Here is a 144179-nt window from a genome sequence, read left to right on the forward strand (position 1 = left end):
GGACAAGGAGTCTATTTTTTTTTAAAGAGAAGCCATTAACTTACAGCAAATAAATGTCCAATTGCAACAGAAAATCCAATTGCTAAAGCTACTGAACCAGTGACATCACTTCGTTTTGAATCACAGCTGGCAAAAATAGTGAAAACCAGCTGGAATGTAATTATCAGCTCCACCAGGAGTCCATGGCCAGCGGAAAGATCCCCATGTACCTGGAAGAAGGGAAAGAAACACCGGAGATGAAGCAAAGGTGATTTTGTAAATCAGAAAGCCACCACATATATTAATTGTATTTCAATGAAAGATACTTCTAAATGGTACACAAAGAAAGAAAACAATGAACTTTCAGGATACAGATTCTGCCCCCTACAAACACTTTTCTCCCCTTCTCGTTTTATTCAATTTTTATTTTTATTTTATTTTGAAGGCCATGGAAGATTACTGTTGGACTTAGAACAGAAGGCTTAATAGTAACACCCAACAAGAACTTCAAAGTTAGACCCCAGAAGTATAGTTTATTTTTACATAGGGATTTGCAAATGCTGCACTTCCCCTTCACCATTTTTTTTTTCTTGGGAACACTGTAATTTACTATTCAATTATAAATTCATTAATTAGCCCTGACTTAATTCATTTAAATTTCAATTAAAAATTAAGCAGTGTGCGGCTCAAGTGCATTTTTAATAAGTCCTGCAACAGGGCTAACTGATGGCATTCCTTATTAGTTTAGAACAAAGCTGAAATCTAAGGCACAATCTATTTCAAAAGTATGTCATTTTAAATTGATGTTTTTTCAATCCTCATCATAATGGCATAGAATTAATTTCCCCTTTCCCAGCCCACATGAAAATGGCATTTCTCGCATATATTATTTAAATCCTGTATGCAAATGAACATTACCTGCTGTCATCAGATTTGGGAAAGTTCTAGGAAAGAGAACTCCTATAAAAAGAACTGCTATAGATATTATGCTTCATAAACCTGTCCCAAGGTGAGCTTTAAGCCCCGTCTAGATTTTGCAAATAAATCAGCAAGCTCCTAAAATCTCTACTTGAGCTCTCTGTATCCTCTGTGACACTGATTGTATTTTCTTAGGCTCTAAGCTAGTCTCATTGAAGAGCTGAAGAAGAGGAGATTACCGCAGTGACTCCCAGGCCTCCCACCACGCTTGGCGGCGTGACGAGGTAGAGGATGCCTGCGCCCACGATGGCTCCCAGGCACTGGGCTAGAATGTAGAAGACGGACTTGGCGAGGCTGATCTTCCTGGTGCAGACCATTGCCACGGTCACAGCAGGGTTAATGTGGCCTCCGCTGATGTGTCCAAAGCACTGCACCATGGTTGCAATGCTGAGTCCAAAGCAGAGGGAGATAAGGACCATGTCTACAGGCAGGGGCTTCTCTGCTCCACCCCAATTGATTGTGGAGCCGAGGCTGAGGAGGACAAAAATGAGCATGGCCAAGAATTCTGCTGAAACAGCTTTCCAGAAGGGCTGCGTCCAGACTCCTTTGAACGCCACCATGATGCTCTCGCACTTACACAGACGTCCACACTTACTGAAAAGGAAAATAAAGCTCCATCAGAAGTCGCCAAATAAGCCTTATGTTCTCCTGTTAGGGGGTTGCTACCCAGTAGACTTTGGAGAGAAGGTGGCAATGCTGAGTATCCTTGGCCTGGGACAACCACGGACACATGCACTGTCAGAGCAGGCTGCTCTCAAAACATGACCAGTGCTTGAGTGCCTGCAGGAGACAAGGTGATTAATCACCTCCTGTGCTAAGTCTGTCTGTATGGCCTCAGTTCACAAAAAGCAGCCTCTTTATCTTTTGACACAAGTGACTATGGAAATGAGTGTATTTCTCTGCACTAGCTGACTCCTGCCTGACTTAGAGTCTGTACAGCCCTACCACTTCCAGTGGCCTGTTGACAATCATGCTCATTAAACCAGTGGGTATCCTCTTTTTCTAAGCAAATCTGTACTTTTTACAAAGCAGGTACCATAATTCAATAAAAAGCAGTAGCTTAGTCAAACTCTAATGGTTTTGATAACGGTGTAGTGTTGAGAGGTTGCCCTGGGTGCTATAACAGAAAGTCTGTTTGAACACTCACACAGACCAGTATTTCAATTTATATTTATGCAAAGAGCAGTTTCTTCACTGTGGATGTAGGGTAAAAATTGAATTCAGCCAGGAGAATAGATGCAATCCTAAATTCTGACCTTTAAATCAATCATGCAATCAATAAAGTGCTTTCTTTTGGGCTAAGGGTGCCGAGTAAGCTGTGGAATAGAGCAGTATTTTCTGTATGTGTGGTGTGTAGAACTCTGTGTGACAAAGAAAGAAGTGTCTTGATTTTCCTCTCTGTCTGGAGATGCTATTTATTAGTCTACACTGCCTTCCTGATGAGTTACAATATTGCTAGATGTTCAGATACCTATGAAAGTGGGTCACCAAAGAAAAGTTATTTGTGGTATTAATAAATTAGGAGAACAAGCCAAAAGGGAAGCATTTTAATGAGTTTCTAAGGAATGCTAACAAGATTCTTCTCTAAAAACAAAAGCAAAAAACCTCCAACCCCTCCAAAAAGTAGAAAACAAAAGAAAGAATATTCAGCTGCTACATTTGGGAACAGAATTTCAAGTGGAAGATGGATGAATTTATGCTCAGTTATCTAAGGTAACTGAGCTACAATGCATATTTAATACTACTTACATCAGAAAGAAGCATAAAAGGCATGTCTGCCCTTTTCAAGTTATTGCAAGTGGAATGGCCCATGAATTTCTTAACAGTTGCAGTGAATTAGGGAAAGGCAATTTAATCCTGTGACTGGAGCAAATAATTTGTTCCCCTGTCTCATTTCTTATGCTAATTTACTGTGTATTTTGGATAGGTCATCTGAACTCTCAGTTCTCTGGACTCTCAGATGAGAATAAGAATTACTTTATCTCCCGCAAATGGCTGTTGTAAAGTTCTTGTGAAGTGATCTGAGAGACTTGAGCTGGACTTGTTCTTCTAGAGAACTGAAGCCAGAACCTCAAAAGAGAATTAAGTCATCCCCAAAATCTCCTGATTTTGGGTCAAACTCCAGAGAAACGTAAAGATGTTTTTGTAAGATCTCATATTAACTGCCAGTTAATGACCAACTATCTAGACTAGACTTTTTGTCAAAAATGACTCCAAAATCATTGCCTCCGCCAATGCTTAAGCTCACAGGTATTTGATTGTCCTTACACTTGAACACTATGCCCAGATTCTCACCAAAACCTAAAGGCTTACCTCTGACACCCTTGCTACTTCCTCACTAATAGTTTATTTTAGTGCCCTGAGTAGGACACAGGTGCTTTAGCTGTACTAAGAAAAGCTCATTTTCCCAGGGCATGTCCCAGATGAACATTTAATATAGGGATGAAGCATATCCTGAAGGCCATGAAAAAGAAACCTGAATGCATAGACACAGGCAGCTAAGCAAAATGCAAGCCCTGGTGTTATATTCCAGACTTCTGCAAAATTTACAACCACCGAGGGCGTTATGAGGGGAATCTAGGTTTTTGAAGCATGGGAAAGAGGGGTACGAAGACTCCTGACTTATTTTTTCAAGTGTGCATGACTATCTCTTTCTGTATCCAGAGAATAATGCGATCTACAAATCAACTACATGCCTTCATTCCATAGAAGTGGACAGAAAAAGGGTGTTTGTATTGGATATCAAAACTGTGCAGTTAGCCACCTTCTAGTTGTGGAATATCTTGGAAGAATATACTAAGAGTGACTGTGTGTGTGTGCACATATGCAAAAGAGACACAGGGAGGATGTGAAAGATCACACCTACTGAACTGCTGATGGGCCTGTCTAGAAAGAGGCTACCACTTCTGAAGGGCAGATCTCATACTGCTTCTCCAGCTGAGACCACGTGCCATCAATTCTGTCAAATTTATAGCCCTGAAAACCTTGAATTGCTGCATGCAAGCCTGAAGCATCATAAATCAAACACACAGGCTTGCTCATCAACATAAAGAAAGTTTCTGTTCTTCTAAACCAGCATGCTACATGGAAAAAAAAAGAAATCAAAATGGTAGAACTACACTGTCAGCCACACTTTGATAATTAGTGATCTAGACATCTATTTTTAATACACACGTGTTTTTCTGAAGCAGTCTGTTTCTATAATTTCAACACCCAGCAAAATGCCCAACTGTCATGGCCAAATTTTTCTTTCAAACTGCATACATTTCTTCCTCACAGCAAAAAAAAAAAAACCCTCTACAAATGTTAATAAAAGCCTAATACTGTGTTTGAGCCCCGAGTCCAGGTTTTTGCTTTTTCCTTTACAAACACTATCAGAAACTTTGAAATCAACACCATCGTCAATGTTCACTATTTTTTCAGCATGCAGTTAAAGCCTTGAGATGAGAGTGACGACTGTGCCAGGTCTGAAACCAAAATGTGACTTTCCAGCAGCTAAGGTTTGTCATCAAGGTTTCAAATCAAATTTTTGGAGTAGTTGTAGTTCATCGTTGCCTTAGGTAAATACAAAATACAACCTACAACGGAAAGACAGAAAGACACTCTCATGTTACGGTCTCACATTAATTTCATGTGGCCACACTTGAAATTCTCTGGTCTGGACTACAAGATTACGCAGTAGACTGTGCCTGATAAGATGTAAGGTGCGTTTTTACAGGTCACGTTGCCATCAGGGCTGCAGGCATGATTATAACTTCAAAGCCGTAACGATATAAATAATAACAAAAGCTTCAGTACAAAAGTCAAACAGTATTTTTTAAATTCTTCTTTTTCTAACTAATTTCATCTCAAGGATAAACCAGCCTGGACATGAGCTTGCAGCCCGTCACTCCACACGACACCACTGTTGCACAGAGGCTTTGTGCATGTGGCAGCTATTTACAGTGGCATCTTTGCAGCAAACTCGCTCCCCAACCTGTCCTGGCACAGCCGGCTGGAGCTCAAATGGACCCACTTGCCAGCTTGGGGGCAGGAAGGGTACAGACTACCGTTGCAAAACAAATGCATGATCACAGGGCTTTGCTTATAACCATTTTGCCTCATCTTCCAATATGATGTTGAATGAGTGACTGACATGGATCTCTAGAGGAGGTGGGAAGGGGAGGCTTGGGAGCCCAGTACTGCAGTTTTTTGGCTGCGTGAGAGCTGGGATTTCTGCACAGATGCCTCTCACAAGTGACAAATAAAACAAAGTTTTAGGGTGCAGAAAAGGAGAGGGGTCCAAGACCTCCTGGCCCCCTCGGCACCTCCAATGTTAAAAACCCAAGGACGACTGAAAGGCTTCGTTAGTGCCTACGGGCAGGGGGACCAGTGGGGCTGCCAGGTGTCCCGGGAGCCACCCCTGGGTGCCAAACACCGGGGAAACCAACTCGCAGCACCCCCGAGCCCCCCGCCGGCGCCGCAAGGGCGCCTCGGCTGCGCACTCCTCCCTGGGCGGAATAACCCGCGGGGATCCCCGCGAGCGCGGAGCAGGGTCGCCCCTCTCGCAGCCGCGCACCCCCCTCCCCTCTTCCCGAAGTTTTCCCAAAAAGTCATCTTCGGTTTGGGTGGGCCGCCCCCTCCCTCTTCCCTTCCCTCCCTCCGCGCCCCGCGGAGCGCCGCCGCGCACTCACCCGCGGCGCGGAGCGGCCGCTCCGTCGCTCATGCCTCCCCGGCGGGCGCGGAGCCGCGGCAGCGCGGGTGAGCGGCGCTCGGCGGGGTGCGCTCGGGGCGGGGGGCCAGGGGGTGGCACCGCTCCCAAACCATGCGGCTGGTCAGCGCTGCGCTCCCCTACCTGCTGCTGCCTGCGGGCCGAGGGTGCTGCAGAAAGTGCCGCCGGAGGACCGGCTGCCGGGCATTTGCGATCATGTGAATATGCAGATGATTCAGGGGGGTTCGCGGCTACTTGTTAAAAAAGAAGCCAGAGCCGAAGCGAGCCCACTGTGCTTCTGCAGCGGGGGGTGCACAGCATTGGGGAGGACTCAAAGGTTTTCTGCTCTGCCACACGCTGTACTGAAGGAAAAAAAAGTCTAAGCAACTTTGCAGTCCATCTAAAATGCCTATTAATACCTTACTAGGATTCTCCTGGTTACAAAAGAGGCAAAGTGGTTTTATTTGTTGGAAGTTGCTAAATTCAACAAAGTTTAGCCTAGTGTGGAATGCCAATGGAGGCCACTGAAAATAGCTGCTGAATTTAGACTAAGATGCTGTTGAGGAAATTCAGGTAGTTGCCACCTTGAGAAGAACCCAATGACTCTACAGCATGAAAAAGCTCCAATGAAAAAACAGCTCCTCACATAATTAGGAAAAAAAAAAAAAATTGCCTAAGTTTCCAGGCACAATTCTTTTGTTAGAGAACGCATAAAACCCGTTGCTTGAAGAAGACAGGGGTGAAACTGGAACAAAGTATCTAGAAAATCCTTTTTTTCCAGTGGCTTACACCTTTGCATGCAGTAAAAAAGTCTGTGCATAAGTTATACAGGAAATATTTTTAGGGACGTGTTCAAGTGTAAAACGAGGTTAAGATATCATGCACAAAGAAACTACATTTACTGTAATGCATCCATGCAGCAACAGAGAAAGAATCATTTGGCATGATGATCAGCCAGCCTGTACAGGACACACTGTAACAGATAATCCTTGTAAATATTAGGAAACAGCACAAGATCTGACAAACTACTTTGGTCATGGAAACCATAGACAGAAAGTCTTCTCTTAGCTTCTGCTAAGAGATTGTAAGTAATAATTTACACCAGTGAAAAGCAAGTATAATGTATAACGGTATCAATTCAGGATGCCCTGGGCAAATTGGTACACACAGCAATAAAAAAAAAGTCATGCCTGTGTGTTAAATACTTACTGATCATGGTTTATGGTAAATGCAGGTGATCATAAAGAAAAGATGTAGGTGTTTCTCTCATGTTTGCCCACTCTTGTCCTAAAGCCATGCCATAAAGGATACCAAGAGACATAAACAATTTATGGCAGAAGAAAAACAACTGATTGGATGTTTGCTTTTCTTGTTTTCAAGCTTTGCTTCACTTCCTTATGTCTTGAGCTTAGTTAAGTGGGGATACAGTCATTATTACACAAATCTACTCTTTCAGTTGTTGCATTTGGTTTTTCAGTCTATGCCCTTCACAACCCACTGCAGCAATTCCAGGAACTTCAAGTCCCAACACTGTCTTATTGACACATAAGCCCATCACGTACTTCATATACTCACAGACCAACTTTTTCTGTCAAGGCTGCAGGAGGAATTCCTCACGGTGAAAGGATTTCAGTGAAGATGTTCCTCTGCATAAGGTTTTTTTACTCCCTTTCCTCCATGCTAAGAATTGCTGTACTAAAAGCTCCTTTTTAGTGCTCTGTTTCAAGCACCTGTGGCTTCCCTTGATGTGGCTTGAACGTGCCACACCTTTTTCCCACCTGCATTTGGTGAAGTCATTATCTGATTATTTCAGCCTTTCACTCCACAACTACTTCTATCATACAAATCCTTTCCGCTGTTGTTCTAGGAGCTACAAAAGTCACCTGTACAAACCTCAAATTTCTTTCCAGTTTTGGAGCTGGCTGTTTCAAATCAGGGCTGAGTTTGCTTTCATAGATTTGCCCTGACAACATATTTGTTCTTTGGCACCTTGAAGGCTCTGGTCTTGCAGCCCGTTTGTTTGTTCACAAACAAAACTCCCTTAGCAAAACCAATAATTGCAGCTTTTTTTTTTTTTTATTTTAAGATAACATATATCTGCTCTTTTTGATCTGCAGACTAGATCACTGCCAAATGGAGAAGCCAGAACATTAATAGCTTCTGTCACTGCTATAATTCTTATTGCAATAGATCTTCTGGAGGATTAGACAAAGGTTGTGGCCACATAAACAGAGAAAGGCAATGCTTTGGGCACAAACCTTGAGCAAACTGCTCTGTGCCAGCTCTAATCAAACAAACAATGTTCTGTTGAAAGCACAGAAGGCAAGGAAGACACCCCTTGAGATAGCACTGACAAACAGGTGAAAGCTGCCTCAGTTTGTCCAGGCATAAATCTGACAATGTTGGGCAGGAGTTGAGCCCGCATAGATTCTATGCTCAACACTGCTGAGGAAATAACTTACAAAAGCATATATATGAAAAATTTTAAAATTATGTTAAAGCCCAATCCATGTCTGAGAGGGGGAGAATGTGCAGTGGAGTCTCACTGTGCCTCTGCTTCTCCTTCACTGAACACTAAATTTGAGTTTCTACAGTCATTTTTAGGGCATCATGAATTAAAGATCTCTGTAGGAATGTAAGCCATGATGAGAATATGCTGCAACACGTAGGACATCTCCGTTCTGGACAAGGACTTGCCAGACAGTTGAAGCATGCTAGATCTGCAATTTCAGTTTGGTCTGTTATAGAGGAGAGGGCATACTGCCAAAATAAGAAAGGAATGTGCAAACAACTAATTCAAGCTAAAATAATATGAGGGAGAGAGGCAGAAAAACTCCCAGCACTAGATTCTGTCACCTCACTGAGTAGCAGTGTGGGAAGAGTCCCTTGGTTCACATGGCGGGTATCATGGATATCCATCCTGGGCAACTCTGTCATATCGTGGGGCTTGTCAGACAAGACTGTAGCGGAAAGACCAAAATCCAAAATAATGACATAATTTAGAAGCACTGTGTGTTTTCTCAGTTCCTTAGTCCCATTCCACTTGTACCCAGCAGATCTGGATGGTTCTCCCTTATGTTGCTGTTGTTAAGCTCCTCAGCTTGCTCAGCTCCTCTCTCAGCACCACTTCAGGCTTTCAGATTTTTTTTTTAAAAAAAAGCAATGAGACCTACATACATGTACTCTCTCCCTTCCCATGTCTTTCTCTGGCTGTTCCTGCCCTTTCCAACATATCTTGAATGCACCAGCCTGTTTCAACTACAGCTGATGGTGAATCAGAAAGCCCAAAGCTCTTCAGGCTCCTGCCAGCCCCATGAGTGTGAGCGGCTGCAGGTAACCACAGTGAGAGTGATGCTTGCTGCCGCTGGCAGGAGAAGCTCCAGGAGGATTTTCAGAAGAGCCTGAGTGATGGAGTGACTTAGCTGCTGTTTTCAAAGCTGTGCAGACTCCTAGGAGACTAAATTCCTTTCACCTTCTTTGGGTCCCGTCAACAAGAGCATTTGCGATCAGGCTGTAAGACTTTCAGAAACCATTGACGCTTGCAGAAACTCTCAGACTTTCTTTTCTGACTGACTGAAAGTTTCATTCTGTTGCCACTCATAAATCTCCCTCCCCTCACCAATTTATGGTTTATAAGTTTGGTTTAAGCTTTGTCTACTAAAAGGATCTTACATAAAATACCGCTTACTGAAATGTGATCTTTGCATATTTCTGAAGTTTTAATTTTCCTGCAGTGTAATCTTGTTACACAGGTCATTCATTTTGTCACGGCTTGGTATCAGTCTGGTCCAGGTTTGGCTGCAGGGCTATGTTCTCCTGACATTTAGAGCAAGAATTCCCTGGGAAATCAGTCAAGAGATTTGACATCGCTGCTGGCCAAGCTCCAGCGGGTTTAGTTTTACTCTCCTTCTCTATTGTGGAATCTGTCTGTCCACAAGCTGCACATTTAGTTCCATGCTAGAGAGGGAGAACTGAAAGGAACAAAATGGCCTTTCATTTGGGGGATTCATTTAGGCTTTTCAGAAAGGTTTTACAAGAAGCTGTGCACTTAGATGACTGCTGAGCTTCCTTAGCCCTGCTCTATTACCTCCCTCATGAGACAATTTGGATTGACTGCTTTTTCTTTGCTCTCTCCCCCCTCCTCAATAGGCAGCAATTATGGTTGGAAAAGCAAAATCAAGATCTAGGTAGTACAGGAACCACCTGGAAGCTTTTAGTCTTTTAGAAATAGTGTAATTTCAACATGTCATGGATAAGCCCTTTGCGGGGAATATTGATAAGAAAAAAAGTCCTTTTCCTCCTCTCCTGCTGCAAACTGCTCTAGCTCCTATTGCAAAAAGCTGCATCAGTGGCAGAGATAGCCAGGATTTGATGAACTGGAGGGGAGGAGCAGGAAAGCAGCCCTGGGCACTCATGGTGAGTACAGGAGAGTCAGGGGAAGAATCCCAGGTCAACTGGAAATAGGGGAGAGAAGCATCTCTCTTGTGGAGGGGGGGCAATGACATGCAGCAGCCCAGGGCAGGGTGCAGGAGGCATGTGCCGTGTAGTCTTAGCCAGTGGGGTCAAAGACATTTGTCTAACTTTGCTAGGTGAGACACTGAAATTCATTTGAGCACTCACAGGCTTTATCAGCCACAGAAAACGCGGTACTCCACTTCATATATACCACTGTTGCGCACTCTTTAGCACCCAGCCATGCTTTCCTGACCGAATTGAGTCGCTGTCCCTTACTGTCCTGCTGCTGTTTGTAAGCTCCTCAGCTCCAAATGCTCAGCCCCTTCCCTTGCGACCACTTCAGCTTCCTACAGAAATAAAGCTCAGTCAAAGAATCATGGAGTTTTAGACTAGGTGGCAACACAACATTTTCTAGTTAACTCTATATATTGTAGACCATTACACTTTACCTCATGACACATTTCATGCATTCAATAACATATTTTGTTAAATACATTTTGCAAAAAGCATTCTTGCTTGATTTGAAGACTCATGGGATAGAAAATCACCCATTCCCTTGGTAGCTAATTCCCAAGGCTAATAATTTTTATCACCAAAAATGCTCTTTGTTTCTAAACTGAGTTTGTATGAATTCATCTGCCATATAGTAGTTCTTATTATGCTGTTCTCTCCCAGACTAAAAAGCTTCTTGTACTTCTACTGTCTACCCATGAGGATACTTATATAATGTGAGCAAGTCATCTCTTCATCATCCTTTTGATAAGCTAAGCAGACTGAACTCTCCAAGACTCTCTCTCTAAAGAAATTTCTCTATTTTTTTCAGCTCTTGTTTGTGCCTTCACCACTTTTTCAAAATGCTTTTAAAAATGCATTTTTAATATCAGACTTCCAGCAGGCATATTCTGGAGTAAAAGCATTTCTTGCTGTACACCTAGGAATGTAATTAGGCCTTCTCACTGCAGCATCACACCGAGGAAACATTCCTCCTTGCCTCTCCACAAGAATCCCTCAGTCCTCCTCAGGATACAGACCTCACTCTGTAGGTAAGCGTCACAAGGGTGGAGCCAGGCTCTTCTCTGTGACAACCAATGATAAGACAAGGGACAATGGGTATAAACTGGAACACAGGAGGTTCCATTTAAATTTGAGAAGTAACTTCTTCATGGTGAAGCTGACAGAGCACTGGAACAGGCTGCCCAGGGAGGTTGTGGAGTCTCCTTCTCTGGAGACATTCAAAACCCGCCTGGACGCCTTCCTGTGTAACCTCATCTGGGTGTTCCTGCTCTGGTGGGGGGATTGGACTAGATGATCTTTCGAGGTCCCTTCCAATCCCTGACATTCTGTGATTCTGTGAAGTCTTGTTTCACTCCAGGACATGAAATTTTGTGGTCATTCTGCCTGACAGGGATCACGCTGGTAAACAATCCAGTCTTCTGTATTTGACCATTCTTTTCTCAACCTACTGATTTAAGTAATGTTCAAACTATACTGGCAATGATGCTATATTTACTTCCAGATTTGCTTACTGAGGAAAGCCCTAAAGCACATGAGGCCTCACAGCGATCCCTTCAGATCCCTGCCAGCTGCTGCCATTACTACTGCCTTAACCACTTTCAGAGATCTGTCAGCCAGGTCTGAATCCCTTTACGGCTCCATGGCTAACGTACGGTGGTAATGCTTTAAACAAATGTCACTTGGTGTTGTGGTAGAGCCTCTAGAAACACTTAAACACATTGCTCTGTGCCAGTACCTCTGTCAGCCAATGTGTCATTTTAAAAATTAAATCTGTCCTATGGGTTCTTTTCCTTTCTTTTCTTTTCTTTTCTTTTCTTTTCTTTTCTTTTCTTTTCTTTTCTTTTCTTTTCTTTTCTTTTCTTTTCTTTTCTTTTCTTTTCTTTTCTTTTCGCTTCTCTTCTCTTCTCTTCTCTTCTCTTCTCTTCTCTTCTCTTCTCTTCTCTTCTCTTCTCTTCTCTTCTCTTCTTTTTTGACACTGCTGAGGCTTAGTGGCATAGTATATTTGACACGTGGCCCAATTCTAAGAATTTGTACTTTGTCCAAGCCATCTGCTGTATGTAATATAATGATAATATATAATACTTAGCTTCATAACCATACGATTTATACACCTAGTGGAAATGTATGCCATGAATGTGCTTATGCAGTATGTTCTGAGACAGACAGTTTTGCTTGCATTCATTCAGGCTATCTTTGCAGATTACAATAGTAACTGTCTTCTTAATGCTATGTATTTTGCAGAGTTTTTCTTCCCTCTCAACATTGATACCTTATAAAAGCTAAAACCTCCAGCCATAGAAGTGAAGTTGTTGATCTTTTTTTCTATGCAAAGGTTCATCTTTCATTGAACTGAAAAGCAAGGTCTGACTATGAATATTTACAAGTTCAAGCTCTTTCGTCCATAAGCCTCTAAAGAAAATCTGACAGCGTGTCTTTCTTCATATCCTTTGAAGAATATTAGTTTCATTTCTGACAGTTTTCCATGTTAACAGCTTGAAAAAAAATAGACGAAGCCTAATAACTTGTGATACAGGTGCCACGTTTTTACTGGACTAGGGGAAAGGCAATTGGAGTTAGTCTCTTTTATGGTAGAAGCTCTACTGCTTTGGAGATTCTTGTGCTGGTTCAATAGTCAACAAAGACAGTAGAGATCAATACAAAGAAACGAGCACCACTTGCTGTCACCTTCAGCTTTACCGATACCAGCTTATAGCTACTGCATGGATGAAGAGACGGTTGGTTGGTGAACATAAGAGAACTGATCAGTTCACGATGTTTTGTGTTCAGCTACTGAACACCAGTGACCATGTTCTGGGAGCATATGCAGCTGCAGAAAACAGTCTTTCGAGGTCCATAGCTCTTGTCCAATATTTGCACGTATTGACATCCTGCAGGGATGGAGAGTGAGTGGCAGATGCAATCTGCAAAGACTAGATGAAATCAAGAGCAGGGCCAGAGACGTCCCCTGCTTTAAGCTACTTTCACGTCTTGTGTTTCTTTCTAAACAACGTTTTCTAATCTAACCTCCACAACTACCTTCCATGGGTACTTATAGATTGGCAAGCTGCTCTTTTGCAAAGCCAACTGAGGGGAAAAAAGCTGCAAGATGTGTGAATAATTAAAAACAATACCAAAAGACATTTATTCCAGAAGACTTTAGAGATAATAAATTTTTTTTTTATTTGTTTGCAGACTTATTTATACACAGCAACTAGTCTGAGACTGTTCTTCATGGCTTACCTCTTTAGATTCATCAGTCTTCTCTTTTCCTGCATCCATGCTTTGGACAGACTGTAGATAGCCCTACTGTAAGTTGCTGTTTACAGAGGATTTTGTGAGTTTCATGGAGTGAACTAGTTTTGTGAAGACAGGTATTGTATTAAATTAGTATTTAAAAAGGAGGCAGATGTGGTTAATCATGCCTCTTCAGGGATACAAGCCAAAAACGTCTGATCCCTGTTAAAAACAGATCTACCTTTATAAGAACACACACAGAGAAAGGGAGATTTCTGAGAGATCTATGGTTTCATATGTCCCCTTTTGTGTAAGTTAAACATCTACAATACCCATCTGATTTTCAGGTTCACTCTGCACACTTGACTGACACGAGCACATTTTTCTTACCAGCAGCGCGGCAGAACCAACACGCCAGTGAAAGGGATTCTTTTCAGCTACACGCCTCACCGGCACTGCTATCGGCAAGGCTCCCGCTGCAACGTGGCCGGTCCTTGGGGTGTGGGAGGGGGCAGAAAACCACCCAGCCTGGCCCTCAGTGTTGCAGGGTGGTGTTTGCAGAATGGGCTCTTGGAAAATGATTTCTGACTTGTAAACTGAACCTGTTTGGTGTGAAAGGCACAGGAGGGTACTTCCATGCAGCCTCACAATGCAATTTTTGCTGCCCAGTTTCAGAAACTTTGTGATTCATCCTTAAAAGGTTACCCTAATCCCAACATCTTTGTCTCAAAGAGCTGACAGTGTACCTGAGAAATTGTAGATATTTCCAAGTTTCCAAGACTGTGAAGAGGCATAAAATGCATATGAAGTGTAGCAGTCTGTAGCCAAGAAAACACTTTTAAATTTTTATTATTCTATTCTATCCTATCCTATCCTATCCTATTCTATTCTATTCTATTCACTTTATTTTTTTCTTTTCTTTTTTACTCAAGCGAGGATGCTCAGGTGAGTCTTGGAAGGTAAAACAATCACCCAGTTTACAGGCAAGTGTAATTTATTGGAAAAATTGAGAATTTAAGCCATATACAGAAATCAAAGTGAATGTAAAGGAATAGGGATCATAGTGTAGCCCAAATAGCAAACAATTGGAAAATGTGCCAGAGATTTCTAACATGGTCCAAAGCAAGGAATTTTTTAGACACGAGGCTGTCCTGATTAAATAATGAATAAATAAAATCCACATATTTCCCCACTGTTTCTTTGTGTGTTGGAGATACTGAAAGTCCTAGACCATTTCAGAAGTTTGGGCACACCATTGATTCTCTTGGGTTTTGTGATGAGGCCAAAAAGAAAAAGAAAAAAAAAAAAAAAGAGCCTGGGAAACCCTCTAACTGTCCAGTCTCAGTGTTTTGTTAGTGCGCCAAAATAAGAGGTCAGGGCATAATAGCACTAGAAAAGCTCACTTGCTGTAGATTTTACATAACAAGTTCCCAGCTTCTCTCATTCAGCCTGTGCCTGGTTCTGCAACCAAGACAGCACAGAGAGCAGATTTTAGCTGTAGAGATGTCAGTGGGAAAGCTTGTTTTCCTTTGGTAAATTGCAATAAATTAAAGAAATGCCCCAGTGCTTGCAGGAATGGTTGATGGAAAGCAGAACTGAAAACGCTAAAAAGAATATCTCAGAATGTCCTGAAATATTCCCTCTTCTTCTCCATGGCTTGCTCAGAAAGGTATGGGTTCAGCAAAGGACCCTCTGCTGTTTCCCATTAAACCATCTGCTTTTCAGAGGTGGCCCTTCTGCAGCTCCTGTTGATGTTCCTGGCAGCAGCGGTTGCTCAGCCCATTTGAAAAGTTTTGCCTGAAAGTTTTGCATGCTTCCTCTCACTGCTGGCTTGCGTATTGAGTAGTCTAACATCTGGGAATTTCAGTCTTAGCGTCACTTTTAAGTAAAGCAAGGCAGAAAACAAATTGTGAGCCTGATTCTGCCTGGTAACAGCACTTCCAGTAGAGGAGTTTCTGTGTGAAGAGGCGGCAAAGTGTCCTGGACCCACTGCAGCCACTTGTCTGGAGAGAGCTGAAAAGATTCAGGGAGAAACAGGAGAAAGGAATTTGTTGGCAGCATGGCTGAGGCACAGAACAATTTTGTCTAACTTTGGTTCTGTGTTTGTGTTTTCCCTGCTATTCACGAGGACCTGCAGGGATCATGAGGATTTCAAGAAACATCATCCTCCCTCAGAGCTGAGCTTTTGCTGTGTTGCAGTCTTAGGGTACTTCCATCAGAGATACAACAGCAAAGCAGCAATTTCTTATTGGGCACTGTCACCTCCAGCCACAAATAACATTTCTCGCTCTCATTAGAGGTTTTCCCTCTGTCCTTTTCTTTTGGTGTGTTTTTTTTTTGTTGTTGTTGTTGGTGGTGTTGTGTTTTTGTTTGTTTGTTTGTTTTGTTTAGTTTTGGTTTTGTTTTAAGAGGGTAGCAGAAGTCACAGCAAAGGTGACAGCTGGTGTCTATGGCTTGGAGTGCATTATAGGTGGTAACACCGTAACTTCCTTGAAAGCAGAGAGATGCTGCAAATTCTTGCCAACTTCCCCCCATCTCAAGTTTCCCACCAAGGAACTTTCCCCCAAAAATCTTTTGGCTGTGCCCATGATCAGAAGCAGGTGCAGCTGCCCGAACTGCAGACCCACAGACCTGGCAGCATCCTGTGCCAGGCAAGCTAAAGGAGCAAGAGGTAAACAGGCAGTCTCTGCGAGTAGCTTAGGTTCATTTGGCGTAATGTCATGGCTCTGCAACATGCTAATAAAACGTGTTTATACAGCATACGATACCTTTGCGTATACAACGCTACCATATTAATTCTCTGCCATGGCCATAGATGACAACAGAGTTAATCTAAGTTCTGTCTACACATCCCAAGCCAACAAATGGGAACCCCCTTTCTTTAGAGAGTGTATATCTTAATACACGTTTAAGATCTTTAAAGTCAAATGCAGGACTTAATCTAAGCAGCTTCCACTACCATTGTTGAGAAATATTTGGCTGAATGTTATGAGACTCACATACATACATTATGTGTGTGCACGTGCATTTATATACATGCATTTGTGAAAGTTTGTAGAGAGAAAAGTTCTATGTAGTTGAACCCAGCTCTCTGAACACACATTATTTCTCAGAGGAATTACAACTTATAATCATTCAGAAAATGTAAAAATCTGTGTGTGTCTGCTTTTATGACAAATGAGATAATTCAATAGGCAGATGCTAGTCTGCCTACATGTAGTTTTTATACCCAAGTAACTAGCTTGGGAAAATGAAACCTTTAGCATTTAATATCCTACTGACATGTATTTACAATCCACTGAGTGTTGATTTACATCTCTGTGTGCTGAAACACCCAGATAAACCTGCTCTTCACCTTATGTATCAGAATGCTGTTTCTTGAATGCAAATTTTATGGGACATTTCAAATTTACAAATCTTGGGAAATGAGCAGTATTGGGAGGTTCTCTGGAAGCTGTGCTTTCTGGAAGGAATTTAAGGGAAAAAAATCTGACATAGGAGGAATTTCTACATGAAAAGGACACAACAGATATGTGTGCACAGATGGTGACTGACAGTACCATACTCTCAGGCGGGCTTATTAGTGCAGCCTCAGTGCCATGATAACATAGATGTGCTGGACTGGAGCTGGGTTATGCTTGACAGCTGAGAGTGAATCGACAATTGGTCGCACACATTTATGCTGACATACTTAAAGAGGGTGGGAAATTATATGTGAGAGAGGAAAAGAAGCAATGATTATATATATTAAAAAGAAAAAATTATGATCGTGGCCTTGAGATTTTTCCTTTTCTTCTTGTAGTGACTCTTTCCCCCCTTAAATGGGCTGATAATCACACCGCTTTCTGAACACAAATAGAAGAAAGTAACATAGTCTGTATCAATACACTCTCCATGTTATTAGAGCCATAGAAAAAGCGGTTATGGCAGTAGGAAGGTCTCTACCAGACAGGTAAACTGGAGACTGCCACAGGGGCTGGCAGGACCCCAGGAAGGGAGGGTTGGGGGAACATGGCCCTGGGTACTGGGTTATGCAGCCCTGGTATTTGGGAGAGGGCAGGAGTTTGCATATATAGATGGGATCCATTGCTTCTGCAGAACCCGCCAGTTGAGCATTACTTTACTTAGGGCTACTGCACCAAAATAAAACAGCTTCTCTTTATTTGGGCTCAGAACAAAATGAGACAAGAAGATTCTCACCCTGTGTGTGTGTCTGCTCTCCTCTGTACAAAAGGAACCGGAGGGGCACTTTCGCCTGGTCAGACAACCTGGCACTGGTTTTCTGCTGAGGCAGTGCCTGGGCAGGCTTGACAGATGCACAGTGTTTTGAAACAGAGCTTGCATTCTTAAGGCTGCCAACTGCCCAGAACGGAGCTGAATGATGCACTTCTCAGCTGGAACAAAGCTGGGAAGTCCCTGGCTTCCTCCGAGCCATTGGAAATAAAACATAAAGAAAGGGCATGATTATCCTCTGAGTTAAATTCCATACTAACACCTAATTTATAAATGATTTTAGCAGAAGCCATGTGGTATAGTTACCTTCCATTTACAGGACCACTTTACCAGTGGGGAAACTGAGGCAGAGAACAATTCAAGTTTGTCCAACAAGCGCGTGAAGTTAGAGAACTTGGACAAGGATCCAGGTCTCTGAAGTCCAAGTCTGTTGCTTCAGACACAAGCAGAACTACCTCTAATATATAAGAAATCTGTGAGACTCACTGTGATTAGCTACAGCACCAAGAACTCAGCAGTTCTCTCCCAAAATAGATATTTTTATGAATGTCGAATGTCATTTAAGGCATTCTCTTTAAATTAAACAATATGGCTGTTTCCTTCAGCCACCCACATACACACATTTTAAAAGGCAAATTAGTCCCTGGTATCTGCGGCTGTGGACAGCTTCCCTTTGCTGAGCCAGTCACTTGGAGTCCCTGGTACTCTGTGTTCCTGCCCTCTGAACTGTAAATGATGTAGGACAAGTGCATCTCTATTTTTTATGAAGTGTAATAATTTATGGTCTGACTTCAGACATTAGGTTCCAAGGCCAGATTCATTTAGTTTTGAAAGCATCACAGCAGGTTACAGAGCTGATAAACTGGTATTAATATTACAGTTAAAAAGACTTATCTGATGTATTGTTAGCCTGAAGGCACATATAACCTACATAGGCAATACAAAGCTCTAGCCTTTTTTTTTCTCTCAGACTTTTGCAAAGTGTCATATTGTAATTTTCATTTAAATGTAAACTACATTTAAAATTAAAGTGGTGTTCTCCAATGACACATCACCAAGATAGAACCGCCTGAGGCAGGAGTAGCTCCAATAAATTTGGCCTTTTGGGGGAGTTGCACAAGAGGACATTTCAAGAGGATGTGCCATGTTTGACTGCACTGTGGCTGCACACCTCTGACTTCCAGCGAGCAACAGTTTACCAGCAGTTTTAGAAGAGATGGGCATAATGGCTGTATCTGAGCTTTGCAAGCCAAATCCTACCTGCAAAGATGAAGTTGCCTTACATTGACAAGTATGTCAGAATTTGAGAATGCACATGTATGCGGTTTAATTTATTTCTTATTTTAAATTATTTATTAATTAAATGATTTTAACTTATTAAATAACATAATTTTATTTTATTTAATACTGATTCATTTTGGAAGAAAGGCAAATATGGAACATTAGTTTCCAAAAATCAAGATTTTCTTTCAGGAGAGCAGCATGACTGTCTGGTGTTTCAAAGAGAGAAATGAGCCAAGGGATCACTCTTCTCTCACTCCCATGGACTCGCTGTAATGCCTTTACAGCACATTTGACTTGCCCTGACAACCGACCTGCATTAGGGAAGTGCTTAGAGATCTTCAAATGAAGAAATGTTCATAACTAAAATGCATTTACTGTAATGAAGCCCCTTAAAAGAGGCTCTGCATGCCGCAGCTAATCTCTAGTATGAGTGTAATTGCACAGAATGTTGTGGAATGTGTTTTCATTCCTCTTCTGCATATGTTCAGTATCATTTTCTGAGTAAAACTAACATCTGTGCTCAGTTGCAGAGGTGGGATTTTATACTAGTTATAGTGGATGACCTTCAGTTTTTTGTTTTAGCCTTGCAGTCTTACAAAATATAAACCAAGTTACAGCCCAACCTCACACTTTGACCTTTTAATATTTATTTTTAAAAATAGAGGTTATCTTTTATACTGCAAATTATGCCTTTATCTCCTATAATCCCATAAGTCAGATATCATAGTCCCACTTCAATTATGCTAAACTCTTATGTTAATTTTAAATCATGTAACTTAATTCCTGGCAAAGCAGGCTGGTGATTTTCCAAATGTGGTTAATGAGGCAAAGTACAATCTAGATTCTGCTACTGAGACCATCTGAATCCCTTAGGTCACTGAAGATGACTATGGAGAGGCTCTTCTTTATAAAAGTTTGGGTTAGATTTTCAAGAAATGAATTTTTAAGTGCAGTTGGGGGCTGTGAAATGTGAAGTTGAGCATACAAAGAAGTTAAATTACTTTCACTAGAACCATAGAACAACAGCGGGGCTAAAACAATTATGCTTTTGTGCACATACTTGCTTTAAAGGCCTTAAGTAGCGTCCTCCTCTTTCGAATCACAAATGCAAACCAGACAAGATGACAATCCAGGGACCTAATGTCTATGTCCAAGGATGCATGCAAATCAATGTCATTTTCCCCCTCATTTGCAGAAGCCAAACATTTGCTAATAACTTCTTTCGCCCCCCCTTGACTCAAACAATAGCTTTATCTAAGACCACTTAGTAGATGAAATCTTATGAGACCATAATGCTTTTTCAATACAATTACTTATTCCCCACCCCTGAATCTCTGTCATTCCCTGATCAGATGGGCTGCTCAAGCAAGCTCAAGGTGAAGCTTAAGTTCTTCAGAGATTTTGTCATTTACTATTATTTATTTTTCTGAAATAAAGAATTCATACAAAATCCATATATAAATTGGTCTCCATTCTTTATTAGCGTCTTAAACTTTTTTTCCTCCTACATTTTTTGGAAAATATTGGTACATGGGTAATTTTTTTGTCTGTAAATCAACAATTAATTAACACACATCCACAACAGAAAAGACGAAGCAAATATATAGACATCCAAAGGTTGGTGTACATTTATTTTTTATTTAACATCTTCAGTGGCTTCCCTACAAGGCAAGAGAGATTGATTCAGGATTTGAGGTAAGAATCAATATGTACAAGAGCAGAGGATCTAGAGAACTCCACTGCATATGTGGAAAAGATGCTTTTTACACCAAGGTCAAATCCAAGTGAAATCCAAGGCAGTTTTCACATGATTTAAGATGCTGGATGACAGAAAATCAAAACTCTGGCAGAGGCTGCTCTTTAATGTCCTCTAATGCATAGTCCTACTTAAGAGCAACAGTACCAAAAGTACATGGCCAATTCAGAAAAGAAAAATAATGTTGAGTAAAGACACATGTAAACTCAAACCCAGCTGTTAACTGACATGGTGCACAACCCTGGAGTGGCAGAGTACTGGTGTCCAGCATGACAGCAGCTGCAAGGAACCACCTCTCCACCACGGTGCCACTGGGGCTGAACTCTCTCCTGTGGGGCCCCTGCGCTCCCCATGGTGCCCTGGGCAGAGCAGTGCAGCTCTGGTGCTCCCTGCTCTGGGATGGAGCCCACAGGAAAATCAGGAGGGATTTCTGCCAGGGGAGGTGGGAGTCAGACACCATTTTGAGTCTAAATATTTAGGGACACATTGTTCACCTGAGGAAAGGCACGCATCAGGGCAGTTCAATGGCTAGATACCCCGTCCCAGACACTTCTGGTGTTAACACCTATGGGTCTGTCTAGGCACAACAGCTCACAAAAGTAACAGTGTGGGCATTTACCTGTCCAAGACATCGCTGCATCTCCTCGTCAGTGCTGAACACCTGCACCTCTCCACACCTCATGGCGGTGGTGGCTCATAGGCTTTTTCCTCCTCCTCTTCTTTGCTCCATGGCCCCAAGGAACAGGCTGACTTCAGCTATGGGTGCCTCTAGTCACATACAGCACAATCTCCAACTTGGGCTGCCCAATATGTTCTTACCTTTCCCCCTTGGAGCAGCTCACCCTGCCCCAGGGAGAGATGTGCAGAACCTGCTTTGTTACACACTGGCACTGTGGTGGCTAGAGGTGACATTTTTCCTCTTCTGAGACGAAAACTGGGGGAGAAACAAGCAGCAAGGATACATAGGAAACGGTCTCTCATTTGAGCAGGGACTCACAATTACTCCTGTGGAAGGACTGAAGCTGTACATGTGCCTGAGATGAGGGAAAGGATAGCAACAGCACTAGTCATGTGCAGCGGTTCAGAACACAGAAGGACATTTTATTTGCATCAGTTTCCCACCAGGCGACTTTATTCTGCGACTTACTATATCAAGACGCTGGAGCAAGGTGTCCCAAATCATTCCAGGAAGCAAAGAATAGGTGTAATCTTTATTTTGGAAGGGCACAGGGATTTCTCCCTATCCATTTTGCAGAGGTTTCTCTGCCTCCTGGGACACTCTGGCCACCCATCCTACACCACCATGTGCAACTGTGGTTGCAGGAATGACCGCATGCAGACAGCACCAGAGGGAGGAGACAGGAGGAGAGAAGGTACCTTTTCTTTTTATCACCAGGGCTGTGGGTCTGTGGACACAGCTGCCTCTAGGATGGATCACCAATACCCACCCCACCCCTGGGGTTTTCTGGCTGCTGACAAGGCAGGAAGGACAGCAAAACACAGGTGACTTCAGGAAGCACGGGGGACAAAACCAGTCCCTGGGTTTGGGATGCGATGGGCATACATATCACCTGTGCAACAAACTGCCAGGAGCTGGACTGATGATCGCACACTGGCAGACCAAGAGTGGTCACAGCGGTTGCTTCTCAGTACAGACCTTATAATGTCCCATAGCTACCAACAGAAGACTTTGGCCCACCAGGAAAGGTGAAGACTATCTTGAATATTGAGACCACAGTATGCATTATGGGTTTGACTCCCCATAAATTAAAATGCTAATTTTAATGTATGCAGCAGTTCTCTGAAAGGAGAGTCATGTTTGTCATCTCCAGTGCATCAATAAAAAACAGGGTTGTGGATCATGACTTCAGATAGCAGGCTTACTCAAATTTACTCTGCTCAACAGAGTATTATTCACAGTTATATGTTATTCATAGTTTTATGCATCTGTATTCAAGACCGTCCTTCAATAAAAAACAATTAGGTCTAAAACCAGCTACAGTCTAATGGTAATCAAACAACCAAACCTTGCAACTGAGAATGCTGCAAATGTTTTAGAAAATTAGCCAATGCTTCTTTATTAATAAAAAGTGACAGAAAGTAAAAAATACATTCAAAAATAGTTTTGAAAACAATTTCTAAAGCAGACACACCAAAGAAGGATCATGCTACTCTGAATACTTTTTTCTTAAACCATTAAAAGAACATTAGGTAAGCTAATGCAACAGCTGGCTGTGCTACCTCTTCCACAGTATAATCCATAATGGTAAAAGCAGCTTTTTCAGGCATTTGAGTGCAATTTATGCTGTTTACAGGTCTCTTTTTTCTGGTGCATTTCCCTACAATTTAATGTCAATTGGTGTCACTCTAGCTTATAAAATAACCCTCTAAGTCAGGAAAACTCCACTTAGCAGAAACTTTGTTTCCTTTCAGGGCTAATATCAAAGTAGTTGTTTTGAATCCCAAAATCATAAATATCTAATAGAAGCTTGAAGCTATTCTGGTGCTATACAATTGGTGAGGTGTAATTGAACATTAAGTAATCTAAGTAATAGAAGTCATAGGTCAACTGTCTCTCCTCCTCAGACAATTCCTTTAAGTATTGCCTCACTACTTCTGCACTTGTTCTCTCATCAGAGGAATGTCTGTCTTTGAATTTAGGAAACTCCAGCTCAGCTGGAGCACCTATCAGCCGCAAAAAGTAATTAGCATCTTCTTCCAGGGTTTCAAACTTTCCTATAAAATCATAGTTGATGAGGCAGGGATAGCAGAGCTTACTGACTTGCTCCCAGTGAATGTCCATTCCTACTGGGCGATGGGAATCTAACAAATATTGGATAAACTCCTTGAACTTAACCCCTGATCCTGTTTTCAGTGCCTCCTCATTTGCATTATGTCTATACTTCTTAATTATTGCCTTCCCAAACACTGGATGGTAATAGCTGTTTGGATGTTCAAACTTATCCCTGAAGGCAGATACCAGTCTTTCCATGGGATCACGTACAAATATAGTCTTGGTATACGTGTTCAAGCGCGTGTATATCGCTTTTAGGTCATAACTGTCCAATTTCCTTAGATGCTTTCCATAGTGCACATCGTCATGGGAGATGTTGTGCGCTGAAGCAGCGAGTCCATTGAGAACCATGAGGATCCTTTTCCAATTGGAGCAGCCTGCTTTGGGTACTTCGCAGTACAGGACCTTGTGCCTGTCCTCCACGTAAATTCTTGACACGAGGTGGACGAGGTGGGTTGGCAGCTTCTTTCTGCTGTTGTATTTCTTACAGAAGTCATGCAGGAACGACCTGCGCTTTTCCTGGGTGTTATCCACATCCTTCCACTCGCCACCCTTGACTAACGACTTGTTTAAAGGGCGCAGCTCGGGGGATAAATACGCTCCTCTGAACTGGCTGAGAGGTGACTCGCTCATCTGCTGGTCGGACAGTTGGCTCACCATGGAGGCAGCCACCGCACTGAAAGGGTCAGCCTTGCCCTGCCAGTGTCTGACACCTGAGACGGCTATCTCGTGCTTACCGAGGCCAGGAGGAGCACTCCTGCTCCATGCTGCTCTCCTCGGCGTCCCCGGAGGTGGGAACGTGAAATCCTGCAAACATGAAAAGGAGCAGAGCTTACAACGCAGTGACGGCTCAGCCCGGCCCACTCACATTACAACAGCAGGAAGGGTGGTGGTGTGCGTTTGCAACCAAGCCCCAGTTAATGCTACAAAATCTCTTTTGAAGGACTTGATCGATACATGTAATTTAGCAACAAGCTGGGCTCATTACTTAAATACATGCTTCTGAAACTTACCTGCTAGTGCATAGTAGGTCTTCCTACAAAAATAAACAGCTTAAACCACACCTTATAAGAAATAAGAAGAGGTCATACAGGTAGGCTGATAGTCCTGGAAAGGGGTGGCCAGGTGCTTTTCTCCACCAAACACGTTTTCCCCTGCAACAGCACTGGTTGAGTTGCATGGCTGCTAACAGCTCTCCAGAGTGCACTGGCAGAGTCACACGAACAGCTGCTACATCTGCTGCCGTCACTGTGACTTGGACCAGACCTTGTCCCCCAGTGACTGCAAGGTCAGCACTGGTGGCAGGGGACCAACCTAGGACTCCCAAATAGCTGATGTCAGTGGGCTTGAGCTGTGTGTAGTGACAGATGAAATCCCCCCTCCAAAAAAGTCCAGTTCCTGTCCCCCTACGGATAGATCATGGAAGTGGGATGCATGGGACTGCAGGTACATACAGGTGTTAGCAACACAGGTGCCTGCACCTGAGTGAGCTGCTTTCACAGCTCATAAGGCAAAATGGGCGCCTTTAGAGCCTATTCCATCTGAGTTATTTAAACATCAACATTAATGGCATCAACTAACTAAACATCAACTAGTGACCCTGCAAAGAATGTGAAAAGGTGAGACTTTCCTCCCAAACAGCTCTTTTGATGTCTCCAGCCATTGTGCAATCCACAAACTGCAGCAATGGCAAAGCTCGGATCTGTGTTTGCCATCAAATTCTTCAGGGCCTTGTATCATGCAAGTTGACTGGGGAGTTTATTGCACTTTGGGTATTTCTGCTCTCCCATTCCTGAGTGGATTCTCATGTGTCTACTAAGGCTTGTAGATTTTCTTCTCCTGTCTGTAGGCAAGCCTGCTGCATTGGGACATCTATACAGCTGCCCATTTTTATCACACTGCTGGAGAGGGGGATGCTGGTCAACAGGTTTTTAAACATCCTGTTACAAATACCAGATAGCTAAACAGTCAGACAGACACCCATGCACAGACTGCCTGACCACTTTCGTAAGTCTGTTTTTGAAACCTACATGAAAAGACTGTTCTGCCATAAGTAGATTAAACATTTACTGGAAAGTTGATTTGTGGACTGGCAGACCATAAGTGTGGATTTGGGGGATGGGAAAGTTCATAGGCCTACTCAAATGAGGCTGTTAAAAATTCAGAGAAATAATGTAAGAAACAGTAATGCATGGAACACAATTTCAATTCCAGTGTGAAATAAAGCCTACAGAAAAGCAAACAGTTCCAAGAAAAGTTAGCCTATCTAGCAGTGTAATAAATTCCAATGACAAAAACAAAACTGGGGGATCAGGATATTCTGTATTGCTGCAAACCACTGATGATTAGGTCTTTGTTTTCAGCAAACTGAGTAAAATGATTTTTGTACTGGTGAAAGCAAATAAAAGAACAGAGCCATGCAGGACTTGTGTATCTGACAGAGAGGTCCTGTTGGTGTTTTCAGAGATGCAAAAAGATACTTGAATTCTTTCAGCTTGACATGGTCAGGTTTTTTTAATATAGATATATATATATATAAAAATTCTGTTGTCTAATACTTCATTCTTTAAAACAAATGAAACACATATGCCTAGGGATTTATTCTTTCTGTCCTAGGGCCAAAGGGATTCAGGAGCATAGTTAGTGTGTAATAACAGAAGGTAGGAATAATAGTAAAATGGGATGACTATGAGCCTATTGGTAATTTCAGCATCACAGTGAATGACAACGTACAAGTGTTACTGCAGAACCACAGACTTACAAATAAATTAAATACTTTGACCTTAAAAAGAAAACCCAGAACTTATAAAGGCGAAAATGAAAAAAGGGGGATACAAATAAAGCCACCACTCAATACCAGGCTCAACAGAAGCAGGAATAAAGTTATACTACAATACTAAAGTAACCAAAGATTGTAAACGCATCGGTGCAGCTCTGAAGAATTTTATAATTTAGAAGACAGTCTCCAGTGATATGTGACTGTACTGGTGTTCCCCATTGCAGAGAAAACTCAAGAGAGGGCAGCAGTACCTCATGACTTCCTGTGGTATGTAATCTGAATTTAGTAGCCTATTTCAGGAGATATTTCAGTGCAAAGATGCTTAAACCATCCAAATTTCAAACCAAAGCCACTAAAATGAGCCCTACATTTCAGAGGAAAGTTCAGCCTTCTGAATTCAGCCTGCCACCCTGAACTAGTGGAAGGTGCTTCAGTTCCACCAGGCCAGGAAGGAACAGGACAGACTGAAAGGTGTGTGGTCTTGGTTTTGTTTCATTTCAAACAGTCTGCTTGGGATCCAGGGCCAACCTCAGGGTATAACCCCAGGAGACACCAGAAGAGGATTGCATTTTAGTCTCAACTGTGAGTGCAGATGTAGGAACCACTACTGAAGGATTTTTCATGGGATTAAAGACTACAGAGAATGATGGGCAGAACTACTCAGACAAAACTCAAGTAACACTCTGAAGGAGCAATATATGCACACTGGGAGTCACGTGAAAGGGGCTGTCTCCAAGATACATGAGACAAAAGAAGAATGAATCTATCAGGGGAAAAAAAAGCCCCAAAACAGAAGGAAAAGGAAAAAAAAAGAAAATACCTAGGGAAAAAAAAATGACATGGGAAGTTCTGAGGACAAAAAATTTATATAAATACGTAAAATACTATTTGTTGCTTCCCCTGTCCACTTCCTATTGCCATTAAGACACATATCCTGTAGTGAACACGACAGTATTGGCTAATAAATTTTATTAGAAGCTCCATGAGGGATAGTATGCTTGCACTAAATGCTGGCTGTAACTTCCTATATCTAAGAATTAGAATGGATAGTGATGATTTTCAAAGGCATAAATGGCTGCTACATTGCCATGGAAATTTTCCAAGTCAAAAAAGAGAAAAAAAAAAAGAGACTAAACCCTCCTATACACCTGCCTGAGTAATTAGGTTAGTATCTTGCAAAGGTGAGATGAATGAAGGGATTAATCAAATTTGATGAGAACCTTTTAACAGGAAAGTTTTCTGGGAAACTAACAGAAATTGCTGCATAGATAATGCCATATTTCTTAAGCAAAACTACTTAACAGACTGGTGTATTTAGCTGCTACCACTCTTGTGTGCAAAAGAGAGCTGAAAGCCACCCATTCTGAAAGGGCTTTAATGTTTGGTGGTATGAGGATTACACAAAGTGAGGCATCTTCTTTGGCTTCCTTTTGGTGTCAGTGACTTCAGTGCCCATTTTATGACACTTAAAAGACCTGGATGTGTTATGCTGATTTTTTTTTCACAGCAGGAAAAGAAGAAACTTGTAAAAGCAATAAACTTTTTTTTTTTTAAAAAAGCATTGTCTATCTATGCTTCGAACAGTTCACCTCACAAGCTGCTGAGCACTATTATTTTGGAAAACACTTGAATATACACCAAACAACAGGCAGCATACAAGTAATCCAATATCAGTCACTAACTCTGGATCCAGGTCTTCCCATGCAAACAGTCCTACCAAACTCCTTGAGACAAGTGACCACGTGCAGTGATGGCCATTCACAGCTTTCCAAAGAGCTGCTAAGTCTGGGAACCAGCTCCGTGGTTCTCCCATGGGAGGGGAGATAACTCGACAGTCACCTTGGACAGACGCAAGGCTGTCCTTGAGACGTGCTGACAACCTATGCAGCAGCTCGTGTACATTTCATATGAGAATAAAAATCCAGTGAAGATTACTGGCACCCTTGCCAGTAATCATGCAGAGTGCCTTGTTCTCTGTTTGCATTAACATACTTGAAAGGAAGTTCAGAAATGGTGCTGAGTCCAGTTTAGGAGAGTATGTTCATTGCCCCTGTCTCCCTTTAGCTAGGCAGGAACTGAAGAGATATTTAAAAATTAGTTTAAATACAAGCAAAAATAGAATTTAACAGAGTGTTAGTGTGGTGTTTGGCTACTGGCAGGCAACTCAGTGAAGCTGCTGAAATGAAAAGCATTTCTGAGTCATTAATGGGTTCACAGATTTTTTTTTTTTTGACATTTTTACGGCTGGAGATTTCCTGCTTCTCCCCAATCCGCAAAAGGATTTCTCCTCACTATAAAAATAAGTAGCCAATACCTTATTTTACACACATTGAAGCTGTCCTTTCCTTTAATACCTTCAGAAGCCACTGGGGTAGAAGAGATTGACTACTGCCAAGAATGGTTAAGACTCATCCAATTACGCTTTGTGGTGGTTTTACAATGCACAGGTGGGATCTCATCTAGATAGTTTGCAATTAGAGCAACCCACCATGCAAAAAGATAATGATGTATTGGAAAGGATGATGTTCCAGGGCTGATTTACAAAGATTTAATGGCCTGCAGTGCAGACAGTGCTGTGTTTCCTAAATGCTTTAGTGCTGGATCTTCATTTTTATTAACAAGACTAATAAAACTAAGTGAGCCCAACTGAAAATGTTGGAGAAAGAATAGTGGAGAAAAGAAATATTCTGTTTTATCATGCCTTTCTGTGAAAGACATGCTGGGAGTATATTGTATCTTCACTTACATCCCAGTCCTTTAGTACTAGATGTGTTTGGCAGTGCCAAACTTCAGCATGAACTGAGAGCACTAGATACGTTATTTCACTGTATTTCTTTGTATTTTTTTACATTGCTTCTTACATGGGGATTGTGTCAAAACGACCATATAATTTCAGGACCGTACTTTTTTCCCTAAGATCTCTCTATAGAAAACAGACAGAGAAAGGCTTTTCTGAGATAAGGCTCATTTTCTGATTCATTCTTTGCTTCCATGTTGATAAAGGGAGCACATGGAGATCAGCCACTTAATTTAAGTATTTAGATGAAGGCAGCTTGAACACTGGAGGGCTATAAAAGAAACAGCCTCTTGTAGGTATGTGTGTCTTTGAAAAGGTAACATATAGTTCCAGCCTAAACATAATTTGCTTAAAATATCAAGTTTTTCAAATAATTGGACACAGAAGGATTTCCTCAGTGGATGTCCATGATTGTGGCAGATGGCTCGGAACTGATACGTAGTTGAAATATGAGGAAAAGTTTGCATGGCTCCTATCTTCGGCAAGCCAGTGAAGCCTGGAGCAATTGTGACCTCACTTGAGCTGTAAAAACATGTAGAACTATACTTACACATGTATGTGCAAGTTTTCTTAAGTCTGTCAAAAGGAGGGATTATCCTTAACTTTTTTGGGCTAAAAGACTATTTGCAAAGCATAAATCAGAATGGCCAGACTCTTCTACTGCAACGCTACAGACCTAAAACATAAAGATGCTCACAACTTTCTTATATCATAGAAGCCGTGTAGTTTAATGTTGGTGAGCTGAACAAATCCCTACAGGAGCTCCCAATGGAGAGACTATCCAGGCTGGCCACAAGTGACAGGAAATATTTGCTGATGAGGTACTTCGCCTTCTGTGCAGTGCAGATAAACCTCTTGATTCATCACTTGTGCTTAAAACAGCTACTCTAGAGATAGGCACCCCTAACCCCTCACCTCCCAGTGGAGTGATTAATTTTTGGCTTATCTAATTTATTCAGGGCAAAACACCACTCACAAACCAGACTTAACACATGTATTCCTTGTGAACATCACAAATTTAGTGGAGGTACTTCTGTCAGAGATACCTTGTGTTTCACACACAATTCCACGTGGAAGAGGAAGAATGAAACAACTCTGCTTTGAACTTTCATAGTTCTTTCTGCCCTTAAAGTTCTCAAAAGAACACAAAATAGCAGCAAGCTTATCCTTCATCTAGATTAAGATCTAGTAGTATTTTGTACATGGATCTGTCAGGCAAAACCTTAGTATAACAGATACCACATTTTCCTATGAGATAGGTATCCCTAAAACACATGTATTTGTAAAAAGCATCTGTAAGTTTCGTAAATGAGTTGGGTGAAAAAAGTGAAAAAATAAATGTGTATACGAGGTGGTCAGAACTTCCTTCAGAGACTGAGGCAAACTTTATAGTTTGTAGCTGAAATACAATTGAGTTTAAGGGAGGTATTTGTGAAAATCAAGCCAGACACAAATGAGAACAACTGATCATAGTAAGAAAAAAAAATACTGGAGGTAAATTTTAATTAACAGATACCAGTCATTTGAAATGCTGCTTTTCAAAACAAGCTTTGTGAATCAGTGACTACTGTCCCTTGAATTTGTTAGGAGAAAGCTCGGCATCTCACTGCAGGGTGACTTGGAGTCTATGCAAGGGCACGGACAAAGTGAATGAAGAGGGAAAGGACAGAGAAAGAGATTATTATTATTATTTTATTTTTTTTTATGCAGCATGGCCAAATGCCATGGAATAAGCTGATGTGGAAAAAAATTTGAAATAAGATCACCAAACCTGAGCTGGTTTTGGAGAACGACTCAGGCTCACAGGTGATAGGAAGAGTGGAAAGGCCCAATGGGGTAAGACAAACCGTAACATTATCAGGATTATAGTAGTGGCCCTGTACCCATTTAATGAGGAGACATGAGGAACTCATTTGTCTTTGCCTGAGACCCTCACAGATACACGACTGTTGGCTTTGCACAAGACTCCCCTCCTCTCCCTGCCATCTGCCTTCATCTACAGAAAGCACAAAGTCACCCATGCTAATGAGGCAAGACAGTCTGCACGAGCCACTTCCACAAGCTGATTCATATGGTCAGCAACTTGGATGAAGGAAATTAATCTCTAATTTTACTTGCCAATTCTTGTTCAAATCTGGTATTAACTCCCTTTTGTTTCCGCCCCCACAGTCAAAACATTTGGTTTCTCCAAAACTATCTCAAAATGGGAAGGACAAAAAAGATTAAGGCACAGTTAATATTCTAGAAAAAATGAGCAATAAAGATGCTGTTGTTATCAGAAACTAAGTAGCATGCAAGTTTGCACGACAGATTAAAGATTCACCAAGACAACTGCAACCAAGTATTGAAAATAAAAACAAGCACTCCGTTCCCTTATTACTAATAAAGAAATAATTGTCAAGGTCAATTGATGGTAATGATAAATTGGCTTCTGGATAGTGCAATGCTGATGTTAGTTCTCTAGCTTTCTGACAACAGTTTCATGGGACTGGTTCTTTGCAGTGTAACTTCCAGACTTGTAAATAAGCTATTGCAGCCCAGAAAGTTTGTGTTTTGGACAGTCTGTGTGCAGTTTGCATGAAGTGCTTGTCTCTATATGTGTAGCTAAGATTCATCGTTAATAAAAGGCAAATTTCAGACCATCGACCACTTAACACTTGGCCATATTTAGCTCAACCTCCTTCCTATGCAGTTGCAATCATTTTGGGTCCACGTAAACCGGTATGTTCAAAAAGTGTTTAATTTTGAGCTCAAACCTCCTCCACTGTGTATACTCTGTTAATAAAACTTAGGTCAGTGGACAGAAATCTTCATCAGCACTCACTCTTACTTCTGTACAGATGTGTCATAGACAAGAGCTTAAACAACCTGAAATTCAAAATAGACTCAAACTAAGCACCCAATACTCATTTTATGAATAATAATATTAGAAAAAGACTCCTGGGTTCCACTGGCTGGTGGGTTTACTATATTTATACAGGGAGTTTAAATCTGAAGATGTCACTTTCAAGTAATCGCCATATATTACATAGTGGTCTCTGAGTTCATTAAATAATGTTAATGTGCCTATTTTTTTCATAACTTAAAACGCAGAAGCAAGTCAAATAATCTAAACTGTTTGCTCTGCTGACAAAGGCAATTCTCAAAATCATTACTTCCAAGTACATGGTAATTCATACACATTGTCATTTTATGAAGAAGAAAATAAATAATGCCTCTTGCATGTTCACAACTCAAGCCAGGCAGGTATTTTTGGGCACATTTCATATTTTAAACAACATTTGTTTTCCTCCCTAAAGACAAGGGCCAATGCCTGAGGCTAGACACCAACATCCTTTTATCCATAGGTATTAGGGACCATGTCCTGACACTTGCTGATCAACACCCACACTGCACAAGGGACACCCGGTCCCCATTGCCCCATATGAGCAGATGTATTTCCTGGTAGGGTGATCTAACTGCTCAGCTTTAACCCTGAAGGTTAGCTTATGCTGGAAGCTGAGGCTGAAACCCTGGTTCTCCTTTTCCAGGGAACGCTGTAACTACCAGACATCAGACAAGTCTCTCTCTCTCCCTAGTTCACTTTTATATACAGGATGGATATAACATGGGCCTTACAGTCAGCAGAAAATGTAGGCCTGAACCACCTTAGGTGCAGGAAGAAAATGAACTTGGACTTTCCTATCTCAGGCAATCAATGACTTCGTATTCACAGAGATCCAAACATCATGTTAAGAAGACCACTGACATACCTGTACCTCATGCAATCCAACCTGGCAGGTATGAGATTTCTCAGTGAGATGGCCATTTTTCAGTTTCCATTACACTGAGATAAGAAGTGTCTGGGCTGGATCAGTCCTGCCAACACTGGGGCACACCTGTACCCACAGAGGAACAAGCTTATGAGGCTCAGCTGTCTCCTCTGAGAGGTGATGAATGAGCAAATGTTTCCATGGATCTGGACTTGAGTTGAATTTAGGCACTTTGGTTTCCTTCCAGACCTGCCCCACCCTGAACTGCAATAGCTACTGAAACAGTTTCTTAGATGTTTGTTCTGAGCGGCCAAATGTGGAGTTTGCATGCCTATTAAGATATTTGGAATAAAAATGAGGAAACAATGTGATTGTAAGCCCAAAACGCTTCAAGTTGGGTACCTAATCCTTCCCCCAATTACTTTAAAGGAATTATTTCAGCTGCAAACATCAAGCTGCAAACAAGCTGTTCAACAAAAAGTTCTTACAAGTGGTAACCTAATTTAAGAGGGGTTTCAATCATGTTTCCCCATCCCGTCTCTCCCTGGCCAGCACTTCCAGTTCTTGCCCGTACTCAAATGGCAGCAGTGGGCAAAGTGGTGGCTCAACACCTGCATTCGTGCTCACTGGGCAGCCCTCTGCTCTCTCCTGAAATCGATACAGAGCTAGGATACCATCGACTGCCTTTTGCCCAGTGAGGACAAAGTTTTCCCTCTGACTAGCCACCACCCTTCACATTCCTGAGCTCTTCTCTTATAACTGCGTCAAATTTCGCTAAAATTGGCCTGGGTTTCAAATGTAACTGCAGGAGGACTGAGAGGGAGGTGGGCTGGCAGCGTGACACGTCTCCCTAGGGCACCCAGGGCATTTACAAACAGCGAAATGTAAAAATGAATAAACAACTGTACTCCTTCCCCACAAAACTCACCATCCCCTTTGAGGAGAAAGGCCTTAATGTAATGCTGTGCTTCTGCATATGTAGCAGTATTTCTCACATTAGTGGCTGTCATAAGATCCACAGGGATTTTTTTTGCTGGTAAACAAAATCCATTTCTATCTTGTCTGTAGATAAACACACTTATCTTCCAGCATAAACGAGACATCTTGCTCTTTTAGAAATGGTAAGAAAAGTTTCAAATGAAACTAGGTACAGATGAAGAATATTAATGTATATTCAGGCATGAAGAATTCAATTTCACCCAAATTGCTTTGAAAGAGGCAGTCAGGTCTCTAAAGGTCTCAAAGCATTTTTCTTTCAATCACAATTAGCATTTAATTCAAATTAGATGACTTTATTGGTAAATAAAAATAAATAGAAATGCATAATGCACTCTAGGTTAACAAATATCTCAAATCTGTGTTTGCCTACATTCATACACTTCTAAACAAATTCATGAGTTCAATTTTGCAAAGAAAATATTAGTACTTGAGAATGCATTACACTCATGAATTACTGTGGGACAAAATAGGCTGTGAATTTACAAAGGAGATTATCTACTGCACACTCCTTCCTCTCACTGACTGAAAGGTACTACACTGTTTCCACTGAAGGGGTCTACCTCATGTTTATCATTTAAGAGAAAATACCCTAGTGTATTCCGTAGCAGGTTTTTTTTTTGGTTGTGGGTTTTTTGTTTGTTTGTTTGTTTTAAAATAACTATCTACTTGGCATGCATTAATCTGCAAGCAGCGCCACAGATGATCAGTGTACCATGCAAACACAAGTTCAAGCACCATCCCTCCTTGAAGCAGAGGAATGATGAGAAAGAATGGCGCTGTGGTTAATGGCAGGCACACCGGCCAGAACCACAGTGTTTGGTTTTGTAACTTTGAGCAAGTCCCTTGACCTTCACACTTCATTTTTCCATGTCTGCAAAACAAGGAAAGATAATAATTGCCTACCCCATGCAAATACTGTGATTCCTAATTTCTGATTAACACCAGTAAAAAACGCTTGCCATTTCACAGAGCGAGAAGGGACACTCAGAAAGCTGAGAGTCAGGATTGAAACCCAACTTCCCAGCCTGCACTGCCTTGCATTGCTCAAACCTCATGCCATTTCTTTCAATACTTCTTTTGAACATTCAGTCTTAATCTGTTGGGTACTCTAATCCTTGTTTTTTCACAAGAAGAATAATTCTTTATAAAATGGAAGATATTTTTATCTACACACACTGCAAATATACTCATGTCTACACAGCCTGAGAAATGTCTTCCTCCAAAAGGATACTGAAAATTTTCTCAAATAAAAGTGTCTGCTGGTCTGATTTGAATAACACTTCCTCCTGTATTTTTCTGAGATTCACCATCTTGGTACTATATATTATTTCATCAGTGAAGGACTGTTGTGTTATCTGAACATGAAGGGGGCAGAGGATGGTATCAGGAGCAGCCCTGATCACCTGGAAGAAAGAAAATGTTTTGTGTAGGGCAAACCTGAACAATTTTTCCTGTCCTATTTTCCTACATGATCGGGTATCACATAATGAATTATAAAATAAATTTAAAAATATAGAACTTCTGCTTACTGGTAAACAGAACGTACAGTGGGAATAGGAGAGATCTCATAGTCAACCCGACAGGGCTCAGAGGTGCCCACCTCATGCATATGCATGTAAACAATTGAGTACCTGCAGAACAGCATGATAAGAGAAGCTCTCATACCTTTCCTAGGAAACCAGCATGGCTGGGTGCCTCTCTGCAGTGCCTGTACACTATTGCACCCTGGACACGGAGCAAATAGGAGGAATTGAAGGTCTGTGTGAAGTCTCAGTGGGATCAGAGGGACGCATTGGGGCAGCTCACAGGGCCGGAGAGTTGCCATGGATGGATGCATGCCCCACAGGAAGAGCAGGCTGGGACAGCAAGGCAGGAAGTCACCCTTTCAGTGAGGGAGCAGTGGGGACACATGGAGCTCTGCCCTTGGGCAGATGAGAGTCAGTGGAGAGTTGTGGGTCACGACTTGAGGGCAGACCACCATGACTAATACTGTGGTGGCTGGCTGTGACAGATGCCCTGATAAGGAAGAAGTAGTAGATGAGGTCTTCTGTGGACAACTGGAAGAAGCCTTACATTTGCAGACTCTGGTCTTTACAGGGGAATATCTCCTGGAGGAGCAGCAGAGCAGGGTACAAGCAATCCAGGTTTGGGGAGTGCATTGATGATAAATTCCTCACAAAAAGAGGCAACAATGAGAGGTTGGCTGCTGGACCTCACACTTACAAACATGGAAGGACTGGGTGGAGATGTGAAGCTCAGGGTGATGGCAGTTGCCATGAGATGGTGGAGTTAAGGATCCTGAAAAGAGGGAACAAGGCAAAAAGCAGAATCACAACCCTGGGCTTCAGGAGAGTAGGATGTTCAGGGACCTGCTTAGAGGAAAGCCACAAGGTATGATCCTGGACAGGAGAGGGGTTCAGGACATCTAGGTCCTCCAAACTCAAGAATGGTTCATCCCCATGAGGAAGAGATCAAGCAAAGGTAAAGGGAGTCTGCACGTGTAGAAAAAGAGCTTTCGAAAAAAAAAAAAAAACAACATAAAAAGGAAGCATACAAGAGGTGGAAGCTGGGACAGGTGACTTGGAGAAACATAGTGACATGGTCTGAGTGTGAAGGTTAGGAAAGCCAAAACCCACCTGGTAGGGATGTGAAAGGCAACAAAAAAGGCTTCCACAGGTCTATTTACATCAAAAGGAAGACTAGGGCAAATGTGGGCCCACAGTCAAATGGGGTAGGGACCTGGTGATAGATGACAGGGAAAAGGCTGAGATACTTCAAGCCTTCATTCACTTGGTCTTACTAGTAAGACTGGACTTCAGCAATCCCATGCCTCTGAGACCTATGGGGAAGTCTAGAGCACGGAAGACTTCCCATGGTGGAGGATCAGGTTAGAGAATATTTAAACAAACTGGACGTAAACAAGTCCATAGGACCTGATGAGATGCACCCATGAGTGCTGAGGGAGCTGGAGAATGTCACTGTGGGCTTGTTCTTGATTATCTCTGAAAGATTGTGGTGATGGCAGAAGGTTCCTGAGGACTGGAAGAAAGCAAATGTTCCTCGTATCTTCAAAGAGGGCTAGTAGGAGGATCAGGAAAACTACAGGCTGGCCAGCTTCACCTCAATTCCTGGGAGCATGACAGAGCAGGGGATTATTCCTCCCCAGGTGCATTGCACTTTGCTGAACTTCATGAGGTTCCTGGCTGTCAATTTCTCCACCTTGTTGAGGTCCCTCTGAATGGTGGTACACCCATCTGGTGTCTCAACCACTGCTCTCAGTTTTGTATCCTCTGACAACTTGCCGAGGGTACAATCTGTCCCATCATCCTGGTACATAATGAAGTTAAACAGTATTTTATTCAACGGTGATCCCTGGGGTACTCCACTGGTGACTGGTCTCCAGATGGACTTTGTGCTGCAAAGATTTATGAAGGGGAAATCATGCCTGACCAGTCTGATAGTCCTGTATGATGAGATGACTGGCTCAGTGGGTGAGAGTACTGGATGTTTATCTCAAATTCAGTAAGGCTTTTGGCACTGTCTCCCATAACGTTCTCATGAATCACAGGCTAGATAAACATTCAGCGGGTTCTACTGAAAAGTGGCTGAACTCCTTAGGCTCAAATCGTTGTGCACAAAATCCAGCTGGAGGCCAATTGCTAGTGCCCCAGGGTCAATGATGGGTCCAAAACGGTTTCACATCTTCATTACAGACCTGGATGATGGGACAGAGTGTACCCTCACCAAGTTTGCAGACAATACAAAACTGGGAGGAGTGGCAACACCAGAGGGTTGTGCTGTCATTTAGAGGGACCTCAACAGACTTGAGAAATGGATAAATTGGAACTTCATGAAATCTGACAAAGAGGAATGCAAAATCCTGCACCTAGGCAAGAACGACCCCAGGCATCAGTACCGGCTGGGGGCTGGACATCCAGAAAGCACCTCTGTAGGGAGGGACCTGAGGGTCCTGGAGAGCAAGCTGACTGTGACCCAGTAATGTGCCCTCATGGCAAAGAAGGCCAACAGCATCCTTGGCTGCATTAGGCAGAGCAGGTTAGGAGAGGCAATCCTTTACCTTTGCTTGGCCCTGATGAGACTCTGGTCAGTGCTGTGTCCAGTTCTGGGCTTCCAGTGTACACAGGGACATGGACACACTGGAGTGAGTCCAGTTAAGGGCCATAGAGATATTTGAGGGATAGGAGTATTTGACATACAAGTAGTAGCTAAGAGAGCTGGTACTGCTCAGCCTGGAGAAGCAAAGGCTCAGGGGGATCTTATCACCATGTATAAATACCTGATGGAAGTGGGGAGGAGTAAAGAAGACAGAGTCTCCTCTCAGCAGTGTCCAGTGACAGGACAAGAGGCAGTTGGCACTAACTGAAACACAAAGAATTCCATCTAAATATAAGAGAATACTTTTCTACTGTGCAAGTACTGAGCACTGGCACAGGTTGCCCAGAGGTTATGGTTACCCCATTGGTATGGGGTTATGGGTTACCCCATTCTTGGAGGTACTCAAAATCCAGCTGGACATGATCCTGAGCAACCTGGTCTTGCTGACCGCGCTTTGAGTAAGGGGGTTAGACAAGGTGATCACCAGAGATGCCTTCCAACCTCAGCCATTGTATGATTCTACGAAACACATTAAAGTGAAATAATAGTTCAGATTTTCAAACTCCTAATTTTTGGGGAACAAAGCAAGTAACACTGAGGAATATGACCTAAACTGGGAAAACAGGAGCAAGGGACACACCTATTAGATAACCTCAAGGTAGCAGCACTGGGAAGCCAGGATAGATGGACCAACCTTTTCCTAGCTAGGTCTTGTGAGAGGCTGAAGGATACAGAGGAGAGTACTGAAGTAAACTACAGCAGCACACAAAGGAGATTGGACTAAATCATGAAGTTTAGTCTCGTATTGATCTAGTTTTGTTATGCCATGTGAATACCTGAAGCATCCTTCAAGTGTGTGCAACAAACTTACGTTGACATTCAATAGACATTAGAGTTTTATTTCACCTCTTTACTTTGATAGATGATGTATACATACTAACAGTTGTTCTGGTTTCATCTGGGACAGAGTTAATTTTCTTTCTAGTAGATGGTGTAGTACTGTGTTTTGGATTTAGTGTGAGAAGGATGTTGATAATACACTTATGTTCTGGTTGTTGCCAAGCAATATTTATATCAAGTCAAAGACTTTTCAGTGAGAAGGCTGCAGGTGTACAAGAAGATGGGAGGGGGCACAGCCAGGACAGCTGACCCAGACTGACCAAACGGATATTCCATACCATATGGCATCATGCTAATTATATATTTTAGGGAAATAAGAAGGAAGGGGGGACTTCCTGAGTTACAGTATTTGTCTTCCCAAGTAACCATTACCCATGATGGAGCCCTGCTGTCCTGGAGGTGGCTGAACACCTGCCTGCCCATGGGAAGTGGTGAATGAATCACTTGTTTTGCTTTGCTTGCTTGCATGGCTTTTGCTTTACGTGTTACACTGCCTTTATCTCAACCCACAAGTTTTCTCACTTTTTTTCTTCTGATTCTCTCCCTCATCCCACCAGGGGAAAGTGAGTGAGCAGCTGTGTTGTGCTTAGTTGTCAGCTGGGGTTAAAGCATAACAGTCCTTTTTGGTGCCTAACATGGGGCTCAAAAGGTTTGAGATAATGACAGGTTTGATTGGAATATGCTAGATCATATTTGTAGCTGTTAATCAGCAAACTTCTGTACTTGCCATGGGGCTTGCTTGCCTGACTGTAAATTAGAAGTCTTGTGCTCGTTAGTGGCTGCTTTTTGCTTTTGCTGCTTGCTATACTGCTTATCATCTCACTCTGCTGTGCCTGGGAACATTTTGATAACAGCAACAGCCATGCACCTGGGCTGGCAGATGGCCAGGGCATCGCTGCCGTTTCTGTGCTGCTGTACTGGACAGGCTGGAACTCCAATGTGAACTCGAGTCAAAACAACTCTGCAGACATCAAGGTCAGTGAAGAAGGAGGGGGAGGAGGTGCTTCAGGCACCAGAGCAGAGATTCCCCTGTAGCTTGTGGTGAAGACCACGATAAGGCCACCTGTCACCCTGCAGCCCATGGAGATCCATGGTGGAGCAGAGATCCACCTGCAGTCCCTGGAGGACCCAACGCCAGAGCAGGCGAGTGTTTGAAGGAGGCTGTGACTTCATGGGAAGCCTGCCCTTCCCCCATGGAAGGGACACACACTGAACCAGTTTGGGAAAAACTGCAGCCTGTGGGAAGGGCTCATGCTGGAGAAGTTCATGGAGGACTGTCTCCTGTGGGATGGACCCCATGTTGGAGCAGGGGAGGAGTGTGAGTAGTCCTCCCCCTGAGAAGGAAAGACCAGTAGAGACAACGTATGATGAACTGACCACAAACTCCATTCCTCATCCCTCTGCATTGCTCAGGGTGGCAGGGAGGAGGTAGAGAAATCTGGTAGAGTTAAACCCACAATTTGAGTTGCATGTTATAGGAATTACTATAGCAGGAACCCCATGCTGCTAGCCAGGCTAGGAGCAAGAGGAGTTCATTGCAATGTTAAACACTATAACCTGGCCCACAGGGACCAGGAGTGGAAACTGTAACGGAAATACTTTTAAATTACTGCAACCCATGATTTGAGTTGCCTGTTAAAAGAATCGCCATAGCAGGAATCACCTGAACTAATGGAGGACAAGCCTTACAAGAACTAGTGCAAGTGCAGCAGTGACCTGACCTGAGCTGGCTTTGGTGCCAAATAACACCACACAACACACCACTTCTCAATGTACATTTTACAGACATTTCACAAGGGTGGTCCTAGACTCTTTGCTTGTGTGCATAGCTTTTGCTTTAGCTATTAAACTGTCTTTATCTCAACCCACGAGTTTTCTCACTTTTCCTCTTCTGATTCTCTTTCCCAGCCCACTGCGGAGGAGTGAGCAAGCAGCTGCGTGGTGCTTAGTCACAGGATGGGGTTGAACCACGACACAGTACACTGGAGCCACAGTTACTCCTGGTCCAAGCCTAGCTTTAGCAAGTACCTTGCTTCATCACAATTCTTTCTTCATTACTGTTTCCCCAACCCCATGTTCAGAAAGGGAAATACTCCCTACTAGAAATGTTAAAAGACTAAGAGATGGATATGCTACTGCAAGAGAGACTGCCTTGAGCAAAGAACTCCTCAGGAACAAAACAGTGGGAAAGATACTGTGGAGCACTCTCACCAGCCGCCTGACCCAACCTACAGCTTCATTGCAGAAGGGATACGTCAAGTCTGACTGTGAAAAAAACTTCAGCTTCAAAACTGAGAGTCCTTCAGAGCTTCTGAGAGGCATTGGGCAAAACCACATGTAGGAATATACATTAATACCACAACACAGACAAATCTGAGCGGTAAGGAAGAAACATAAAGGATTGCCTTCAGACACATTTTGATTGTTGGTCTGCAATGTGTTTTTTAGCCAAGACTGTTACACAGTTAGAAGCACAAATTTTGTTCTTGTTTCCTTGTGTTTCCCTTAGCAGTAGTTAACATGCTACAGCTAATGAGGCTGTACATTGGTGCCAAGATTTACCCTGAGTTTGCAAGGGTAGTTAAAACCAGGCATTGAAAAGCAGAGTGCATACCGTTTCTGGATCTCTCTGCTCAGACTGAGAGATGACTGTTGGTGTTAAAGGAACAGGCATACCTATATACATAAATGACAAAAAAGGTGCTGAAGGAAAACCAGCAAATGCCTTATGATCAAAGGGAAAAAGAGCCAGTGGAGATGATAACTGTAGTCAAAGGTTTTTGGAAGCAGATACTACCCTAGTGTTTTATCTATGCCATATTTCACTAAACTTTCCTTAAGCTTTAGAAAGAGCCAAGAACCACGCAGAAACAACGGTAGTCTTCAAGATGTGAGAGGTCCCAAATCTCCACAGGGAGTGAGGAGTTTACCTAGCAGGAGATCATCAGGACAGCAACTTTATCGTTTATCCATCCCCTATCTGTTTCACTCACCTCTCAACAAGACATTTCCTGCCTCTGTCAAGTTGTAACATCATTCATCTTCTCTAGAGTCACTTCTCCCTCACTTAAATTTCTGGCAGCCATTTTAACTGGGTGTTGTTGAACTGACTTAAAGGGGACTAGAAGATCTTAAGCCAGATAAGTATCTTATCCTGCATATAAAATTTCAAGTTCAGTATCAAAAATAAAGAGAATCCTTCTAAGGCAGATATCCCATTAGGACCAACCTCAGGTTAAATATTTTTATTGAAGTAATATTACTACAAATCAAATATGCAGTACCTCTGCAATTCTGCCCCAAAGTATGGACTTGAAAATGAAATTGATTTCTAATTTGAAACTTTCTTCATTCTCTTGGAAGTCCAAAGGAAGTTAGGATGGAATGGGACATCACGAGCTCCACTAGTATCCATTTAAAAGTGAGTGTCCACAATTTGTCCCCAAATCAACTTTTTAGAGCTTTATTTAGATACACCCTTCACATATCAAGACAACAGAGTTTTCCTGCAAAACTAGACGTTCTTGACTTAACTGCACAGAGACAGAGCAGGTGAGCAGTTCGAGGAGGGCAAAACAGTGGCATGTGGGAAAAGACCAAGACTGGATACACACCATCTAATCCACCTTTTGCAACTGTGACAAATGTCCTTTTTATCACAATACACTATTCCTCAGAAAAGGGCAATATCATCCACAGAGCTGATTTTGTCACATAGAAAATGTGCAGAATTAGGTCTCAAATAAACCATTCATAGCCCTGTCAACATGGCCTCAAGTGGTGTTTTAAAAATACAACTGCCCCCCCTTCTGGCCAACAAGGATTCCCAAAAGTGGTTTTGCAAGACATTTGAGGCTAATTTTCAAATACAGTTTAGGTTTAAAAAGTTAACTAGGCTTGTTTTAGGATATAAACTCTCAGTCAAAGCACAAAACTTCCATTAAGTTTGAAAACATTTTTACGCTTTTTTTAGAAAAAGTGAAGATTTTCCTTTGCTTATGTAATGCCATATTCTGGGCTATATACGTTCACCCGTCAATTACTGAAGATGATGGGAAGGTTGTAACAACTCTGACGGAAAAAAAATTGTGTCTCTTATTCAGTGTCTCAGGAACAGGCTTCCCATAAGCTTTCAGACTCACAAGAGCTTACTTGGTCAGGAGTGGTGCCAGCTCAGGCCACTGGAAAGTGACACTGTGACATGTGCGCTGTGGTCTGCCACGGCAGGGGAAATGCTGTCAGACCCAAACCAGCTTGTGCACAGCTGCCTTAGGTGGTCAGTCACTTGGTGGGTTAGTGCTCCATCTAGATGACTAGTTCACAGATAACAGTGATGTAAAGACACCAATGCCTCAATTTATAGCTTGGAAGGAGGACTGCTTAAGGGAGGGTAATTGATGAAATACAAACACTTCCATAGTGGCTTTTTAAGTGACTTTTCAAAATAAACTTCACTAATCATCCAGCTACTCATTTATATACCATCTGGATAACAGAATTCAGTAAGAGGACAATATTCCGAGAATGGAGAGCAACACAACAGTTCTGTATAAGTCAAGTCCTTTCAATTTAGAAGAGCAGATAATTTATGAAAGCAAACTCTGGGTTTCCTCCTCTCTTTCTGTTTAGGGGAAATTTATATTTCAATATAGTGCCTATATCCTTTTCCTGATGCTGAAATGCTAAATAGCAATATATAAAGGTTATTTTCTAAATAGTTGCTCCTAACTACAGTAACAAACACAAGATAGAAAACGCCTCTACAAGCAATGTAAACTCATGGCACAAATGAAAACCTAAACAACATTGAAAGACACTGTTTACATACACCGTGCACATATTTCCAATGTATATACCAATAGTTTTCTGTTTTATAAAAGGAACACTAGCATACAGGAGAAATATTACTATCTTTTAAGAAAAACTCATAATTCTGTGCTACAACATTTGATACCAGTGAACAAATTACCTCTAGGCTTTGTCCCCACCATCAACACATTGAGAAATAGATGCATGAAGTTGCTTAAATTGCAAATCTTAGATTTAAATCAAAATGATGGCTACTCTTGTGAATTCAACACATCTGCAGAGCCAGGCATTTGTCTGATAAGTTGTCCTTAACATGTCTATATAGCTAATATTAGCTTGTCCTGTGAAGTTCTCTTATTTGTAATCGTGAAAATCCTTCTATAGGAAAAATTAAGTAACAAAAGTATGAAAATGTCAAAATACGTGATTAATTACCTGTTGTTGCAATTTTTCTTCAGACTCTGAAAAAGAAAGAAAATAATTGGTTTGTACATATTTTAATGAATATCATCATGTACATACAGAACACAAACCTGTTAATTTGGTAAAAACCTAAAAATCTTATAATTAAGAAATAGAGTTTAACATATTAAAATGACGTGAAACATCAAAATGAAAATCCACCTAAAGTGAAAGAAAATGCAAGTTCCTCTTAATCAAGGTGTCATAAAAAGTGGATTGAGACAGGTAACCAGTCTTGCTAACCTGGCACCCCACAAGGATCTATAACATTCAAAGTGAAGACAACAAATTTCAAGTAAGTACTACGAAGCATCTTAATGTTGTGGGAGGTACTGCTGCACTTAGATGCCTGAGAGACTGGTAGCATCCAACTCAGGATTTGACCACTGGAGTAGAAAAGCAGCTTCTGCTGTTAACCTAAAATAAAATTACATGCCTGTGTCATGACTGAGGTTAGGAACCAGTTGGCTCGAGGGAGAAATTCTATCCTGATAATATCCACAAAATGGCAAGTTGAATTATGGCCTTGCTTCTCTATTCTGGCTGCCTTCTGCAGCGTCCTTCAGTGTGCTCCTGAAGGATCAAAGCCTAGACAGAACACTGCTTTTCTGCAGCCATCTGGGACCCTAGCAGCAATGATACCTCAAACCTATTCTTTCCTTTTAGACCAAAAGGGACAGTAATTTTGCCTTTTTTACTGTTCCCATGCACTAGTTGTCAAAAGGGCAGCTGGTATCAATTACCCTCCCTTTGCTACTGGAGACCATACACATGTATTGGGAAAAGTCAGGAATTTCACACTTGCCTATCCAGTACCCAGAAGTTTTTTTTTTTTTTAAGTGACACTATTTACAGCCTGTCAGTATCACTACTAACTGTCAGGGGAATCTGCTGAGCATGGTTGGCTGCCATCTCCAACACTGGAAGTGATACTCCGTTTCAACAGAATTTTTTCATACTGATACGTGTGGCACAAGATAGAATTTTTTAAATGAAGTGAAAATATTTTAAGTGTTAAAATACAGTATAAAGACTCTGTCAACGAAATGAAAATGATCTTCTGAGAATGTCTCCAAGAATACTCATCTTCGTGAGGAAAGCACTATAGATAATTCAAATAAAGATAATCACTGTAGGCTAGAGTATAAGATTGTATCTTATGATAATTATTTCCTGCATGCTTGTGTTGTGTTTTTGTTTGCTAAATATAAAAATTATGCTTTTTTGGTTTAAAAAACCCAACTATCATTTAAGGGAGACTTCTCAAAATGTATTACCTTGTTCACTGAGTTCATCTTTGGGACAAATAGAATTTATTCTTGTAACAAATATTTTAACCAAATAGATTGTTGGTAATAGAAGATTAAAGGAGTACGTGCTTGCTAGGAAAGCAGAGTATTTGAAATCTCTGGTTAGATCAACACTGTTTTGCTCAAAGGTTTGTGGACTTTGAATACTGATGGTTTCCTGTTTCCCAGTACATTTGTTTTTAGGCTATTTTGATTCACTTTAAAGGAATTTTAATAACTTTCTGTTGACAGCATGGACAGCTGGTCTTGAGAATTAGTGAAAATTCACTTGCTGACTGAGGAAGGAAGTGACATCAATGAGTTTCTAAAGTCAGCCCAGGGGGAAAAGTGTGCTCCACCAGAGTAGCCTTTCATGCCATTGTATTTCCAGTGATGCCTCAAGATGCAAATTGCATTATCGAAGTTGTGGTTTCTACCTCAGACAAATATAAAAATTAACAGAAATACTGGGAAAGACCTTTGTGGCCATTCCTGACACTGCTAAGGAAAAGGCGAAGAAAAACTTATGGTAGTTCTTTCTCATTCACTCCTTGTTCACGCTTTTGGTGATTTAAATACTATAGTACCAAAAAAAAAGCCAGATGCAGAAGTGCCTGTATGATATACCAGTAATGATGACATGGGTTAAACAGGACAGAGACTGACTAGGCTGTTAAGGATAGATGAGAGATCAAATTCAAGGTCACCAGCAAATTGAATACTGCGTTCTCCATTTATTCGCTAGATGATACTTGTCCTCATCACAGAATAACTACGTGAATTTGACACAGTCAGCAGTTGTGCTCAGAAAAGGCCAAGGTCTGTAATAACAGAGATGTTGCAAATTGGGGTGAAAATATATTGGCACCATTATATGGGGAAGCCTGCAAAATCCTAGTATGTACTGTACTTTTGTTTTAAGCAGAAAAGCTACAAAAAGTAGTGAAAAACATGAACACGTGAAACACCTCCTTTCTTAGCCTGAATAGAATAGTCACTTGAATTTCCCTCTTCCTCACTATTATTAGATCATCATTAAGTTAAAAAGGGAAGTTATTTCAAAAACAACCATTATGAAATAAAATGAAATAAATGAAATAAAAATTCTCTCCAGAATTCAGCTTTAAAAAAGAAATTGTTTTAAAAGGCACTAGAATGTTACACCATGACAATACCTACAGCACTGAAAGGAGGGTTCTATCTGATGGCTAACAGCATAGCGGTAGAAGGCTTCATCATTTAAAGTAACCAGAATTTTTTTTTTTGTCCTGTCTTTCTTTTTTTTTTAAATCCCCCAAGTTCTCTTACAGTGATTAGTCCCTAAACTGTGTTTTATTTATGGCACTCTTAATTTCAAAAAGGATGCTTCTGCTTAGGTGCCTTGTGATCCCTTGTGGTGACCAGCAGTGTTCACTAGAGGGATTCAAGAAGCACCATTAGAGAGAGCACTCCAAATTTAAAGAACCTAAGGCAACAGGACACTGATAAAAACAGAACTGTGAGAACATGTCAGACAGTCCCACAGGCAACACCCATATTAGTCTCATGAAATACAGGTAATTCTTAAGACTTATGAGAAGTTTAATTACTGGTAGACCTACACATGCTAAATTCAAAATTTATGACAGCTTTTTCCATAGCCACTGCAATGAGGTAGCAGCTTATGCAAGATGAATGGACACATGAAGCGTGAACATCAAACTAATTGGGAAATTTAACCTGCCATCTGGAAATTTATATGGAAGCTGCCCAGCAGGTAGCTGGTATAGTCCAAGAGACATATCTTCTGTGACTCAGACTGCAGGTGAATGGCTTGCTCTTCTCCTATATTTCTCCTGAAACTTCCTTTTTCTACCTGTCGCCTGGCAAACTGCTCCTAAATGGGCTCAATGGTGCCATCTTACCAGCCTTGAAAACGCAAGCAAATCAGAAGGCTTTAATCATATAAAACTGCACTTTACTGATACTTTGAGTCAAGAGATGCATTTACCAGTACAAACTACAATTCTTCTTTGCCGAGGCTCTGCTCTGCTGCTGCTCTGAGGTTAAACTGGTGCAACTGGATTCCAATGATGGTTTTGCATCAGGACTGGAGAAACAGGCCTCCCCCAATTCATTTTTAGTGATATTCTTTCGTCTCTCCAGATGCAAAAAGAGTAAAACAATACCCTTATATGGTCTTGGATGGTTGAGATAAATGGCCTTCTTGGGATGACCTCGAGCTATATCACTTTATAAAAAAAATATGTCAGCAAACTTTCTTTAAAAGAATTCTCTGTATTTTCATATGCTAATTAGTATACTAATTCCTGTTTCCAGGGCAAGTTGGGTTTTTCAAATTTTTGTGCTTCCTTGTTCTTATTATAAGGAGAATTACCTTACTGAGAGGAATAACATATTTTTTCACAGAATCGCACAGAATCTAATATAACTGACCACTGCAGGACGTAAGAGTGCGCCACTATTGATGCTGTCATGAGGAACTGCAACACCAACCCTTCAGCCTTACGCACACAAGCTAAACAGAGAACAACACGTAATTATGCACACTATGCCCTGCTTACCCCCATACTTCGGAATGTGATATTTGTGCAGGTTTACAGATTAAACTGCTGTAATTCCTTTTAATGTTAAACTACTTTCAGCTCAAATATAATTAACATCACCAGGTACAAAAGATTCAGACTGGAAACCTGGGTACACTGCAACAGAACAAATAACAGCTTGATGCTGTTTCTTATGTTCAAATAGTTGGATACACTAAGGATTTTGACAGCATGTTTTTTCCCTAAGTATGTAGCAAAAACAAAAAAAAAGGTTTCATTTCAAAAGGCAAAAGACTACTACTGCATTTAATTAGAGTGTAAAATCCCTTAAATACACAGATCTGCCAACTTATGTGACGTGACTGCTACAAGTCCTAGCAACAAAGGATTTTTTTTTTCTCCTAAAAATCAAATCCTAATTTATACTTCAAGCAATCACCATCAACATCAATAAAATGAAGGCTTTGGAATAAAAAGTTTGTTTCCTTAAGTCTTCAGATAATCCCACTAATATTTGTGGCATGGCAGCAAGGCAGGGGACAAACAGAGATTCCGGATCTGTCTCCTTGTTCCCAAGCGTCTGAGGGTTTCCAAGCAGACTGAGCAAAGTGCAGAGAACTCCTGGGGCAAACGGGACCCTCAGCCTTGCTCTGAAACAACTATATGCATAGTTTGAAACAGCCATATTCATGTAACTGCAAGTGGGAATGGCACTACTAGGAAATCAGTTTTGAAAAGGGAATTTGATATTCTAATATCAGTTTAATTTTATTTTTCCAGTTCATGACAGAAACACAGCTTTGGATTTTACTTTATTTTTCTAGACCTAAATAAACACATATGAGACCTATTCAGTTATGATCCACCCCACTTTCATTACTGGTTTCCTAAACTATAGGAGCAGATTCTTAGAAGTGTAAGGAAACCAAAGCACTTGTGCAGCAATTTCCCATGGCACCAGAGTATGAGGAAGAAACACACAGATTTGTTTTTCAGACTTATAAATGAGAAGGTGTTACACTAACAGATAAACTTCCATGAAAGCCTGTAACTTGGCAAACAAAGACTAAAATATTTAGAACAGAACCATACATTTCATATAAATTATCCACAGAATCTCTGAGATCTGTAGGCTACCCAGCTCCTGCAGATGTACATACCATTTTCCTCTTCCTTCTTACAAGGAATTCAGAAAACTGAAACTGTTTATTTATAGCATTGCCTTCAAAATCTAGTTTAGCTTACTTTTGCACCTTTGTGATAATTATGCAACTGAATATGATTACAGTGGCCTAAAACGTATTAATCACATCTTCACAGTATTGTATAATCCTTCTCCGTTGTCACAATGCCAACTCGTAAGTTGCCCTGGCAGCAGGAAACATAAAAAGGAACCCAAGTTGATATTGATTGAAGCAAATGAAGGAAAGTTGGCCATCTCAAAACACCAAAACTCTCACAGCATTCCAAGATTTCCCTAGCTAATTTTTTGTGATTACTTTTGATATGAAAACAGACCTTTAATTGTCAGTCTCTAATAAGGGTGCAGAACTGTTCCCTGGGAGGTTCAAAGGACCCTGGGAAACTAAACATTTACGAAAGCTCAAGTAGCCAAATGCCTTGTGTTGATTAACATACACCATTCAGTTTCCACCTGACAAAGTCATAACAAGGAGAAACCCCAAAGGAAAAAAAATTGAACTGACAAAGAAACATTAGTCTTAATAGGACTGAGGGCCTTCATTCATTAATTCTGTTGTGCGTAAAAAGGGGGAGGTGCAATTCGGATTCATTCCTGGATGAAATTCTGCATTGACTAACATTGTGTAACTGTACTTAGGCAAGGAGATGTTAGAATATAAGTTAATTAAAAATTAAAGTTTTACCTGCCCTCTGCCTCATCAGCATCCATAAATATTTTCAAATGAGACAGAATTGCCAGAATGCCCACTAACACAATTAGTGGGCAGGCTTGTTTGCCAGTTTTCTTCCAGAAGGTTGTACTTTCCTTATATAGTGTGCTGGTTTAACTGAAAATGAGTTAATTTTCTTCATGCAGTTAGAAATCTTTCTTTTTCATAGCTAACACGGTCATTATTTTGACTTAGTTTGAGAACAAGAAGGTAACGCTCCAGGATGAGTTTTTATTTGCTCTGGTCTGAGAGCCAAAGACATTCTGAGTGTTCTGCCCACAGGTGTGAGACAGCCAGGAAGGGGGGCATGGATGGAGCTTGACTGACAACCAGACTGATCAATAAGAGCGTTCCATCCCATTAGCATCATGCTTCATATTAAAGGAGAGTTGGGATCTTCCAGTCTCTCTCTTGTCTTCGCTCTTTTTGTCAGAGCCGGGGGAGTTCTGTTCAGGACTTTCATTAGTTTGGCCTTTTGCCTTTTTGCAGAGGCCTTTGGGCCTTTCTGCCTTTTTCCTCTTTTTTTCTCTCTCTGGGTTCAGTTGTTGGGACCAGGTGCTGTTTCCTGGGACTGACTGCTCAGTGCGGACAGAGCGTGTGAGAAATTGCATTGAATAACTTTTATTTTAAATTCTATTTCTATTTTTATACATATTTACTAGTAGTGTATTAGTATTTTGTTGTTTTATTAAACCGTGTTTATCTCAATCCAAGTTTCTCCCTTCCCTTTTGATTGTTTCCCCTATTTGGGGGCTAGGGTAGGGCGTGAGTGAGCGGCTATCATAGTTGTATTGCTAGCTCAGGTTAAACTTCTACCTTTGGGAAAAAGGAAAGCAAAAATTTGTCACCTTTTTCCTTTAAGGATAGAAGATTTGAGATAATGGAAATTTGCCAGACAGCATATTCCGTTTTAACATCAACACAATATTGATATCATGGTTTGGATGGTTTCCAGTTGAACGTCATGTATATTTTCAATGCCTAGTTGGCATTCACCCTGTATCTAACAATAAGAATAGTTTGTTTCAATTTTGTTTTACAGCTCACTATGCAACTGCTTTGGAATGCTTTTCCCTTTTATCCAACTACTTCATGACCTTTTCAGATTCCTGCTTTCTTAAGGAACTGAATACAGCAAATTGTGGATTCCTACTCATCTGCAATTAGGCAGGGAAACATCAGTTAATTATGGCTTAGCAGATGTATTTCCTCAAACTCTATCACAATGTGATCCAAATCCTAAGGTAGAAACTGCCTCAGTTCTCATACTGCAGGGGTCATTGCTTTTTCATTTGAAATCACATGGACCACTAGTCTCCACTTTCATGTTGCTAGTATGGTGCTTTATATTATGATCAACTAGAGGAAAGGTCAGCTACAGTGTTGAGCTCAATTACTTATGTGGTTGTCTTCCACAAAATAGGTTTCTGAGCTTCGACGCAAAAGAAGCTGTTTCCACCCATCCGCTCGTCCATTGCAGTTTCCTATATCAGAGTTCTTAGTATGTGCTAAATGAGGGATGGCTGACCCTGAAGGAAAGCTATCTGGTGTTTACTTTAAGAACAGCATGGTAAGAGCTGTCATGATGCAAAAAAAACCCATGGAGAGAAATCAGAGCTTCAATGTACATACTCCAACCCCACACAGAAGTTAAGCCATGGATATACAGCTACCTCTTTAATATACCCTGAAATGGTTTAGGCAGCTGAAGCTTTGGACTACACTCACAGTAGGGCTCAAACATTGCAGTAGTTTGGCTTTGGTTTTGGCTCCTGCTTGGTTTCTGTCCATATTAAGAACATATGGTTGCCCTCATACAGATGAGGAATGTGGCTGCAGTTGAAATTTGAGGTCAAATTAACCATGGCAAAGCCACATGGAGTCATGACCATCCAATCTGGCATATCCTAAAGAAGGTCGGATGTTGGTCTTTCACTTGTAGTGAAGATGAGTTTATATTCTATCCAGCTCTGAAGCACACTATCCCCATATAATCTTTATTAGAATACCCGGGAAATGACATATGAAGATGAAGGCACCAGTAGCAATGGGAAGCAGCACACAGGGTGCTAAAGGGTTATGCCCACAGAACCTGATTTTGACTCACCTGCTAGGACAACTACATCACAAACAGCTGAGCTATAAAGCTCCTCTGGTGCAAATTAGAAGCAGTGGTGTGTAAGATGACTATGAAGCAAGCCCAAATAGGGGTGGAAAAATCCAGCTTCTTGGCACTAATTCCAGAGTAGAGTCAAACAGTAAAGTCTCCATGGGAAGCCTTAGTCTACAGTTTCTGTATTTCAGAAATAAAAAGGAGATGAATTGTCTCTACAGCATAAGGCCAGGAAGTGACCAGTGGTGATGAGAGCAAATATTATTTCAATTTACTGCTCATTCTGAGTTATGCCTACATAAATAAACTTTACTTGCTTGAATCTGCCATGTTTCTTTGTTTAAGGTCTAAATGTGCCACTCTAAGGCTTGCTCTTAGCACATTGGCCTCAAATAACTTCAGGGAAGTTATTCCATTTGGAAGTAAAATATTCCCCAATGATAATGTGACACTAACAGAAAGACACCACTCACACTTACAAGGAAGATCACATGCACCAGAATCTGCAATTAATTCACCAGTAAACTGAGGAGTAAAAAGGAGAAAAAGAAAAGGTGAAACAGGAGCCCTTTGGAACAGAAACTTAGCAGCTGGAAAACTAAAAGAATTCTCAAAACAGGATAATTTTATAGTGAAAGAAACCTAGGAGAAAGGCAAAAAGAAACAAAGCTAGAACATAACCTTTCCTAATGCAGGGTTCTGAATTAAGACTGGTCAGATACAAAACAAAAACCTACAGCAATCAGTTGCTGCAGGGAATACAAAATTATCTACGTTTTGTATAACTAGAGCATGACCTTTCACGATCAACTCGTGCTTGAATTCAGCTGTAGTTATTGGAAGCCATTTGTAAAAGGTCATTCATGAACGAGAATGCACAAGGGTTCAGGTTTGTGCTACACGAAAAAGAAATTGGGGAGAGAGAAGGGGAGCTAAAAGCTCAACAACTGCTACAGATTTGGTTCTCAAATGGATTTGATTAGTTTGACAAGAGTATTTAATCTAAGTAGTCAGTTCTTGATATGTGAATTATTAGAGAATACACAGTTTTAATGTTTGCCACTGATGGATATGTTACTGAAATGTTACCAAAAGAGGTTATAGTATATTACCAAATAAGGCTACTTATTTGCTTATTGTAATCTGAGTCAATTTTTGATGTCTAGAGCACCATAAAACCTCTTCTTCCCACTGTTCCTCCATTCTAAGAAAATATTATGGACATTGAGCTTTTACTGTTATAAATAGTTAAGGTTCTCAGGTAAAGATGGGAGTTTATAGCCATACTAAACATCTATACCCATCTTTATGTATCCTCCACACTGACAAGGTAGTTGACAAGGGAAAAAAAAAAGGATACAGCAATTTATGGGTAGAAGTAAAAGAAAATTCATATAAGAGAGTAGTTATTTAATAAAGATCTTACAAGACCATCTCCCCAAAAATCAGCTCTGTAGGCCAGCCTGCAAATGATTCACCACTACTATATGAGATCACATTTAAGCTTTTACAAAAAGAATTCTTGCATACGTAACATCTTTAAAGCCAAACCTGCAGCTCAAGCTTGTAATCTGCCCTACCACTAACTTTGGCTAGACGACTAGCAATGGAGTGTATATTGTACATTCTGTGGCTAATTGTAACCACCTCCTTTGCTGCAGGTGGAACACACTGATGCTTCAAGCCTCACAAACAGCACCACACTCTGCTTTGGCAAGAGCCTTTTGCTTATTTTAGAAATGCCCGTTGTGCCTCTCTCCGTGTGCCATCCTTGCCGTGCCAACTTGGATACTGGCAGTGCTCGAAAGTGGAAAGCGGCAGGGGTGACAAAGCAAGTTCAGCTGGAGAAATCATTATGAGAACTGAACTCACATATGTCACTGAATACATGGTTAAATCTTACTTTTTAATTAAACGGAGACTGAAAATAACAGCAGCGAGGTGGTATCCAGCACCCAGAAACTGCAAAGTACCCCAGTGCCAAAAGCATAAATAATGCACTGTATCAATCTGGTCACTTGGGCAGAGACTAAGGAGACGTTCTCAGATACAGTGCACCTTCTTCATGCACGTGTCAAATGGGCTTTAAAGCCACACCTGCAGGTTTTGTACACACAAGCATTTTCTGCCCATGAAATATACTGCTGCTGCTTGCAAAGGACCACATGTACGTACCAAAAGCTGGTAGGTATGTACAATTTGCATCCATAAAACGTGCAGGTGCAGTTTTATGGAGACCTATGAGAAGAATGTGACCATAGAGCACACAACTACTATTTACATAGCAGCCTTCAGACAACAAGCTAAGTAACCCTCCTGTAGGATGTGTCATGCTAGGCACAGCAAGGGGAGGCAGAATTTACAGCTGAAATTGTAGCCATGTTCATGACTAGCAGACTGATTTAAGAGACAAACCTACCCAGTCCCAGTTTACAAACCATGAGTGTGTTCTAATACTGGCAGCGATGATGATACCCCGAACTGAGGGTAAGATTAACATGTCTTCTCCAAAGGTGAAAAAGGAATTCTGAGAGAGTCCTTAGTACCAAGTGATTAAAAATATTTTTTAATGACTGAAAAAAATGTACCATGTTTATTCTTCGCCAGTGAACTGTATCCTTTTTTAGACATTAAAAAATAATCCCGTGTGCCTGACATGAATCAGCATGTGAATTACTGACCAAGTTAGCTTCAGCAAGTACCAAGTGACATAGTCATAATATGATACCTTTATTCACATGTAAATTCTACTAGATTGAGCACTCAAGATGAAACATTTTTCTTCTGACAGGAGAATATATTCAGTATTGTATCTGATTATCAACAAAACTTTTTATTGACTTCTTGCTAAGTGCAGGGTCAAGATATTCACCTATTTCCACAGATTAAGAGAAAAAGGCATATTTCTGTTTCACTTATTATTAGTATTTATTCATAATGGACACAGTTCTTTATATAAAATCTAATTAAAGAATGTGAAAAGAAAGGCAAATTCTCATCTGATTAGAAAGTATTTTGGAATAAAGCCACACCAATTGCTATTACTTAAATAATTAGTGAAGAGTAAAAACCCAATTTGACAGGACTGAATTTCCTGCCTTCTGAGGGACCTAAAAAAGAAAATGTGATAACTGAGCATTCACCCCCCTGCAACTTTTAGGCATCACTAACATATTGACCTATTGCTATAATTAAAGTGATTTGTGTACTTTGGATTGTTTACAATATAAAGGCTAGGTCTAATTATTGCAAGCATATAAGAAGCAAATATTCAGGAAAATTGATCTTACATCTTGATTTTTCTGGAAAGGAGTGAAAGTAGTGGCCAGCATTTTTAAATGGGTGGTTAATTAGATGTACAGCCAGAGACTCTGGAATAGCAGAGATGCAAAAAGCTCAGAGTTTCAGATTTCTTCCATTCACACAAACATAGAAGTAATGTCCTCACTTTCAGCAATACCCTTTATCGCCATTGATTAAGGGTAACTAGCTCACAGGACCCCAGAAAAATGGAAACACAGCTGGTTGCTACTGTGTAACACCAAAGTTAAACATAGTAACAAACCCAGTGGAATAATGGAAGCTGCGTTTCTAGATCAGAGTAGAAAGCCATGCACACACAAAGAAAATAAATCATAAAGAAATCCCTCATTTTTAAATTCTCACTTCTGAGAAGAGGTTAGACCAATCCTATTAATAAAACATGGACTCATATTTCTGTGCTGGAAAACAAATGGCGTCACACAACCACCTACTCACGCTCTACACCCGAATAATCTTAGCTAAAAATACCACTTCAGACCAGCTACAGATACACAACTTTTTTTAGGGTTTGGTTTCATGATTGGCATAAGCTGCTCAGTGCCTGGCAAAAAGTGGACGGACCAGCTCTTGTGGCAGTTGTAGCGACCTGCTCTTCCTCCTCCCTTCTGCCAGCACCAGCACAGCTGCATTGCGAGGTCAAGACACATCAAAGTCCTGATTCAGCTAAAAATTCTCATCTTGCTTAGTAGCCTGATTTTCAGCCATATCAGCTCAGCTCAGACAAATCAACTGTGCAGGTGGAGATGGGTGGCTGGGGGCAAGGAGAAGTCCCCTTCTGGGGAAGCTCACATGCGGATCAGCATAAACCTGCTGTAAATCCACATCCCCAGAGCCCTCACCTGCTCAGCTGCTTCTGAACTGTCAGCACCAGAATACCAAGATTTGTCACAAATTACTGAATAATTCAGATGAGCCATAATAACAAGTCTCTTGACTGCCTGCTATTTTCTTGCTGGGCTTGCATTGTACAGGATTTTTTTTTTTTTTAATACTCTGATACATTGTCTATTTGGCTTTCCAAAAGGTATTTGATAATATCTCTTTCAGAAGATTTCTTAAGGAAATTTAACAAGCACAGAATTAGAGGGTACACCTTTGCGTGGATTTATCAAAGAAAATGTTTAAAACATAGGAAGCAGAGCACTAGAATGTGAGAGAGAACAGTCAGTTCTCACCATGGAAGAAAGTCACCAGTGGAGTCCTGCTCCCTCATGTTGAGGACTCATGCTCTTCAGCATGTTCTAAAGGGATCAGGCAGGGAGATGACAACATTTGCTGATGATATTAGTTTATTTGGGGTAGAAATGATGGAGGTTAAAGAGCTTTTTATAAGAGTAAGTTGGCAATGAAATGACATGTGAAGTGCCAGGAAACTTTTAGGGGAAGGCTTTAAACTTAAACTCAAAAGTGGTAGACTCAGCTCTGAGCTCATTGCTACTCAGGAACGAGGTCTTGGAGTGGTAAAACTCCAGCATGAATATAGTCTCTGTGCTCATAAGTCAGAAAAAGCAAGTTGAGGACTAGAGGGGAAACAAAAATAAACCATTGTGTTTTTGTATATACTCATACTTGCATCTTAAATATTATATGCAGTTCTGATCCTGCCACTCAGGTGGAGAACTAGAGGAGAACAAAGGTGGGTAAGGTGGTGGACTGAAAGTATAGACTGGCTTACAAGGAGCAACAGCTACGAAACCTGGCAAAGCAATGATCCAGAGGAGATGTGATAGAGATCTGTAAAATCATAAGTGACATGGAAGGGGTGAATCAGAACTGACTGTTCGCTGCCTCTTCTAACACAAGGCCAGGGGCATCAGATGAAGCAGGCAGATGGCAGGTTCAAAACAAACATGAGGAAGCAGCTCTTCACACAACTGGGAAAGGAAATTCGGGAACTCTTCGCCAGGGGATGTTACGGCTGCTAAAACTTCACATGGATTCAGGGGACAACTGAACAAGCTGAGAGACGGGAAATCCTTCGGGGGTTGGTAAGCAAACAGAAACTACCTCTGGAGCAGGAAGTCCCTGAAACACAAACTGCTGGAGCTTAGGAAAGTCATGTGAGGAGGCTTCATTTTGCTGCTATGATACTGAGCAAGAGGGAGCTCTGGCCTGATCCAGTATTGCTGCTGCTATGTGCAACATAAGACACCAAAAAAAACCAGATCCCAGTTTAAAATACTTCAGAGTCTGGACACCCAATAGGTAGGTCCAGTACAGCTTAATGACACAGCCCACTGGTGGCAGGCAGGCAAGGGAAGAGTAAAACTGTGTTCTTTACCTTGCACTGCTTTGAGCAGAAGGGATACATCAGACAAACAGTGAAATCATTCTCAGTTCTTGATGCCCAGGCATACAAAGTGTTTACTATTGTGTTCTCCACCACTCAGATCTTCTGCACATGTAAAAGCTGTCTTCAGGTCATGCTAACGACCCCTACACCCCAGAAGTGCTGAGCAGTGAATTAGCACCTCCAGGTGTCACAAATAAAGTGTTTCCCTTTCCTTGTTGTGTTTTCAGGGATCATGCTAGAGCAAGGTCTCAGGGCAATGCTCTTTTCTGATCCTATAGTTTTGTTGTCAGAGCAGATGTGGGAGACCTTAAACATGGTAAGGCATGTTTTCCTCCTTTGCTGAAGGGACATAGTGGTGTCCTGCTCTGTGGGGATGCCCTACATACCAGGGTGTCCTCACTTAGGATGCTGTTGACTTCCCCCATTGAGCTAAAACATGCACCTACAACCACAGGAGACTGACCAGCGCTTAGACAAAATCCGAAGGAAAAAGAAGAGACTTGCTGAATATTAAAAGTATTAGGTTCTGTGCGCAATGCTTTGGGATAAATAAACACAATGATCACAGCGACTTTCAAAGTTACCTAGAAAGTGTATTGAGAGCAAGGGATTGACCTGCAGTACCCGAAGCCACATGCTAACACCAGACCATTCTTCCATGCCACAGGCTGGAAATGCCAAGTGTTTAGCAGGTATTACAGGAATTTTTTACCCTTTGTCAATTTGCTGTTTTTCTGTTTTTGCTCCCTTGGAACTGTGCAAAAATCACTAGCAAAAAACAAATGAGCCTTTTAGAGAGCTAAGCTGTGTTGGATTTTTCTTCATAAAGCAGATATTAATTTAAAGAATACAAATAGCCCAACAACCATTAAAATGAACTCTTAAGCACAATTTCTAATTATACTGCATGGATTAAATACAGTTATATTTTAATTAAGGTTTGTTCATACAGTAGACCGCTTATGGCTTTTCTCCTTCTAGAGGAGGAAATGAATCTCTTCTTCTAGGGATTCATTTTCATGGCATATAATGCTTATAACTTTATTTATTTAAAAAATGAAAAACAAAATCTGCACAGAACACTGAACATCTCAGTTGTGTTAGGCAAAATCAGCTGTCAGCTTTAAAGTTCACCTGCATGGAACATCCCTAAGTCCATGCCTGTACTATTTTAATTGCTGATTCTTAAGTCCTACCAGAAGGCCCACTTTTAGTAGCTCTAGGTGTTAGAACTCCAACTGCTGAGTTGTGCTAATGGATTGTGTGAGGACTTCGAGCCTATTTTGATGTAAAAGCAGGTTACCTATAATCACAGCTGAAGACCAGTCAAGTGACTTGCCCAGTACCAGTACAATGAAGTTATCCTGAATGTTAGCACCTACTGCCCTCTACCTGCTTCACTTAAAATGCAGAAGCAGCAAAAACAGAGAAAACTTCACTCACCAATTTTTTAAATTCTCAGTCTTAATACATAGCTGACTATAACTGATTTCTAATATATATATTTTTTTTTTTTCAATTACAAGAGAAAGAAGCGTTATTCCCCTCTACAAGCTACATGAGGGAATGCCATTATGAAATGTGCAGATATTTATTTATTGCATAATTTTATTCTGTTTTTATAAATCCTACTTTTAAATTTCCCTTAACAACATTCAGTGGGACTGTGAATTCTGATGTCCACCTTATCTTTCCAGGAAATGTGGTGGGAGCTGCACTGCAGCAAAGTTCATCATGACAGATAGAGAAAAAAGAATTTCAGCTTGTAAATCTTTGTCCTGCAATACGATCTGTGCACTGAAACACTTATACAGGCCATCTGAGCACCTGGCACATACTACAAAAGGACAGACTTTGATGTCTGCACAGATGAGACTTCAGTATAAAGGACAAAGTTCCTATAAGCTGTAGCAGGTAGCCAGTACCATGAGTGGGGACCCAGAAAAAGTTTGTCTCTATAGTCTTGACCTGCCATCCAGCCTAAACGATGCTACTATAATTTGCAGTTTTCATGTCTGACTTGCATTTTAAATTCGCAGTTCTGCCCAAGAGAATTGTTTGAAATTCCTTACCTATAGAGAATTGACGGAAAATCTATTATCTTGGATTTTTTTTTGTTAGACGGTACACATATGTTTTGATATCTGGACTTCAATGCTGTTCCTTCTGACCTACAGAATACAAAATATTGCCATGTCCATTTATGGAGGTGCAAAAGCCAGGCAGAGGGTACTCAGAGAGCCAGGCCTGGCCCCAAGTCCATGAATGCAAAGGCAATGCTGTAGTTGTGGGTATACATATCCATTAATCATGAGCAACAGTTCTAAACCAGAAAAGATAAAGGAAATCATGGCAAGCTGTTACAATTTCGTTATCCCACCTGCAGGTCTTCCAAAATGCACCACAGTAGCATTCCCTCCATGCAAGGCAGGAGATACGGGGAAATATAAATGCACACTTAAATATGTAGCTACTAGAACCTGTGTTTTTGAAACTATTTAAGTTTCCAAGCTTCAACATGCTTCCAGTAAAGATTTAATCTGAGGCAATTCAGTTTGAAAACAAACAAACAACAAAACCAGCAAACATCAACATATGCTTCCAGCATGTTAGGTCCTTGTCACTGCTGCTTCTTCCCCAGCTCTGTCACCTCTGGTCTGGCAGTTACTATCCCCTCCCATTCCCAGACCCATTCAAGTTCACACCTGGAGTATTCAATTCTGGGTCCACCCTCTCACTCCATCTGATTGATTTGATAACTAACTCGTCAGAATGCCCATAGTAGCAAAAATAACCACAAGTAACACTGGACTGATGCCTTCTATGGAAACCTTTGATCAGAATCATAGAATCAAAGAAACATAGAATCATTTTGGTTGAAAGAGACCCTCAAGATTATTGAGTCCAACCATAACCTAAGTCTGACACTAAATCATGTCCCTAAGAGCCTCATCTATACGTCTTTTAAACACCTCCAGGGATGGTGACTCCACCACTTCCCTGGGCAGCCTGTTCCAATGCTTGACAACCCTTTTCATGAAGAAATTTTTCCTAATATCCAATCTGAACCTTCCCTGGTGCAACTTGAGGCCATTTCCTGTCATCCTATTGCCTGTTACTTGGGAGAAGAGACCAACACCCTCCATGCTACAACCTCCTTTCAGGCAGTTATAGAGAGAGATAAGGTCTCCCCTCAGCCTCCTTTTCTCCAGGCTGAACAACCCCAGGTCCCTCAGCTGCTCCTCATAAGGCTTGTTCTCCAGGCCCCTCACCAGCTTTGTTGCCCTTCTCTGAACTCTCTCCAGCACCTCAATGTCTTTTTTTAGTGAGGGGCCCAAAACTGAACACAGGATTCGAGGTGGGGCCTCACCAGTGCCAAGCACAGTGGTACAATCACTACCCTAGTCCTGCTGGCCACACTATTCCTGATACAAGCCAAGATGCTGTTGGTGTTTTTCGCCACCTGGGGACACTGCTGGCTCATATTCAGCCAGCTGTCAATCAACACCCCCAGATCCTTTTCTGCCAGGCAGCTTTCCAGCCACTCTTCTCTGAGCCTGTAGCGCTGCCTGGGGTGGTTGTGACCCAGGGGCAGGACCCAGCACTTGGCCTTGTTGAACCTCATACAACTGGCCTCAGACCATCAATTCAGCCAGTCCAATCCCTCTGTAGACCCTTCCTACCCTCCAGCAGCTTAACACCCAACTTGGTGTCACCTGAAAACTTACTAAGGGTACACTCGATCCCCTCATCCAGATCATTGATAAAGAGATTAAACAGAACTGGCCCAAATGCTGATCCCTGGGGAACATCACTCATGACCAGCCACCAACTGCATTTGACTCCATTCACCACAAATCCTTGGGCCTGGCCATTCAGCCAGTTCTTTACCCAGTGAAGAGTATGCTCGTCCAAGCCATGAGCTGCCAGTTTCTCCAGGAGAATGCTGTGGAAAACAGGGTCAAAGGCTTTACTGAAGTCTCAGTACACAACATTCGCAGCCTTTCCCTCATCCACTGAGCCGGTCACCTTGTCATAGAAGAAGATCAGGTTGGTCAAGCAGGACCTGCCTTTCATAAACCCATGCTGACTGGGCTTGATCTCTTGGTTGTCTTGTATGTGCCGCATGATGGCACTCAGGATGATCTGTTCCACGACCTTCCCCAGGGGCTGAGGACGACATGGACAAACAGACACACTACAACCGCATGCCGTGCTTGCTCAAAGTATGTGTAAACTAATACTCTGCTTGCCTCAGCATTAAGTTGTCCTGGCAGACACCATCCCTGAATGCTGTCTTTACTCTCTGTGATTGGCAGTAACAGCCAGAAAAAAGATACAGCAAACCTCACATGCTTGGGACACCCCTTGGTTCATTCTCCAGCCTGCTGTGATTGTTTATCCATCAGAGGGGTACAGAAAAAAGGGGTCCCACGGCAAATTCTCACAGGCATGCAGCCAGCAGGTCAAATATACGATTTCTTGACACAAAGACAGCTTTGCAGCTGTACTGGGAGCTGCCAACATGCCCGTGTGAGGACAGGGCTGCCAGCAAACCTTAAGCATCCCATCAGAAGATCACTGGGGTACAACGGGGTCCAGTAAAACAAACCACCGGAGCATAAGGAATCTAGATGGTAAGCAACGTAAAGTGCCAAGTATCATAAACCTTTTTAGGAAAAGATACTCCAGCCAGTATCTTAGGTGTTTCATGATTGTTATGTGTAAATGAGGGCTCTGTTTCTATTTGCTTTAAACAACAGGAGTTTTTGCATTTATAAAACTACAGCAGAGAGATTTTGGTACTCAAGAAATGTATCTGTGTTTGTGATTATTCCCACCCTGCTGCTAAATTCGATCATTTGTTCCACTTTGGGTTTTATTAATTAAATTAATATTAATTGAGCAGCCTTTTGGTATATTTTTAGCCTGAGTGGGTTTTTCCTGCTAAATCTTGTACACTGTAGCCTCTCCTTAGCCTTCCCCTTTTATCCCCTGTCCCAGAGGAAATGTTTCACTGCAGATTATTACCCTGAAACTCTTCTGTGTTTGCAGATATTTATGGCCATACGTGCATACTCTTGAATAAATTAAAAATAAAAAAATCAACGATATTTTTGGAAGATATTTTAAAGAAGGAAGCTCTTGAAAAAGAAAAACCTCAACCCAAACACAGCTAATTTTGTGTGACTAAGTGCCCCCTAGTGACAAAGTTCATTGCAAATAACTTTCATAGCCACTTCCAAGCCTTACACAGTTTTGGTTCTCAGCATCATAAACACCTTTCCATTTCCCCCCCCGCTCCCATGTGTGTGTATTTAATGAAAACAAAGCAAAATAGCCAGACTCTACCTAAATAAAAGAAAAAATAATAAAATCTAAAAGTCACTGTGTTAGCCTAAAATCAGCCAAATTTATTGAAACATGATAACTTCAAATGCTTTGGTCTTTTCTAGCATAAGTAGCATCAAATTCAATTTGAATACTCCTATAACTCAGAGATGCACAGTCAGTGAGTTGTTTAAATTACACAACACCAATGAATTGACACACCTCTGTTGCTTCTAAGAGCTGTCTGCCACTGAGTGGTGATGCCGCAAAAGTAGAAGAGAGGATTAAACCTGGGCTGCCCTGCAGCCCTTGCCTCTTCCTACAAATCTCTCACCCCACACTGAAGCTCACCTCAAATCAGCACACCCATGTGCTGGAGCACATATGTCTAAAAGGCATGAAGCTTCATCTGCTCAATTGTCTTCTCCAAAGACAAGTGGAAAACGTGCACTTAGAGAAGCTTGGCTTACCAGTTGAGCTCTTAGAAAACAAAAAACACCTCCAAAAGCAAAAATCCTAATTTTTTTTGTTTGTTTGCTTTGGCCCCCAGAATTTTTGAATTTGGGAAATTAGAGAAATCCTGGAAAAGACACCAAAGTCTTTACTTTGTACTGCAATTCCTTAAGGTGAAAGCTGAAGATTCACAAACTATTATTAATACAGAAAAACACTCTGTGTGTATAGATACATATACGCACACCATACACAAACTAGTTGTCTTTGGCTTTGGAGAATCTCACACTGACAATTACACTTCAGTTTGTAAAACAGCTCTGTGTCATTTTTTACACGATCAACAGTAACTAATTTAAGTAATACTGTTGTCTGCTATGATTTTTTTTAAATAGGCTGTCACTTCCATGAAAAGAAATTTTTTTTGTCTCCACACTTAATGAGCATGAATTATATTTTCCAGTTTCTCTAATGAAGTAATAACCTTACCACATTAATTTTGTTTGCTGCACTCACTGTCTTTGCACTATTATGATCAATTATGTTAGCTAGAAAAGCAGTTGTTCTGTGTGCTCACAAGTTACTGTAAACTTGGGGTTTTAATAAAAAATACTCCTATATTCCTCTGGAACATTAAATTAAGGCTTAAAATACAGCTCTTCAGTAAGCAATTTCTTACAGAATATAAAGAACAGCTCATAGAACAAAAAGATATGGCAAAAGAGACAAATTGTTCAAATGCAGACAACATAAAAATGCACTGAAGCAGGTTCAAGTCTCCGAAGGAAAATTTGCTTCCTTAAAAACAAGAAACACCAGTAAGATGCTCTGAATTGCAATTTGACCCTTCAGATTACTGTCAAATAAAAGGTACAGTTTTGTTGTCAGTACCTGCTCTCAAGTTTTAGCAGAGTACTTACATTGCTGTTTCTTTGTTCATATTCAATATTGGCTAATACTGGTTGAGATCAACACATAATACCAAGGACTGTAAATGCAGACTAGCTATCTACCCAGAGGAAGGAATAAACCGCCCTTTAGCATTTTCTCAATCATGACAGAAAAATCCAGTGCCTTCTTAAGCCTAATAAATGTAGACAAGAAACATGCTATTCTTACACTTTCATGAGACATAAAACTCTGCAGTTCAGTGTCTGTGGAAATTTCTTCTGAACATATTAAAATGATCTTAGGGCTCTACAGAAACCCTGCTCATACAACAAAAAAAAAGCTAGGATAGTTAAAATGAATACATCATAAATAAAACATGCATTTCAGTATATATTAAGTGACAGGTCTCAGAAACTCCACCACCACGCACACATTCGCGAAGCAGCAAGAACACACACAATTCATTAAATCCACTCAAGTGCGCTAGTTCTTCCTGGCATTATTCATAATTGAAACATTTCAATTTTAGTTAACAGGAAAAAAAAAAAAACTAATTTAAAAGTAAAACAAGGAAATTAGTTCTGTGTTTCTGGATTACAATCCCATAGTGCCTTCAACAAGCCACATTTAGCCTCAGGGGGTTTAATTAAAAAAAGTTGTGGGGTTTTTTTCCTTTTTTTTTTTTTCTTTTTTAAAGAGGCAATGTAGTCCACTCAAACAGAAACCTTTGCAGACACAGATTATGCCCAGGGCACGGCTGCTTTGTAGGTAGAGCTGCCCGCATCTTTCCTAAAGCCCTGCTACATTTAGTACCATTTCCAGAAACAATACCAACTTTCCTCCATGCTTTTCTCTGCAAAGAATAAGCATAAAAGTGGTGGGGGTATTTTTTTGTTTGTTTTGTTTTTCCTAAGTTATTCTGAAATCTCATTATAGTATTACTTAAGTGAAACTGGGAGAGCCCTGGGGGAAGAGATCACAAATATTTGCTTTATTTCTGCATTCTTCTCTTGCAATCTGCTTTTGGCTACCTGCTGGAGACCAGATAACTACTCAGCAGATTTTCTGTCTGGCCTCACTCAACCAGTTATCGTTGGGCAAACAAGCAACTAAATTATGTCCTGCTTATATAAAATCATGTGAAAGCTATTCCAGAGCAACACCACATGCAGGAGGAGAGCATTATTCTGGGCTACAGCTGGTGTATTCCTGAAAGGTAGTTCAAAATTGTTTCTGTTACCTTTTGTCAAGGTACTTAAACAAAAAAAAAAAAAAGAAAAAAAGAAAAAAGAAAAAAAAAACCAAGCAAGTTCCTTATGAAGATCCAATTTTCCTTAAAAACCTGGTCTGACTTCTATATCACCTCTTCTCTTTAAATAAACATTTTCATGACTTGTACAGTGAGACAAAAGTGCTGTACACACTTTTCTATTTTCATGATAAAGAATTTTGTTCGAAAGTGGCTTTGTAGTAACAGTTAATCTGCACTCACACGGAGGCCAGAAAAAGAACAGTTACAATGTTAAAAAACTCCAGCTTTTAAGTTTTGGAAAATTAATTAGTATGATCCCTTAATACAGCAATATAAGTAAATCTTTGCCAAAATGTCTACAAGTCATTTTGATTCTTCATTCAGGAGAATAAATCATTTTGAAAAACAGAACAGCTAAAAATAGTTATCATGCCATTGTATAAATAGTACCAGCCACCAATAAAAATATACTGACAAGTCTACACATGTCCAAGGCCCACGACTGAGTAAATCAAGAAAACAAGTGAAAGTAATTCTAGTCATTTAATATTCACATAGTCAAGAATGTGGACAAAAATCTATACTCTTAAATTTTGTTCTGTTTCTCCCTAAAATCATCCTCATAATTCAAACGGCAAGCAGTTTACCACTGGAAAGCCGGATAAGTATCTAAGTGCCATGACTATGATGCACCAGCAAGGGGAGCAGTAACACTTCAAGATCTTCTGTCTTCAGCAATAGTAAACTATCCATAAATGTAATAATGTATAGAATATTGATGCTGGGGTGGTTGTACAGTGGAAAGAACATTTATTCTACTGAAATTAAAAAAAAAAAATCTGAGTCTTGCAAGGCTATTTTTGAAAACAAGGTGGAATCACACATAAAGTCTTAGATCAGCCTAACATGCCACCCAACATGAACCCCTCTCAAATCTGAGACTTATTTCTGATATATGTTTTCCTTTTAAACAGCAATGACTACATATTTATATGGGAAGGAGAGACACTTTCTAGCTTCCTGAGAAAATAAACGTGTGGCACCACTGGAGCTGGTAGGCAGGAGGGTTGAGACATTCTCGAACCTGAATTGTAACCCCTCCTAAGGAAAGCAGGTAGTGAAATTTCTTAAAGCAGGCTTTAACTTCTGGATTTCTTAATTAGCGACAGATAACTGAGCTGGAACTTTGATAGAAAAGTATATTTTATAACAACCACCAGCAGACTCGCCTTTTAGATGCTCGCTGCCTCTTTGCTGTACCATGCCCACTCTTCCCTTTCAATCTTATATTACTGTAAAGTATAGCTACCTCTGAGCAGTGGCATTGCCCAACACAACTACAGTCCATCCTCTGCAGACCTCAAGTCACAAGCAGGGAAATGATGCACTAGAGAAGCAAAGCTGAGAAAAAAGGTTGCTGCCTGCACCTGGTTCATCACTGCAGCCAAGGTTCCCACATTCATACCTTTTTTACATCACTCTGAGATTTTTAGAAAGACACAAGAATGCCCTCCTTCCAAAATGCTTCAAAAACTGCTACCCAAGCAGATAACAAAGATATTGCATCAACTTGTAAATACCCAAGTGTGAAGACATCTTAAGTACTAATCATGAAATTACTATGCATGACAAAACTCAGAATAGTGTTTTCCTGTAATTGTGCATAATTTAACTAAAAAATGCAAGAGGAGTTATATTTGGATACAGAAGAAAGAGGTCAATTCGATGAGGGGGAAAAAATGCTGTCATTTTTACTAACCTAGTAGAGAAATTCTTCACCCAGTGTAAGAAATTTAGGATGTTGCTTCTCCAGTGTGATGCCAGCAGGACAAACCATCAAAAAGAAGGCATCTAATTGAAGAACTGGTGTCCCAGAACCAAGCTTTTAACAAAAGAAATCCACCTCTTACCTTAGAAGTATACTTATAGACTGCTGTTTCAGTCATTAGAGGCAGACAGAGACCTGTATGTTATAAGCCCAGGGTACAGTTGTTAAAATTAAGCAATATAAAGTTTTCCTTCCTTCTGACAAAAAATAATGGAAATATTAAATAAAAACACCCAGATGCTCTCTGCAATTTCCAAAAGATTTCCTAATGTTTCTGAACAATGGTCTCAGCAAATTTCCTAACTTTGAGTTTGTAAGTGGATGTTGATAGGGTCAACTACAGGCTTGGCTTGGGCGGTTTCTTGTTTTTCTCTGAGGGAAAAGATGTGGGACATAGGGTGGTATTCATCCTTGAAAAACTGCAGCGGAGTCGGGAGAGGCTATGTGGTTTACCCAGAGCCTCCCAGCACAGGTTTTCAGCTACCCAGACAGACTTTTCTGGCCAAGTGGCTGTTCAGCTAAGACTGTGTATGAATTGCCAAGACCAAATGAAGGGATGTGTGGGCAGAGGAGTCTGAAGGTCTGCCCACCCCTGTCAAGTCAGCCTGTGTCCTCCTAAACACTGTTAACAGGGCACCAGTCATGAAGAAGAGTCATGGGCCTCCTCCTGCAGTGCTCCAATGCAGATTTTGCCCTCCTTTTTTACCCTTCCCTTCATTAGCACCAACCCAAAACACAGTTACACCTAATCCCTTTAACTGGCAGAAAGCCAGCAAAGAAAAATGAACTGGCATCCAACCTCAGGACTTGCGTGACAGAGAAGGGAAGGAAACCTCAGCATGAGGTGCCCTCCACCAAGAAGAACTTATACCACTCTGTGGGTCTAAGCAGTCTAACCAATGTTCTCAGACACTGAGGATATCACTCCTTGGGGCATAATTTTTGGGCCAAAAGTAGAAAGAATATGAGAAAATTGATGTCCTAATATCAGGAATAAGTGCCTTTTCCAAGTAACCAAGCTCAAAAAGGGTGCAGAGAACACAGAAGCTATTCTAAGAAACTGTCTTGCTGCTAACGCAAATGTTCCTGGTTTCCTCTAAATAGACTCTAGCACTTGAGGTTTAACACAAACTTTTTTTCCCAAGAAAATATTCTTATTAAATCACAATCAAAATTCCTTAAGATTTATTTTAAATAAGACAAGTAAATTCCATTAGCATAAATGCATCTTCAGCTTAAGAGACAGACTCCTTCATAGGTAGTTTTCAAGGCACATAGATCACAAATATATGAGGATGGCTTTAAAGACCATTTTCCAAACTTGCCTGGATTGCAGCTGGGTTGATAACTCAGAAAAGTAGTAAAATGGGTGTATTTTTCCACCGAGGTGTACACCTTTCCAGCTTGTGGAGACTAAAAGTGTAATTCACCGATTTTTTAATACCTCTGGAAAAATAATCCATTTTGGTTTATTTGGAAAAGGTAGTAACAGTATATATTTTCAATAAATGAGTATGTGTAAATGTAAAGTTCTCTATGCAGGCATGATACATACAAACCACAGCCCTGCCTAAGATCTCACCTGCAGTCTATACAGACTTAGTTAATAATCTAAAACAGGTCCCATAACATTTATGTTGGCACAAAAGGTTTACTTTTTCCCCTAAAATGATAGCAGCTTTAGACATCATGCTAAGTGATTTTACCTGCACATCAACAAACCCATAACAGACAACCCACTTCCTTTTGCAAAATACCAATTTGGACCCCACTGGCCATTGGTCTTCCTGTGTCAGCCTGGTGCAAAAAAGCCCAGGCAATCCCACACCCCTGGATGGGAAATGCCTGGCACAACTCCAGACCCAAATCTGCTAATCCTTCTTTTTGCCAGCTTCTATCTTCCCAATTTTCAGTTTCTATATCACAAACAGGCTCCTGGTGACCCAGTTTTCCCCATATTATTCTTCTTATGTAAGTAAGCCTGAAAGTATAATTTAATTTGCAGAAAGAGAACAAATAGTCAAATCCATGAAAAAGACAGGATGCTGGACAGAAATGCCCTGGGATGAAGCTATAATATGAAAATATGAAGAGCCATGGATGGCTTTTCACTTTTCCATACAAACATAGAAAAGTTTGGGCTGGAAGGGACCTTCAAAGGTCATCTAGTCCAACCCCCCTGCAATGAGCAGGGACATCTTCAACCAGATCAGGTTGCTCAGAGCCCCGTCCAGCCTGGCCTGGAATGTGTCCAGGGATGGGGCATCTACCACCTCTCTGGGCAACCTGTTCCAATATTTTACCACCCTTACTGTAAAAATTTCTTCCTCATGTCTAATCTGAATCTCTCCTCCTTTAGTTTAGAATCATTACCCCTTGTCCTACCATAACAGGCCCTGCTAAAAATTCTGTCCTCATCTTTCTTATAGGCCCCTTTTGAGTACTGAAAGGCCTCAAATACCGTCATCATAAGAAAGATCTCCCTCTTTCTGAGTCTCCTAGCTCTGGAGTTTGCACATATGTACCATATCTTCCTCCATCCTCTTTAAGGCAGCAGAAGATTTTGTCTCTAATCTCCTTCTCATCTGCTAGATAAAAATCTAGATTCAATGTCTTCATTTATGGGGGGGAAAAAAAAAAGTGCATTATTTTCAAGAATGTTCCCAATTGTCAGTTACCTTCAAAGCTGAGAAACAGTCTTCCCATCCTGGGAAAAATATTTGGGGTTTTTCAAAAACTTTTCTCCTCCAAATAATGAAGAAGAGTCTAAGATTACAATGACCTTATAATAAAAAAGCACTTTTGACTAGCTGAAACTTCCAAAAAATTTCAAAATATTTTGTCCTTTTTCTTAGGCTGTGGACTATGACAAATTCAGAATAACTAAGAAAGGATCTTTTTATTCAGAGGATGTCAAAACAATAATGTCAACACAGTCCTCCAAAGAAATGGATTTAAATAGAAAATTCATTTGAAACTTTATTTCCGACACACTGTTTCACAGTTGCAGTGAATCAGCATTCCTTTCTAAAGGAGAATATTCTGTCAGAAGGATCCCTGACTTGCTCTAGGGCTCTGTGCTTACTTGTATTTTAGCAACAGGAGAATCAAGGCCTGAAAAGATGTTTTTCTACTGCAACCCTCCTCCTTGGGGTTCAGCTGCCTGTGATCCCAGGCCCAAGGCCTGTACAGCACTGCTGTGCTACTTTGGCTCAGATTTCTGAGAAAATTGCTAAGTTGTGAGGCAGGGATGTGAGAAAGCACGTGGGCAAGAGCCAGCAAGATAAGAATGGCAAAACTGCAGACAGAGATACGGTTATTGAGCTGGGAACAGACACTGCCATGGGATTCAAGAGGAAAAACACTGACATGAAAAGATATAAAGTACTTAGGAGGGTGCAAGAAAAATATAGCACCTTATCTGCTTCTCTGATTTCCTGAACTAATGAGTATTTAAAAAGAAAATGCACAAAATAGACAACTAAACTGACTGCAATGAAAGCACAACTCTAAAGTATTAGTTCATTTGTATAATTTAAACTCATTTCCCATTGCTAAAGCAGATATTTACTATATATAAAGCAGTATTTAGTATTACCCTCAAATAATCTTTTAGTAGCATACTTAATTTTTTAGCTTCATGCTTCTATATATCGAGGGTCTAATCTTATCTGATTATTCTCATTTTACTGCATTATTTATCCTATATCCTCATTTCATAACTTGGAATGAATTATGGTAAATCTACATCTAGTGGCTTCCTGACAAAACACGTTTTTCCAATATTATTTTTAAGCATTTACAATACAGTATGGCTGGGGGCACTATGTGACAGATGCTATGGAATCACTGAACATTTAACAATTACTGCATTAATTTTATAAGAAGTGTTACATGTATCCGCATGGGCTTGTTAGCAATTACATTACTGCCTAAGTGGTTTGAGGAGACGAGTTACTGTAGAAACGAGTCATCAGCGGAGGCTGAGGATACTAATATCAGAAAAAGTAGATTTTACACCATACCCAGGGTAGTCTACAACATGGACATGCATTATTTAATATGTATTAATTAATTCTGCCACTGTAGAAGGCAGGCGACCTGCTATTGATTAAGCATATGTATAGCTTACATATAAAGAGTTGATTCAGAAAAGAGAAAGGATCTTTTTTTTTTTTTTTGCCTACTGGTCATCCCATATACCTGTCATTTCTAAAACTGCTTTAATGTAAGGGAAGATGGGTCAGGACAGGCAAATGGCTTGATTACCGCCATGTGATCCATGTCACGAAGCATCTAGATTTAGCTGGGACAGCACAGTTTGTGGGGCTGAATGGGAGAAGCTGTTTCTAGCCAGGGCTCTGTAGCATGTTCTGCAAGAAAGGAAATACTCCAAGGATGTCCAGAGAATCAGACATCTTCCAGGTGACCAAAAGCAGATCAGGTGAAAGGTGTACACCAGAGCCATGACACTCATCAGGGCTGTGGCCCTATGCTGGGCTTGGCTCTGCACTAACATAAAAATTATTCCATTTTCTCTCATAGCTTTCGTTCAAGAAATAGAATTGTTCTTCCGTTAGATGTTCTGACTTCTCATTTAATAGCCAAGACCAAAAGGAACATAGCCAGTTCCTTGTACTTAACACTGAAATGGAGAAATTTTTCCAAAGCACTCTCAAGAAAGCAGGCAGTCCACACTAACCACCAGTGGCTGCATGCCACAACTCCAGCTGATCTCAAATGGCATCTCATTTACTAGCCTCTCTAGCCTTAAAGAAATAAAGAATTAGCCTATGCATTAATGTATGCTTCACTTTCTTCAGAAACTATAAATATGGGGCTTCATTTGCTGAACAGCATCAGACAACACATCACAGTACCAAAGCAGTAAGAGACAGTAGTTTCCTCCTGAATTGAAAAGGGTGCAAGGGTTGGATGTAGAGCAGGACCACATCAGTTACACTCTGCTGTTGGTATGACAGTGGATGATAATTGGCTTAATAGCCATAAAAAATAAAGCAAAATGTTCATGCCAATTTATTGGATTAGACACCAAGTTGTTTGCATCACAAAATCTTCAAACAATTGCTTCTAATGGTGCCAACGTAAACTATCACAAAACAAATAATTTGTTTCACAACTGAAATTGTGCACAGTACTACCAGATACACTTCAAATATAAAGTAGTTGTCACTGTCTGCCAGCCTTTCAAAGTAATTATTCAGTTTCCTTGTGGCATTATAGTGATGCACAATCTGTATATAATTCATGTCTTTTACTATTCTAATTGTATTTTCTTCCTTTTTTTTCTAAATTCAAACTGTACACAAAAATAAAGCTATATTTTCACATCTCATTAATTTCATAATCATTTGTGATAAGTCTGCTCCAATACAACCTAAAAGATGTGGTGGAAAATAGTTTTGTTTTTCTTTTAGCTTAGATTTAGATTTAAGAAGACAAGCAGCAGCAGCAGCGTGAGACACATATAATAGGGTTTAATTACATCTCATACAGGCTTAATTACAAGAAGTGGCAGAAAGAACCTGCAACATTTCATCAATAGAGAAAAATTACCAACCATGTTTCCCAAACTTTTAGTATAGAAGTGCTATTAATTGCTTACTGCCTGCATACAGGATTCATACTTGTGATTCAGGCTGATATACATACCACAACTGTCACAAGAAATGTATAGCAAAAATAGTTTGATTAATTTTGTAATAATAAACCTAGAATTTCTGCAAGATACTTAGGGAATTGAAAGCCTGCATTTACAAGTTCAGACTTCCGCAGCAACTGGTTCGCCCTTTATTCTTCTTCAATTCAAAATGAAATACTGCTATTCTTATGTCCTTTGATACCCTTGTTTAATTCCCTATGCATAGACAAGATATTCTGTATGCCGACTTAAGTAAAACAGTCATATCAGAACTGGCTGAAATACAATTTCATCCACAGAGGAAAACTTTAAACAAGGTGGTTTCTGGGTATGGAAACTAAAGGAGAAATAAAATTAAAAAAAATAAAAAAAATCCACGGTATCCTGCACAACAATTTTGAGAAAATTTTTATTGCCAACTTCAATTTTCTATTATTTTATGATACATCAATTGCAGTTGTACACTTTTGTTTAGGTGCAAGTGATAACCTTTCATTACAACCCAGGAGGGACAGATTTAGGTGAAAAAAGCCAGTACTGTACTGATTATTGTATCATTGACAGATTCACACAGGCTTTTTTCTATACCACTTGTAACACACCATTATGTGTTCACCTTATGTTATGCATTATGTGACTTATAAGGGAATTATTAGCTATTGCCTAATAATATTTTGAAGATACAAACAACTTCCAGAAAAAAATGAAATTGTTATTTCACCACTCAGTGTCAACCTGTCAAAAAAAAAAAAAATTTACCAGCAGTGCTGATTTTAACAAAAAAAGCACTTTTCACTGAAAATAGCCTGACAAAATAATTCAGAACAGGCCTAATCTGTCTGCTTTGTTCCTGTCTGCTTTGATGGTATTTAGTACGGGATCATTTTGTAGACATTCTGCTATATTATTGGTGTTAACGTCTTAGAGCAACAGCACTGCAGAACTGGTTTTTCAGCCTAACCTATTTCCTGGTCATTCTTCATAACACAGCTGATCACTTTCGCTTTGCCGCAGAGAGTGCATGACTGACACTTTCAGTTTCATTCCACATCTTCAAGAAAGGAGGTGTAAACACCAGGGGAAGACCACCAAATATCTGGTTTTGCTATAGAGTGTCAAACCCAGAGGCATCAGAGTCAATAGGAAGGACAGGAGCATTCAGGAGCGGGAGCTGCGTGGGGCTACACTTGCTATATAGGACACTGTTGGCCAGCTGTGTGGGGGTTAGACCTGTAGACAAAGACTATAGAGACAGAAGTTCTTTACAGCATGCTCCTTCACTCAGCACATTTTACTGCTCTTTTCCCATGCAGAATGGGATGTCTCAAGCAGCAAAGCTTTAAGTAACCTTCTTTGGGTAGTTGTTCAGTAACTTGCTACACATCCCTGACAGAAAACTAAACGCCCTTTAAGTATTCCAGCTGAACACTGCTGCTACTCCTCAGTCACCCAGTCATTTAATTCACTATAACTTTCTGTGGCTATCAGCATTAGCAGCAAGTTCAACCCCTCCTCTTGAAAATCAAACAAAACAGGGTGGGGGGAGGAAGAAAAAAAAAAAAGAAAAATATGTCCTTACTTCTAAGGTCTGAGCATTTCTAATAAATACTTGATTTTTTGCCTTCTGCCCAGCGCTAATCCCAGTAGGTATCACTTATCTGTCTCACTGGCATTTTTGACAAGGAGGAAAATCAACAGCATGCTGAAAAGATGCTATAATGAAGATGTTAAAGAATAAAAACTTGAGCTTAAATCCTGACTCTTGCAGAGCCTCATTAGTACAATTCACCCTGTCTCAATTCATCACTGATTATTTACAGTCCTTCAACTCATCTAGTCTGTTTTACCATGTTTCTATCTAAGCCAACATGTATTAGTTATTCGTGTACACTTTCCGTGAGATGGTATCAAAAGGTTTACTAAAATACACGTATTATATCACTTGCCTTTCATCTGCTTATTCTATAATCTTATCAGGAAGGTTAAAAAGCAATCTGGCTAGATTTATGCTTTCTAAGCCTATTTGTCTTATTGCTTATGGTTCCATTATTAAAGCTCAGGAAAATAATCTTCTTTACTCCACCTCTCAATGCATTTATCATTTGACTGCTTTTTATGGTTCTAATTACACTAGCTCTTCCAGTTAGTCACAAAACACTCTCAAAAATGGACCCTGCCATGGGAAAAGAAATGTCTGCACAGTGGGGATAAGGTTTGTGGAAAGAGCCCAGAAACAGAAGCCAAGGTGTAGCAAATTTTATTCCTAGATCTGCCTCTTCTGACCTTAATAAACTGCATGTGCTAAAACTTAATTCTGCAGCAAGGAGCACAGACCAACCAGTCTGAGCACTTCAGCTCTCCCTTAACTTTAACCACATGAAAAGTCCCTCTTGACTTCAGGGTCTACTCAAGTGTCACAAGCTAAGCACAAGCCTCAAAGAAGGAAAACGTCAACTACAGTCAAGGAGAAGCCTCATTTATTAGCTCCGAGGGCCCACCTCCCGCAGATAGAAGAAGCAAGAAAGAACAGAAAGCATGGATGCTGGTGCTGCTGAGGAGCTGTGAGGTCCACGCCTGGCTCTGCACAAGCCAGTTCTTCTCATTTCTTATTCTGTGATGCCTCTTGACTAGCATTCATTCATATTCCTCATTCTCTTTATTATTTGCTGTTAGGTTCTTCAGCTTAGTTTTCACAATTCCCTGGTAGGACTTGTTGTGTGTCCACCCTGTTATACTCTTCCCTGGCTACTAAGTTCACATGCACACAATCCCCCTCCGCATCTGCAAGTGGCAGCAGAGGTTCTTCAGGAAAAAAAACCAAACACACCAAAACACAAACCAACCAAACCAAACCAACAAAAAAACCACAACCCACAGAAAACAAAACCCCAAAGTAAAGGAATTGGTGGCCTCTGTTTTAAATAGGTATGTCAACGTTGTTCACAGAACATATACTCAATCAAATGGGGCTCATACTTAATGACTGTATTTTTAATGACATTTTGTAAGTCCCATTAGGCTTTAAGACTTACTGAGTACAGCTAGAGCATTTTTCTTTAAGGATATTTTCCTCGAGTCAAAATAAGTCTTCCCAGCAAAAAATAAGCCACCTCCCAAAAAAACCCTGCTAAAAACCCCAAACCCAGTCCAATAGTCTAGGACAACACCTACCCACCACTACCACACCATAGTAATATGATGCCACTTCTCAAATGGCCAAGGAAAAATAAAGAAAATAAATTGTTATAGACTAAAAAAGAAACATTTTTTGCCAATTCAGTTTCATATGAAAAAAAATAGCTTCTTTTCTTAGTAGTGGAAGGATGATATTGTTGTAGGCCAACTACACAATCTCTGACCAAGAGCTGGATTTTCAGCAACAGGACCAAATGATTGGAAATATTCAGCAAAATAAATGTATGAACATAGCTAGAGAGGGAAGAGGAGAAAGAAGGCTGAAGAGAAAGTCAAGAGAGATCTGACTTTGAATATTAAGATATGAAAAAATCATTATATTAAAAATAATCATGATAAAAACTGATCTAGAAGAAAATACACCCAAATAAAAAGGAATACAGTGCAGGAACAGTTGAAATCAAGGAATACTAAAGCAAATGCTGATGAACAAGCAGAGATGAAAGAGGAACAACAGTGTTCAGCCTGAATTCGGTGCAGAAGAAATTTGAACCACTGTATTTACCTTTTCTCTCTTTTTTCCCCAATCCCCCTTTCTTTTTTCTTTCATTAAATAAACCACTTCTGCTTACTCCAAGGAAGAAAAAAAACCAAACAACACACCACAACACACAACAAACATTCAACATTTCAGACGTCTGTGAAACTGAGAACTCTGCAAGGCCATCCAGAAACACTGTCGATATGTTGAACAGGAATTGGTGAAGAAGTGGATTTCCTGAGACTTCTGTGAATGTCATCGACCTCCACAAGAATGAAAATACTAAGACTAATAATTGTTACACCATCAAGTAGATCCAGTGGACCCTCAAACTGATATAAGGAAATGAGCAGCTCTCATTCTTTCTCCTGCTACTTAAGGCATATGGAGTGTGGGGTCATGCTAACTGGCAACAAGCTATTTAGGAAGTGGATCTCCTGGCTGGTGCAACACCTTCTCAATAGCATGGGGATCTTGAGGGCATTTTGCAACACAGCAGTTGCCAATTGAAACATAGGGACACCTGTTTCACTGATGGAAGTACAGAGCACTTCAGTGCTAGTCAAAAAGACACATGCCAATGTGTTCTGGCAGCTGAGGTTGAGGGCAGAAGAGGGGCAAAGCGCACACATAGGTGCACTCTGAGAATGCAAAAAATGCCACTCATAATTCCCTCTGCACTTCTCAGCCAATGAGTCTCCTCAGCCTTTTCAGTTTTGTAAGAAAAAAACTCTACAACTATGATACACACAAAAAGGCAGAAAGGGTGAAGCTTCACACACTTACCACTTTGCCTCAAAATTCGGCTGATTTACAGCACTTTCAAGAAGAGGTTCCTATAAGGTGTCTCAGTTGAGTTACAAAAGACACTGAGACATTCCAGGCCGCACGTGACTTCTGAAAATTTAGACTAGGTAATGTGTAATCAACATGTAACTACTCGTCCATTAGTAATCACTTAGGAGGCATAGAACTTAATTACAGTCTATTTAATTGACAATTATTGCAGGTGCATATTCAAATACAATGGATTGTGGAGAAGAATCACACAAACATTTTCATATCTGGCTTTAGTCAATGTGAAGCCATATATAGGGTTTTTTTAAACATTAGTAATTTTCAATTTCAGAACTCTTTTGCTTGCATAGGCATACTATATCTCCAAGCCACATTATACAACAAAACCTTATGCATTTGAAAAATTGTAGTGCACAGCTGTTTTGTTATTGTACTCCATCTTAAAATTGACCAGTTGGAAAATGAAGTTTGTCTGAAAAAAAAAAATCACTACTGATCTCATTTAAGTTTACCAAACCCCCTATGAAAGTCTCTCTTCTTTGAGCTGAAGACATGACTTAACAGAAAAATAAATGCTGCCCTGAAACTGCAGTCCAGAAAGAAAGGAAGATTTCAGTTTCATTCTTTTCATGTTCAGTGGTTTTCAAATAAAAATATACAAATATATTTAAGGGCAGAAGACCCAAGCAAACACAACTGACTCAAGCTAGACGGTCAGTAAAGCTGGCAAACAGCTGCATGAACATCTTACACTGACTAGAAGCTGTAATTCTCAGAAAATAATTAACTGAGATACAAATCAAACTGGTTTTGTGAACAGTCTTTGCTAAATGCTGTTTTAAAGAAGTAAAAGCATCAAAAGTTGTTTGCATAACCAATCAGTTAGGGTAGGTTACAAGCAGAGATCTAAAGAGATTTCATTCAACAATACTAGAGAAATAAGGGCACCATCTTATCTCAGGTAATTTAGTGGCACAACTTACAATAATGTCGAAGGAGTCACAGACCTCAAGAGTAAGGATGGTATTTGTTTCCTAATCAGGAATTCTTCACTCTCTACTAATACTAGAGATATTCTAGAGACCATGTTAGAGAAATCTCTCAAAAAATGATGGGTTTCATGTTTGTTTAAATGAAGAAGGCAGAACTAAGGACCTGCCTGTATGCGTTGTGTCATCACCATGTGGTCAGCCCACATTCTCATGTACACTACACTGAATACTGGGCAACAAAAGCAATGCCTGTCATACAGTAGGTAGCTGTAGGTGATGGATAAAAGGTTTGATGGTTTCCAGTTCCATATTCAAGAAGGCACAAGGCGTAATACTAGGCAGCATTAATAGTGTTTTGCCCCACCATTTAGTGCTCTGATGTAAGTCGACAGTTACCAGCTGCAAGCCTGTTGGTGACAAACCAAAGGCGAACAGACTTACTCTTCCATGATGGTCTTGTCATGCCTCCTGCTGCCCACTCCAGCTGTCACGGCTGAGGAGCTGCAGAGCCACCGTGTGACCTGTTCACAAGGGGGTAATAGGAGATGTAGCAGGTGGTACAAGGGGGAGTGCTACTGTTGGTCTCAGCCAAGTCCCAAATGGATTCAAGTGAAGACTTAAAGGTGAAAGAGGGAACATCAGTTAATCAAGGAAGCAGTTCAAGATATGGCCAATTTTGGCAGGAGAAATCTTACAGAGGAATTTTCCAGCAGAGAAGACTATCAGCTCTAACTGCAGCCAAATACTGAAGCATGACACTGCAGGAGGGCATTTCAGCTAATGAGGGGCAACTCTGAGGTATGGGGCAGAGATCCCCTGCTACACCCCTTAAACACCATAACACACCTACACCAATAGCCTTGCACAATTACTGGGGGGTAGCAGCTGTTACAGAAAAAAAAGCACTAACTGTACTTTGAAAGAAGTCAGGACTTATATAGACCTACTTGTTAATTCAGAAGAACATTCATGCTTTGACAGCAGGCTACCAAATATGAACAAAAAAGGGAAGTTTCTTACTAAAAGCAGGAAATCTTTGCTTCAGCAACAAAACCTGCAATACCACCAGGCACTAAAGAATTAAACTGCATAAAGAAAAAAATAAGTGAAGACTGAAATAAATGCTGGTGGATGTTAGCCCATGAAAATGCATCGAGGCAGTTACAAGGAGCACTGAAACAGTTAAACTTTGAGAGTATTTCCCCTACAACTTTTGTAATACACTGGAAGGTTCACTTTGCCATTAAGGAGCAAATACAAATATATAACATTTGATAAACTGGTAAAAACTTCTCTACTGATTTCACACAGCAGATAGTGCATGATCAGTATAATTAAGTAATTTGAAAATAGAAAAAAGCAGGTTCTGCAGGTTTTGAAGTACAGAACAGAAATCTGTGCTTCTGCATTATAATAGGTTATTTCTTCTCTAAAGGCAAATGTTTATCATTTTATGCCAGTCCATGGGATTGTCCCAAGATAACTAGGTCTTCTACATTCAGCACACAAATACATTACTCCATTTTATTCCTATACAAACAGCAATTTCCCACTATTACAAAATGAGCATACAATGAATCCCATATTCACCCTACTCCCAGAGTGCCGCCTCTTTATACAGAATGAATACAAAATGGGAAAGAATTAAGCTTGTGTGGCCAACTCATATTCCAACATCTTTTGAGTGCCTGAAAAAGAAATATCTCCAGTCTTTCATAAATATATAAAATTCAAATATATATAGATAAAATTCAGATTCCTTTTATTTATATGTATCTCTCTATACATGCACAAATTTTAAGGAAAAGCTAAATAATGCAGTGTCATTTAACATCAAATGTCTATAGAAACTTCCCCTTCTTTTCTCTGCTAGAAAATTCTGAGTATAAACTTAGTGCCATACTCAATGTTTTGTGTATTTTTTAAGCAAAGCACTCAGTACGAAAGTTCATTTCAGGCCTAAAAACACTAGTATGGTACTATAAGGCCATTAACTGTATATTGGATTATACTACATTTCATTGATACTACATTTCATTTTAGCTCTGATGGCCCAGTAATTACTACTGATTGTTTCTGATCTCTCACATATGAAAAAGTATAGCTGGTAAATTAGTGATGATAACCAATAATGAGAAGCAAGGGCATTTATACTTTCTCTTAGTATGCCATTTAATTGTTATTAAAAAATCCATTATGCCCTGTATATTAGTCTGTAAGACAGATCCAGCCCATTAAGTATATCTTTTATTTTCTCTCCTTTTTTTTTAACAAAGATCACAAGATATTATCATATTACCTTTTCTCACTCACTGCACTGCCAGGCTCTGTCCAACCAACTCTGAATTTCCTTTCACTTCAGACATTTATCTGCATACAGTTAGGTGAAAGGTATTATTAATCATATCCTGTTGCTAGGTTACCTGGAGATATTCATTTAAGCTTAATGTTTCTCTTTGTTAAAAAGTGCCATGAGGAACACATAGATTTGAGACAAGAAAACTACCTTGCAGAAGCTGCCTAAAAAAACCCAAACGAAATAAAATCAAGAGTCTCACAACAGAATATGCATTCACAAGAAAAATAATTTAAAAAACCCAGCATAATCTGCGGTTTTCATAGTACAGCTTCATTTGGAACATGGACCTTTTGGATAACTGAAATGCATAATAAGAATTAAAATCACAGTTCAATGTTCAGCCTCATAGCTGCTGGAAGAGCTTTAAAAACACTACAATGTCTTTATTAGAAATAGTTTGGCAGTGAGAGCATTATCTAATATTCAGCGAAATGAACAGAAATATATTTACTACACATAAATTTGAAGAGAAATACCATATATGCCTAAGTAAATTAGCATACTGTTTATAATTTTATTGGTATAACCTACTGTGATGGCTTGCACCTCTCTGTATAAGTTCATATTCACTCTATATTTTTATTACATCATAACACAAGATACTCATTTCACAAACACATCTCATCAGTAAAACAACTTGATGAAATGCCACCAGCCATACCCATCAGTCCACACTGACCCACTGAGGGGTAACACGTAAATGTAGACCCTTGTTCCTGCAGACATCCTACTCTCAGATCTGTCACATCTAGGAAGAGTTACCAGTGACTTGAAATGGGTTTAAGTTACATGTCACAAAGTTCTGTGTAACAGAAGAGCTGAAGGAGCACAAGAGTGGGATGTGACTTAAATGGCTATTTTTACCTAGTGAGTAGCGGTCATTCAGCTGAATTGGAAAACATAAAGCCAAATCTCAATACAGACAAGGTCATGCATAATTTTACTCCAAGACAAAAGGATGAAGTTTTCTGACTCTCTCAAAGTCTTTAATACAACCTGCTCCCTCATTTAAAAATCTGCAAAAGGCCTTTATGTTACAGCTTGCACCACATTAATGTGGTGTGTCTTGCTCCAGTTCACTGTTTCCCTTTTACTCTGCCCCAGTTTGTCTACACAGATTTAAAAGAAAATTAACTTACACTGTGAAGCTGGTGAACATAGCTGAAATGTGCCATTCCTACTCAGGACACTGGCTTAGGAAAAAAAAAAAAAAAAAAAGGGACAGACTTGAATGACTTTCCAAGAATTTTGGAGCACTGACACCCATTGTAACTCAAGTGGATGAGAATAAATCCCATCTCCGCAGGAGCCCTTTCCGTCATTGAAGACAGAAAGGATCGGCTTTGAGAGTGTCAATACTTGGTATATATGGTCATCTGGAAATTTGGGTTGTAGCCCTCAAAAACATGAAAGCAGTTGCGTACACTCAATGCTGTGGGTACTCATAAACATCCTAATTCATCTGTTCTGCTGAAATGTAAAAATTCTGAATGCCAGTGTAGGCTGGCAAATATTTTCTGTTTCTAGGGAAAGTAAGCTATTTTCCTGTGAAGTTTTGCCCCAAAAGTGAACACAGAGCTTTGACAGAGTGACAGTAACCAGAGTTTTTAATGCTGATTCCTGGCTTGGATACTGGCTGGCACAGCAAACATACATACAAACAGTTCTCTTCCTGATTCTGTATGTGAAAAATGGACGCAAATGGTTCTTAGGGACATGGTTTAGTGACAGTGTTAGGTTAATGGCTGGACTTGATCTTGCAGGTCTTTTCCAACCAAAATGGTTCTATTCTAGGAAAATACTCCTAGAAGACATTACTGCAGTCCACTCATGTCTTGCCAAAAAGCAGTACAAAAATGTCTGTGGTACGGAAGAGTGACTTTTCAGAGTTTCCCTTTTAAAGATATTACTTCAAATTACCTTTCATTTCTGCGGTAATTTTATAGGTGTAGAGAAGTTTGCATTCAGCATTTTCAGAAGTACTAAGCATCTACTGGTTAGTTTAAACTGTAAGTAGAGTTTGTTTCAATCAATATTCAATGCTATTTATTCTGCATTGAAAAAGACAAGAAACAAACAAGACATTTTGTTGTCCGAAATGAACCTAAAAGCCTGCAGGCAGGTTTCCAGCACTCATTTTCGTCTAAGATTCCCAATTGAAGTCATGTTTGCCTTTAAGAAGGCTGAGATGAAGCCGAATAGGCAATGCAGAGGACTAAGCTAGTGCTGGTGATGTCATCATGAGAATTGTGATTGTTTGATCAAGGACAAATTACTTTAATAGTAGCAAACATGAGGACAAAAGTCAGCTGAGAACTTGTCATAGCAGAAGCATTCCCCCACTTGTGTTTGGAGAGATCCAAAACATGACTGCAGCTGCTCTTGAAGAATAAGCAGAACCATAGTGAACAAAGCTGGGAAGAGAATGTTGTGACATGGCAGCATAAACTCTCTAGTCTAAGGGGAAGACAGCTTTAGAAACTTTTGCCAGTTTATAGATACCCAAATCAAGCACCAAAAGCATGAGGCTGGTGTCTTGTTCACAGAACCTCATCTATTGTCTTAGGCTATGTTTAGCGCCTAATGTTGGAGAGGTATTCACATCATTCCATGATCAAATTCTCAGATGCATATAGCATGAAAAACACAGAAAGAGGTAATACTTTTTACTTTGGATATCAACATTCAAAAATGTTGAGTGAAACATTTGCACAAAGCTAAGACTGGCTACCTGACACAAATAGTGAGGAACTGCTTCTCTTCCACACCACAGAAGGGGCCAGAAGGACAGAAGCCATGTCAGTTTAGGGAAGGAGACCAAATGATGCCCTGTTAAATTTTTTTAGGAAAAGATGAAGAGGATGCAATACAGGCTCAGTAACTTATGACATGTTGGTTGTCTTGAACAGGGGAAAAAGTCCTGGCAGCTCAAAACTCTTTCTGCTTGGTATACACAGAGATACAGCAGCAATTTCAAAAGACTGAAAGATTACACTCAAGTTGAACCATGCCTACACATAGTTAGGGAAGCAGGGTAAAGTAATGAGCCCTGGATTATTTCATGCTGCAGCAAGACTGCTACTTAGACATAAATTGCCTAGCTTGAAACTAGACCAAAGTGTCTCCAATAGGGTGAAGTCGCTATTTGTGGATGCAGTTTAGAGCACAGTGTAGTTGCCAAGTATCTAGTTCCAAACAACCTGGTTGTTGCGTTGCACTCTGTGTATTTAAATAAGTTTTACAGCCCAAATAACACAAATGTATACAAATAATATAAATTACTTGTCCTATATAAAAACTATTTTACATACAATTATAGAAAGGTATCACTAGTTGGATTTTTAAAAGTTAGATTTCATTTTAAAAGTGGAACATGCCAACCTCAAAATGCTTTATTGATCACTTTCATATATATCATTGTTGACAATATACTAAAAGTCATACTGATGAAGACCTGTAACCCTAGCATTGTTTTTTTATGATAAGCGTACCAGAGAGCTGTTTCATCAATGAAGACCGATTCAGTTTAAAACCTTGCAAATAATTTTTTCTGACACTACAGCATTTTTCTGAAATTCATTCAAGGGAGAAGAGGTTCAGTTTCATTTAGAAGATCAAGCACTTCTTTAGAGAGAAAAACACTAGAACAAATGTGGCACTACTTTAAATTTACAGGACTATGCTTTTGGTTTGGTAGTTCTGCTTTAATAATGCTTTGTAGCAGTACTAGCTCCACATTGCTACCCAAACAAATAAACCAAACCAAACCACAACAACAACAACAAAAACTGAAACAAAACCAAACAAACAAAAACCCAAAGCAAACCAAAAAACAACCCCAAAACAAACCTACACACAACAAAGCATCTTTTCTTGATGTAATACACATTTAGATAAAACCTTCCTTTTAAACTTATCACAGTCAGTTTTAATACACAAAAAGTATACCAAAACATCCCACTTACAAGACTTAAAAAGGATAGCTGTGTATATATAATCTAGTTTTCGTTTTGAAGCTGGCAACAATTATTGCAATTACATCTCACCAGAAGGAAAAATAAAAAAACAACAAAAAAATTTGAAATCTTGCTGTGCCTGGTGGTCTGATAACCAGAGCTGCCACACTCATCATATGAAACATACCTCTTCACACGTCCTGATGCCTCAGCCAAGAGCATAAATAAAGATTATACTACAGCATGGCAAAAGCAGCTTTAAGGTTTCAGGGAATTAAAGTAATGATGGAGTAATGTACTAACATAGTCTGACATTATGCAGAAAGAGGAAAAAAAAAAGACACTTTCATGAGACTACCACTTAGAAATATGAGAACTGAGATACTATCTCACATCTAGTCTGGTAGCATGTAACAGGAACAAGTATTGCATGCTTCTCTACAGCACAGGGAAACCCTTACAGTATAGATAACAAATACACTGTTTAACGTCACACTCTATTCCTGGGTTTCCACTCCAACTTTGTCTTCAGAGAAAACTACTTGATAGCTTATCTCTCTTTTTTGGCCTGTCCTTCCTATCCTGAATTGTCTCATCCATTTTTCCCCACTAGATTGTACTGGATAGGTCAGCCGAGTTTAAAAAGCCAAAGAACAATTCTGTCTTCTTGCCAGAGGACAACTAGCCTGGATCCAGGCTAACACTTTGTCAAGTTTTACAATGCTAAGTTAGTGGCTGCTCTCCACACTTCAGTAACACTGCTCTTAATGGGTGGGAAGAGCTAAACATGGCTTTTTTGGAAAGGATTTACTGGTTTGGAGAAAGGGACCCTAAGACTCTGCATGCAGATTTTTATCTCTTTCACTAAATTTAGGCTTCCTGCTACCATACTCTCCTATAGCTGTGGGTAGCTGTCTCAGCAATAAGACATCAGGATGGCACAGACAGAGAGATGACATGAGCGCTTCAAACGGCAGCTGCAGCAATGCCCAAGTTGTTTACCCAAGAAGCACCAGTTTGTCAAGAGGCAGCACTATCAAAGGGCTGAGACATTGGAGTAGACAAGAGACCTGGATCCTGTTCCATTCAGTAGCTGCTCTGCTTTAAGTGCTTGAAGAAAAAATTTTTAAAAAATTGTCGTCTATTCCTTCTATTATTTGTATGGCAGTATTTGGAACAGTGGCAGTATTTTAAATAGGTAGCATCCTGCTGTAAGGAACCCTAACTAAAGCATACAGGGCAAATTCAGTAAAGGACACTTTTTGCAGCCTCGGCATCCCCAAATACAATAGAGAGAAAGCAGTGGAGAGTTTCCTTCTCAGCCAGAAGGCAACATCCTCCCATCCCTCAGTCCTCAACACAAGGACCACATCAGTGAAGTGCTACTGTAGGCTGTGTCACAGCGAGTCTTCTGTAGCCCATAACATTACAATAACTTATAAGCCCTTCAAAACTGCTCAATTTATGGCCAGGGGTTCCTCAAAAAAGTATCACACAATCAAATGCCTGAGAGTGTGATTTAAAGCTAACTGAAATTACTTTCTCTCCTAATGAGCAACTATTTGTTCAAGAATCTAAACACACCACACCTACTACTTCACCTAATGAGATGATTAGTGAGTAATCCCCCCTACTGCTGTTATTTTGAATGTCCAGACTTGAATTTCTACAGACTCAGCTGTGCAGTATGAACCTCCTTATACCACCATGCTGAGCATGCATGTTTATTGCTCACTTCTACAACTGAACATCCTACCTGCAAGTACTCAATTTTGTGGTAACACCTAGTGCATTGAGGTTCTTCACGAAAGTAACAAGGCCTTATTTTCATGACACACTTCTCATCTTAAAACTTACATTCAACTTCTTGCTGTTCAGCCAGAAGTGCTGACTTGCTGTTTTCTAAGGGCCAAAACCAGCTTTTGTTTCATAAACATCACCAAGACATCTTTCTGACTTTGTCTTTCTTTATACTTCTTACTTAACCAATCAAACAAAATCTGCTTCTTATAACAATGCATTCAGTGAAGGCCTTTCTTTGTGTGTAGGTTTTGTCTAAAAAGGTCTCATTTCTTCCATAGTACACTTCAGGTCTATTCCCTTCACTTTTTCCTCAGATGCACAGAAGAGCCTCAGTGTCTCCTGTGTTGCTAGCTCTGTGCATGGAGCTCAACATCTCAAAAAGTTCCATGCTCCTGCAACAGGAGTAAGATTTCAACTAATACCTAAAGTATATTTTCCAGAGCTACAGTTTATCTCCATCTTACAGTAACATCCAGATGTCTTGGCATGCTCTAAGTTCGTGAAGTGGTTCTTCTGCCTTAACTGAAAATTAATTCTCTCAAATACAGTTTGTCCTTCTTAAACTTTATCTTCATTCCTCATGAAATATGTCTCATCTGGAAAACTCATCCCACTTGAATTCCATTCTGGTTCCACCTGAGGGCATCCCTCTGTACTTTCCATCCAAACCACCCCTGTTCCACTAGCTCTAGAGATCTGGCCTCAAGATACTAGATTTGAGCTTTGATGGCCGTGTACTACTGTTCATACCAGAATAATTGCAGTCTGAACTGATGATTATAATTTAAGCCACAAATACTTGTTACTCAGAGGCAGAGGACTGTAACAGTTCTCTTCCACATAGTAAAATAAATGCTAAAATTTTTTCTCTCTGGAGTACTCTATAAGCATACAAGTTTTAGGACATGCTTTGAAACAATAATTGAATCTAAAACGTGTTAATTGCAAAACATGAAGGTCATAGTTTGGACTATACATCTTCAAAATGTTTATTAAAGCAGCACTGATCATTAACTTAGTCATATCTGCAGTGCTGGTTTTCTCCCGTTACTTTATTTCTCTCCATAGCTTTTCAGATTCACAGGACATTTTTTTTTCAGCATTCCTCCATAGCAATTCTATAGTTCGTTAGGAGAAATAACAATGCCGAAAGAGCAAAGGGTTTCCATTTTTCTAGGAAGTACTGGCCTATAACAACATCCAACCATCAATGCACCTATTAAGTGAAAAATATAAAACTAGGGCTCAGTCTGCTTACCTTTTTAAGCAAATTTCAAGAATCATTGTGTTGTTAATACCTGCCTTAAGATAATGTTTGAAACTGTTGAAAATGAAAAATACCAGTTGTAAGTAGATGTTATCAAACTCCTATAGTGTCCTGCAGATTCTTTCTAGCCAAGAGTTTTAGGGGTGCTACAGAAAACAAAAAATCCAAATATCTAGAAGGAAAAAAAACCAACACTCTGGGGAAAAAAAAAAAAAAGTACTGCAAAAAGACAACTAAAAAAAAATAGCACACACAAATTAGAAGCAAACTTCCCAATATAGGTGTTCCCCTATAAGACTATCGATGCTGTGCCAATCAATAAGATGGGGGTGGGGAGATGACAAAACAAGAAAGACAACTAACTGAACATCAAGAAAATCACCTTTTATATTATGGCTTAGCTATTCCCCAGAAAGGGAAAGGGGTGTGCCACAATCTTGCAACAGAAAGAAAGGGGGAGACTTAAAACCCCATTTGTATTCTGAGGTTTCAACATTCAGTGAGGAATTTAATCAAACTAACAACTTTATGTTCCATGTATAGGAAAATACCAGCTTTGTTGGTTTTTACCTCTCAGGTTTCTTTTAAACATAGGGACAATTTTTAAGATGATTTAGATTTCAAATGTCATGGAAAGCTTGAATCACTACTAAGATTTTTTTACCCAAATTTTATATTTTTAAGATGCCAAAATAGTGAATGCATAAACTATTTACATTTGAAGACACAAAGAGTAAGAACAGCAGTTTAATTGCTTTGTTTCTATATACCCTCACACTCATGCTCCTGTGAAGTTGCAGAGAAGCTCAGTAATCCATGAGGAATGCAGTATAATGTAACAAAGCATCTGTGGATAACTTCATCCCCATTTTTTGCTCTTTGGTTTTATAAGGAGTCACAAAAATACTTTACACTTCATTATTTTCATAGCATCTATGAGCAAAGTGTACTCTGTATTTTATGTCAGCCAGCTAACCACTAAACTACCAGAACTTTAATCTTTTAATATTCAAAGTGTCTTCTTACATTCAGTTCCTCCTGCTCCATGTAGAAAGCAAGAGTGTGGGAGAACAAACTCTGCAATTACTAGGCAAAAGGAACAAAGCATACTTCTGTCTGCCAGCCTCTCTTTCATCACTTACAATACTTCTTAAGTTCTATTTTTTGTAAAAAGTTAGAAGCACGGCTGAAGCTATCTAACTCTTGATAAGGAATAAACACTTTCCTTCAGTAAGCATGACAAGATAATGAACTATACTCAGTTGTACATAAAAATAAAATAAATCATTGAACAGCTTTCAGTTATGGGTTCACCAGAACAGAGGAAATAAACCACAAACATTTTATGTTAAACCCATGTCAATCTGGAAAGAAAAGTCAAAAAAAGCTGGAAAAGGAGAAAAGTTAACCATATCTCATATACTTAGAAAAAGATACTCTCTTCCTAGCACCCCAAGTTCCTACTGTATATACAGGTTAAAAGGACAAGAAATAGTGATTAAAATAACAGTGTATATATATTAAAAAATCCTGGTACCAAATGCAAGAGAAAGAAAACAGCCCAGAGATTTTTACTTCCTTATGTTTCAAACAGCTAATGGAATTCTTCTTTTACCCAGAATTAAATGCACCTGCTGTTTGCCCATTTTCTGAATTAGGACAGTTAGTTTTCCTTTTATTTCCCACTGTGGGCTCAGCATATGGAAGACTTCAGACACATTGTTCCATTTAGTGACCCTGTCCATCTCTCACCATGTTTCTTTCCAAAATGAGAATGCTGAGCTATTCAGGTCTCCCTGAACAAGCAAAAAAGCTGGTTTTGTAGGAGTGACATCTCTGCTTTGTCCGTATGAGATGGAGCCATTTGCTGGGCTCCTAGTGCCCTTCTGTACTCTTGCTTATTTGTGAGGACAATAGAGACTTTCAAAACTATAAAATAGCTGTACATCTCTCAGATACCTCAAGCCAGGCATCAAATGGCTAGTATTAGAAAAAGGTAGAACAATACTCAAAGCAAAACCCCACTCTGCTTCTAATTAAGGTCTGTGCATGTAACTCCTCAGTATCATTTAGTGCTCTGTAACTTAACAAGTAAATTTATCCTGGTAATCACAGAATCACGGAATGTTAGGGATTGGAAGGGACCTTGAAAGATCATCTAGTCCAATCCCCCCGCCGGAGCAGGAACACCCAGATGAGGTTACACAGGAAGGCATCCAGGCGGGGTTTGAATGTCTCCAGAGAAGGAGACTCCACAACCAACCTGGGCAGCCTGTTCCAGTGTTCCGTCACCCTGACTGAGAAGAAGTTTCTTCTCAAATTTAAGTGGAACCTCTTGTGTTCCAGCTTGAACCCATTACCCCTTGTCTTACTGTTGGTTGTCACTGAGAAGAGCCTGGCTCCATCCTCGTGACACTCACTCTTTATATATTTATAAACATTAATGAGGTCACCCCTCAGTCTCCTCTTCTCCAAGCTAAAGAGACCCAGCTCCCTCAGCCTTTCCTCATAAGGGAGACGCTCCACTCCCTTCATCATCTTTGTGGCCCTGCGCTGGACTCTCTCCAGCAGTTCCCTGTCCTTCTTGAACTGAGGGGCCCAGAACTGGACACAATATTCCAGATGAGGTCTCACCAGGGCAGAGCAGAGGGGAAGGAGAACCACTCTCGACCTACTAACCACCCCCCTTCTAATACACCCCAGGATGCCACTGTAATGATTTCTAGGCACAAATTTATTTGGAACTTCAGTGCCCCCATGAGCACTGAAGCATTAAAATCCATTGTTTCAGCTAGCAAGAACCCAAAAGCGTTGAAGACCTTCCACCTTACATCACCAATCTAACCAGGTACAGAAATAGCATGCAAGGCAATAAATAATAGGAAATCAGCTTCAGAGGTCAAATATAATATATTTTTAATTTTTAAAACAGGACAGAATTAGTTGTTCTGTTCAAACAATTTTTTTTGTTGCAACAAATAAGGTCTTTACGATGACAGTTCTTTACAGAGCACAATAGCCATGCTTTGTATTTTTGACCACTAGTAAGAACAGTTTTCCCCACTCTGACTTATTGGTGTAACCGAACTCCTTTTCCACTTTAGTGTATATTGTAAACATTTTCTTTTGAAGTATTTCTGGTACAAAAAACATCCTAGCAATAAAATACTGTAACATTTATGTAAAAGGAGGAGGTAGTTTGAGGCTCTTGGGTGCAGATAAGAAAAGCAAAGGAAGTTAAGGCTCTTAAGCTACCTTTATTTATTAATTAAGCCTCCTTTATTTATTGGCACCTATTGGTTCTGAATATTTTTCTTCTCCTACTTTATCATACCTTATTATATATAGCTGTTGGAAACAAAATTTTAAGAAAAGAGCATTCTGCCTGAAGGAATGAAAAAGAAAGGGGAGAACAAAAAGAAACAGTGCATTTGCCAAGATCAGGTAAAAGAATACTCAAAGAACTATGGGTAATGGTTTGCATATTGCAGAGAAAATTTAACAACTTTGTCTTGAGAAGATGTATCTTTGAGCCTTGTAGCCAGCTCCAGTCGAGGTGTGTTAAACACCACAAATTATCTCTACCACTGCAAGGTGCATTGTCCACCATCTTTGTTCCACTTTTTGCCCTTTTAGAACAATCCTTCATTCAAGGTTTACAGCTCAAGTGTGTGGAAAACATGAACAAATCCATATATTTTTATATATTAGGCTCAAAAAACCATCAAAAATACATCTATTTTGTTTTTGGTAATGAGAGGCAACAAAAAGGGGAATAGAACATGGTAAAAACTTTTTATATGCAGTAACATTTTGACTCTATTAGGACTTAATCTACCTGATGCAAAATGTTTAAATATTGACATTACCCCATAAAAATGTAAACATACAGTACTGATCTATGACATGTAAAGAAGAACATATCAGGTTCCTGAAAGAACTCTTGGCTAGACCACTGTAATCAACATTAATACCTTTAATAGAAACAGCACTGAAACACCTTCCACTGCCACTCCTTTGGAGGGAGTGGGTGCTGAAATACAAGACAGTAACCTTTGTACACATTTCTAGTTTAAATGGTTAGTGAACTATAACTTGTATTTTTCCCTTTTGTTTGGTTCTTAAATGTGTGAATACTCAAGTTATACGCCACTGTCCTACAGATGCTGACATAATAACTTTAGTTAGACTTTCAATAAATATTAGATTTTGTTTAAATTTAATAAGTTTTATTTATTATTTACTGGTTTAATTAAATATTTAATATTATTTAACATTTTAAATGAAGCAATGCACAATTAGTTTGTTGAGGTTTGGGGTTTTGTTTTTCTTTAAACAGAAGGCTCCTAAATGCAGTAAACTAAATATTCATACTGACATACCAGTTACTGACAGTTCTTTTTATCATTTTATCTGACCAGATAATACATTTGGTTAAGATAAATGAATTGGTTATAAGAACTTTGCAAGAAATGAAAGCGTGGCATAAATCTTGAGGAACTGCAAAATCCCATCTCAGGATTTAATTCATAATGACCCAGGTTTTCAGAGTAACTACAAAAGAAAAGGAATAAACAGAATTTCATCTGTCTGTGAGGAATATTCTCTTGCCTTCGTAAGGAAGAGGCTCAAAGCACACCAAACATGAAAAATAAAAAACCAAACCCTCAATTGAACCTAAGATGAAATGTCCCTTTTAGTAAGGGATCTAAATACCAGAGGAAACTTGCAAAGTAGGAGCTGGCATCAGCCCTGCTTTGTAGACAGGGAATGTGGGCATAAGTTTTCTGTATTGTTGAAGGTTTCTTAAGAAATCTATAGCAAAAATCAGACAAGATACATTCTCTTCTATCTTATGTAGGACCTCGATTAAGAGATCACTCTTCCACAGGAAAGGGAGACGAAAGAGTTTGATGCCATAAATCTCTAAATTTGCTGTTTACCAGATGAGGACATCACAGGTCAAATGAAATCCACCTACCTTCATAAAAGAAAGAAGCTTCCTGAATGGATAATGGCTGAAAGAGGATGCAGCAAACTACATAACCCTTATCCTCACAGCATTTCATGTTGCAGATCTATTTGGCATTATTTTTCCCCTCCTGTTTTCACATTGATTAGCACCTGAACTGGTCTTTCAAAAGGATCTTAAAAATGTTCACTTGAATGATACAACATACAAAGGGTTAACTAAGCTGGATAACCACGGAAGAACCTGGCAAACCTTTGCAGTTTTATATAACATAGAAACATGAAACCCTTTTCTATTCCTGGCTAGATTTCCTTTGCACACTGTCTTTAAAATGTTTATATAGAGCAAACAAACTGTAGCACCTCCAGGGGGTATTCGCAAGGCTAATTTTAGGCAGAGTAAATCAGCCTCTTTCTAGACTCTCTCTTAAACCCCTGGAAAGACAGCAGCTCCATAAGAGATGTTCAGAAAAGGATAATTAAACTGGATTTATAAATGCAACTAGCCAAAAAAAAAAAAATTCCAGTTATTTTGAAGCTTTAAACCAGCAACTCACCTGCTGGCTCTCAACTCACTTTCAGCTTTACCCAGACAAATGTTCCTATTGCCCCAGTCTGCCCATGCTCCAAACAGCAAATACTACCAACTCTCTGGCCCAGCCTTAGTCCAAACCACTGTGTGACACCAACCTCACTGACACCACACTGGAGCAGAGACTGAGACTTGAATTTACCTTGGAGGGCAAAAGGCAATGTCCCCATCTCCACTAACCGCAGTGGTCAGAAAGACTGGCCTACTGACCCTAATGTTTCTTTTCCAAACTCCCTCCTACACATCTTGTCTCCTCCTTTCTTCTCTATTTCATGACACGTGTGCCTAGGCTTAAGATGCAAATAATGATTTGAAATACCTTTACATCTTCCTCGATGAATCTCCTTACACAATTTACACATCCTTCCTTAAGCCTCCTTAAACCAATACAAAACTTCTCCTGTATTCATGTGTCACCACCATGGTTTAACAGAGCATGGAAAAATCTTATCTTGATCTGCAACTAAATTGGGGCTCAAATGATTCTGCAACCATAATCTCCTAATGTCCCAGGAAAAAATACTACGGAAAATCTCCATTTTTATTTTTTTAACTTAAGACCTGCAAGAGGAACAGCACGTACCTGAGTAGGGACAGGAGAGCAGTGCCATCCACTACAGTACTATTTATACCCAAGGGCATCCAGAGACACTTATTTTGGGATTCTACAGGCAAGGGTTGAAAGCATTCAGGTGCCTTGGTGGCAACAGCCACATCATGTTCAATAGCATGTGTGAAACACGTTACAATGCATTATTACTCAAATCCAAAATACTTGAAACTTTTCGGACTAAAAGCGAGCTATGAATGTGGTCTTATTTGCTTAAAGCATGAAAAGCATAACACTGAAGTAAACTGACATTACCCCCATTTCCATAAATCACTGCAACTACTGACTGACATTTTGCAATTTAAGCAAGAGAGGAGTCAAATTTATACTGGCATTTCTACTGTCAGGCAAAATGTATGAAGCATGAATAAACCTGCACTCCCATCTACTGCTTGTCACTGTATCAATGAAAAGCAAATGCATATGTCACTTTCTCCTCTCCATTTGCATTACACATAGAAGAAGGCACGATGCTCTGTATCTTCTCCAATGCTGTTTTATATTCAACAGTGAGCCTTTACTGCTGCAGTACAGTACTCACTGGGATGAATGTTGAACAGAAACTATCAGGTTAGAAATCGTCCTCAAAACTGTTGCCATGTGCTTAGGCAGCAGCTAAACTTTTTTTAACTGAATAAATTGTTTGAACTACTTCAACAGAGATTCAGCAATCTGAAATACATATTCTTGCATCTCTTTAACTGGACAGTTACTGAAAATAGACTTATTGAGGATTTCTTCCCCAATAAAATTTACTCTTTCAGGAGGATATATTTTGTTGCAAACACAAGGCTTCTCTAAAAAACAAATGCATAAAAGAAAGGAAAAAGAGAGTGAGAGGACTTAGATTACTTTCTGAAAGCTTTAAAATATTTGATCGGCTTTGCATTGGAGATTATTTCATTTGTGACTGAATGTTGCCTTTTTTCTTACTTTCAGGAACTGAATTTAAAAGGAATGCAACCTTTATCTAACAGTTCTAACAAAGGCAGTACAGTTCCTATCAGAAAAAGTAACAGAAGAATTAAAAAAACCCCCACAAGTTCAATGAATATGGACAAAACTGATTTCTCTATCACACTCTCTCCAACTCATGCTTCAATAAACTGAACAGGCAGACTTTGCTGACAAAATTATGGAGTCTCTTCATCTCAAATCAAAACTTAATCGATTGCTGTTGCAAGGTCTCTTTATGAGAAATCATTCTTTAGAGGACAGACCGCAAAACATTTGCTAATAGTCTATGAAGTACTGTAGCTAATTACACAAAGTACATTTGTCAAATAAATTAAGTGATACATTATCATTTGCCTTCTCACTCTTAAATTCAAATCCAGTAATATATTATGCATCTCCAATATATCAGCATGAGTTTAAGGGGCCTTTGTTACAGTTAGTAAAAACCTCAATTACCCTTCTGAAGAGAAGTCTGACATCCTAATTTTTTTCCATTTTTATCAGGATAGTGGATTTAAGCTACACATCATTATCTCTTCGAATCAAACAGCTCCTTAAAAAGTAAACCCAGAGATTAAATAATGTAATTTTTATTTTTATCACATCTTTCTTTTAAATAAACAAGAAAGAGGCTGTTTTTATTGTTTCCACATTGATAAAATAGTATTTTCCAGTAAAAGTCATTCTGAAAGATTTTCAGATAACCTTAATTTACTTAACCATTCTTCTGGGATGCAAAGAACACCACATCCTTACAAAATTCTAAAAAAGTCTTTACATTTTCATTATCCTTTTTTTTTTTTAGCTCTTGTTTGCTCAAGTTTAAGCTCTTGTCAGGAAAATAAGTTAATTTTTTAAGGAAAGCTAATGTAGTTACTTACATCTATTTAGTGGTAAGCATAATTCCTCTTAAGAGTCTTTCTTTGACCCACCTAGGCTTATTGGTTTTTTCCCCTCAAAAATTTTGAGGTTATTGGTGTTTAGCTAAATTGCTTCAAATCAGTAAAGTTACTGCTTTCCTTTCATACGTCCCTCACACCTGAAAATTTCATTCAACAGCAACCATTTGACACTATTGTCATGACCCTCATGAGTTATCAGCTAAGACAAGAAAATTTAATTGTTGTCTGCTAAAGTTTAGGCAGCAGTATCATAGCTAGAACACCCCTCAGTTGCTGTCAGATGCTCATTTTCCCTAAGCTGAAGAAGTAAATTGACATACCTACACCCACTAATGACTGACAGCTCTTCTGAGATGAAATGGCAGCAGGTCATTTCCTCTAAGCAGTCAAAAAGGCAATGGCAATAGCTTCACAAACACTGTTTAATCATTATTCTGTTCCCAAAGGTGTTGCAGCTGACTGATACACTAAAATTTATTTCTAGATGGGGACAAAAAAAACCAAGCTATGCTACTATTCTGTTTGCTATCCATACCCAGCAAATGTTTTGCCCAGCTCAGACTGTCAGCTCTATTTCTAATCACTGTACAAGCAACATTAAGCAAATGTGGCATTCAGAACAATTGAAGTTTTGTATAAAAACCCCACAGAAATCCTCACTTATTTCTCTCCCTCTCAACCTTAGGCACTTAGAGGTGCATGTTTTGTCAAAAGCATGGAAAAATATATATCTAATAAAAAACTAATCATTATTTCAGTCATGTTACTGACCTCATTGTCAGAGAAGCACAGTTCTACCTGTTACTCATTTTCAAAAATGCTGATCTTCCTCTTATGAAGAAAGTGCTTCATATCAAACCTCCTCTCCTCTCAAACATCTACCAAATCTCTGACCTGCTCCTATCAAAATCCTTCTTGAAAGACAGTTTATTTACACGTGTGGGAAGCAAATCCCAGAAGAGTCATGAGTATAGTTAAATAGATCTTTCCCTTCTTTTAAAAAATAATTGGAAAACAACATTCTCCAGGATACTATCAATTCTTTGATAGGTACAAAGCTGAAATGATACAGTCAGTCACTCGTTACTTAGTTTTTGCTAGAGAAAAAGCACACAAAAGTATCAATAATGTAAAAAAGCAGCCAGGATGTTCTGCTGAATCAATCACCTATTAGTCAATTTTTATTTTATGATGAGTAAATGACACTCTTACTGGGAGAGAAAATGTGTTTTAGTGATCCAACATTATCACGCTCTGCTGAATATTTCCTTAGAATTAAACAGCATCATAGGAAAAATGCAACTAGAACTATCCAGTATGCTCAAACTGGGCACTCCTCAACAGAGGAAACTCAGAGAAAAGGCATAATTTAAGATGACATTGTACAAATTGCATGGAAGAAGGAAATTTAAAGAAGCCTCTAAATTATAAATCACAAAGGATAAAGAAAACTTTCTGGATCATTATTATTACAAATTTGCCTTATTTTTACAGTTTACTCCAGGCACTGTTGCAGAGACAAAATGCTAAGCTTGAGAGACTTTTGGACCTGACCTGGTTTAATTTTTCTTCTCTGCCAAAGAAAATTGGCTTCATAAGTCTCTGCTTGAGATACTTGAAGTTAGAGTTGACCTGATATGTCTTACGTGGCAGAGGGCGATCACCCCACTACTGTACTTCCCTCTACTTGGCTCAAGTAGCATTTCTCTTTGAAACTCATGCTTCCAGGTTTGTAGGAATCTGAATGCCTCCCTGCACTGGCATTCATGGCAGTCCAATATTTTAAGGCTAAGTCATTATGTCCTATAAACATTCCTCATTTGAAGGCTTTTTATGATCCACTTGATTAAACTGTCCTGTACAGAAAACCCATAGGAGTCTGATTTGGGCTTTTTGCTTTTCTTGGGCCCACCTTGTTTCTCAGTCCCAGGGATATTTTTCCTTCAAAGGCTGAATGTCATGCTATCAAACCTACTTTATCTCCCTTTCAGGCTCTGCCTTCTCTCCCACCATTCCTCTTCCCAGCTCACAGCACCATTACAATGCAGTGCTTCCACATACAAATGCTTATTGTTACTTTCCATTAGATGTTTAGACATCAGATTAGGCCTCCTTCTCCCACAACAAATATTTTGTTTTATTAGTAGCTGGAAAGCATTCCTTGATAGGTATAAGTTTCAAGCAAACATTTTTGATGGTAGGGTATTTGATAATACATGAAATGCAAACGTATTTATTTGCTCAGCTTTATTGCTATTTATTAAAGAACAAAATGTGACTGTCTGTATCGATATAACTACCTGAAACATTATTGCTATGCCACAAATACTTGTTGCACAAGGTTATTATCATATCAGCAGAAAACAACAAAAGCCAAAGATAAAGGACATCTAGAAAGAAGGCTACTGACTTTGCAGGAACAGATACTTAAGTATTTTCAATTCGTCAAACTTCAGCGTTCCTAGCACAAAAAAATTCCTTGTTAGTTCTACTAATAACTCATGTGATCAGTAGAAGCATCATCATTCTCTGAAGTGCAAACCTTTTTGGCACAGGGTGATCTTAACATGAGGATCACTATAAAAAAATGATACTCCTACACATTCACCATTGTAAGCCTTTACAAACTGCAGCTGCATTATCTTCTTCCAGATATTTGGAGGATAGGAAAAGAAATAGTTCTGGAAAATCCTGAAGTATCAGAAGATTCTCAAGGCAAAACCACAGTTTTGGCCAGGTTACTCAAAATGCACCTGCAATATTAATTCTACATTTCCCACCCTGTGTGATGACAGCCTTCTTTTAATGGTGTCACTGGAATGTGATTTAATGATAGAGAATTGAACTAATGATTGATAGGTGAGAAACAGTATAGCCAAAGGCCAAGAATATTTTAGTGATAAGAACTGCCAAGAAATAATTGGACCAAATATGTAATCAGGAAAATCATGTACAATAAATATGGAATGGTATAAAGCAGGTTTAACACTTTTCTTATAACGAAAGTCATAACATAAGTTGGAATTAAACAACTGTACTATCTAGCTTACCCTCCTTTCCTATCATTAAGGACCAAAAAGCCATTTACTTTCTCTGCCATTTCTTGAATCTCTTTAATTTTTCTACAGTTTACCTCAGGTAATGAACAGTTACAAAGCACATCTTTTAGTGAATGTGTCAACTTTAAGAAACATTATTGTACAGGCTGAACTGGCCTTTTTGATCCTCTGTTGCATCTTTGGCCATTGGAGGGGGGACAAAAAAAAAATGCTGTGTTATCAGCTCTGGCATTTGATATTCTGGCAGTCCTCTGACTCAGAGGAAATACGTGGTCTTCAGGCACAAACAAATGCTGAAAGCATAGCAAAAAATTGCAAAGTAAAGAGATGACCTCCCAAGTAATTAATATGACTGCCTTAAGTGGGTACTACCCCAGGTGGATTAGCTCATTTAAGATACCAAGATTAACCTTCAGCTTTCAAGAAAGCTGATTATTTATTTGTACCGTAGCATTGGTCATCACAGACTAGTCTTTGCTAAAATTTACTCTCAGCTGTTTTTCAGCTACATTTTACTTACAGCATATTAATGCCAGCTGCAGAATATGCATATTTTGGCAGCTGGAGAGGCAAGGCTGACTCTACTTGCCTAGAATACCTTGAACCCACCTGCCAGTCACAGCATCTGGTAGTTATATCTGGGTTATATAAATACGTATATCAGTCCTAAAACTGATGGCAATAGAGCTTCATTATATTGCATGATCAATCATAACTTAAGAGGTAGCACATCTCAGATATTTGCAGATTAATTCTACTAGAAAGGAATTTCTGTTCAAAGGTTAAATAAGTCATGAAGTATTTATATCTCACTACAACTACCTCAGCCTACGTAAGCTCAGTTTCATCTAACTGTTCATCATCAAAATAGGCACTCCGAAGTGAAAAATTGAAATGGAAGTAGGGTGAAATTAATTTTGCCATCTGTAAGAGGACAAAGCAAATTTTTAAAAATATACAAAAAGTACAATAATCATGTCCATATTATTTCTTATTTTTCATATTTACTTTGTGTTGTTCCCCCCCCAATCCAATGAAACTAATTTGAAAGTCATGATCAAAACCATTTTTTCTGAGACATGTTTATCATCAACTTTCTACCAACAGTCCCGAGACTGTGACAACAAAACTTTGACAAAAGATCAGAGGAAGACAAGTCATAAAATATTTCTTGTGAAAATACATTTGTTTTACTTTTTTTTTTCCCCTTCATTGGGTATCATTTAATCAGGGGCCAGTCAGCCAACTCTCACTCTCATGATTTCACTCCTAGATGTAATTTCTTTAGTGATTAGGAGTTTATTCATATCAAACGGACTTTATTATTGCATTAATATTTCACCAACTCCCACAGCAAAACATTAAAAAAGAGAAAAACACATCCAAGTGAATTCCAGTCCATCTACCAACCTGCCTGCCCTGTTTCTTTCCCTTTTATCACAGATCATTATACAAAAATCAAATTAATGCATCTACATGTGTTTTCTTCATTTATCTTGTTATGCTTCAGTTGAAAAGTGTTCTGTAATACTCTAACATACTGGAGTATGGCTTTTTTTAGTACAGTAACAGTATTGCAACACAGATACCACCACATTATGTGGCCACTAAATGTTTGAGGAATAAAGAAATAATTTAACACAGATTAGTGAAGCAAAAAGTGAAATTCTATTGACCCAGCTTTATTAAGCTTTTGCTAACTAAAGCCTCTGCTTCAACTGCCACTTTTGTGAGGCCAAAGTCAGGAAGAATAAATTTGAAAAGTAACAGGGCTGAAGGATATTTGGTGGAAGAAACCAAAAGAAACCATGACTAACAGCCACCCTTTAACAAAAGAGCTACAGCTTTTCTTACTGCACTGTTATCTCCAAAGCTCTCTACAAAGGATAAAGCTGGTGGCCTTTCCCCTGCCGGTCTCCATCAGTAACAGGTTTTTGGCACTCTACTGACCGTTTGCATCACTCAAGAGCATGTACTTGACGTTGTGCCCCTTCCAGTGGAGTAGCTGACCCTCCCACAAAGTTTGCACAGTGCACACGCTACTCTATTTTCATTCCCACTGAAATGCTGTCAAGAGCAGCCAGAGCAGCTTCCCCATCAAATGAGAATGGTGGGAATCACGCTGCTACTCACAGCTCTGCAGAGAAAACACTGTTTGCACATCACAGCAAGTGGGTGTCTTCACTGGAGATCCATGGCCTCATCCTAACCCAAGAAAGCCAGACCCTCATCCCCACTAAGGCTTGCTCAGACACTTGTTTGGGAGTCATCAACTGCTGCATGAGCGCAGGAACGTACTTTTCTTCTAAAGAGAATGTTATCTCCCATCTATATCATCCTCTGAAAACACAGTATGATTATGCAGAGTCAAACCAACCTCTCATAGCATACAGCTCTGAACAATAGGAAAAAGCTATGAGGTTTTGGCAACAAAGAAAAGAATTCAGGAACAACTGTGCTTCTTTCTCTTCCTTGGGTCTCTCTGCTCTTTTAAAAAGTTCAAGCAAGAATATCAAGCATGATCAAAAGTCAGAGAGAAAACTGCCTTTGTACACAATACTTACTACATTTATCATTTCCTTTTAGATATTTTCTTTCCTTAACAGAGCTATTTTGTGGATGAATGGTGAAGCAGACTGATATTTTCCTATTTCTATTTAATACAACTGAGTGGTTCCAGCTGCAGCTAACAAAACTCACACACCACATCTCCCTAGTTGATCATAATCAAACCCAAAAATCTCCAGACCCTCTTTTCTCTTGCAAATAATTTACCGACAGGCAATATGCATATGCCTAGGGCACAACTGCATGACTCCAAAGAACCCCAAGTTCACTTGAGCTGTTTATCAGTGCATGCTTTTATTAAGCCTAGAATATATCTGTAGCAGAAAGTGTTACAAACATTTAACAGCTTCTTCCTCCATCTATGCCCTTACACACATACATACAGCTGGGCAAGTTGTGCTAGATTATAATTGGTACAAAATGACCTGCTCAACTCCAATCACATTAAGTAAAAAAAAAAAAAAAAAAAAAAAAAAAAAAAAAAAATCAATTAACACCTCCTCTTCTTCCACCTGGCATCTCCTCACAGTGAAATTTCATATTGAGTCTAATTATTCTAAATGTAGACTGCTGATATTCAGTTACTTTTCTGGATGTTAACCAGTGTCCATGACATGCAGAATCTGTCCCCTGAGGTGTCTGTCAAATTTTGTGGCTATTAGGCTATCATCCGTTACATTCTAGGCCAATGAAATTCTTTGCCAGGAGACAAGTATTGCCTTGCTACCTCTGTTTCTCAAGAAACTCAATTTTCCAAAGACCACAACTTACTTTGAATTTCTCTCCCTCCCCATTGTCTGCTTGGCTGGTTTTGTGCTTATGGACCAAACTCCTTACAACCCCTGTTAACCTGTACCCCACTCCTGCCTTTCCAGGAGCTTTCAAGCTGCAGCATCTAATCAGGAGAGAAGAAAAAAAAAAAAAAAGAAAGAAATAAAAATCAACTCTACATCCTTTTCCTCTATTATTTGGAAAGGGCTTGCTTTGATCATGTCCTATTTTGGGGATTTTTTTTTTTTCCTTAGAATGTTACACAACTGTAAACAGGAAAATGATTACTAAATAGGTGATATGAAGTCTTGAATCTTTTTTGCTTAGCATCCTTAGTCACATCCAAAAAAAAAAAAAAAAAAAAAAGGAAGGTTTCTATCATTCCTCAGATATTCCAATAACTCATGTCATTGCACCTTGCACATGGTGCTAAATGTAGCCCATAGGAAGCCAGAGGTTTAAGAGACAAAACTGTGCCTACTCAAACTGATTTTTCTAAAGCTATGCACTGTGTATTTCTGCCAGGATTGTGTGATAGAAAGCTGTATGGTCAACATAAACAAAATCATTTGAAACAACAAAGCTATGAGGGACAAATTGTATTTGCTAGCAAGTATCACACAGTTTTAATAGAGGTCAATGACATCGTTACCATGGGGAGGCTCTCAGTGTGGTAAGGAAACAACTGGTTTTGGTGGATATGAGCAGGACTGGAAGGAGTAGGAGTTCCTAAAGAATTACTGTAGGGGATAATATTTTCTAAGTTGCGAAATACTGCTGCCACTTTCTGCCAACTAAATCAAGATCAAACCAATCAAAATCCAAAGCAAATAGATGAGCGTGGTATTTTATTCCCGATTGCTTTCCATCAAGTGAGGTTCATACACTCCTGGGAACAGTTTCAGCTATATGCAAGGTAATGCTTAAAATAAAGCATATTTTTCAGTTTTCTTCAGTAATATTTACAATTTTACAAAAAGAATCTTTAAGCTGATTTGGTCATTCATCCTGACTTTGGATAGAAATGAACAAATTTTGGAGGGGTTTGTTTGTGGTTGTGTGTGGTTGGTTTGTTTGTTTGTTTTGGTGGTGGTTTTTTTTTTTCTTCTGTTTAAACATAAATTTGATAGTACCCAATTAACTTTCCTTTGTGGCTGAAGACAATAATGTTCGCTCCCACAGCTACAGCCACAGGGATCAAGGTTGGAGGAGCTGGGAAGGAAAACGCTACATGATGAGGCGACATGAATCTTTCCAGTTTCATACTGACAGTTATGAAATGCCTTCCACAGAGAGATACTGTAAAAATGTAGGAACATTCTTTTTCTTTGAGTACACAATTAACATCAATACAACAAAAAATGACAAAAAGTCAGACACCTTGTTTCCCTGAAAATAAGACAGGGTCTTATATTAATTTTTACTCCGAAAACTATTACTTGCTTACATGCATAGCTGCCTGGACACTATTTAAATTGACTTTTTTTTTTTTTTATGAACCATAACTAGGGCCTATTTTCGAGGTAGGTCTTATTCCAGAGAAACAGGGCAGTTGTCTGGGACAGCAGGGACCCAAACTTGAAAGCCCAGCCAATCTCCATGCTGCCACACAATGATTTCCTTTAAAAATATAGATGAACCAAAAATAAACCCAGTTTTTCCGTGTTTAAAAAAAATAATGGAAGTTTTCTTCTTCCTTGAACCTTTTGCTCCCAGATATACATCACGTTTTTCCCAGCTAAAACATGCACATCATCCTTAGGACATTAATCCCTCATACAATGAAATGGCTCCCATTATTTGTAACCTGTCAGCCTCATGATCTTTAAATGTTGGGTTTTCCCCCCACATACATTGCATTATGAAGAATTATCCTTAATTTATAGCAATCACCTGTTTACAGTAACACCAAATGAGTAACATGGAAGCAAAAAGTCAGAAACAAAGGATCTTGTGACTGAACACCAAGACAGCTCTTCCATACAAACTGATGCCCATGTATCCAAATATCTGACTGAAGTGAGAAGTGATCTGACTGAATGTTTCTGTCTAAAACATTTCTCCTACCAGCAGCCCCTACACCCATACAAAGAAGGGAAATAAAAGAAGATACTAAAAGTATATATACATGCATACATCTATGTATACACACACACACACTAAAACCACCAGAATTTCTAATTTAATTCTAATAAGAAACCAAAGGTTTCCCTTGGAATTTTGCAGAGACCACATGACATGTTCTAACAGGACTGTCTGTAATCAACCAACATATCAAAGCAGTTCAACACCAGACACAGAGGTAAGCAGCTTTAAATGTACTCCAGCAACAACCACAGAACCATAGAATGTCCTGAGTCAGAAGGGACCCACAAGGATCACGGAGTCCAACTCCTGTCCCTGCACAGGACAACCCCACAGTTCACACCATGTGTCTGAGGGCCTTGTCCAGTCTCTTCTTGAACACTGTCAGGTTTGGGGCTGTGACACCTCCCTGGGGAGCCTGTTCCAGTGCTCCACCACCCTCTGGGTGAGGAACCTTTTCCTACCTTTTTCAACCTAAACCTCCCTGAACACACCTTCCTGCCATTCCCTCAGGTTCTGTCGTTGGTTGTCAGAGAGAATAGCCACTTGCTATTCTGAAAATGTGCAGCACTCTTAAGGAAGCCGGAACAAGTCAGGAACAAAGAAACTTTTCTCTCAAAGATTTTCTACTATTACTTCTAAATGAGGACCTGCCAGTAAAAATTACCTCTCCAGTCTTCTTGTTTTGTAAGGCCATATGTATATCTTAAATGGTACTGCATGATATAATCAGTCCACTGAAGAGACAAAACTACACAGCTTCATTCCCTGAATGATGAACTTTTAAGTAAAGGACTTTCCAGAACTGAAGAGGTGCTGTGAACTGAGTTATTAAAAGTAACAACAACCGCAGACAATAACTGAAAACTGACCACTTCACCAAAGGATAGCACATCTGTTAGAAAACTATATTATATAAAAGCTGAATAGCTCATACTGTATAAAAACCAACATAGCTAATTAACAGAAAGCACGATTGCTAATGGCTCCATGTAAAAATCACATTTACAAACATGATTTTGATGCTCTGTTCCAAGGATATGAATAATTGGAAAACAGTGTGAAGACTACGTTTCATATCAAACTCAAAAGAGCATTTTGAAGACAGCATGACTGACATTCATCCTTCTGAGAAAGAGGACACCACGTTTCACAATTGTTCCCATACCATGCCAGAAAACCTTCCAGTAGTAGTTACAATACAAATTATGAAGTGAGTTCAGTTATATACCTACAGATAAAGTTACAGTAGCCTCTTTCGAAAGTCCTGTTCGAAAATAGGCAAGAAAGAGAATGTTAAGGTGTCTTCAGTACAGTTAAGGTACATGCTACACCTTTCTACTCCACTTTCTACTAAGTAGACCTCTGTCATCTATGCAAGAACAAGGTTGGGCGGGTTGTCAAAAGTTTATACACAATAATGAATGAAATGTCATCAGCTTCTGCTCAAACATGTTGTTGAATATATAGTTGAGAGAAGCCTCAAAAAACTCACATTATTTAGTTTCTGTCATGCTACTGGCACATGGCAGCTAAATATCAAAGGATTTGAACATATCATCAACAGAGAAAGACTCCTCCACAATACCCTCAAGAAAGTGGCATGGCAGGAATTTCCATATGGTGAGATACAAAGCAGCTGGGAAAGAGAAGAGGCAGACTTCCCCACCCTCAGGAACCAGAGATCTATGGGAGGACAGAGGCAGTGCAGCCTTCTTCACATTGATTAGTGGTCATATTGCATTCCATGAAACACTGAATCAGTCCCTTCATAATAATGATTTTTTTTTTTAAATATGCCTATTAAAAGAAAAAAAAAAACCACAACAACTAAAAAACACTTTAAGAGGAGAAGAAAAAAAACAAACGAACCACACAACAAAACCCTACACAAGCCTAGCATGCAGATCTATTCACAAAGATTCTCATATTATTTTGTAGTAATCAGCCACACTAAACCATATCGGCACCACTCCCCTCCCACCCCCCCAAACAAGAGTTTTAAAGTACAAAATTAAAATCACTACCTTAAAATTACAATTCACATCTATAACACAGCAGGATTAAAATGCAAGTGTCCTTTGTACCCCACACCCCCCTAATTCAGGTGATTCATGTTATAAAACTCAACATCAGCTCTGAAAGACCCAGAAGTTTGCTTCTCCTGTATAAGATTAACAGTGCTAGAAATCACTAACCATGTAAAAAATAATTCCTTTTTAATCAGTGCCACAATATTTGATGATTTCACTGAAGAAGGCAAGATGGTACAAAGAACTGTCAAGAAAAACTATAGGATTTATTTGAATTCACATCAAGCTTCATTTATGTATATGAATTTATTTACATATGGAGAACTCGAAGTGCTCTATATATATTACAATATCAGTGTTGATGTCGATGAAGTTTTCAGCCAGATGGTCTGTAAGTGTTGACACTCATGTCAGACTATTCTTGACAAGTCTGTTCCCCACTACTGCACTGAGGTGGACTGAAGACACCTGACAGAAGAGCTCTGCTACACCTAAGGATATATCATCCTGTCTTTATACGCTGCATGCATAGAACTAAACCAAGAAACAAGCCTGTTCTGTCACTCTGCTAATGTCTCTGAAAAGCCACCAGAGAGGACCACCATGTAGCTAGCAGCTGTTTCTTAAAGACATCTCTAAATGAAAATTTTTCAGTTTAAGGTATAGGGATGATGAATGTGATGAGAAATAATCTGAAGAGTCCAAGCACAGTGGGAGGAAGCAGAAGACACGGCTGTGCTGAGAAATGCATCCAGCTGCCAAGCCTGCAGGTGCATCTGAAGTAGATGGACAGGATGAAAGATCAGGGACGGTGTTCCTGGGCTGGATAAATTTGAATGATGAGAGAAGTTTGCAAAAGTAAATCAGAAGAAAACATGCTTAGATAAGATCAGGTCTGGAGGAAAATAAGAAACAGGGCAATCAAATCACACTTCAGACCTCAAGTAGAAAGAAGAGAGCCAAAAACAGAGAAAGGAGTCAAACTATGAAAGAAAAGTGGCATTAGGTCTAGTGTGAAAAATTATGAACATCTAGAAAGAGAAAAGGTGGCTAAAGAATGGCACGTGTGAAAGCAAATAGTCTGACTTTAATATAATAGGGCAAACACTACTAAGGAAATTGTATATTACCATACAATTTTCCAGTTCCCCACAAAATCTACATCTGATTGGGAATCATTCCCAACACAGCTAGGAGAGCCTGAGAAAGAAGTATGAACACTAGAAACAAGTAAAACATAATATCTCTTCCAATGACTCTGATTTATAAAGGCTTTCAGTCATATTTAGAGGAATGGGGTGCTAGGCAGCAGTACCTCACTGGTGAGGAACAGATACTTTCCTAAACTCAAATACAGCCAACTTTCCATCCTTCACCAACCAAATGGAAACATGAATGTTGTAGGTCTCGAGCAGGGCACCGTGGCAGATAAAAATAGTTCTGCCTAGAACAAACACTTGTCTCTATAGGCTCATAGCACAGCAGTTGAGAAGCATGAGGCACACTTTCCATTTCCTAATAGAACATAAAATCACATGCTCAGCCACTTGCAGATTAAAACTAGCTGTCTTATGGCTGTGTGACTAGTGATATGATTAAAGGAGCACATAAAATCCTTGTAAAGATACTTATCAGTTTGGGGTTCTTCTGACACAGCTCATCCCCAAAAAGCCATAGTGCACAGCACAGGGCAATACAAAAACCACAGCAGAAAGGGGAAAAACAACAAAAAAGTACAAAATGCCCATAACTAAACTAATGCATATTATGGATATGCAAATATGTTTTATTTTTGTAATGCAAAATATATGCAAATATGTTTTATTTTGTATCAACTCTTAAGCAGTGTATGGGGGGAACATTAGACAATTGAGCTGCAGAAGGTTTAGAGGAGATACAGGTGTTTGAAATAAAAAAGAATGGCTCTCTATATGTTAAATTCAAAGAAGAGGAGGTAAGAGCAGAAACCAAAGGATGTTCTTTCTGACATGCATGACCTCACAACTGTAGAGAATGCCAAAAATCATTTTTTTGGATCTTGCTCAAGTGCTGTCACAATGGTAGTCCAGTGAGATAAAAGGACACTCAAAACTTCTGTCACACTTTAAGCTCACTAACCATTCTGTTATTCTCTGGTAGTTCCCATTTTATTATAGAAATGTTCTCACGTGGAAATGACTTATGTGTACAAGGAGAAGTCTCTCTCCTGAAGAAGATTATGGCAATACATCAAAGAGAAAACCCCAAAGAAAGCATCTGGTTGCCCTAAAGAACACAGTACGTTCCAGTTCCCCCTTTATTTTTCCTGTTTCCTTTTAATGGTAGATACATACAGACAAAAGAAAGGAGTGGAAAAAGCACGGCAATAAATAACAACAAGGAGCAGTGCAAGGAAAGAAAGGTTAATTATAGCACAAAAAAAGATGTAAGGCATGTGAAGAATGTCTGCAAGTAAATAAATCAATAATCTACAGTCATCATCTACATTCCTGAACTACCTTGAGAGCAAGGATATCTGCCCTTAACTTTCCTGGCAATAGCAGAGATTTTCAAGGAAATTTGCCTCCACGGCACTCTGTTTCTGCCAGCATCCTCATGTCAACAGCTGATGACAGGGCAACATTTCCAAAGGGAGCCTGTGCTACTTCTTTCAACAGTTTTGCTAATACAAGTCTGTAAATACCGTGGACCATAGAAACATTAACAAGCTGAAATTAATGTTGTGACCATTGCACTTAGTTAAAAAAAAAAACCCACAAACAAAACCCAAACCCCTCAAGGTCATTGTCAGATTATTTCAGGAATAATGCACTAGGTCCCACCTCATCACTGCTCTCTAAAACATAACAGAGCCAAGCAGCTCATACGGAATCAAAGCGCAGATCAATAAAGCCAGAAGACTAATGTGGTTTTACACATGTATTTCTTCACAATGGTATCAGCACATTATAACATAAGAGTTTTACAGAGGAAATGGAAGGTGAGCAATAGAGGCAAGGACATAAAAGTCAGGTTAAGTTGGGAACATTCCCTATTGTTAATGGGGAGAAAAACCTAATAAACACCCTCCCCCCATCCCCCAACAAAATAAGTATACAACTAAAATCAAGGCTATGTCACCAAGTAACACTGTGCAACAGAAGTGGTTCTGCAGAGCAAAATAGTGGGTGTTAAGAACCTTACTGACATCCACCCTATACACATTTTTGGGGGGCGGGGAGGGGGTTTACTTCAGACCAACCCTAGACTGGTTCCGTGAACTGAGCACCCACTACAGGCTGGGGTAAATAGCCTGGTTTAGTTTCATCCAGAAAGGAATCTAGTTCAACCTGCCATGCAAATCAAAATATGGTAAATGGAGAACAACAGAAATACAACCTGAGCCAGTGCTAACACTGATTTAAACAAAGTTGCAATATGACTCTGATGTTATATATTAAGAAAAGTCTTCTAAGTCCACTATCTAACTCTGTCTCAAACAAACAACAAAAAAGGCTTAGCAATAATTCTCCAAAAATTGCTTTACCGGACAAAATAAAATGTACAAAACCCACAGAAAATCAGCATACAGAACTACTTCTAAACTGGACTTGCTTGGTTTTAGGCATGCACAAAATGCTTTTGCAACACTTGCTTTTGGAAATGAAGCTCATACGATACAATTAAGTAGCTGGGAAGCATCCTTTTATGTGACTCAAGAAATTTCTTAATGCTTATATGAAGTGTAGCAACTAAAACAAGGCTGTATCCAATACCATTCTATGGTCAAACAGGGAGACTCCCCCTACTCCCCCTAACTGTCAACATGTATTCAACTGATTTTACAATCATTTTTTAAGTAATGGATGAAATTACATTTAAAAAAGAAAGAGAGAAGATCTACTGTACCTGTATGTTCTTCAATCCAAGCTTGCAGATACATGAAGAGGAGTAGACCAGCTACTCCAAACACCAGTACAGACACAAAGACTTGTCTTAGGTTCATGACCCTGTCAGAGGGCTACTTTTCAGCTTACAGACGGATGCATGGCTCACTTTTCTGAAGTTTTCAGCATGCCTGCATCTTCTGTATCTTCCCCTGAGACACCAACCTGGAAGAACAAGAGGTGGAGCTAGTTCTCGTGTTACGTTTTTATTCTTCACCGGAGACTGTGTAAACAGCATACCATATACAAGCTGGCACTCTTACAAGTTATTACTTTCAACGCTTAGGTTTCTGTTCACGATCTCAATGATCTTTCTATCCCTGGATGAGTTCCAGGCTGAAGCATTTCTCAAAGTGGCTGCACAAACCATTCCACCTCCACACCACCAAACACCGCCCACTGCCATAACAAGGGGAGGTGATACACCAGATGAGACGCCTAAGTGTCACAACAGTACACCACTGCCCACCAACCCTCATAGCTGAGAAGCTACAGCAGCAGCTGGAGACCCCCTCAGGTGGCCAAGTTGCACCTCAGTGGTGCCAGCCCCCTGTGATGGGCAACCCAGTATCGCTGCTTCTGGACCGCAGCAGCCCTGTGTGCCCAAGGAAGGATGCCCGCAGTCACCCCCACAACATGACTCTGCTGTCAGTGCCTCTGTGTTGGTTCAGCCTGTGCTTTGGGGAGTCATATTCTGACGTTTACCCTCAAACATGAATCCAAGTTGAGTTTTGCAGGGTTAGGGGACACCAACATAAGAGGATATCAGTAATGCAGCAGAAAGGGAATTAAGGGATCATTTTCACCCAGCTATTTTGCAACACAGGAAAGACTTGTTAAGAGCTCAGTTCTTGCTATTAATTTCAATGGAAATGAGATCAAATGTAAAGCCTTACCAAAAATATTACTTTCTTGCACAGCAGAGGGCTCAGAAAAAGGAAGAGATTTACCTGATACTCTGCACCCGCAACAAAGGGGCCATAAAATTCAGTTTATAACAACAGAACATAGAAGGCACTGTGGATCATAGAAAAAACCAATTCCTTAACCTGGATCAGAACATGTTCACTTTGAAAGCGCATTACTAGCAGCTGAAAAGCAGCTGTTGAAACTGGGCCACAAAGCAAAAGAAGAAGGGTTGAAATTCAACACAATGGATACCCTTGTAAGTGAGCATCTGATAGAAGTGTCTGGTAAACTACCACAAAGAATGCAAAGAAAAACTCAAGCTTTTAAAGGAATACAGCTTACTGAAAAAATATTGAAAGACAAATCAATTAGAAGAACATAGCTAAAGTACCTGTGCATCCATATAAACAGAAAAAGAAAATTCAGGTATTTAACAGCCATTCTGAAACGTACACGTACTGCGTGTTCCACGTTTGTATTTTTAAATAACTCAGCACTGTTACATCTATAACTGCTGAGTTTCTAAAAATACACACACACACAAGGCGTAGCAGGAAGTTCCATTTAAAATAGCTGTTGAATAAGAAAAAGTAACTACATTTTCTAAGAGATAAAAAACTTCAAGAACAACAAAACTGTGTTCAGGAACTTTAAAGATTTTTTTTTCCCAATTCTGTGACATTAAAATTATACAGTTCTCTGTGAAGCACAAACTTGCCTGCAGAAAATGTAAACCAGAGTTTAAATATTAATCATTTTATATGTAATTGTCCTGCAGAAGACAGATAGCTAGATATTAACAGAATGTAAAAGTTCTGTCTGAAGTCTTTGTTGCATGAGTCATAAGTATTTGCTTTGAATCTGGAACACGGAAGAAAGGCAAGTAGGTGCTTAATTCTGTCTCGTTCTTTCTGCCTTGATTCTGCAAAATGGAATTTCTTACATGTATACATGCACCTGTTTGCAGCTATTGTGATGATGCACAGGATCAGAAGGAAGCAATTGGGCAAAAGCAATTAAAACACTTAGGGAGTTCTCTGTGAAACGCCTTTTCCAAGGGTGCAGGTAGTGGAGCCTCCTTCCAGCCAACTCTTCACTAGCTGTTATCACTTATACCTTTCCCTACAGTGCCCTCAGCATTCACAGACTTGCAGTCTTCCTAATCTACCCTGAAATGTTTACTTAGGTCTTTGCTCTCACTCTTTGCACCTAACTTCAATCCTGCAGCAAACACACTGGTTGCACGTCTTCAGAAATCACTCTGCTGATGAGACAGAAGCTTCCCAGTGTAAGCAATTATTCGAGAACCATTAATCAAAAGACCAATGAATACAAACCTCTTCTGTTTTCCCCCAGACAAAAGCTGTGTTGTTCATGTAACAGGACATCAACAGCATCTGGATTAGAAATTTAAAAAAAGCCAAATAAATAAGACATGGCAGTCTGAATGAGTATCTTTGAAAGAAATTTATTAAACTGCAGGTACCAGACAGCAGGAATCAGTTTATTTTGGGAAAGTTGCTTGGGATTTGTAACTTTCTCCTTTATAATAAGAAGTGAGCAATCCAGACACACACAATGAATGGTGACATGCTGCCAATTAAGCCCGCTTGTGTGGTTTTGTCACTTGTTTCCATCTGACTATACAAAACTCGCATCCTCAGGCCTCCTTTTTGAAAACCAGTGTCCTTGAGTGGGCAAGAAAAGCTTTCTCAGGCCATGTGGATGATGCTGAAAGCAAAGCATCTCAAAGTATCGTGAAGATTTCTGACACGCGTAGGCTGGCACTGCTGCTCTCTGCAGCCACTTCCTCCCATCATCCCTGCCTTCCCAGCTCTTGCCACCATCATGAGGGCTTACACACCTGCACAGTAACACTCAGAAAGCTCATCCAGCTAAAGACTGCTCCAGAAAGAAAGAAAGAATGAGGAACTTAATGCCAAAGGAAGCCAGGAAACACTGGTTTATTCAAACTATAGCCCCCTAAAGATTTACCCACGGAATAGAGTTGATGGTTTTTCCTTCAGCAGTGCTGACCATCACATGCATCTCTGATGCATGGTGGCAAAAGACATACAGCTGACCTTGCCCAAGCACCATCATGGTTGCAGGCAGCACCATCTACAAGCCCTGCATCATCACCTTTCAAATGCACAGTAGAATCCTGAGCACTTCCAAGCAATTTAACCTGTGAATAAGAAAACATGTTTTTCTACCAGGGTAGTTTCAGATTTGAGTGGATAGTAGTTCCTAAAAAGAAACAGCAGTTTAAGGTACATTTTTATTAAACTGTCAAACACATCCTAAGGCAAATTTAATCCACTATTACAGTCACTGGAATTGCATTGGTATCAAGAGTTTTCATGCTGCTTGCAACTAGTTTAGTTTATTTAAATTTAATTTATATGAAACAATATTCTTTGTTTGTGTGTTGGCTAAGTTTTAAGATTAGTTTTAAACAAGAGTAACATTAGCTTTAATTAAGGCTACCTATTTTAGCACAGGTTAAACTCTAAATACATCAAACTCATCCAAAATCTGAATCTATTCTGCTACCTTATGAGATTTTTTTAAAGGATTTTCAGCTTGAATAAGTAGTTGAATTTATTTAACATAGTGATCTGTAAGCCACATATGAAAAAATGATAGTGGCATTAAAAAAGTCTGTGTCTATGAGTCTTTAGTAGAACTTGAAAAATGGTCACACAACACTTACAAATTTTCTCCTTTAGTATTAAAAAGCAACAGTCATGGATAACACTCTCTAGTGTCCTGGCAAAGAGGAAATACCTGCAAATATTCTTTAATCAAGATGAATGCTCTCTTGTGGCTGTGAAGGAAGAGCCGACAAGCAATTACTTTCAACCTAAGGATTTTCAAAAGAGATCAGCTGTATCCAGACAGAGGTTCAGCATCTCTAGTTAAGCTTTAAATGTTTCTTTGCCCCCAAGCCTCCTGGGTAACATGGCTCCTCCGCTGGGTGATAGTGTGACCATAGTGCTGGATGGGATTCTTGCTATGGGGAAACTAATGCAGCCTAAGAAACTGCTGTGTCCTTCTCACCGATGCTGAACTTCATTCTTTCTTTAGCCTGACCTTCCCCCCATCTCTTTTGGAAACGTGGACCCCAACATGCTATCCATTTCAACTCAAGCCTTCATAGAAAATGTCACAGTGATGCACACACCCCAAAATTTCAAGTCCTTTTGAGTACTGAAGAGAGATTTATACATATTCTTCTTATCCATCGCGGAGAAATAGTTCATCTGGCAGACAAAAACACTACATGCCTTAGATGAAAACACAGACTGCTTTGCAGAAAAAAATTAGAAACTTGACAAGCTTATAATCATTCATTTCCAAGGCCAAATTGTTTAATTCCATTGTCAGATTTAAGAGTTTCAGGAAACAACATTCCACTAACGTAAAATCCTTGCATTTTTCTTGTTGTGTTTTGGGTCCAGTTCAAAGAGGCACATTCCTGTACAGGGCCAACACAAGCAATTGAAATCGCACAGCCACCCAAAAATGGGGAAGACTGCATCTCCTGCTTTTGGCAGGATTCCTTGTTTCACTACATCATTCACCTTTCTCTTACTGGCAAGCAAATACACCTGCAGCTGAGGAGAGGCACCTTAAGCACCCAGGTACAATTCCTGGCTTCTTCCTATTCCAGACCATACAAAACCAATGGCATCTGGTCACAGTATTGTTTGGCTAACTTAAGATTTCCTTGCCACTGTTACCCTCATCTGCACCTAGTTTCAAAATGAAATTTAAAAAAAAGCAAAATACTAGATTGCCTCAAACTATTTAGAAACCTTTCTTTTTAGTTTCCCTGCACCTTTTTTTCCTTCACCTGAAAAAAAAAAAAAAAGACGAAAAAGATGATCAAGATGAGTGGTTCGCCAGCAGAATACTGAGAGAAACACAGATGTCAGAGTATTCATATTACTGTGGGTTACCACAAATTCCCACCAACTCAACATCTCCTTAGACATAACTGAATTAACGAAAGCAAAATGAGAAAAAGGCCACAGGAAGCTACTGCAACCCCCCACATATTTTTTTTTCTTCCCTCCTTCCTTCCTTACTCCAAGAAGAAAGACTTTTTCTGATGCCTCCACCAGAGTATCACGGCAAGAAAATTTTGCACCAAGGAATGTCCTGCTGGACACTGACCCAGGTTACCTTCAGCTCAGTCAGCGGAAGGAGGCAAAGATATCTTCTCACTTCAACGCTCCCCCTCCTCCCTCACTTCTCATCTGTTAGCTTGTGTCCTGCATCACGCGTAGGTGATCCTCCAGGATCACCTTTCCACCATCGACATCTCAACTTTCTGGTTTCACAACTAGCAGTTCCAGCTCTTAACAATATTTGCACAATTCCTCATATCAGGCAGTGCTACTCTTCATTCTGGTTTATTCTAATATTTGCCATTTTCTCTCTCCAGCATGTTACAGTGAGTATTATAGTTGGGTGAAGTCAAAGTCCTTACAGAAATTTAGATTAGGTGCGTAACCAGATCAAGATTACTCAGCAGCACTGAGGCTGGTTAATTCATAGAGGCTGGGGGGGAGAAAAAAAAAAAAAAAAAAACAAAAACGCACGCGTGTCGGGGAGAAATTCCAGTAATGTAGCCATTCTCATCCCTAGGAATCTACTTGGCGGATGGGGGAAATGGTTAATGATCTGGCAGGCCTCACTACAGGGGCTGAATACAAGGCAGTGATGAGTTTCTGACTCCATGACAGACAGTATTGTAGTACCTGGTGCCAAAGAGGGAGATACCTAGCATTCAGGGCCACTGGTACATCAGTCCTTCTGACACTTCAGCAGCTCCTTCACCTAAAGAGCTGCTTATAAGAAGGTTGCTTTGAAGTGCAGCTGATGACAACATCTGGCCTGCACAACTTTTATCACTGGCAATAACAGAAGATTACTACCTAACAACCTTGCAAATCAAGTTAAGAGAACGTTGTTAGAGTTCTGTAAGACAAAAAATAATTAAATATTTTGTATGAAATACTTTGGGATTTCTTTTTAAAGGAGAGAACTGTTTAAACAAAGCGCACATCCTTCACTCACCTGCTGAAAATACTGAAACAATAAAGCCCCCTTCAAAAAAAACAGAGCTCAAAAATTTAAAGTTTCAAGAGCAACAAGGAAATTCCAACCATCAACATCACCAAAGTAATTTGCCAATCAGCCAAGTTGCACATATTTAACATTTTTCAACTTCACTCTCCCTTGTTACATAGCAGACCGCAATGTTTTTATAGCAATTGTATTGTTATTAATGCACTTCATAGCATACCACATGTTATAAAAAAATTAATCACATGACAAACAAAACATGGTTTGCATTTGATTTGGCCATTTTGATCTATTAAACTTACTAGTTCCTCATTATCCTTCTAATATATTTTGAAAGGAAAAACCCTCTAACTGAAGCAATGGATGTAAACAAGACTCATTTTAGAAAAGAAACAACTGTTTGTTTCTAATGCCATTAAATCTTTCCATAGGAATTGTACCAGCTGCCTGAAAGCAATCCATAGCACCTGCATTGCTTCTAAGAACATGCACAAATACTACCACTTACCTGGTCCTGCTTCTCAATCATAAATCCTACTGAACTTCAGATCACAGCAGTTTAATCCACACAGCAACTCTCAGCCACTTGTACCTTAGTTTAAAGCTGCAGTTCTAATAATTATTTATAAAGAAACAAACAAAAACTATACTCGTGTTAACAACAGATAAATGCAGAGTTGTCCTGCCCACAAATATGCAGGTTAACGCACTAGCCTCATTAAAAATTTTTCTTGCTTAAAGAGAAAAGAAAAGACACTCCAGCACTGAAAGTAATGGGTTTGGAACTTCATCAGTTTACCAGAAAATTCAATACTAAGGATTTCATTCTACAGCTGCAGGACATGTTGCTCCAAAAAGGAAAAAGCATTATTATTATTCTTCATAATACTTCCCAGACAGGACTGGGGGACCCTCCTGCAGCTCAGCAGACAAAGACAGGTTTGGAATGCTCAGCTCTTACCTGCCTGGAGCACTACATGAAGTCAGCAAGCGGTCCCGTGGAAGTCACCTGGATTTGGGGAAGTTAAACAGAAACAGGGCTCATGAGACAGCAACTTGATGGCTCTCAATCTTCTAGCAGGACTGGAGGTAGACTTTCTTTCCCCTCTTAGGATGGGTGAGATTAGGAAAAGGTCTGTGTCAAAGCAAGATCTTCCTTTTTTGAAATCGGTGAAATTACATGATCTTGTTTATTGACTGCAGTGAACCGAGGCGTTACCAGCATGCCAAGCAGACTTGCAGTCTGCCCCAATCGTTCACTCTACTGCTTGAAAACGCACATACAATACTAACCATTTTTTTTTTATTTTGGAGACGTGCCCTGAATGCCTGATTCCCGTTGTGGGACGATGCGGAGGAGGAGGGGAGTAGGGGGAAGAGGTAAGGCGTCAGCAGAAAAGTTGGTCCTTCTGCGGAGTGCAGCCTCGCACGGTGCCGCAGGGGGGGTTTCGCCATTCCCCTCAACTTCTGGGGGACGCTCCAGGGCCCTGGGCCCCCAAGACGAGCCGCAATCCCCCTCTCAGAGAGGACGCGACCCTCGGTGGCCGGTCCCGGGAGTAGGAGCCTCCTGCCACGGACGCGCCGGAAAGGCAGGGGTAGGCGAAGCAGGCGCTCGCCCCGGGCCACTCCGGTTCCCCAGGGGCGGTCCGCGAAAAACCTACCGGGACAGCCGCGCTGCCTCTTCCCGCTCCCGCCGGTACAACTCCCGGCGCCCCGGGGCTGGGCGGTGCCGGCGGGGAGCCGCGCCGGAGGAGCCGCTGCTTGCGAAGCCGGGGAAGAAATCCCGCCGCAAATCCACCCACACGCCCCGGGTGGGGGCCCTCGCCACACCCGCCCCGGCGCGCCCGCCCCCGCGGCAGCTCCTCACCTGCCCGCCGCTCCCGGGAGCCGCTTTTGCAGCGGCGCCAAGACACAAAAGTTTTCCCGCAAAACTTTAGGACCGGGAGTGTTTTGCGGGGGGGGCCACTCGCCTGAACGGGATTTCCCCCCCGCCACGCCCCCTCCGGCACCGGGCGGGTGGGTCCCCGCGGGGGCAGGTAAATCCGATGTTTGCTCGCCTGCCCCGCCGTCGCTTTATCTGCAGAGCCCGTGTATTACGCGGAGAACTGCGCTCCGTTCCTGCCTCCGAGCGCCCCTGAGATTAAGCGCTCTGCTAGCAGATTTTGTTTGCTGCTACATATCTAGAGGTAGGCTCTATCTGTGCTAGCAAGTAAGTGTATCTAAGCCGCCAGGTAGAGGCTGGAATTAGCCACTAAAATAGGTAGTGTAAAAACTTCGTTGTCGTCTATTGGAAACGGGATGATAGAGAAAAAACATTTAATTAGTGATTGTTAACAATCCATATATGCCTTGCAAACGTTATCAGCTTCTTGTGACAGTAGACCAGCCAAGCAGATAAATTATGTTGTCTCCCTTTAACAGGCACGTTATATTGCTTACATTTCGTCAAGGAAGTCCTTGAAAAAATAGCCGTTGCTAAGACGGGGTAAGAACAGAGGAGTTTTAACTTTCCAGAGCTGTGCTCAAACCGCTTCTATCCAGCTCTCTGCCCTGTGGGCATTTTGCTGCAGTTCTGTGTCCCTGGCATTACCCCAGTACTTAGTTTTGAAACACTCCCTGAGTCACTGCCCCATCACTCACTTATGGCATAAGCCCTTTCTTGAAAAAAGTGGTAATGTAAAACTTCATGCTTTTATAGCATCTTTTTGCCCTATCAAGTCTCAAATCATCTCATGCACTGTTACAGCCATTGTATAGGGATCACTTCGGCAACCAGCAGAGCACACCACCACCTTTGGTGTGAAGTTGAACATGACCAACCAGCTCAAGATGATGGTTCAGAGCGGGCGTTAGAAGAGCTCTGTACTGCTCTGATTTCCAGGAGGGTTAATTTAGCAGAGTGTAATTATCTCAACCAGAGCTTAGACGCTGGGGACAACACACGTTCATTGAAAAGTGCTCTGGGATCTGAAGAAGCCACAGGCAGTCGAGACCTGTGCGCAGGAGTATTCCCTATGGATTTGCAATCCAAGCGCTAAGCCATCCTGCTCCTGCTTAGTTTGGGTTGTGTGAGTACATATAGCCTCACTGTGGTGCTATAAATTTGGTCTCTTTTATATCATTTAAGGATCTCCCCAGTCAGAGTTCATTATAGAGGCTGGCAGCTCAGAGCAGACACAGGGAGCAAAGATTTTTTCTTTAAAGCCAACCATGGATCCACTTTTAAAGTTCTGGTGAGTAAAGACTGAAAGACTGTCCTTCCCACCCATTGCTTGTCTGGCTCCCTAGTAGAAAAAAAAAAAAAAAAAAAGGAAAAAATGAGGAGGAAGGAGGGAGGGAAATAGGTTTAACAGCTGAACATAGCAGTTGTTTGCTATTTCACAAGAGCTGAGAATGTTTCCCCTTTTAGAGAACCTGGCAGGCATGCAGTACTATGATAACCATATGCCCTGACAAAAAATGCAGCCTCAGATTTAAATTACAGATCTATTAGTCCCCGATGGCCAGTGAGATTTTAGAGGAAAACAACGTGTCTACTGAATTTTAGTTTCCTGAGGTAATACACTCAGATTATTGTAATGGAGGTCACTGAAGCTTCTAATAAGGCTATACAGATTAACCTTCTGAGTGTTACAGATTTAACTTCACTCAATAACTACATGTTGCAAACATATTTCTTCAGATTGATCTACTCAGGCTGTACCCATCAACTGATTAAAGTTATATATAACACTGAAAAGATCAGATGTCTTGATTTTTTTTTTCAGTTAAAGGAATAAATTAATGACTTTGGGATAAAGCCAAGTCTCATTTTACAACTTAATAAAAAAGTCCTGTGCATTTAGCTTATATAATACCTGTTCCACTGCAGGTTCTTCCAAACCAACTATGGATTTAAGAATCATTACAAGATTAAAAATTCAACATGCAGGTGAAATTAGACACTGGATTAGGAAGCTTGTCAACTACGTAAATATAATCAGCACCTTCTGAAGCCTGACATGTAGGAAAAAAGAACTACGAAAGGGTGGCGGCAGCCTGTCTGTGTCAGCAGGGTTGGTACGGAGCCAGTACCTGCATCAGAAACCCTATTCTTGGCAGGTTTCTGCATATTTCCTATGTCTTCTCGTAGACAAGCAGCTCAATGGTTAAAGTAGCGGAGTCATCTTCTGCAAGCAAAGAGGTAGCGGCCGGTGGCAATGCCTCCTCGAAGTAACAGGAGTAGTCAGGGCAGTGAGAGAAGAAAGATAACAGGTCATGAATTGAAACTGAAACCTGCCAAAAATCACAGGTCAATTTGCTGAAATAAAAACACATTTACTCTGCAGAAGGACCAATTTAGGCTCTTTAAGCACATTTTCTGTGTAGGTTTTTAGCTCAGCTTTGCAGCGACAGCCATGGGGGAAAGTTTGGTGTAGAGGGTAGGTCACAGTTACCCACACTCACAACTGCTTCTCTGTGGACTGCTAGTGCACACTGTGTAAGTCCCCTAAATCCCCTGTTGGGGCTTGGGAACATCCCTCCGTGAGAGGTGGGACAGAAACCACATGCACCATTGCTGCAAGCTGTTAGGAAACCCCTCAGTCTTGCTGAACTTTCCACGCTGCCCAGCTTTCCATTTGACACTTTTTAAAAGTTTGCAGCAAAGCTAGCTCAGCCATCTACACGTATACACACTTCAAGGAGTCAGAAGTTGGCATTCTTATGTTTAAAGAAAAATTTAATATGACAACCATGACTCAAGAAGCAGCTGTGACAAAACTGTGCTTGTTTGGCCTGATCCTTTTCCAAGGGGGAGGATTAGACCTTCAGACGGTTTTTTTAGGTTAAGTAAATTCATTCCAAGTGCTGTTATCATTTACCGCAGTGAATTTTGGGACAGGCCACACTGGCATAGTTTCAGTGCTGTATGTTGTATATCAATATAGAGCTGATTGGACAAACCTTTGGTGATTAAGAGGATTTTATCATTATGAAAGTGTCTTTTGCTCCAGGACATAAACCATTCAGCAAGAAGTTTCATTTTATTTCCTCGAGCTTTTTTAATTTTTGGTTAATTAGCTAGAAATATACCACCTACGACATGCTCCTTTTCTCAGCTACGAGGCTAAAATTTGCCTCTACTAAGAATTGCTATGAGGCATTTGATTGTTTCTTTAAAATACTGCTAGCAACTTGTTATAAAATTCATTTGCTCAGTAACTGGCATGCTGGGATGATCATCAAAGCCTTTCTAGGCAAGTTGTGTGTTCATTCAAAAATATTAGGCAATTCAAAGTGTCTGTTGTTCTTCAGCTATTACAAAGTTTCATTTTTAAGAAGTCTCTAAAAACAAACCCAACTTGACTTAAACACTTCAGTGAGTTAATGGTGAAGTTATTTTATTCTAACTGGCTCCTGTCTCAAAAGACGGCCAAAAGAAAGCAGCTGCAATCTTTTTTTCTGAAAGTTAGTGCATTATCTTATTCCAATTCTAAAATGTTCTTCAAATGGCAGATACTAGTCTGTCAAGTGCTGTAGGGCTGGAAAATGCCTCAGGATATCCTGAAAATTGATTTTCTGAAATAGTGAATTCATTCTGTATTCAAAAGTTTGCTGAGGTCTTCCAGTCACAGATGTAAATGGGAAGGTTAAGATTAACTCCCCTTCCCTTACTCCCTCTGCCCTAGCATGGGGTGGGCAGGGTATATGAGGTGGTAGATGCCCCATCCCTGGAGACATTCCAGGCCAGGCTGGACGGGGCTCTGAGCAACCTGATCTAGCTGAAGATGTCCCTGCTCATTGCAGGGAGTTAGACTAGATGACCTTTGAAGGTCCCTTCCAACCCAAACTATGATTCTATATATGTTCTTATGCTATTAGACGATGCATTTACATCTTAGTTTAAAGTGTATCCAGTTTTGCAGGCTCCGTGCTTGGAGGTTTTCAAGGTAAGACTGTATAAAGCCCTGAGCAACCTGGCCTGACCCCATGGCTGACCCAGATGCTTGCTGGAGGTTGGACTACAGGCTTCCTATGGTCCTAATCTATGTGAGATATCCTATGCTGTCTTCCTGGATAGCCTATCTAAACATTAGAAGGTCACACTTTCACAAAAATGGCTCATCTCACTCCTAAAATGAGATTTGAAGACTGCTACCCTACCACAGATTCACAGACCACAAACGGATGAACGAGGTCCTTGACTAGCATCAGAAAGGTTTCTGTTGCAATGCTGTTTGTAAAGCAAGGAGGAAGTTCCTCTGAAAGACTTCATCGCCTTCATTGGTAAATTCCAAAATAGGTCTGTTTTTCCAGGCCTTTTGAACAGTGTTTGTAAAAGCTTTGTAGTATTGTAATTTCCAGTTCACCTAGTTCTAGAGAAGGGGAAACATTTATCTTGGTTCTGCCAAATAATGCTTGATTACAGTACCTCCCAGAAATTAAAAAAAAAAAAAAAAAAGCCTATTTTATTGGAGTGCCTAGCTGGGAGACAGTTTCTTTGGTGTTTCAGTTATTGGTATCACAGTGTTCACACAAAATTAATTGTGAATTTCTTAACTGTTTGATTTAAATGCTTTAAAGGCATTCATAAAGATCTTGAAGGATATGTTCTTCATGCTTGTCTTTCAGTTTTGACTGAAGGGACGTTAGCAGATCATCTTCATCCTTACTGTGGAATCTGTGTTTCTCAGCTGTGGCTGACTGCTGTTAGGCATTACACAGGTTGAAAAAAACCCCACCAAAACCCCTTTTAGAGAAATTTTGCTATCTCTTACGTGACCACCAAATGTCAGAGAAGTAAAATCTGAATAATCTGAATATTGTGCTCTGGTCTCTACTCCCTGAGTGTGAGACAAACAAAATTCTCTTACTCCCAACAGCACTCTTGGTAGTAGAAAGTTCTGCACTGATTCAACATCTGTTGACAAGCTGTCTATATAAATCGACAGAGAAATGAACTGATACATGAAACTGAGTGTGTCTCCAAAGTGATTAACAATCTGTTGAAATAAGACACCATACCATTAGATGTGTTGTGGTTCCTCTTCCATCCCAGAATACCTGGAATAAAAAGCAGAAATACAGTGACATGACAGTCTGGCAGCTGCCCTGAAGCACAGATAAAGGAGGATTGAATGAAATAAAACCATATAGACTTCTCTTATCCAGTGTCAGCATTGTATTACGTATTGAATTTTTGCATTGCTTATTAGGACCAATGGACATATTTTGAACCAATTCTGACAGACTGGATTCAAACACTGAGCAAATTATGACATTATGGTATTCATATGCGCCAGTAAAAAAAAAAAATACTGAGAAATTCTGGGGCAAACAAGCATGGAAAGTAGAATAGAAACTAGAAACTAGGCAGACTAACAAGGCACTATGTAGTAGGAAAGAGATAGAAAGAGAGTGTGGGCATTAGTGCCAAGTGTTTGGTCATTGTGTAATAATTCACATCTGGCCAGATGTCAGTACTGTCCTAATACTTTGCACCTCTGCAAGGTAGTCTTACAGGGACAGTCTAATGAAAACAAGGTCAAATAATCTATATTGGTTGTAGGATGCATGCTGGCTGGCCTAAGATTTGGAAGCAATTTCACTGCTCATCACACGTGTCCACTTAGCTAGAAGTTGGGATATATATAAAACAAAAGATTGGTTTTGAGGGGACATAACCAAGAGGGGCCCATTATTGCCTGTTTTTATCAAAAAATATTCTCACAACTGAGTTTTAAATGAAAATATTATACTGAGACAATGGTGATTGCTTGGTGGGCCATCTTCTTTTAGCTATAAACTTTTAATCTAGATACTACAATAATGTAGCTAGATCTGTTGGCAGTATTTGATGGGGTTGACCATCATGTGGTGCTGTTTTACTTAAGATCTAGCAGGTGGATAAAGCTGCACATCTCATTCTGTTATCCCTCCTCCTACCTGGATCATTATTTGGAATTGTGTGTGCTCCTGGTTCTGGGAACACCCTCACATCATGAAAGCTCTTAGTTAAGATGGGGAGATGAGATGGATTTGGGAGTCAGTAGCATACACGGGCAATTAAACTCTGTATCTTTATAACAGTGTAATCAAGCTTTCCAAACAGTAAAGTGCATAGCTTTACATATAAAGGAAGAATAGCCTGGGAAAACTAAATATGTCTCTAACACTGGACTGCTCAAAGAGGAGGAGATCTGGAAGAACTGTTTCAGCTCAGGTTGGGAACTGGGCTTGGAGCTGTTCTGGAAACCAGGATGATGGCAGAAAGTTCTCTAGCTGAGGTGATTTCCCTCCTGTCGCATACCCACGTCCATTTGTCCTGCCTGAAGGCTCTGCTGCTGAAAAATGCTGTAGAAGAAAGTGCAAGTGAATGCCATGATGGAGCCCCAGGATCATAAAATCTTAACAGATCTAACAGGTTTCCTGCTAATTTCCCTTGGTTCAGCTCAGCTCAACTGTATGTAAACAATGCTTTCCAGGATTTGGCTTACTTTCTCTCTAGTAATTAGGTTTCCCAGGAAGGTTTGTCTTTATTTTTAGGAATCTTTTCCTCATAACCAATCTAATTTTTCTTCTTTCGTTTCATGCCCTTTTCTTCTTGTTCTTTTCCCAAATGACATAGAATAGCTCACTACCTTCTTCGTGGTAACCTGTTACATGGTAAATCATTGCTTCCTGCTAAGGAAACCACTCTCCAGAGCAGATTGTTTCCTTAATAAGGAGCAATCATCCTTCAGCCTATGTTTGTATTCTGCAATAAATTTATCTCACTCATTAATCCAGTGTAAGCCACCTTTCTGTCTCATTGTAACCTACTCAACAAAGGTGGTTTTCTCAAGGATGCATTAAATGACTCATTCTCCTGGCCAAGACTTCCTTTAGATTTGTGACTACTGAATTCACCTTTTCCAGATGGTATCATAATTTTCCATCTCTCAGTCTAGGGAATGAAATTTAAGAATACTTGATAAGGAACATGGGACAGATTATGAACTTCTGCAAATGCATTTGTGCAGTACTTTCAATGCTAGACACCGTTATTCCACATCTGGAGAGTGGAATATGATCTATTACCCCATCCATGAGAGAATATAAAATAATTGTAGGGTTCATCTTTATGTAGGAAAATATTTATGTGTGCAATTAAGCACTTACTAACAGCCAATGGAACTGTAGCATAATCTCAAGTGCCTTTCCTAGTACACAACTGATCTGGGCTTCAAAAATGGAATGATTGTTTATACTTATTTATAAGTGGGTTTTTTTAAAAAAAGTGTGCTTGGGAATTTAATCAAATTTTGGAAATGGAAAAGCTTGAACGTTTTTGTTGTTTTGTAATTTTTGGGATTATCTTAATTACTATGGGAAAACAGCTAAAGAATAAACAAAGCAGCCTGTTATTCTTTTGTTTGCTTTACAAATAAATGTTCCACTTCATAATTACCCCTTTAAATCTAAATGCTTAGGTACAGAATATATTGCTTAGGAAAGCTTTACAGTCATCATGGCAAATATTTGACAGTACTTGTAGAACTAAGACACAGATAAAAGGATTTATTGTGTTGTTTATAAACTGCAAAATTCTTGGTCAGTAGAGATTTAAGTTTTTTTATTTGAATGTTAGACAGAAGCAGAAACGGCAAGAAATATGGGTCCTGTACACACTTAGCATCCTTAATGAAATATTTGTGAGTTGTCATCAACCACATTTTCCAACTACAGATGTTTTTATTTATTGATCGTATATATTAAGGTAAACACGCTTAAGACTACACGCATACATGATGTATACTCTTTTAATTTATAAATATATCCGTATGTTCCTTTGTTTCAAATTTGCAGGTCATCTAGAAAGAGCTGAGCTTCCAAAACCAATTGAAACTTCTAGCAGTGAATTAAAGTAGCAGAATTTTTGTTTATTTTCCTTAATCTCTTTCATAGACATCAAATTGTTGTTAGGTACACAGTTGCTGCTTGTGTCAGTGTAATAACCCCGACTGCCAAGCTATGTGTTGAAAAGCAAATAAATTGAAATATTCGGGATTTTCAGGATCATCTGCTGTAAAAAAAATCTTATATGTTAGGTAGCTCACAGGGAAACCTTTATTAGAAAAACCTATTGACACACTGCTGCTAGAGGTCCATATACCACACAGAACCAAATATATTCTCTCACTGCAGTTTGGATTTGTTAACCTAGAAGTCCAGAGCTATATAACATGAAACTCCTCTCCAGTCTGCAGCCTGGGCCACTCCAGAGTCTTCACCTGTGATTCCTCTTCTTACACCCCAGGACCTGCAGAAAATTACTGCCACATCCTTTCTTCCAGGTGGAGTAACTAGCCAGCTGCTAGCTGCCAGATGTGAAACAACAGATTTTACAGAGAGTTGCCCCAAAACCAGCAGCAAGGCCTAATAAGATGGAAAAATTCAGGCTCCCACTCAATCACAAGTCCTACTATCACCAGCTTCCAATTTACATGGCAGAGGGAGAGGAGAGATGTTTTAGTAAAGGAATTAAATTATATTTAGCAAATCAGATAGGGAGCAGTTTTTCTTCAGATCATCTTTTCTTTCCAAGTGACTGCAAACATGCTTTTAGAGTATGTTTTTTAATATAAGGGTAAGGTATCCTCCACAGAAGGCCCAAGTGAATGAGTTAGCAGCATTTGCTTAGGTCTCCTTGTCCTCAGCAAGGGTATGCATAGTGCTGCAATACTATTCTGGGGCTGCAGGCTATAGATATGATTTCCATTCTGCCACCCTCCCAGAAAAATGGGGCCTCTCATTTAGCTACATCAGATCAGGGTTTGCAATCGATGGATCAACTTCAAATAAAATGTACGAAATTCACCTTATGACATAAAAGTGTCTTGTATTCAACACCAGCCTTCATTATGCTGCATTCTCTAGCAGCTGCCTGTAAAGATTACATTACATAGAAAAAGAGACTTCTAAGCCGTCAAAGAGGACTGAATGCAATCCTTTAAGAAGATGATGGTAGCATGAAACCTGGTCATTTTCAATAAATGAGTTACAACACCTTTCAGGTATTACACATGCCCAGAGCATGCTTTTTCATTTCTGCATTGTTATGATCACACTTTCTGCTTCAGCACGGTCTTTTTTTGTGCTATCCTAGTGTTAGAAAACCAGAACCACCACCACTACCTCTATCACCACCACCACCAAAAGATGGGGTAATTTGATAGGAAAAGCTGCAATATCAACTACATGCAATGTAATATCTTGCAGTGTACAGATAAAATGAGTTCTCCATCCATCTTTTAATGTATAGTAACTTTGAGTCTACAGGCAGGTTGAATATTCAGACAGAATAGCTTTCTTCTAGTCAACAGGCCCACAAAGACTGATGCTTTACACCACAAAAATTTCCTCCAAATGAGATAGTGAAATATTCTGTATTCCAGGAATGCATAATTTTTCATTTGAGATGATATTAATCACTGATCAGAGCAGGTCAACAAATTTGACATTTCTGATTTCCACTGCATAGAGTGATCTTGTAAATCAGAGTAAATATTTGCAAGTATTTATACACAGCTATTGCAAAGCCTATGGGGAATGCATGTCATCGCAGAAGTAGTCATTTACGGTGCTGGCAGATAGAGATCCTGTTGCCATCTAACAGCTCCTAATTGGGCACAGGCAACATATTTTGTTCTGGCATGTCCGTGCTCTCCTGCATAAGCATGAGTAACTCTCATGTCAATGCCGCCAAAAACTTGGGGTTGAGAGGCCTGAAGGTAATGGTGGCTGTGGCTCACACTCCTCACCCTACTCCTCCTCCATATTCACAGAGGCTGAGTCACTATTTCCACAGCGAGTTTGACAGCCACCGCAATTTCTTGCTGCTTCCCCTTTGAGCACATCTAGATCTTTATCTGTTTCTTCCAGGACGGTTTCTCAGAGGTAGTGTAAGTCCCAGTGATGCTATGATTATTTAGAAATTCCTATTAGGTGTTGTCAGTCCCTTGCCCAAGCGGGGAAAGTGCAGCTCCTCGGGTTCTCTCCTAGGAGACAGTGGCCAGCCAGGAAACTGGTGCAAAAAGTCTCATGTTTCCCACTACACATTAGCAAGCCCCAATCAAATGCTACGTGCTTGGAGGAACTGCAAGGGAAAAGGTATTTTATCTGTAAACAGCTAACCCCGCATTTAGCCACACCTGTGTAAATCTGCAGGGACCCTTCTGAAGCTGATGGGGCAGCTCTAGAGTTACCTCGTTCAGCAGAGTCCCGTATAAGAAACGGGTGTATGCTCAGGAGGATAGAAGCTCTATCTGAAGGTTAAGGTACACAAAAACATTTCAGGAGCTTGAGGAAGAAAATTAGTGTGTGAACATGAAAACCTGAGGAAGGAACGAAGAAATTAATTATCAGACCAAGGGAAAAACAAAGTAGCATGCAGAAAAACAATTAGTAGTTGAAAATGCTCTTGAGCCCAGTAACCTTGGAGAATGCATTGAGCTAGCGATGGTGGTTGTTGTCACTTAAGGCAATTATTGGATATCATATAAACCTTTTTTCAAACCAAGACAGAGTTGTTTATGTTTTAGGAAGCAGCCATCAATAGTGAAATTAAATATCTGAATGAATGCAGGAACATGTTCTAATAAAACGTGAAGGAAGTAATCAGGGAAGATTATCAGTCTTGTCAGCCTGATATTTAGCAGCAATAAAAAGAGAAAGTCTGCTGCCAATGTACTTTCCTTTTTGCAAGCTGAGCCTACCTAGCATAATATTAAATGGCAGAGACTTATAAAGAGTTTAAGAGCTTCTCTGCAGGATGGAGCTGAAGACACGCAGAAAACTGAGATTTACACTGGATTATTAAACTGGTTTACTCTTAATGCCAAACCAGGGCATCCCGGGATCAGCAATAACTTCCTGTGATTGCACAGACCAGCCTCCAGTCACGCAGATGACCTGAACAGGAGTTTGATGAGTTGCAAAGAAGTGAGGCTTTGTATTCTGGCCTAAAGGAAAGCGAGGCTTGACAGGCTCAGGACAGAAACACAAGACCCACTTGTACCCCACTGATCTTTTTTCCTCTGTCTCCAATAAAAAAATGAAGGATGGCAATGCCCAGCTACATCTGGAGGTGCCTGGTACAAATCCCCATGCAGGCATTCGAAAAGGAGGTCACCGCTTGCAATTACAACCTTACACTGTACCCTGGATACAAATAACACCCAGCAATAGAGCACAGCCTCTGCCTGCTACTATAGCTCAACAGATGGAGTAGCTGCTAAGCTTAGCTTGCAGGATTGAGAAATGGATTTTTTGTTTTATAAGCAAGACCATGTGCAGATGAACTGCGGATTGCCTACAGTTCACCAACATAAAATCTATTACTTAGCATTTTTTTAGGTCAACATACTTGGTGTCACTCTCTTCTCTCATCTCTTCCCTGCCTATTTTATTCCAGAAAGTTGTTTGCTTGCTTTTCTCTCATGTTTCAGAGCTGAACTTCAGCAACTGAAATTGCTGCACCTTGCTTAGAAAGTTTCTGAAATTTATTAATGCTCATCTTTGATGAGATGGCTCAAGACAGGTAGCAAAATACATTTGCACATGATTTTGCTTTTTTTCCTACGGTTTTATTATAATTGTTAATGCCCATCTTTGATGAGGTGGCTCAAGCCAGGTAGCACAATATTTGCATATAATTTCACATTCTTCTTCTGTGCTTTTATTGTAAGTGGGATTTCTATTAAAAACCAAAAATAAGACACAGAAGCTGATGTCAAAGTTGGTGTCAAAGCTTCACTATGAAGCTTTGATGTAAACTTCTGTTTCTCAACACATTCTCCCTGAAATCTCAGGCCATTTTAACAGCTTTGGAAGTTGCGCATTTTGTACTTAAGTTCTAATTCTTTCTTAAAACACCCCCATTTCTACAATGAGGTGCTAACCATTTTAGCTGTTGTTGCCACACCTCTAGGCCCATTATAGAACCTTATACAACTTTATTATAGACTGGGCTCCAAATCCCTGAAATACCAGCTGAAAAATTTTTGTGAGATGACATCTTCAGACTAAATCTCTATATTTACCTTAAAGATTAGCATAAGTATTAAAGTGATCTGCCCAAGTGAAATTTTTGTTTGCATGAAGAAACCCGTCTCTGTCTCTATCTGCGTCTTTGTTTTAAATTGACGTTTTTTCATAGTTGATCAGAACAATAAAATCACTGATTATGAGTCGAATTTCCATGATTAAGGAAAAAAATATAAATGTGGCTAGACAGAGCTCTGTGTGCACTGGGTAGCGACCCACAGAGGGAGTGTAAATGAAAGATGTAACTAATTGATAATCTTAAAAGTATAAAATGGGTTCCCTTCTGAATGTAGCCATTACAATTTATGATTTGTGCCAAACTGTATATTGATTTCTCTGTCTTAAGAATCAGCACCTTTCCCTGCTGATTGAATTCTAATTACTCACTCCATAGTTACATTGATTTTAACAGACTTCTGGACAATTTTGTACTAGGCTGGTTTCAAATTACACTTAATGAATTCGTCATGACTATCGATAAAAAATCTTCCATTCTACAGCAACCTGAAAAAGAAAGAAACTGCTTTTCCTCCCTTCTGCACAGGCCAAAGTTGTCTGCAACTTATACTGTGCTCACCTGGAGCAGGCTCGTGATCTCTCTGATGAGAAAAGGCAGAAAATAGCCATTGGTTTTGTTTGTTTAAACCCAATGATGAGTATGTCTCCAGCAAACAGCGATTAGATTCAATGCACAGGTTAGTATTTTCAAACAAAAATTCAATCACTTTCCTTATAAAGCACCAAAGTCAGGAAAATCTTCCATCTGCCCTCTCCAAAATATGAATAATGAAGGTTAAGTATAGGTAAGTCATATTGGTGCTGGTTATATACTTGTGTAAAAGGGACCTCTTATTTCATGCATGGGACAAAGTCCCCCACCAACAAGCAGGCAATGTATGAAGCATAACAAATATTAACAGCAAAAAGTTTAATTATAGCGTTATGATCTGTGCACTTTGGAGATACTTGGCTGCAGCCCATGCATGTGTGTCTGTGATGAAGAGACACAGATTAGACATCCAGGTGCCGCTTGGGCATCATGGGTCCACCTGTACCCCCTGAAGCCACAGGCCATGGGTGATGGGCAGCAAGGTGCTTGGTTCAGCTGCCTGGGCTGTCCCCAGACTCTCTGCCTGCTCCCAGGGTTGGTCCCTCGATGATGGGTCCTCCTGCCTGCCTAATGCACATACAGGCACAGGCATTTGCATAAATCAACCAAATCAGCCAGACTTACAATTAACTTCAGGGAATCCTTTTTGGCCTCACGCTTTTATTTCCATTTACGTTGGGCGATGGCTCCCTACTCTTTTGAGTTATTGCTATATAAAGGAGCATTCAATATTCAGTCAGGCTGAAAGATGCTGATTATATTCATCAGCTTTAATAACATATGTTATAAGGTCTTATTTTCTTGAATTATCTATAGATCAAAGATATGATCAATGGCAGCCTTTAAATATTTCCAAGTCAATATTTCCAGAGATGCTGTCATTAAAAAGGACCTAGACATGTTTTACAACTGAAGGCTCAAACCCTACTTGCAGACCTTCATTTTCTTCCTTCCAACGTCAATTTTTTTGGGTGCAGCAGTGCTGGTGTGAACTGTGGTTGAAGCAGTAAGATATCTACAGATCCAGATTATATATATATATAGATATATATTTTTTAAAATTATTGTTATTACGACTATACCTAAACTACCAGACACAGAAGTACCCTGGAGTCCTGTTCATGGATGCATCTCCCCTGTGTTTTGAGCCCATGTTGAGGGGAGACAGGGGCACGACCCCATGCACTCCCACCACCATCATTTCTGTGGGAGGGAAGCGGGGTGTGCAGAGCAGTGTGTGCCCATTGCTCTGCCCTCGCCCCGCGCCCCGAAGGGAGCAGGCGCCTCCTTTGCACCTCCTGCCCGAATGACATGGACTTCTAGCTGCTGTCTGCTGGAAGGAGTGTGATTTCAGAGTATAATTTTCAGTGTAAATGGTAAAACTGTGGGTGTGTTCGAGCAAAAAGAAATGAAAACCAATTAATTTAAAAGCAGGCAATGATTTCACAGCACATGCCTATTGTGCATTCAAAATCACCGATTTACTACACATACCCATTCTGGAAGTGACATACAGAAGTTTTACTGCAAAGACAAGTTAGTTTTTGTTTCTAATGAGGAAATGAGTGAGTTATCCTCCTCTAACTCTGCACACAGAGAACAATTCCAGTAGGCAGGGGAGTTCGATGATTTCAGATGTTATTTTCTAAATTATAAAGCTTCCTGTGGAGATGAACTTTCTTACAGTCTCTGACAAACTATCTGGTGATTACTCTGAAGAGTAGTAAATGATCTAAAAATATGTATATCATCTTTGGAAGAAGAAAATAGATTGAAGGAGTCCTTTAAACCTGAAAGCTGAGTGGTTTGTTCTCTATTAGGATAAACACATCAAGTTAGGGTTTACTTTGAGCAGCCTAATAGAAAACAATCTGTGTAAAGAGATGAAATTTTATCAGACGATGAATAAAAGATTCAAACAGAAAATTGTTTTTCTTTAGTTTCTATGAGGACTAAAAAGAACAAAATTACTGGGCTATTTCTTTCCCCTTAAAATCTTTTTATAGATAATGGTGAACAGATGATTCCTTCAAACTTCACTTGCGATAAATTCGAGACAAGATAATATAACCATCCATCTTCTTGATGAACCTCATCATCTTATCTTCAGTGTGAATCCAGGAGAAAAACTGAACAAGCCATGCATCTACACATCTCTTCATTTAAAAATTACAGCTGAAGGTTAGAAAATGTTTAAGGTCAAACTTCTAAGCTACCATCTGGAGCTCATTTAACAATTGCCAAGAACATCTGCCACTACTGCACATGCCTAAGACAAAACTTAGCCAGCATCACCTTTTCATTTAAGGACAAAATCCTAGAGTTGCACGAGCATCGGCTGAGATGCTTTGCTGCCAGCAGTCAGAATTCAGTGCAAATTTAGTGCAGTTTGGCAACCAGTGGAGCCATTAACAGATATAGCCTTGTAGTTCTTAACACAGTGTTCACCATCTAAAACCCCATCTCACAAATAATAGTGTCATTTATGACTTTGCAAGACCCATCAAAAACACTGTGTGTGGGGGTGGGGTGGGTATCTCCTGTCTGATGAGGACTGAGATTCAGCCGTGGGGTGGTCAAAGGAAACTCCCGTCGCTGCTGTCAGAGCTGCCCCTCTGCTGTGGCTGTGCAAGGAGTCTGCAGCGCTCAGATCGCTGAAGGCAGTATTTTTCCGAAGTGCTGTAAGTGAAATATGAAGGCAGACACTTAAGAGCTAAACAAAACACGTCCTCAGAGGTGGGTGTAATATTCTCTGAACTTTTATGACAAAAGTGCAAGATATAAAAATCAGAGTAACACACAGCTCACAAGGTCTAATTCCTCAGATAGATTTCAGCGTCTTTATTCATATTTTAAGATACAGCAAATCCCACTGGCTATTAATTCCTTACATTGGTGAAAACATTTAGAGTTTTAGAAATACTGTAAGGCTGCTATTCTTTACTTACATACATGAATTCCTAGTAGCGAGAAGTAGATGATGTGAGATGAAGACATGTATTACTAAATACAAAAGAAATATTTGCCCTTTTTTTTTTAATGACCTGTATGGAAATTATACCCTCTAAATGATGGACATGACATATAAGATGTCTATTAAGATACAATGATAATTTTAACTAGAAGGAGACGTTTTACATGATTGCATCATTAACTTAGCGATTTGATCAGACAGGACAGACCCTTTCCAATATGCTTAGTGTAGTCAAATTTCTGTAGTTTGGTAAATGTCATGCATTGGATTATTTTCCATAGGTGGAAAAGTAATACGATATATTGAGCATTTTGTGATTGACCTAAGTATTTAGTGATTCATCTGTACCATGTAATAACAGATGTGCAATTCAAGATAATGCATATGTATATTAATAGGTATAATAAATAATTTTATTCCCTTTACAGAACACTGAATCTGTATTTTAATGGTGTCTAGAAAGCACAGAAAATTGAAATGATTGCTTTAATTCAGTTGAAAAGCTGTGAATCCGACTAAAATTCCGACATTGATTATAGATTAATTTACTTTTAAAACTGAAAAAGAGGAGCTATGCTCCATGTCTTTTTCTTTATGAGGTTTTAAATTACATTATATTTTGTACTTTAATAGATGGCAGAATTTAATCAGAGGTACAGGAATTATGTAGAAACTGATAGTTGTTTAATGGTGTGGAGAAGATTAATGAAAAGTATTGTGTTATTTTTATATTTTGATTTCCGTTTTATTTTTTTTTGTTATAGATAAACATACCTGCTAAAAGATTATCATCAAATTGGGGTTCTTTATAGAATCTTTGTATGAAAATTAAGAGAAAGGTGCTTTCAACTAAACTTTCAATCGAACAACTATTCGTTTTCCAAAATTCAGAACACCATTACCAAATCCATGATACACATGACATTGAGTGTGGTCTCCACCTGGGCTTATCTTTCCAGTTCTGTTCAAGAACTTTAACCAGCAGAGATACCTGCTACTTCGAATGTGTTTTTATATTTTTTCTTAATGTCTAGAAATTATTTATCTTTAGTAGGTTCTAAATATTTTCTTCATTTTCTAGCCTGAAAAGTATTTACCGCTGAACCAGAATTTGTAAGCAGGCTGGCTATCATGGTGTGACTCTGAAAACACCTCCTCACCTGATCCAGATTAATTTAGACTGTCATTGGATGCTCAGTTTGCTGAATCTTCCTGGAGTAGCTTTTCTAGATTATGAAATTTAAAAAGATCTTCTGCTTTTGAGAACGAATTGACAAGCAAAAAAGCGATAGTTCTTCACAGCACACCTGCAGATGTTAAATAAAATGTCTCCAAAACTTTAATTACAGTAAAAGGACAGAGAATGCTGAGATTAATGGTAAAATAGATTTATGAGATCAAACATTTAAAGGTCAGAAAAGCCTAGAAGTTAAGGTTGATAGGCAAAGTTTACAGGATTATGTTGCACATTTTGCATACCTTAAAATAGCAAAGGAAAATAATGTTTTATGCTTAGTATGGGGCAAAAGAAAGACAAGTCTGAGCAGAAACCTGTGTGGGAGTTGTATATAAGAATATGGTCACATCCTTTTCAACAGAAATGGAAGTTTTTATTGGGTTATTTCAGCTAATATTTTTTATTTCACAAATAATGCCATAACTCTAATAAAGTTACAGGAATGGGTAATGCTATGCTTTTTTATCTGTTTGTAGTTGGTAAGCACGTGTATTTGCTGCCCGTGTTTGCTAAGCTGCATTTTTTGCATTGCTGAAGATACGTAAAAATAGTCACAATTTATTGCATTAATGTGTGTCTAATATCAGCCAGTGTCACCAGCTACTGCACAATACCTTCTTTGTCCCTCCGCAAAATAGGGATGATAATAGTTTACATTTACTTGATCTCAATGCACTATTGCGCTCCTTAATCATGTCCTACCAAGCAAGCACACTTAAGCATGGGAAGTCCTTGAGGAAGAGGGAAAAAAAAAAAGAAATTAAAAAGCAGAAAAATCTGAAATCAAATTATAGTGGAGGATGGAGGAGCTTTAAACCTGGGACAAACTAGTATCGGTTGGATATTTTTTAAACAAAAACTTCATGTGCCCTATATTTTCCCTTTGCTTTTATTGAAGACATTTATAGGTTTTAATAACTGCAAAGACTTATGCTCAGCATCTAGTGTTACATGCCCTGCTGTGGTTACAATGCTGACAATGCCAACGGTATGATACCTTAGCGGAAACAGATTTTTTCGTATGCTGCATGCCAGTCAGGTGGTGCCCCCCTTCCACAGCCCTGGCCCTGGCCCTCTATCCCCCCTCCCCATCCCCACAGATCTTCCTGGGCTGCCTGGCAGCAGTTTGGAGCTGCTCAACCACTATGGGTTTTGGTGCCACCACAGGCACATAGACATGTAAAGAATGATGCACATCAGGGAGGGCATGAACAACCGTGTCAGATGTGCCCTCCTGACCACCAGCTACTGAAAGCTGATGGTTCAGGGTATTCCTTCCATCACTAGGCAGAGGCTATTGTGGAGATAACCTGTTTTTTGGCGAGGTTCAGTTGGGCTGGGAAAGAGGGAGTGGCGAAAAAAAGGACAGAAACGGGACTAGGGAGTAATGGGCAAGGAGGGAAAGGTTAGAACGAAATTGGAAATTGCATGAAATGGGGGAAAGCAGAAGATTAAAAGAATAAAAAATAGGCTAAAGTGTCTAAGAAAAGGAGTTGGGAGGGGGAAAGAAAATAAAGGAAGTACTGGAGGTTGCTTCGAAAAGTTTGCTGACGCTGTCAAAAAATGTGTAGTATCAGGAATTCCCCAGTACACCCCAACTCTACAAACAGGAGAAGACAGGCTGAAAGAGCCAGTCTTATTTTAATTAAATGTTTATTTAAGTCTAAAATATTTGAAAATTATAATTGATTTCCCCCAGCAATGCCATTAACCAAGCCCCTTTCACAGAGATCTTTGAAAAGCAGTCAACTCATGAAAAATCCCAGTTGGCAACTTTTTTTCCGTGAAAAAGCAGTTCACCGCAATCTTCAAAGGCCAGGATCTGGCATAGTTTTCTCTTGAGTAAAGTTAACTCTGCAAGCTGAAGCCCTGCCAGGAAGCATGAAGTGTTCCAGCTAGCTGCAAGTGTGGTCGCTGCGTGCCCAGACCCAGGAGCCAGAGTGATGGCGCTTCTTGCCCATCTGCCTAAACAGTCATTGATACTGCAGCCCATGTGACCTGCCCGTGTTAATAGAACCCATTTTCGTTAGTGAGCCAGGTGGCAAACTGCAGTCATTCAGCAGCTGTCTCATGAGTATCTGAACTCTCTCTTTACCATGGCCAGGACGGATGGTTGAGGGTAGTACCAACACAGCTGTTCAGTGTAACCCATCCCTGCTCATAGACTGTTAAGGCTTTTTAGCAGAACCTGTGGTGATAGCATAGGGAGTAATGGTTTCAAACTAAAGGAGGGGAGATTCAGGCAAGACAAGAGGAAGAAATTGTTTATAATGAGGGTGGTGAAACACTGGCACAGGTTGCCCAGAGAGGTGGTAGGTGCCCCATCCCTGGAAACATTCAAGGCCAGGCTGGATGGGGCTCTGAGCAGCCTGATCTAGTTGAAGATGTCCCTGCTCATGGCAGGGGGGTTGGACTAGACGACCTTTGAAGGTCCCTTCCAAGCAAAACTATTCTATGATTCTATGATCTTATGACTTCATGAAGTATCCAGCTGTGCCACTACTGAGCACGGTCTATAAGCAGACGCATGATCCCACAGTAAGAACAAAATAAATGAGTCTGCATGGAGTTTCATTCTGCAAAAGCTATTCTGCTCCCACCATCCTTCAGTGTTACTGGAAATCCCCTGCACTAGCAAGATGCAACAACCATACCCCTAAGCAGACTCTTGTCATTCAGAGACCACAGAGCTAAGGCTTGGTTTAAAAGATTGTTTCTTGAACAAGGCTTCTGCTGACTGTGGTCAGTTTCAATGAGTAAGAACAAATCTTTCAGAAATAAGAATACCACATTCCTACTACTGTGCAATAAAAAGACACAGGGCTATTTAGAGAAAATTAAAATTCATGCCCTTGCTGCAACAGGTGCAAAAATGTATGGAATGATTAGCTGCCTAAAAGCTCAAACAGCCAGCAAAACTTCTAAATATGGTTGATGCTGGGAAACCACAAACCAAACATTCTGAAAATCAGGCTCTTTGAATGTGTTCTAGGTAGGATACTTTAATATTCACATCACATGGTCTTTGTAATTCTGACAGTAGAACAGACACAGAATAAAGGTCAACAGAAAGAAAAAAACAATAATAATGAAATGAAATTCATATATTTTCTTGTCTTTAGCAAATACACAATGGATGTGGCTGGGCATGTTTAGAGGAAGGCATTTTTCAGACAGAAATATCATTCTGTGAAAGAAAGCTCTCAAAGATACTCTAAATACGGTTTCAGTGTGGAAAGAGTTTCTGGTCAGAGTACACATATAACTAATTATCCACCGGCTACAGCCCTCACTGGGGACTCAACTCCTTGTTGTGGCTCATTTTGTCAAGGGATCTGAACCTCCAACTAAGAGAAGAATATACAACTCCTGGGCTGCAGTGGGAAGGACCTTGGGGAGGACACACAGAGTGGGACAGCACCTTCCTCCAGCTCCTCTGCCTTGCGCTCCCTTCTTGTCCCCCACCCAGCTCAAACAATACCTGGTGATCATGGCAATTTCCTGGGATGTGCCTGGGAGTCTAAAAAGGGATGTCTCCCGTGCTGTGAGCAGCTGCCAAAGAACTGGGAGAGCCCCTTGCCTCCCAGCAAGTCTCTCAGTTGGAAGCAGCCTCTCTATCACTCTTGATGGTTGTTAACAGTCGAGGAGTTCATAAAAGGAAATTGAGTTTTCCATTTCTGAAGAAAAATCAAATGACCTGCTTTTGAGTCTGAGACCAAGGCAGACACAAAAATACAAAGTACAATTTTTTTATATCAATTTAATTGCATATTTCTTTCCAACTATATGACCACCTGCATGCAGTCACAACAATAACAACAACAAATCAATGTTTGTGAGGAAATGCAGTTAAGTATTAAGATCTAATAATATACTCTCTTGGAAGCAGCTGTAAAATTCTTTGTTTCCCTTTGTGAACGGAATGTTAAGAATGCTGAGAACCAACAAGTGTCTAATATTATTCTTCCCCAGATGAAATGAAAAGATATTGATTTCTACAAAATAGATTCCCTAATATGTAAACACATTATTCTAAGGCTTAGAAGAATAGTATACTTTTATTTCTGCTCTCATCTGAAAACACTTGAAGGAAGTATTTTATCCAAAGAATATAATAAAATGTTGTCTATGCTTCCTGAAAGAAGCCACCAAATATATAAAGCACCTTTTCACATAGTGGACATATACATTCCTCCCTTTACATTATATTTACTTGAGAAAAGACATGTCTGAACACTAAAAGGGGTCTGCAACGTTTCAGTATGATTACATGATATTTGGTCATGAGGCTGGATTTCAGAAGAGGATCTCCTCCTTACCTATTGCAAAGACCACTTGTGTTACCTGTTTGAAATGGTGATTCTACTGCTTTACACCAGCGTAAATGACCACAGAAGAGATAAGGAATAGGTATGAATAAGGTACAAAGTACCTTCTTTTACTGGGGTGGTTTTGCAACTGACATTTAGGGGCTTCTCATTAGGTTGATCATACCTTTCATTTCCTTGAAAAGGGAAATCTTTACAAATTTTTCAAAATTTTATTAGCAGTCTCTTAGTCATCTATGAGGTCATTCATCCCAGTTAATAAGGCAAGAAGCAGAAGTGTCCCAAATACCACAGAAGAAGGATGACACTGGCATGTTTCCAGCCTCACTGGATAAAGAAACTGTCTAAAAACCTAGGTAATATTCTGAAATATTTTTTCCAAGTGCAATCAACCATTTGAACCCTTAGACTTCTTTTCAGAGTCATTTGTCCATTATGATAAGCATACCAGGATATCTATGACTGTATCTAGCTATTTCTATATGCACAGACTGAGAGAAGCTTTTCAGATTTAGGTGTTTTAGATTTTGGAAATATCATTTACTCCTCTGTTTTTTCTTCTGTCTTTTCCTCAGAATGGACTGCCGTCATTTGTATTTAGTTGAGACACAGGCTGTTCTAACACATCAGCTGAAGTACCATTCTACAAGAGGCTTGGCCATGGAGACTATTCTATCATAAACATCTATCATTTCCCAGCAGCTTTGTCTTGTCTCAAGCACATGCATAATGGAAAAGAAAGGCTCAGAAGTTACCAGCTGCTCAATAAAAGACAAAGAACATTCCTGTGTCTGTTGTGGAATAATGCAAAAAAGCAAAGAGGAGAAACACGTTATATTCATGGTTACCCAGGACAGAAAAAGGAGGCGGCAGCCTCAAGATTAACAGAAAAAAGCTTACCTGAATTGTCATAGTCACAATAACTAGATGGAAAAAGCAATCATATATTACAATTCAAGTTAAATAAAAGCTTGTTTCTGCCTAGTGCTTTTGAGAATTTGTCCATGAGCACTTCATTATTTAAACAGCATTCCTGTGGTACAGCCAAGTTTAGCAAGGATTTATTTAACATGCCATTACAGCAATTAGCCCCAGGGAAAGTTCAGCTTGCATACGCAGCTTCTAAATATGTTTTAAGTTTGTATTTATCAACTGAGTTTCCTTTCATCTCCCCAACTGAGTATAAACTTTCCCTTTTTTCTTCAGCTCACAGCTCCTGTGAAGCTTTCTACCTGAGCTCTTTTCTGAGCACTCGGCACGTCAAAACTCCATTCCAGAGGCCCCCTTCCACTTTTCCTCCTGAGGACACCGACACAATGTCCATCCTCAGTAAGGTACATCTGTCAGGCCCCATGTGTCAGTTTGGATCATGACTATGGGAGCAAGTAGATAAAAACAGGATGTTTAAAAGGCAGAAAGGAGATTCAGGACATTGAGGTTCAATTTCTAGCTCTGATGTGACTTGAGGCAAGTCATTTAGTCATTACCTGTATCTCAGCTCTTCAAGCCTGTGTGGAGATAATAATCATTTATCTCCACCTTGCTTATTCAGTCCATAGTGGATGAACTATCACTTGCAATGTTTATTTGCAGCATGTAGTACATCTAGGGTCCAATCTCACTTTAGGCCTCCAGACATAACTGTTCCTCAAAAAGATGTTTGAATCCTATGACTTTGATCAGACCTTCATGACAAAGAGACACTACACATGGTGGAGGAAATGAGCTCTGGCACCTGAAAAATTCTGGATTTGAGTTTGCCAGGGTATCATCTTAAAAAAAGATATTACAGTTTTAAACATTTTATTCTTCAGGTTTTGGCTGCCTGTCAGAAGAATGAAGAAAGGCATAAATATTCCGGTTTTACACTAGTGCTGACGTGGCAGCTATGCACTGAATGCCAGGAAACTTTGAGAAGTTGTACCTTGAGTTGCTCATCTCCTGAATCCAAGACATGGCTTCTGTTTCCTGTACCCCTCTCTGGGTGACAAGGAGCAGGAGTAGCCCTGGTCTCCCTCATCACAAATAACTGGGCCTCTTGGCTTCATTTTTGCTTTTCCACCATCTGTAGCAGTGACTGTCCAGGTTCCGTAGGGAACAGGAAAGGAACACATTTCTTACAGCTTTCAGTTAAATGCAGCATGCGTCACCGATATCCCCATGCCATAACCCCACTGTCACCTGCGATCAGCTGATAGGCATCTTGCAGTGCATGTGGCAGGAACCCACGCCCTGTGCCATGTGTGCTGTCTCCGACACAGAGGGGACCAGTTTCTGCTCCCTTTTCAGCAGGGTTTCCCACTATATTCAGTGCACAGAACAGACTTGCAAGGACGCAGAATTAAGGTTGTCCAAGCAACACTCAATCTACTGTTTTTTGACTCTACGACTGAAATCAGGCTCTTTTAACAAATCTTGTTGAGTATGCATTTTATAGTCATAACTAATTACGAGTGTTGCAAGAACAGAGAAAAAAATATTTCAGAGCTTCTGCTTGCTGTACATATTAACAGTGAGAGGCTTAGGGAATGACACTGCCTAGGTTAAAAGAGTTATATTGCTTTGGTTTTGCAATATACGTGAAAAATAGACCTTTTTCAATGAGCGTACTCTTTCTGCATAATGTGCTGAACATACATTCATTATATGCCAGCTGTGAACATAGCACAGGGAAGTCATTGTACAGGAATACCAATGGAACTTTTTTCTCAAGCATGGACAGGATTGGCCAAACTCTGATCTGTTGGAGGCAAAAAAATCCATCTAGTTTCATTTTCTACCACTTACGCTGTGTGTATAATAAAAATGAACCAAAGTACAATAATACTTCTAGAAAATGACTCAATCTACAAACCAATAATTCCCTGACAGTTTCAATCACTGGACTTCTTTTTTTTTTAAACAGTATTTTGACCCTTTTCCTGAAATGGTCTCAATAAATTAAAATCAGAATACCCTAATCTATTTCCCAGCATTATTGCCTTCTCATTACATCTGAACTGTTCAGGATGAATGGCTACAGCAAGAAAAAGAGGAATTTCAAGAGCTCCATGAACACAACCTAACATTCCACTGCAGTTTAAGACTAACTAAAATCAGCTTGACTCACTACCTGCCTAATGGAAAATGGTCAGGTAGCATTTGGTAAAGTTTATGCGATGCCAAGTCCCACTGTGGTGCATGCAGGTTTTTAATTTGCTGTAACTTATGTCTGGAAGGCTCCCTAGGCATACTGCTTTGTCACAAAAATGCCAGAGAATCAAACTTCAAGCCAGTGATCTTTTTTTTTTCACTTTTTCCCAGTACCTTTCGGAATGAAAGGAATGTGATACAGCGAGAACAGCACAAGTGTGATGAATAGTCTTCATGGGGCAATCATGAATAAAATAGATATGAGTTATATAAGGACTTGGAGAGAAAAAATATGCAACTGCTCTTAGCTACTTGCTTAGTTGCACAGAGCTTAGTAAGACACATAATTTAATTTCAAAATTATTTTAAATTTAATTCTATTAATTTGAAAATAATAATAATTCTGCGAAATCTAGTCTGGTAGAAACAAAAATTCTACTCCCTGGTCATAAATCTATGCCACATTCAAAGCACTCATTTTAACAAATGTAATGAAGAAATATGGAGACAAAGTTATCCTGGAAAAATAAATTAACATGAGCGTTTGAACCCCAACTAGCTTTGATCAAGAGCAAACTTCTATATGTTAGGAAACCACTCATATATTTTAGTGGTAAAAGCTGTCTGGTTATAAAGAAAAACAATCACATCTGTTTTATCCTCACTGAATTCCTGAATTTAATAGGGAATGGCACAGTGGCTGCGAGCATTTCATGGCTTCTAGGATGATTATGGGAATATTTCTCACTGATTTCTACTGACCCCTTGTGGTAACCTGAACTGCAGAGTGTTGCTGAAGAAGACTGGCTTCTTCATTGAAGAAGTGGTGTTCACTACAGTCAGGAAAAACAACGGCTGAGTGACCATCTCAATGTCCTCCTAAGAGTATGACATCTTAGACTGTCAAGAGGCCAGAAGATGGCCAAAATTCAAAAGTTGCTCTTAGTCCATGAGCAACAGTGCACCCTTCTTGGTGTACAAGTTTCTGTAAGACACATTGTAGTGACATCCTAAACTGTAACACTGAAATTCAACTAATTCACTCCAGTCACCAAAAACGTAGGATGAAATTAGAGGCTAATTTATGTACCTTTTAGTTTGCACTAGTTGGGAATACAATTGTCTATGTAAATGCCTTTCCACACCAAGTTCAGCGCTAAGTTGGACAATTACTCAAAGAAGGACATTGCCAGTGTGTTGAGCAATTTAGTTTAGGTTTCAGCTAGAAGGTAGACAAGACAAGATATGAGGGGTGGTTTCAGATATTACAAGTTCCAACTTTTCTAAAATACGTATTAAATTTGGCTGTAAGACAAGAATTTTAAAAAAAGATCTACTAGAAAAAAAAATTATAATACATTCTCACTCTCAAGTACTTATAAATGCTTTATAAATTGCATACTCACTACACAAACATTCCTTCAATTGGAAACAAGCCAAGGTTCTCACTACTAACATTTGTCCTAGCAATAGAACCACTTGCAGAAGAAAAAAGAGCTAATGGGAATATTAAAGAGTGTGTAGCAAAGAGTACAATTTGATTTTTACATAGAGAAGGTACATCTAAATATTG

At 40.0% G+C, this 144179-nt stretch overlaps 2 protein-coding genes and 1 pseudogene across 3 annotated transcripts in view; all 3 read right to left on the reverse strand.

Moving 5' to 3' along the window:
- AQP4 (aquaporin 4) overlaps positions 1-5798 on the reverse strand; it is a 13219-nt gene extending 7421 nt beyond the window's left edge. Inside the window, exons 1-3 of the mRNA XM_065629025.1 lie at positions 5631-5798; positions 1137-1551; positions 45-209 (exon numbers count right to left, since the gene is read on the reverse strand). Coding sequence (XP_065485097.1) covers positions 45-209; positions 1137-1551; positions 5631-5662 — 612 coding nt within the window. The 5' untranslated portion in view covers positions 5663-5798. The remainder of the gene's footprint in view (positions 1-44; positions 210-1136; positions 1552-5630) is intronic.
- Positions 5799-22702: 16904 nt separating this feature from the next.
- Positions 22703-117976, reverse strand: CHST9 (carbohydrate sulfotransferase 9). Of its 2 annotated transcripts, XM_065629141.1 has the most exons (6): positions 117920-117976; positions 117220-117267; positions 112499-112558; positions 110215-110417; positions 44006-44031; positions 22703-24225 (listed from the first exon to the last, which is right to left on the reverse strand). In XM_065629141.1, exons 4-6 carry the CDS (start codon positions 110309-110311, stop codon positions 23131-23133), a joined length of 1218 nt encoding a protein of 405 aa, XP_065485213.1. In that variant the 5' UTR covers positions 110312-110417; positions 112499-112558; positions 117220-117267; positions 117920-117976; the 3' UTR covers positions 22703-23130. The 2 variants fall into 2 exon arrangements, with proteins under 2 accessions (XP_065485213.1, XP_065485214.1); XM_065629142.1 differs by lacking the exons at positions 110215-110417; positions 112499-112558; positions 117220-117267; positions 117920-117976 and adding an exon at positions 44276-44360.
- On the reverse strand, positions 60438-61135 carry LOC135986303 (uncharacterized; annotated as a pseudogene).
- Positions 117977-144179: the final 26203 nt, after the last annotated feature.

Source organism: Caloenas nicobarica, chromosome 2 (genome assembly GCF_036013445.1).
Source record: "Caloenas nicobarica isolate bCalNic1 chromosome 2, bCalNic1.hap1, whole genome shotgun sequence".
Lineage (NCBI taxonomy): Eukaryota > Metazoa > Chordata > Aves > Columbiformes > Columbidae > Caloenas > Caloenas nicobarica.

Coding starts and splice junctions, on each gene's coding strand:
- CHST9 (XM_065629141.1), bottom strand. CDS start 110,311: ATGAACCTAAGACAAGTCTTTGTGTCTGTACTGGTGTTTGGAGTAGCT. Junction 44,032..110,214: donor TTGGATTGAAGAACATACAG/GTACAGTAGATC, acceptor TTTCTTTTTCAG/AGTCTGAAGAAAAATTGCAA. Junction 24,226..44,005: donor AAGAAAAATTGCAACAACAG/GTAATTAATCAC, acceptor TCATGTTTGCAG/GATTTCACGTTCCCACCTCC.